Source organism: Gossypium raimondii, chromosome 13, assembly GCF_025698545.1.
Source record: "Gossypium raimondii isolate GPD5lz chromosome 13, ASM2569854v1, whole genome shotgun sequence".
NCBI lineage: Eukaryota > Viridiplantae > Streptophyta > Magnoliopsida > Malvales > Malvaceae > Gossypium > Gossypium raimondii.
Genome location: NC_068577.1, coordinates 34,052,352 through 34,196,530, shown reverse-complemented (window position 1 = coordinate 34,196,530; position 144,179 = coordinate 34,052,352). Strand labels below are relative to the sequence as shown.

General features: G+C 33.3%; 7 protein-coding genes, 1 long non-coding RNA gene and 3 other non-coding genes across 13 annotated transcripts; 8 read left to right on the top strand and 3 right to left on the bottom strand.

Moving 5' to 3' along the window:
* The first annotated feature begins 10,374 nt into the window (after positions 1-10,374).
* LOC105781078 (GPI-anchored protein LLG1) lies at positions 10,375-11,728 on the top strand. Its single transcript, XM_012605655.2, has 3 exons — positions 10,375-10,543; positions 10,616-10,672; positions 11,311-11,728. The coding sequence occupies exons 1-3, from the start codon at positions 10,471-10,473 to the stop codon at positions 11,577-11,579; spliced, it is 399 nt and encodes a 132-aa protein (XP_012461109.1). The 5' UTR covers positions 10,375-10,470; the 3' UTR covers positions 11,580-11,728.
* Positions 11,729-29,412: 17,684 nt separating this feature from the next.
* On the top strand, positions 29,413-31,127 carry LOC105783080 (F-box protein PP2-B15). 2 transcript variants are annotated; one of them, XM_052626355.1, is made up of 3 exons: positions 29,413-29,721; positions 30,288-30,388; positions 30,473-31,127. In XM_052626355.1, the coding sequence occupies exons 1-3, from the start codon at positions 29,467-29,469 to the stop codon at positions 30,963-30,965; spliced, it is 849 nt and encodes a 282-aa protein (XP_052482315.1). In that variant the 5' UTR covers positions 29,413-29,466; the 3' UTR covers positions 30,966-31,127. The 2 variants fall into 2 exon arrangements, with proteins under 2 accessions (XP_052482315.1, XP_012463723.1); XM_012608269.2 differs by having other exon boundaries at positions 30,270-30,388.
* Positions 31,128-32,736: 1,609 nt separating this feature from the next.
* Positions 32,737-32,836, top strand: LOC128036460 (small nucleolar RNA snoR69Y). The gene has a single exon (XR_008193255.1). It is a non-coding gene; the product is annotated as a small nucleolar RNA snoR69Y (small nucleolar RNA).
* A 65-nt stretch (positions 32,837-32,901) lies between these two features.
* LOC128036472 (small nucleolar RNA snoR53Y) lies at positions 32,902-32,988 on the top strand. Its single transcript, XR_008193267.1, has one exon. It is a non-coding gene; the product is annotated as a small nucleolar RNA snoR53Y (small nucleolar RNA).
* Positions 32,989-35,391: 2,403 nt separating this feature from the next.
* Positions 35,392-43,835, bottom strand: LOC105781545 (uncharacterized). Its single transcript, XM_012606078.2, has 7 exons — positions 43,800-43,835; positions 40,814-40,885; positions 38,073-38,165; positions 37,655-37,732; positions 36,965-37,041; positions 36,802-36,892; positions 35,392-36,227 (listed from the first exon to the last, which is right to left on the bottom strand). Exons 1-7 carry the CDS (start codon positions 43,833-43,835, stop codon positions 35,874-35,876), a joined length of 801 nt encoding a protein of 266 aa, XP_012461532.1. The 3' UTR covers positions 35,392-35,873.
* A 12,904-nt stretch (positions 43,836-56,739) lies between these two features.
* LOC105784423 (putative pectinesterase/pectinesterase inhibitor 22) lies at positions 56,740-58,746 on the top strand. The gene is made up of 2 exons (XM_012610307.2): positions 56,740-57,712; positions 57,937-58,746. Exons 1-2 carry the CDS (start codon positions 56,782-56,784, stop codon positions 58,605-58,607), a joined length of 1,602 nt encoding a protein of 533 aa, XP_012465761.1. The 5' UTR covers positions 56,740-56,781; the 3' UTR covers positions 58,608-58,746.
* A 13,930-nt stretch (positions 58,747-72,676) lies between these two features.
* Positions 72,677-76,147, top strand: LOC105781543 (uncharacterized). The gene is made up of 8 exons (XM_012606077.1): positions 72,677-72,734; positions 72,848-73,083; positions 73,207-73,506; positions 74,257-74,415; positions 74,509-74,728; positions 75,091-75,229; positions 75,355-75,628; positions 75,848-76,147. The coding sequence occupies exons 1-8, from the start codon at positions 72,677-72,679 to the stop codon at positions 76,145-76,147; spliced, it is 1,686 nt and encodes a 561-aa protein (XP_012461531.1).
* Positions 76,148-94,304: 18,157 nt separating this feature from the next.
* On the bottom strand, positions 94,305-103,313 carry LOC105781110 (uncharacterized). 2 transcript variants are annotated; one of them, XR_001129499.2, is made up of 4 exons: positions 102,940-103,313; positions 102,725-102,840; positions 102,573-102,639; positions 94,305-94,597 (listed from the first exon to the last, which is right to left on the bottom strand). It is a non-coding gene; the product is annotated as an uncharacterized LOC105781110 (long non-coding RNA). The 2 variants fall into 2 exon arrangements; XR_001129498.2 differs by lacking the exon at positions 94,305-94,597 and adding an exon at positions 101,889-102,396.
* Positions 103,314-105,215: 1,902 nt separating this feature from the next.
* On the bottom strand, positions 105,216-105,932 carry LOC105781982 (zinc finger protein KNUCKLES). The gene has a single exon (XM_012606488.2). It carries the CDS (start codon positions 105,930-105,932, stop codon positions 105,216-105,218), a length of 717 nt encoding a protein of 238 aa, XP_012461942.2.
* Positions 105,933-123,926: 17,994 nt separating this feature from the next.
* Positions 123,927-124,527, top strand: LOC105781542 (uncharacterized). The gene is made up of 3 exons (XM_012606076.2): positions 123,927-123,998; positions 124,140-124,295; positions 124,345-124,527. Exons 1-3 carry the CDS (start codon positions 123,927-123,929, stop codon positions 124,525-124,527), a joined length of 411 nt encoding a protein of 136 aa, XP_012461530.2.
* A 6,120-nt stretch (positions 124,528-130,647) lies between these two features.
* On the top strand, positions 130,648-130,754 carry LOC128036427 (small nucleolar RNA R71). Its single transcript, XR_008193224.1, has one exon. It is a non-coding gene; the product is annotated as a small nucleolar RNA R71 (small nucleolar RNA).
* The last annotated feature ends 13,425 nt before the right edge of the window (positions 130,755-144,179 follow it).

Sequence of the window (144,179 nt, the reverse complement as noted above, 5' to 3'; positions counted from 1 at the left end):
AATCAGGATTTGATATTCAGTTATATAAGTTGAATAGGAAAAACAATCAAAATTTCTAATTATTATAAGAAGTGGTGGTGGACTGTCAACCTGCTGTGCGGCAGAAGAAAAGAAAACAAGGATGTGTATGATGATAATGGAAAACTATGCTCTCCCACTACTTACTCCAAATATATTTATGTTTTACATTTGTATTTAATAAATATTTCTATTTAAAAAAAATTAAAAACAGCTTTCCGAAAATAACTTTTGAAAGATGGATTAATTTTCTGAAAAATTTGATATTTTTTGGTGTTTAAAATATTTTGGGTAAAATATTTTTAATTGTTTACCATATTTTCCTAAAATCATTATCTAAAACTAGTTCTTAGTGAAACAAGTTTAGACATATTCATGGGTCGGGCTGAGCCATGGCTCAAAATTTTTTTAAAAAAATTCATACTCGGACTTGAGCCCTGACTGACTCAACTTGCCCATATCGCTATTTAAAAAAATAATAAAATAATAAAAATATATTATTTTAAATTAATATTTATATATTATAAAAAATTTAAAATAAAAACATTTAATTTTAAATTGGGGTGGACCAACCCGGCTTGAGGGGATAAAATCTATGCCCAAACCCGCTCAAGTTAAACTAGGCCAACTAGGGGTGAGCAAAACTCGATTCGACTCGAAAAAATCGAAAAAAATTCGAATTTCGAGTTAAACGAATCGAGTTATTCGAGTTAATCGAGTTATTCGAATCAACTCGAATTTTTTTTTTTTGAATTTCGAGTTCGAATCGAGTTGAGCTTTCGAATTCGAATAACTCGAATAATTCGAATAATTCGAATATCAAACTATAATATTTTACATTTTTACCCTAAACTCCTAAACTTTTTTACTTTTCCCTCCAAACTTTTACTCCTTCCCACTTTTCCCCCAAAACTTTTACTCCCCTCCCCTCCCAACCCCCCAATCTACTCAAAATCCATTTCCCACCAAAATTTTACTCTTCCATTTTCTTTTTCTCAAAATTTTACTCCCAAAAACCCTCAAAACCTTTTATTTTTCCCCAAAATTTTTATTCCCTTCCACTTTTCCCCTAAAACTTTTATTCTCCTCCCATCCCACCTCCCATCTACCCCAAACCCTCCCCTCCAATTTTTTAATATTTTCCTCCAAAATTTTACTCCCTATTTACTTTCCTCAAACTTTTATTCCACAAAACTTTTTATTTTCCCCTAAACTTTTACTTCTCACCATTTACTCTCAAATAAAAATCTAAATTATCCAAAAAAATTACTAAACATAAATAGTAATAATTTTATTTATATATGCTATTTATATTATTAAATTAAATTTCACATTTTATATTATTTATATTATTGAATTGTTTAGTCATATTGAATATTTATATTAAAATTGAATTCTTAATTATGCCATAAAATATTCGTGTTAAAATTTTATATTGGTATCAATTTCACATTTTATTTTTAAAATAACTTTTATTAAAAAATCATATTTTTATATTTAATATATTTTTAATTCCAAAATACATAGTGACAAGAATCAAGATAATTGAAACAACTAAGCAAACAAATAAGCTAACCAGTATATAAAACTTAATAAATAAATTATGAGGTGATGAAATTAATAAAAAATTTGATTAAGGTGGACAAATTTTATTACGATAGGTGACAATGGTTACAAGGACCCAAAATTATTTTTTAAAATTTAACTCGAACAAATATATTCGATTCGATTCGATTCGAATTTCATCTCACTCGACTCGATTCGAGAAAACTTCAAATAAAGTTAGGATGATAAAATGAGATTCGAAAACTCGATTAACTCGAAAATTTTCGATTCGATTCGATCGAATGCTCACCCCTAAGGCCAACCACCCAACTCATGGATAGGTCTAAAACAAGCACCACATAAATATATTTGTTAGAAAATATTATAGTAGCATCTCCTTTTGACAATGAAAATTTGTTTTATAATAATTAATATCATATATAAACTTAATAATAAATAGAACCTAATTAAAACTTAATTTAAATTACATATATTAGATATATAAGAGTGGATTGCGACACATTAATATTTGAAGGAATAAATGAAGCTACACATAATTTAAACATGCACTTATATTTATATAATTAAAATATTGATACTTTTCTTCCTTTTCTAAAAAAACCAAGAGTACTTTGCCGAGAGTCCTAGAGAAGGCAGTAACTGCTGCGGCTTGGGATGGGGGAAAGTGGTGGTGACGGTAGAGAGAAGAGGGATGAGATTTCCCTCCTAACAGAAGAACTTATTCAACTATCTATCAAAGGGTCGAAGGTGGTTCCGAGTGTGAAACCAACTCTGATTTGTACAATTTGGACAGAGAAGCTTTACAACCTGGAGAGTTTTAGGGCACAGATGAAGAGCATATGGAAAACAAAAAAGAAGTTTGAGATTCAGACGGCAGGGCAAAATTTATTTTTGATCGTGTTTGAGTTAGAAGAAGATTTGGAGCTGATTATGAAGGGAAGACCATGGCTGTTCCAGAAAATTCTAATTTTATTTAATAGGTTAATTCAATCGGTTGAAAGATTTCAAATTCGGCTTAACTCATCACCGTTTTGGTTAAAGATAGGTCTATGTTTACCAAAATTTGATAAGAAAAAGATCTATTACACACCATAGGTGTCACTTTTGGAGGGGTGCTCAGATTTGAAATTAGTGGAGAATGATGTCGCCTTAAAATAAACCTTAATGTGTAGAAACCCTTTCGACGAGGTATTTTTGTCTCAATGGATAATATGAATAAATGGTGGATTTCTTTTAAGTATGAGAAATTACCAATGTTTTGCTTTGGATGTGGAAGGGTGGGGCATGGCCTTTTAGATTTTAGTGAGTTGAATCCTGTAGAAAAAATTAAAATCAGAGAGGATCCACCATACATGCTAGCACTAAAAGCAGAATCAAACTTAATCGGGAAGGAAAGTATTAAATTTAATGATTTTTCAAAAAAGGTTAAGGCTCAATGCTCTTATATAGGTGGTTCTGAGGTGGAGGCGATCAAAGTTAAAATAACTGGAGAAGTGAATAGTTTGAAGGGGATGATGCACGGGAGACTACAATCGAGTGGTGAAGAGAAGATGATGAAGAAACAGGAGGAAGTATCTATAGTCACGAAAGATGAATAGATGGTTGACACCAAGAGCAGACAGGTTAATAATTTAAATTTAGCTAAAAAAGAAAGTTGGAAAAGAATTGCTCCAGTACAAATGATGACTCAGCTAAAGGATGAAAGTTGTACTAGGAAGAGGAAAGCTTCTGAAGACGAATTTGAGATTTGTAGTGTAGAAGCTGCATATAAAGACGGAACTAAAAGGCTGAAAAAAGATGGAGAAAAGGTATGTGGAGAGATGTTATCAGAAGCGATAATTAATGCGATGGAGCAGAGTGATGTTCAACTATTTATGGGATCGGCTGCTGCCAAGAGAAAAGCCGATCGAACGTAATGAAAAGCATTAGTTGGAACTTTTGTGGATTGGGGAGTCCACGGACAGTTAGAAGGCTGCGATACTTTTTAAAGTAGCATAATCCCCAGATGGTCTTCTTAATGGAGACAAAAATAAATAAGCAATGTATGGAAAAGGTCAAAAGAAGTTGTGGTTTTCAGAATGGGATTGGTGTTGACGTAGAAGGTTCCCGAGGTGGTTTATGTTTAGCATGGAAAGGAGAGATCACAGTTACTTTAAGAAGTTTCTCCAAGAATCACATTGATGCAATGGTTATGGAGGAGAATGGTAATGGAGAGTGGAGATTTATAGGATTTTATGGCTCCCATTATGTCAGTAATAAGAATGCTTCTTGGAATCTACTATGAAAATTAGGACAAGATAAGAGGTACCCATGGTTTGTAAGTGGGGATTTTAATGAAATTATGTATTCTTTTGAGAAAAGTGGAGGGTTACCAAGAGATGAAAGACGAATAGAGGCATTTCGAGAGACCCTAGAAGAATGTCAATTAGAAGATTTAAGATATACAGGGTTTTGGTTTACATAGGAAAGGGGAAATTTGCCAGAAACAAATATCAGAGAAAGACTGAATAGGGCTAATGAAAAATGGAGGAATCTTTTTCCAACGGGCAACATTCATCACTTAACTCATTCGATGCCTGATCATTGTCCACTTCTTCTTAATACAAAAAGTGGAAACACTTACGTGGGGAGTCCATGGTTTAAATTTGAGGCGTGGTGGACCATGGAAGAGTCTCTTGAGGGAGAAATTAAAGCATCCTTGGAATCATCTACAGGTACTATATTGGAGAAACTGGAAAAGCTACAATCAAATCTAAAGAAATGGGCAGGATCAATTAAAAAAGGGCGAGAAGGGCTAAAGAAAAGGCTTACTAAGGAACTTGAGATGTTGCTGGAGGAAGAAAGAAATTATGATACAATGGCAAAGATTATTGATACTAAGGTTCACCTGAATATGGAAATTGATAGAGATGAAATTTATTGGGAACTGTAACACCCCAAACTTGGCCTAAACGTTATGGCCGAATCTGGCGATGTCACATTGTAACACCCCTTACCCGTATTTGACGCCAGAATAGGGTACGAGGCATTACCAAAACACATACATTTATAAACGTATTAAACTGAGTTATAAAATTTCATACAGATTAAAACTTTCAAATTATTATCTTCGAATCGCTAATTAAGGCTTACAAGGCCCAATATATATATACTCATTCGATCCAAGCCTTATAGCTATCACCATTTGTTCATAGCCATATATGAACTTATAATCCTTCACTTTCTCATCATATGAATTTATCAACTATTACTTACTTCCCGCGAGTACCTGAATTTATCCGTATCATTTCATATTCTCGTATCGTCATATTTTTCCTATTAAACCATTGTAATATATTAAATATTCAATATCTTATAAAGATTTGCTAATCTATCCCATATACTTTCACACAGATTAATTCACAATTCACAAGTCTTATCATTTCAAAGCTTATAAGACACATGTACATATCTATACTAACTCGTATGAGTCTCATACTCATTCATATGCTCAATAAATTCGTTAAATCATTTCAACATCAAAGAATCCACATTACGTCGTAAACAATACTAATAACAATCATAAATCTTTTCACATTAATTTCATATATCACTTATGAACTTCAAATATCATTTCATAAATATGTAATTCACTAACAAATCTTGCCATATACAATATCCAATTGGTGAAATCACTTAATTGAATTCAACTTTAACAATCACAATAAATCTATCACTTGAGTGTGAGTCTATGTAACACTTACCAACTTTGTCAAATTAGTGAACGTCTTATGGAATTGAGTACTTTATTTTCTCAATGCCATAGTCCAACTATGGTCTTACACGTAATCACATAACATATACCGATGCCATAGCCCAACTATGGTCTTACATGGAATTACATATCACTTATTGCCATGGTCCATCCATGGTATTTTTCGTCAATTCGTCTTTATCACTGAACGAAAGTACTCAACCCTGCGTTCTACTCAATTTGAACTTTCTTTCCAATTTATCTATCTTTCTCAACAATCATAATTCAACCATGAATATATATATATATATATATATATATATATAGAATAATACATTATGTCATGCATAATACTAACAAATAATTGTTTGGTTTCATCCATATGAATTTACAATTCAATTCATAATAACTAATTGAAATGAAACATTATGTCATTTCTAATTCAACATTTATCAAATATAATAGGCATATGACCAATTTATATACAAATTATTCATATATTTTATTTTTCCTCCTCCTCCTCTTCATTTCACATCCTTAATGTACATAACACTCTTATAAATAACATTTTCTATAATTTTACTATTCATTCACATGTATATTTAAAGTTGTCTATCCCAGTCAGAGTCACTAAATTATTTTTATCCGGAGCTACAGAGCTCCAAATTAAGATCTGTTAATTTTACCTGAAATTGAATTCACATATCTTCTTACCATAAAATTTTCAGAATTTTTGGCTTAGCCAATAAGTACAGTTTATTCTTTAAATTTTCCCCTATTTCACTACTCAACAGTTCTGACCTCTCTTCACTAAAAATTAATTATCTCACTGTACAGAGTTTGGATGGTACTTATGTTTATTTAAATTGAAAATAGACTCATTCAGGGTTTTAAACATATAAATTTTAGCCCGTAATTATTTTTATAAAATTTTTAACAATTTTCCAAAGTCAGAATAGGGGATTCCAAACTCATTCTGACCCTGTCTCACTAAACTTAAAATATATAAAAATTTATAAGTCTTTTGCTTGCTCTATTTATTTTATGTAAAAATAGACTCATTAAGCTTTCATTTCATATCTTATCCACTTAATTCAATTTCGACCATTTATGGTGATTTTTCAAAGTCACACAACTGTTTCTGTCCAAAACTATTTTGTTGCTCATTCTACTATTTCATAATTTCACTTTTTCACTTTCGATCACTATTCAATTCAATTTCACTCATATATTCATCATTCAATTACGCTTAATCGTTACATGATCTCATGTATTTTCACTTAGTCAACTTCCCGTTGAACACTCGGAATATACACAGATATGTAGAGAATTAGCACATAAGTGCCACACTGATATGTAGCCGAAGCTACCACTGATAGTAGCCGTAGCTACCACTGAAATGTAGCCGAAGCTACCACTGATCAATAATACTAGAAATGTCCACGGGCCTGCTCACACAAGCTGTTAGGTATTTGTAGCACATGTTAGATCACCTAGCACCCGGGACTCACTGTAACACTGGTCTCTAGTGACATGTCACTTGTATCCACTTCTATTCCTAAGTTCAACCGAGAATTTACACTTAACACTTTATTTTAAACACTTTATCACTTGAATAATTCATGAAAAATTTTCCTTCCACATTTAATATTAATTCACATATCAAATATAATTCACAATTTATAAAAATATATTGCTATTATTTACAAGTAACTAAAAATATATTGCTATTATTTACAGGTAACTTACTTTGGTGCAACAATATAAAAATTTAGGAATTTAGTCTTTAATCTTTTCTTTTCTCCGATCAAGGTTGATTCCACTTCTTTCTTGACCTATAATAACACATTTGACTTATTTAATACTCACATTTATCAAAACATTCCTTGACCCAAGCTTTGGAAAAATTACAATTTTCCTCTAAATTTTGCATATTTACACTTTTGCCCCAAAGCTCGTAAATTAAACTTCATCCCTTATTCTTATGTATTATGACATGCTGAACATTTTTCCCTTCTATGGCAACATCGAATTCCCACTCTAACACTTACTTATGAACATTAGGTATTTTTATCGATTATGTCGTTTTACTCGTTTTCACTTAAAATCGCTTAGCAAAAGTTGTTTAACATAATTTCAAGCTTCATATTTTACCATAAAATATCAAAATAAACATATTTCACTTATGGTTATTTTTCCAAATATAAACCCTAGGTTAAATTATAGCTAGAATAAGCTAAATCAAGTTACCGGGACTCTAAAAACGTAAAGAACATTAAAAACGGGGTTTGGAATCACTTATTATGGAGCTTGGAAGCTTGAAAACCCTAACTATGGCTCCCCCCTTGTGAAATTCGGCCAAGGCTTGAAGATGGAAATTTTTTTGGCTATTTTGGTCTTTTTAATTCTTTTAATTACTAAATGACCAAAATGCCCCCAACTTAAAAATATCCTATTTCACTTATCTCATGTCCATTTTTGTCCAAAAATTTAACCAATGGTTTAATTTCTATTTAAGGACTTATAATTTAAAATTTCATAACAATTGGACACTTTTAACATGTAGAACTCAACTTTTGCACTTCTTACAATTTAGTCCTTTTTACTAAACTGAGTGCCCAAACGTCGAAATTTTCAAACAAAATTTTCAAAAAATCATTCCATGAAATCGTAAACCATAAAAATATAATAAAAATAAATTTTTTCCTCGTCAAATTTGTGGTCCCGAAACTACTGTTCCGACTAGGCCCAAAATCGGGCTGTTACAGGAACAGAGGGCAAAGGCAAATTGGCTTAAATTAGGGGACAAGAATACAACTTTTTTCCATAAGTACGCCTCATTTCGTAGAAAAAAACTATATTGAGGCTACAGTTGGACGGAGGAGGAGAGGCTACTGAAGTAAATAAGATCAGTGAAGCTGCTGCTTTATTCTTTTAGGAGTTATTTATGTCAAAAGGAGTGGGAGAGCTATCTCATCTCTTAACGGACATTGAGGAAAAAATTTCGCCAGATATGAATGAAGTTTTAGTGTCAAATTTTACGAAAGAAGAAGTGTATTCAGCTTTAAAAGTAATGAAGCCAACTAAAGTACTAGGACCTGATGGATTTCCAGCACTATTTTTTCAACGATATTCGCATATAGTAGGTAAAGAAGTCATTACTTTCTGTCTGGGAATTTTAAATAACAGTAAAAATTTTGGCCCTCTCAATTCAACTGATATTGTACTAATTCCAAAAACCCAGAACCCTACAAACTTAGCAAAATTCAGACCTATAAGTTTGTGTACGGTTCTCTACAAAATTATGGCTAAGACAATTTCCAATAGACTTTAAGGGGTTATGGGAAGATGTATTGATGTGGCGCAAAGTGCTTTTATCCCAGGTAGGCTAATTTCTGATAACATTTTACTAGCTTATGAGATCCTACACATGTTTCGACGAAAATGCATAGGAAAGAAAGGATATATGGCAATTAAACTTGACATGAGCAAAGCCTATGATAGGGTCCAGTGGGACTTTCTTAAGGAAGTTATGCTGCGAATGGGTTTTGCAAAAGAATGGGTTGATTTAATTATGAAATGCATTACTACAGCAACTTACGCAGCCAATATAATGGAAGAAGGGGACATATTTTTCAATCTTCTAGAGGGTTGTGTCAGGGGGACCCCATTAGTCCCTTTCTATTTCTATTATGTACTGAGGGACTTTCAGCATTAATGAGATTGGCAATGAAAGAGGGTCTGATAAAGGAGCAAAGGCAAGTAGGAAAGGACCAGGGATTTCACATTTACTTTTTGCAGATGATTGCATACTGTTCGGTGAAGCAACAAATAAGGGAGCAAGGTTGCTAAAAGGAATTCTAAAGGAATATGAAGAATGTTCTGGCCAGTGTGTTAATTTTGATAAATCTATGATTTTTTCAGTTCGAATACATCAATAGGAAAAAGAGGTGAAGTATTAACAAGCTTAGGGGTAAGAGGGTCAACAGATATGGAAAAGTACTTAGGTCTTCCTAATGTGGTTGGTAGACGTAAAAAGGAGTCGTTTCAAAATCTAAAAGATAAGGTCAATTCCAGAATTAAAGGTTGGAGTACCAGATTATTATCACAAGGAGGCAAGGAAATATTCATTAAATCAATACTTTAGGCTATTCCAACCTACGCTATGTCCTCTTTCCTTCTTCCTAATTCCCTATGTGGAGAACTGGAAAGGATCTTTGCTAATTTCTGGTGGAAAAAGGCGCAGGGGAAAAGAGGAATTCATTGATGTAAATAGTAGTGTATGTGTCGATCCCCTCTATTGGAATCTGAAAACGTCCCACAGAAGAAATGGCAGATGATTTGACAAGACGGGAACGAATCATTTTTCTGATTGGGAAAAATTGCGGTGTCATTAATTATGATCTAGAGTCTTCTGATTATTATTACTCTGTTTTTGAATTTTTAGGGCCGGTACTTCAGTTTCGGGCCTCTTTTAATTGCTTGCTATAAGGTTTGGACTCTAGCATTTGTTTTATTTTGTTTTTTCGGGTCAAAGTTTTACTTCTGGGCCTTTTGCATTTGTTTTTCTATTAGTCTGGGTCATGTTATGTATTCTTAAATTTAGTTTAATAAAGCTCAATCTGAATTTAGTTTCAAAAAATTAAAATATTGATATTTTACATATAAAATATTTATTATTAAATATTTATAAAATATAATATCTTTTATTATTAAACTATTAATATAAATAGTTTTCAATAATATATTATAATATTTTATATTAATATTTTAGTATTTTTAAAAAATAAAATTTATTATTAATATAATAATATTATATTTGATTCAATTTAATTTTTATATAAAATAAAATTTCTCATTAAGGAATTATTTTTCAAAAATGACCTACGTTTTCTAAAAGAGTAAATTAATTTAGAGTAAAATAAAATTATTTTTAGTTAATCAATAAATTATTTTGTATTGAACATAAAAATTTTGGTAAAACAATGACAGCCACTTGTATGCAAAGACTTAGGTCATGTTGACTGTGTCAAGTCTTCCATAAAATGAAGGCATTGCTTTTGAGTCATCAAAGCAGTGTTATCCGCATTTAACCATCTCTAACTAGCAACCACTTAGTATTGAACTAGTTTGGCTAAGAAGAAGAAGAAAGAATGGAGAGAAATTGGTTGTTGTCTTATTTGGCAATTCTCATAGTTATGGCTGCTGCTTCTACTTCCATTTCTGGTATTCATCTCAACTTGTATCAGATACAGTAGATGGTGTGATGTTTTAGTTTGTCTTAATGTTTTGATGCAGATAGTGACTCCGTTTCTCTCGCTTCTACAACCCGCCATCTGCTTCAGGCAAAGAAAGGTCTTCCTTTCTACTCGACCTTTTCTTTCTATCCCAACAATTTGTACCCATCTACCAATTTAATATTTTTTGAAGTAAGGTAAAATATTTGGATTTTTTTTCATTTAAGCAAAGGAATATTCTTACTTTCTACAAAAATTGGAAAAAAGAGAGTGATGTTTCTGTAAAATACTCAATTTATGCTACTAATCTTTTGCAAATACAATTATTACATATAATCATTCTCTTCACCAAACAAAACTCTACTTTTATTAATTTTAACTATCTACGCAACTTCATCTTCCTTTTACCTTTCTTTTCCTTTACAACCATATACCCGAACATAGTGTTAAATTCTTAGATTTGATTCGCTCATGTTATGGAAGATTATTGTAGTTTTAGGGATAAATATTATACATGAATTTTTATGAACATTGATTTTGTACAATTTTATACATGAAATTCTTATTTAATTCAATTTTCACAAATTAGCATCATTTTATATTGATATATTACATACACAAACAATTATGTTAATATGATATGAAAATAAATGTATATATTTATTTATTTAAATATGTATAATTGTATATATATCAAGTTAAACATTAAATTACAACTTGTGTAAATATGATATTTATTTAATTAATCTTGCGCAGCTTGTCCTATTAAGTTTGAATTCCTGAATTATACGATCATAACGAGCGAATGCAAAGGGCCCAAATACCCAGCAAATCGCTGTTGTGCAGCGTTCAAGAAATTCGCATGCCCTTATGCAAAACAGATCAATGATTTGACAACCGATTGTGCTTCCACCATGTTCAGCTACATCAACCTTTACGGCAAATATCCGCCTGGTCTGTTCGCTGCGGAGTGCCGAGAAGGGAAGCAAGGTCTCAAATGCCCTAAATCTGCCCCCACCCGCTAAATAACTCCACTTATTTATTGGCGCTACCTATCTAAGATAATAAGACCTTGTAGTGCTTGGACTCCCAGTATTACTAAAACAATGGGCAGAGTCATCAACCTGGCTCCTGCTGAATGTTAATATTAAATCTTAAGTCGGATCTTTGGATACCCATTAGTCTAATCTTACTTTACGCAATGCAATTAGGTTGAACTTTATTATTTCCATCCATGGAAATGTATAAATCCCATTTTTAGGATTTCAAAATTCATATAACTTTTAAAGAAAAATGAAAATCTTGATCAACAGAAATTAAAAAATAAATAACATTAAACATATAGCATAACCTTTGTCAAACTACTTGACTAATATCATCGAGTAGTTCCAACACTATGACGAGGTTTGTATAAATCCAAACACCCAAAGGAGAGAGTCCTTGACGCCAGACTATTGAGATTGCCCTTCTGTAAATATGTTCAACTTTAATTGGACAAATTGAGCCAACTCCTTTCTTCCTTGTTGCGTAACATTTCAATCCTGACGTCCCAAGCTTGTCCAAGCCCCTCAAAAGCACCCCAACACCATCCTACTTGATCATCTCCAAGGGATATAGTATTTTGTCTTGGGAGTTATTTTCCTACAAAAAATGGAAAGTGGTTAAAAATTACTTTTCCTCTAGATGGGAAATAAAAAGAAATTATTTAGACAATTAACTTTTATTTTCTTTATGCTTAGGGTACTAATTAATTTATCCAACATAAAAAGAAAAAAGTTACCTATACAACTTCGATTCATTATTTCAAAGTTTTTTAAAGTAAATATTTATATTTTATTATGTTTTCTAGCACAAAAACTTAAGACATCTAGAATTAAGTATTTGTGTGCACACCAAGCCTATTCATAGATGATATCTCATTACTCCAACAATAATATTGGTATTACCGAATCTCAAATTCAAATTTTAAACTAGTTCATTGCCTAATTTTCTCACCAAGAAAGATATATGACATGTGACCCTAACAAAACTTACAAGAAAATTCCTTTGTGTTAAAAATTGAAAATCTAATGGCTATTGAAAAATGTCATACATCAAAATCAAACTACCATTTTAAAAGAATTAGTATCAAAATAGTTTCAAGCTATATACTTGAATTTATACCTTGAATGTAATACAAGAAAAAATTGTTAGCAGTAAATATTCACAATCTTGAGTTAATGTGCAACTTTTTTAATGTATTTATGTAATGGATTCGATTAAAATATGAAAAAATCATATCTTGTAGATTAATTTAAATATTTGTTAATAGTAAATATTATTAAATATTTATTTATTAATAATAAAATGTTAAAATACATTAATATTATTTTTACTTAATAAGGGTAATTTTGTAAAGTAACCTTACATTCTCAAGGATGTGTTGGATGCTTAATGTAACATTTCTAGGATTTTAATCAATACTTTCTAGTGTATACTAAACCTTGTAAAATAACTTTCCCAGTAAGAATATTCTCATCAATCACATTTCAATGAATCACATTCCATTAGAACCACTAAAATTTTAACATCGAAAAGCGCAAAATCCCTTAGTTCATAAAAAAGGCATACAGTTCACTGTCAAACCCCTTCTTTCTCTACAAAATTCTAGTAAAAAGTACACTTACATCTACATTTCCACAGTCCCCAACAACAGAATCCAAATTGCGTTCTCCAAGCAATAATCTAGCCTCTTTAGGTTCCTAAAAGCACAACTTATGATACCCAAGCTAAGAAATTCATCTAATTTCTCATGCTTAACTAACTTAGACCAAATGCCAAAGGCATGCAAACATGTTCTAAGACTTGATCAATATCCTCAACACAATTGTAACAAAAAAGGGCAATTCATATTATCAATGAGTTTTCTTCTATACCTCTCCAAATTCGTAAGAATTTTACCCTTACAAACAATTCATAAGGAAACTTTAACTCGCTGAAATCCTAGATATTTCAAATTAACACCATTGTGGATCCTTGTTTGGTAAATTAAATATCTGTAAGCAGACTTCACTGTGGAGCTTCTCTTTTCAACCCAACATGTAACACCCCTTACCCGAGACCGTTGCCGGAGTCGAGCATGAGGCGTTATCTAACTTAACTTACTAGTTCGGAGTATAAAAATTTACTTTTAAAATTAATTTCACTATTCACAACAAAACTGTCCACATGCACGACTGTCACTAATTTAATTATAACTCGAGTTACGAAACTAGAAATTTAAATCCGTAAATTTTCCCTGAAACTAGACTCATGTATCTTTTTACCATAAAATTTGTTTAACCAATTAGTACAGTTTATTCATTGAAGACTCCCCTGTTTCACTGTCTGATGGTTCTGACTACCACTCACTAAAAATAAATTATCACAATGTACAGATTTCATATGGTGTTTCCGCTTGTTTCTATAGAAAGTAGACTCACTAAGGAATCTATACATATAAATTATGACTCATAATTATTTCTATACAATTTTTAATGATTTTCTAAATTCAAAACAGAGGACTTCAAAAACCATTCTGACCCTGTTTCACTAAAATTCAAATATCTCAAAATATAAAATTCCTTTTCCTACACCGTTTCTTTCATGTAAAAATAGACTTGATAAGATTTAATCCTATATATCAGTCACTCTCTAATTCCATTTATACTAATTTTTGTGATTTTTCAAATTCACATCACTGCTACTGTCCAAAAACTGCTTCTTTGCAAAATTTTTACTCTTTTATAGTTTCTTTGTTTTCATTACCATTTAAGCATACATAACACCAAAACATATTCTTTACTAACCATTTCAATAGCTAATCTTTAGCCATATCATATGAACATACTCAAAATGAATAAGTCTCTATACATGTCATAACTTTAAATGTTTTGAAATCACATAATACCGAGAAGTTTGTTGATAGTGTGATACGAGGCTCCGACGATCCCCAATTCGAGCAAGCTCAAAACACTATAAAACAAAGGAAAGAAAGAAAGGTGTAAGCTACTAATAGCTTAGTAAGTTACATGTAAACAATAAGTACTCATTTAATAATTAACATTTTTAACATATAACTAATCAATACATTTCTTAGCAATTTCAATCACTTACACATGCACAATCTTACCAATTCACTTGCACATACATTTATACACTTAACCTTTATCACATATGCTCATTCTTTCAAATGTACCTGCATACACACTTCATTTCATGTTCACTTTAACTCATTATTAATCTGTTGAACACTGAATATATACAAATACGCATGTAATTAGCACATAAGTGCCATTAATCGATATGTAGCCAAGCTACCATCGATACGTAGTCAGTAGCTACCATCGAAATGGAGCCGGCTACCAGCGATATGGAGCCGTAGCTACCACTGAATTGTAGCCGAAGCTACCACTGATCAATAACACTGAAAATGTCCACGGGCCTGCTCATACAAGCTGTCAGGTATCTGCAACACATGCTAGATCACCCAGCACCTGGGACTCACTGTAACACTGTAACACTGGTCTCTAGTGAAATGTCACTTGTATTCACTTCTATTCCTAAGTTCAACTGGGAATTTACACTTAACACTTTATTTTAAACACTTTATCACTTGAATAATTCATGAACAATTTTTCTTCCACATTCAATATTAATTCACATATCAAATATAATTCACAATTTATAAAAATATATTGCTATTATTTACACATAACTTACCTCGGATGCAAAACGACTATTTTCGTAAATTAGTCGATAACCTTCTTTTTTCCCCGATCACTTCCACTATTTCTTCTTTCTTGATCTATATTAACACAATTTAATATATTTTTTCAACATTCCATTCAAATACAATTCATACACAATACTTTGGCAAACTTACATTTTTTCCCATAACTTTTCAAAAATTACACTTTCGTCCCCAAGCTTGTAAAAAAAAAATTCACTAAATTTCTTAAATTTCAAACCTCACTAAATCATATTTCATGCTCATAATAGCCCTCAATTTCACAAAATCACAACTTTATGCACACTTTACTATCTTTCACAATTTAGTCATTTTTCAACATTTTTATCGAAATTCATCTAGTAAAACTCGTAATTAGCACTTCAAACATTCATTATCTATCATCACTCATCAAATTACAACTATATCATGAATGGGTCAATTTTTAAACTTTAATTCCATTTAAAATAAATGGTAGAATCATGAAATTCAAGGTTCAATAAGCATAAAAATACTAAAATAATTAAAAACAGGGCAAGAAATCACTTACAATTGAGCTTAGAAAAATCAAGAACCCTAGCTATTGGGACATGAAATTTTCAGCAGCAAGCTCTTTAATTTTTGAAGAAGATGAACACTTGTTTTCATCTTATTTTGTCTTTTATTCAATTTTGACAAAAATGCCCTTGACCCACTTACTTAGATATTTTTCTAGAATTACCCTTATGTGTCCATAACACTAATTTATGGTATATTTGTCACATAAACACTTCCAATTTCATGAAATAATTCAATTAAGTCCTTTAATCACTAATTAGTCACATTTTGTATTTTTCTCAATTTAGTCCTAAAAATTCAATTAGGCACTAAATCATTAAAATTTTCTATCCATATTTTCACACAATATTTCAATCAATCGGTAATTAATAAAAATTTATAAAATTAAACTATTTCACTTCGAATTTGTGGTTACGAAACCATTGTTCTGATTAGGCCCTATTTCGGGATATCACACAACATCAGCTTGGTGTATCATCAATCTCATATTCGATTAGGGCAAGGTAGTAGCAATTTTCAAAACAACATCCTTGGGAACTAAATATTGAAATTTACTCCAGTTCTATGAACAATCATCTACTGTCATAGACATAACTGATGTAAATGAACTAGACCAGTTCTCTACTTGCTGAACATAATGAAAAATGGGTACTCAACTTCTATCCATTTTGATACGGATGAAATGGATGGATGAGTGTGTGGAACAGGATAGTAAAGTTTGTCCAAGTTGCAGATTTAACTTAGGGCTCTAGACGTTTAGAAAGAAACTTGAATTTTGACACAACCTAAAACGTAACCGAATCCAAGTCAGATAAACAATTAAAATAAATAACTAAGATAAATTAAGTAGAACAATAAATCAAATATTAGAACAATAAAGATGAAAGTAAAGAAGATAGATGGAAAAGATAAAACGTGGCGTGTAGAAGTCCTAAGGAGCCTTGGAAATAAGAAGAACCTACAACCTCCTTCAAGTGACTCTAATTTCTCCTCAAAGAAAGAAAATTTAGCAAGAAAAAGTTTGAAGATGATTCCCACAGAAAAGATTTTTAAAGCTCTTCTTAAAAAAAAACTCAAAAGAGAAGTTGTTAAATAATAATGAATTGATTCTTTTGTGTACAATGAAAAGTCCTTTATATAGGCTAGCTAAATAAATATAAATAAAACTCTTAAGTATACTAGATATCTAATTAACCTAAACAAGAAGTAGTTTTAAACTAAATTTTCTTGTTGGCATAAAACTCCTAAATAACTTAAAATACTTAATAATTATAAAAATTTGGAATAAAAATAATAAAATAATAAAAGCTGATAAATACAATATTGGACTCATATGTAATAAAAATTAATCCTAGAACTCGAACCCAATATGATTTAAACTTGAATAAAAAGCTTGAAACTCGTAATTCCTGTCATAATCCCGTCTAGAAATTTTGTTCACACGATCTTCACTAAAACAGTCATAACTTGAGTTCCCGAAATCAAAATCGAGTGATTCAAAGTGTGTTTTGAAGCTAAGATATAGATCTTCAAACACTATGAAGACATCTTAATCCAGAAATGCCTGGATCCCATCCAAAAATTTGTCGTAAGTTGACTAATATTTTCAGCTTGAAAATTGACAACTTGGTTGAATTGACTTTAATACATTTCACCCGTTCCGTGCATGTATCATTCTTGGTTTCCTTGAAAAGATTCATCATCACATACTGGCTTTGGTTGAATATTGGTTTGATTTGTTTGACCTTTAACCTTATTGTTGGGCCTTGAGGTAGTGTAAGCCCATCACATCCATGGGCCTAAAATTGGGCATTGAGACTCATATCACATTTATCCGTCCAAAAGTCAATGGTTTTCCCATTCCCAAGATTCCAAATTATGCCATCTTAAACTGCTCCACAGATTGTAGAGATACCTTTCCATAATCTAGAGAAACTATTCAAATATAGGCAAAACACAATGTTTTCCTTCCACTTATAATTCGGCTTCAAAACTTGAAAAGGATTATATTAATTTTGGATCAATTGGAATCCGAGTTTCATAAGAAAATACTTGTTAATAAAATATGTTGTGTGCAAACCAAGCCTGAGACTTAGCATCCTACTTGATTAAATTAATGCATCGTTCAACATCATAATGACTCAAAATAAAATTTCTAATAATTCTATCAATATCCACACACATGCCTTTCAAAATTCATTGTTCGTATAGCATAAGATGGAATGGCAGCAAAAATTGAATTCACAAGCATATTCCTTCCTATTAGCTAAAGTGTACGTGATTTTCATCCAACTAACTTATCCTTCACTTGATTGATAATATATCCATACGCATCCTTCGTGACCCAATGATGCAACAAAGGAACACCTATGTACTTTCCACATAATCAACATTGGAAAATCCAAGTGTTGGAAACTTCCATTTCTTGTTCAAACGATAAATATAACAACATTTATGGTGTAGTCAAAGTTCTTTGGTTGGCATGTTTAACTATTTCATGAGTCTTGATTGCATATAGTTAAACTGGCAAATGAGGAGAATTTCGTGCTAGAATATGAATTAATTATCGTCATCCATTCGACTAACATGAAAAAGAAGGGTAGAGTTTGATTGCTGAAGATTCTTATCCATATCATTATCCTTATCTTGATTAGAGTATTTTAAGTTATAAAGACAATTTTTTATGACATATTTTGTAGGATAATTACTCAAGATAATTACCAACACTTGGTAATTGATATTCTTATAATTGAAATTGTTTCTATTAATCAAGATATTTAAAAGATGAAGGTTTCTCTATGACTTGAAAAACAACACTTGGTGAGTCCTTTGACATTATTGTTAGAAAATGGGAGAACTAAATAATTGGAAATGACACTGGCAACTACAATTTAGAGTTGGCTTTTCATAAACTTCCAAACTTTTGTTTTATTTTATGTCTTGTAATAAGCTAGATGCTTGATGTTTCTACATACCCTTTTTTTATGGTTTAGAATGCACAATTTTACTCATATGCTTGATGATTGTGTTATTAACTATCTAGTTTATTTTTATATGAGACTAATAATTTTTTGCGAGTTTATCAAAATATCAAAAGGAAGATTGTTGGAACATTGATTCTAAAAGTAAAACAATCAATACATGTTTTTATAGATTGACAAATTTGACTTGTATATTTGTCACATCTTAAAAACTAGGTTAGTAAAATCGGTAAAGGACTAGATATTAAAACCAAAATCTGGAAATAAGTTTAGAGTGTTTAATAATAAAATATTAAAATAATTATCGATTCTAAAATTAGGTGGTGAAAATTAGGATTAGATGGTGGTTATTAAATAACTTAAAATGGATTTTAAAAATAAAACCAGGTTTGAAATTAATTGATAAAAAAATGTGTTTTAATTAAACTAAGAATTGATTTAAAAAAGCAAGGAAAACTGAGAGTTCTTAATAGGCAGGTTTTCCTTAATTTAAAAAATTTGTCCATCTCCATTCTTTAAAAGAACTCGATGTTTCATTCCTTCTCATTTTAGCTTCACATTCAAATTTTCTCAAATTCAAATATGATATTTTCTCTCAAAATTAACTCATCTTTAATGATTTCCTATCCAAACACCCCAACACCTTTCAATTTTAAAGAAAAATCATCAAATTTGCATCAAATTTGTCATTTTCCTTCTCATGTTCAACTTCAAATTAGCTCGAAAACTTGTTGTTTTCTTCAAATTGAGGTAATGTCTTGACTTATCATTATTAGATTAAGGTTTATGTTTTTCTAATTTGGAATTTAATCGAGTGTGTTGAGAGTTTTTAAGATTTAAAGTTTTTTTAATCAAATCTTGGTTGAACAATGGTGAAATCCGAAATAATGGGTAAACCTGCTGTTTTTGATTGATTTCTAACATATTTTGAACCAAATAGAAGGTATTTGAACTCAATTTGATACATCGATATCCAATTTTAATGAATTTCGAGTTTCTCCTTTTGTGTGTTCGTACAAGCTTGATTTTTCGAATATTTTGGTCATGGAAAATTTTAAAAAAACCAAAAACAATAAGAAAAATAGTTTGTGGCCATGAAAAGAACAGTTTTTACTTATATATATATTGTGCATATATATTTTACATATACATATTTTCTTCTTTTTTTTTCAATTTGTGTTCAATTTTTTTGTATCTTATATATTTAAAAAATGAAAAGTACTGATGGGCGTTGAAACCACCAAATATAAATTCTTATGAAAAAATAATACTAAATAGTAGTATACATAAGTAGGGTAGAATCCACTAGGGACTGGTTATCCAATTTCGCCTTTTTCTCGTGACCAGAATTGTTGTCGCGGTACAGTCGTGCCCAAAACTTGTGCGCTGCAAGCTGAAAAATAAAAGGGGGGTTTAAGTTGATAGAGAAAATAAAATAAATAAATATGTAATGTAATAAAATGAAAACAAATTCGAAATTGCAAAAATAAATTTAAGCAAATAAAATAAATGGGTAAATAAAATATTTTAAATCTTAGTCCTAGCCTCGGTACACCCCAAACTTGAATTGATCCTTGAAAAAAGGTTTTTCATTCCAACTAATAAGTTGGTTATAGTGATCGAGGATGCCTCAAACCACCAGCTTTTCCTCTTGTAGCCGGTTTTGATACGGCCTGCAAATTGACTATTGTTGAATTTCCAATCACGTGACACGTACCCATAATTTAAGACTTCAACAATCTTGCGATCTGAAAAGCCCAACTCGAATCAACGGCCTCAACCGTGTAGGTAGTTTAAATTCGATCACTATTTCCCTTGACGGAATCCAACTAGCTTTTCCCACCTGAACACGGCGATTTGTTCGCGGGATTTTGTATACAGTACGACTGACTCAACTTCCCAACTGTATGCCAAACGATTCCAACCCAACGCGCGCTTTCTGAGTTGAAATCGAATCAACTTTAATGGATAATTGTAAAGTATTTAGTATGGGTTCATATCTCACTATTACTTTGTCGGAGCGATAACCGGACTAAGGCTAAAAGGGACTTAGTTAAACATGAAATAAATCATTCTAAATGGTGAATGGAAGTGACTTTTAATGGAAATTGTGGAAAGTGAAAAGGGGAAAGGGCTTGGAAGGCAAATAAGCCAAAATGTTGAAAGTAAAAGAAAGAAAATAAAATGGCAGAATGAAGCATTGACGCAGGAAATGAAAAGGAAAAAGAAATAAATTTTTTTTAATGCCAAAAGTCAAGTTTGCCCAGGTATTTATACACAGTTCTAGTGCTAAAATTTAGCTAGATTTTCCTTAAACATTATCACTAGATAAATCAAAATTTTAAAGATCAAATTTAAACTAATTATAGAATTTTAAAAATATCAAAAATAATTTGATCTTTACCCAACTAATTTCAAATCTTCAATCTTTATCTAGCCAACTTCAAATCTTCAATCTTTCAATCTAGAACTCTTTTTTGCTTTTTGTTCCAATTTAGCCCATTTTTGGGTATGAATTTGAATTTCAGCACACCAACTTCATTCCTGATAAAAAAAATCCAAGTTTAGTAACATCTTATTTGATAATTAGCCAAAAATAAATACATTGAAAACGCAAATTTATCTTGCTATCAAATTCTCCCCACTTAGCTCATGCTTGTCTTCAAGCATGATATCTACTAAAAATCATTCGACAATCCTTTTCGAAATCAAACCCCCTTTCTCAGTCAAGTATAATGTAAATAATTAGTTGAATCAAAAATAAATAATTGCTAGACTCAATCAAATCAATAAGCATTTTATAAGATTTTGAACAGTATGTCAAACTCAACTACTTCACTAAATTTAGGCTTAATCAAACTTGCAAGACAATCATACTCAATATATATATTTTTAAACTTATTCGTGACATGGTCAAGTTTTTTTATGCGAATGAGATGACAACCAAGCACCTCACCCCGGTTACTCAACTTGACGTTTTTTTTATTATTTTTATTATTTTTTTACTTTTTTGTTGTTTTTTACGAATTCAAGATATAGCCAAATCTTTTGACGCGAAATGAGATGACAACCAAAACCTTACCTCGATCACTTAACTTGGCATGTACCTAATGAATTTATTTTTATTTTCTTAAAGGCAGCTCGAATAGCAGAATGTTACAAGTTTCGATTTGTCACCAAATCTTTTGTCGCAAAATGAGATGACAACCCAAGCACCTTACCCCAGTTACTCAATTTGGTCACATTTTCGAATCTTCACTCTTAATGAAGCCATTAACAGTTATTTATTTAAATGAATACTTTCATTAGGCAAGTTTAAAGGAGCCAACAATTTATTTGAAGCATTGACTAAGCCATATTATTTTCAATTTTACAAAATATTTATTGACCAAATAAGTAATAGTTATTCATGACTCACCCAATTATTTAAATAAACTTAACATAAGAATTAGAGGTTCATTTTCGAAACGAACTGAGGAGTTATCTTAGTGAATGAACACATGCAAAGAAGCAATAACATGGCCTGTCCTACGAACCCCCTATACTTAGCCCACATTGCCCTTAATGGCAATTTTAAAATAATAATAAATAGAATGGTCAAGTGTACTCCTCGTATTAATTTGGCTGAGGGTGGTTTAGGTAATTCGGGTTGGTTCTAGTTAGTCTAGTCTTGGGTGTATGTTTCAACAAATGGCAACACTAAAATTTGACAATGTGTGCTCATGCCATAAAAAAATTTTGATTATGATTTATTTTTGGATGAAAAGGGACAACCTCCACTATTGTTCCTGGAAAATAGCACATTAAAATAGATTAAATAATAATCTTATTATTTATTTTATTTTCAACCTAAACTAAACTGAAATTCAAAATTAAATATATTAAAATAAATAAATATGAGTTGCCTCCCAAAAAGCGCTTTTGTTTAACGTCGTTAGCTCGAAGACTTGAATGTTATTCGTTTGGTTGTTTGAGAATTAATTCATCCATTATGTGCCCTCGGAAGTTCCTGTAGAAAGGTTTCAACCTTTTTCGATAGTCCTTGAAGCACTTCCTGAATTTCTCCATCATTGATGGAATGAGGGGTCTTTGAGCTTCTCTGTTCAGGTTTGTCTTTTCCTCTATTTGAATCCTTAAATGTTTTGGTAACGATTTGAGCTCTAATTTTGGGGCCTCCATGTGAATGACAGCTTCACGAATTGGCTCTTCCAACATCATTAATTTCTTCAGTTTATCCATAGTATTGAGGTCTAAACTCCTACAAAGTATAGTTTGTAACTCGTCATCTTCATGATATTCAAAATGTAACTTTGTTAGTGGTTCAATAATATCGACACTAAAGACATTCGACATTGTACTAGGTTGGCCTATCGCCTCATAAATATTAAATTTTACCACTTCACTTTCGAATTCCATAGTAAGTGTTCCATTTCGAACTTCAATTTTTGTACGTACAATGCTTAAAAATGGTCTTCCGAGTAGTATATCGGAAGAATTTCTTGAGTAATCATCTTTCATGTCGATGATGTAAAAGTCTATCGAAAAAATTAGTTCATTTACCTTGACGAGAACATCTTCCAACACCTCTTCTGGATACACACATGATCTGTCTACCAATTGAATAATCACCGATGTTTCTTTCAAATGACCCGTGTTTAGAAATTTAAAAATAGATAAAGGCATTATGCTAATGGATGCTCCCAAATCACACATGGCCTTCTTTATGCAAATATTACCTATTTTATAGGATATAGAAAAGATACATTAGTCCTTACACTTAGGCGGATTATTTCTTTATAATATCATACAGATGTTTTCTCCCACATTCACTCATTCGTTTCCTTGAAGCTTTTTTGCCAATATACAATTCTTTCAAGAATTTTGCATAGCGTGGAATTTTTTTTAATTGCATCAAGTAAAAGAATATTGATTTCTACCTTCTGAAATACCTCAAGGATTTTTTTTCCTCTCACTCTTTTTTAACTTGGGCGAGCCTTCCAGGGAATGGGGGAGGTACAACAAATGGTTTCTGTGGTGCCAACCCTGTAGGAGCTGCTAGTTCAGCTTTTTATTTTTCTTGTCTAGTGTCGTGGCCATGACTCGAGCCAGACACTAGTTCTAACTCTATTCCATCTTCTACGATCATAGCACTTACATTTTGAAGTGGGTTAGGCTCGGTTTGAGATGACAATTTTCCTTGGTTCTCCAAACGCTAATCGTAAGTGCTAGCTTACTCATTTGCTGATCAATTTCTTGGAAGTTCGCTTCAGAGTTTTGTTGAAGCTTTTCGATGCTAACGACTAACCTCTCTACTTTGGTTTCAAGAGATGACTTTGAAGGTTGATATTGTTGAGGCGGAAGTGGTCTTGGTTGATATGGTTGATCGTATCGAGGGTTCGATCCATAGCTTAGATTTGGGTGGTCCCTCTACCCTATTTTGCTGGCATTCAAATATGGATCATAACACTTTTGAGATGGCCCTAGGAAGTTCCCAACGACATCTACTTGTGTTGCTGTGTCCTTAAGTAAAGTCAAACACGAGTCGGTAAAATGATAAGGTTTGGCACATATTCCACATAACCAAGCAGGGTTCGTTTTTACTGTAACCAAGTTTTTAACTACATTACTAAGTTCATCAATCTTATTTACTAACGAAGGAATACTTAGCTCATGAACCATTCTCACAGGTTCTATAGATAGTCGATACTGTTGAGAATTCGCAGCAATGGTCGAAATTAATTCCCTAGCTTGTTGAAGAGTTATGTTCACAAATGCTCCTCCACTAGCAGCATCAATCATCTTCATTTCCATAATGAGTAACCCCTCATAGAAATACTGTAAAAGTGACTGTTCAGGCAGGCTATGTTGTGGACAACTTGCGCATAACTTCTTGTATCGCTCCTAATATTCATAGAGTGACTCTACTTCTTTTTGTTGTATTTCAACTATACTTCTCCTTAATTCGGCTGTTCGGACTGTTAGAAAAAACCTGCCAAGAAACAATCGAGACATATCAATCTATGTATTAACAGATCCTGGAGGTAAATAAAATGGTCATTCCCTAACTGAGTCGGCTAATGAAAAAGGGAAAGCTTGGAGTTTAATTTGATCCTCGATTACTCCCTCTGGTTTCATGTTTAAACAAACCATGTGGAATTCCTTCAAATGAGTATGGGGGTTCTCATTTTTCAAACCGCGAAAAGTGGGTAATAAATGAATTAATCCTGATTTCTATTCAAACGGTGTTTCACCCACCAAATAAGTTATGCATAGTGGTTATTGTTCATCTGGTGCTACTACAAGTTGGCGTATAGTTTGATCTGCCATTTTGTCTAGTTCGTCAAATGAGAAAATATCTTCGGTATAAGATCCTACTTCAAAGCTGGGATGTGGTCATTTACCGCGTCGAATAACTTTTCTTCGCAATGTTTAAGCCAACTTCTCTATTTTCGATTCAAATTCTAGAGTCCTCGATTCCGACCCAGTCATAAAGAAAACAAAAAAAATTAGAAATTTTTTCCAATCCCCGACAACGGCGCCAAAATTTGATAGGCATCGAAACCACCAAATATAAATTCCTACGTCAAAATAACACTAAATAGTAGTATAGAGCAGTAGGGTCGAATCCATAGGGATTAGTTATCCAATTTCGCCTTTTTCTCGTGACTAGAATTGCTGTCAAGGTACAGACATACCCACGACCTGTGCGCTGCAAGTTGAAAAAAATAGGGTTTTAAGTTGATAGAGAAAATAAAATAAATAAATATGTAATGTAATAAAATGAAAAAATAAATTTGAAATTGCAAAAATAAAATTAAGCAAATAAAATAAATGGGTAAATAAAATATTTTAAATTTAGCCTTAGCTTCGGTACACCCCGAACTTGAACCCATCCTTGAAAAAATGTTTTTCATTCCAACTGATAAGTTGGTTATAGTGATCGAGAATGCCTCAAACCACTAGCTTTTCCTCTTATAGTCGGTTCTGGTACAACTTACAAATCGACCATTTCCGAATTTCTAACCACGTGACACGTGCCCGTAATTTAAGATTTCGACAACCTTGCAATCTGAAAAGCCCAACTCGAATCAACGGCCTCAACTGTGTGGATCGTTTAAATCCTACCACTATCTCCCTTGACGGAATTCAACTAGCTTTTCCCACCTAAGCACGACGATTTGTTCGCGGGATTTTGAATACAGTACAGTCGACTCAATTTCCAACTGTATGCCAAACGATTCCAACCCAACTCGCGCTTTTTGAGTTGAAATCAAATCAACTTTAAGCGACAAATTTGTACTATCCCATATACTAGAGAGATAATGAATACCGAATTGCAAAGTATTTATCGTGGGTTCATATCTCACGATTACTTTGTCAGAGCGATAACCGAACTAAGGCTAAAAGGGACTTAGTTAAACATGAAATAAATCATTTTAAATGGTGACTAGAAGTAGCTTTTAATGGAAATTGTGAAAAGTGGAAAGAGGAAAGGGTTTGGAAGGCAAATAAGCCAAAATGTTAAAAGTAAGAGAAAGAAAATAAAATGGCAGAATGAAGCATTGACACAGGAGATGAAAAGGAAAAAGAAAAGAATTCCTTTTATTGCCAAAAGCCAAGTGTGCCCAGGTATTTATACACACTTTTAGTGCTAAAATTTAGCTAGATTTTCCTTAAACATTATCGCTAGATAAATCAAAATTTTAAAAAATCAAATTTAAACTAAAGATCAACTTTAAAGTAATTACATAATTTTAACAATATCAAAAATAATTTGATCTTTATCCAACCAATTTCAAATCTTCAATCTTTTTCTAGCCAACTCCAAATCTTCAATCTTTCAATTTAGCCCCCTTCTTTGCTTTTTGTTTCAATTTAGCCCCTTTTTGGGTATGAATTTGAATTTCAGCACACCAACTTCATTTATGATAAGAAAAGCTCAAGTTTAGTAGCATCTTATTTGATAATTAGCCAAAAATAAATACATTGAAAACACAAATTTATCTTGCTATTAAGTACATTTTTATTTTTATTAATTTTTATAATTTCAAATTTTTATTAACTTTTTAATTTTATCTTTTTATTATATATTTAAAAGAAAGTATATATTAAAAAGACAAATATATTTTAATTTTTGGAAATTTTCTATATATATTTTTATTTTTCAAATTTCTTTTGAGATTTTTATGACTTTTTGTTATTTTTGGATTTTTGTGTTTTTTATTTTATATATTTTAAAATAAAATATATTTTTAAAATTTTGGAACATTTTTAATAGTTTTTTTAATTTTGAGATTTTTTTTCTTATTATTTTTTCTATTTTCTAATTTATTCAAAAGAAAAATACAAACCGAGTGATGTGGTGCGCCATGTCATCTTTTTTTAACGGCGTTAGCAGCTAGGATAAAGTGATACATGATTGAAAATTTTAAATATCAAAATAATACAAAAAAAATTATAGATACTAAAATAATAATTGAGTGAAAGAAATATTAATTAACCAAGTTTAAAATACAAGCTAATAGGATGATATTATCTAAGTTTAAATGTCACATGTACTGCCGTGGACTTATACTTAGCAATGGTTTTTAAGAGCTTTATTCAATTCATTTTGAGAACATTTTTAGGGTAGTTTCACTTTTTATATCTTAAGCTTTAGTGGAGAGTTTTCATTCACTTGTAAGTTATCTAGGTAAAGTTGGTGCAAGCAATTGTATACTAGTGAGGTTACTTTTGTATTCGTGTTATAAGTAGAGGTGTTCAACTAAAATTTTAGATCCGTTTGTTAGGTTTGGGTTTGGTTTGGTCTGAAAAATGAGTCTAAAATTTTGTCTAAGCCTAGCCCGGATAAAAATATTAAAACCCGAGCCCGACTCGGCCGTATTAATTTTTTTATATAATTTTTTTAAAAATATAATACATCAAAAATACTAAAAATATTAGAATAAATGTTTCTAAAAAAATTAAAAAACAATATGTATACTTAAATAACACTAAAATAGGTGCAACATAACAAGCAAATGCCTCTAAAATAGTAACAAAATTAACAATAAAATAAGAGTTATACAGTATCCAAACAATAACAACAAAATAGTAGCAAAATAGTGAAAAAAAAAACAAGAAAATAGCAACAAAACAATAAAAAAACAACAAGAAAGCAAAAAAAAAAAAAACATCAATTTTTTTTTGCATATTCGAGCCAAGCCAAAAAAGCCTTGCCCGAGGCCTGATCCGTATTCTAAACGTGCCTTATTTTTTGTCGAATCTCATTTTTCAGGCCTATATTTTTACCCAAACCCTCCCACTTTTCGAGCGGATCTTCAGGCCGAGCCGAATGGTCCGACCCATGGACAGGTCTAGTTATAAGCTAGTTAGAGCCAAAGGTGGATTCTCTTAAGGGTCTTGGTATACAAAATTTTGATTTCTTTTTTTGAAATTTTTTAAAAATTTTAATTCTATTAATATTACAAAAAAATTCAATTAAACCCTAATTTATTTTTTTTAAAAATTCTCATTAAAGTCTTAAGATTTTAAATGTTTTACTAGTCTCCCAAAATTTAGTATCAAAATCTGCCATTGATTAGGGCTTTAATCATTAGTTGTATTTAAAAATAATAATAATAGATTCATTCTTAAATTAAAACTTTGAAGTGAAAAAATTACTTTTCGAACTGCTTAAATAATCTTAATCCCATTTTACACTTTAATTCTTTTATTATAGTTTGCTTCAAAGTTCTGTTGTAACAATTATCACAACATTAATTTCTACATAAAAGTCCAACAAAATGCAAACCGTTGAAATGGTTGAGTCATAACTAAATTTAAATTATCTAGGGTGAATTTGGATGGACGGTGAAAAATGGTGTGATGCTTTTAGTTTATTTTCTGTTTTACGCTATAGTGTCGCTACAATATTTAATGTTACTGCTGCTATTATTTTTACATTAATTACAGATAAACACACTATTCATATAAACTTACCTTTGATACTAGTACCCACATATTTGTGGAAGAAGTTTGGGTTGGGTTGTTCCCAAAGGTTACCCCCAAATTCACTTTTCACACACATTTTTGGAGATGGAGACAATGAACTATCTTAGAATTAAAGAAAGTTACTGGGATAGGAGTGAAGTTTTTGTCTCTCCACTTGGATGTCAAAGACAGAGAAATTTTGATTGAACAGTCTAGAAAAGGACCAGACCAATATCCTACCATTCATCTCGATTTGGACAATATCTTTAACAATTCCAACCGACTCCACCTTAATTATTATTTAATAATGTAAAAATTAACTAATACTTTTATTTTATATGTTCAACTTTTTCTCCAATTGTGATGAAATGGTTCCAAGGAGGAGACTTCTTGGCAGCTCTACTTTTGACTTAAAAAACTACTCCACAATTTGATGAATTCGGGGTCATTTCAAATTCCAATATTAGATGGCCGATATCCTACAATATTGTATTACATGATGTGCTCATATGTTGTGGTCATGTCGTCATGTAAAGCAAACTCCAGCAAAGAATATGTTGTCATATTAACGATACATTTCAGTCGTTCACTATATCGCATATATACAAACATCCATCCCCTCAAATCTCATACCTACCTTCTTGCTTTTGAATCATGAATTTAGATCTTTTACCTGATGACTGCTTTGCACATGTTCTTTCCCTCACATCTCCCATTGATGCCTGTCGAATCTCGCTTGTTTCTTCCTCCATTCGGATTTCAGCTAACTCCGACAATGTTTGGGAAAAATTCCTGCCACCAGATTATCAACAAATTCTCACCAGGCTACGCCATCCTTTAATTTTCTCCTCCAAAAAACACTTGTTCTTCAGGTTATGTAACCCACATCTAATTGATGGAGGCCTTAAGGTAAAGCAATTTTAATTTCAGGGTTTTTTTTCTTTTTTCAAAACTAACAAGTTACTGCGACTTTATTCACTAGTTTACTACAGTAGTTACTTTATTAAGAACAAAAAATTTAAAACTATTTACCACCTTCTGAAAAAGTATATGAAGGCTTACTATATGTCTGCCCACACCATTCATTCATGTATCAATGGAGAGCTATCATTGATCCATAGAAAGCAGGTGTCAGCAAATGCAAATATGCAATCTGCTTTTTAATTCATAAATTCTGAGTTTGGAGGAATTAATGTAAAAAACAAAACAAAAACAGTTTGACCAAGGTTGTTTTTCTGTTGACAGGTGGTGGATCAAATATGAGTTCTTCAATGTAAAAATTCATATTTGTTCCACCCGCCTGTGGATGCAAAACATGACCCTGGTAAACTGCCCCCCTTCCAATAGCCAGGTCAAATGAGAGATCCATGATTTCTCAACTTGGATGGCTATTGCTCTATAACACCATGAAAACTTGGCAATCCATGAGAGAGATATAATTTTGCAATATTTGACAGACGTTTTCATTAGAGAAGACAACAGGTAAAAAACAATATATGTTGAGTGCAAGGGAGTTGAACATAGCATGGGCCGACAACCCTCTCTTCTGGTCCTGGAAACCTTTCCCAACATCAAGGTCTCTCACATTTATTCAATTTCTTTTATCTTAAACCTCTCCCTTTCATTGTCCCAACTGTTTAAACTACTTTCTCATTCCCAGGTTTGTCGAAGCAGTAGAACTTCGAACCATATGGTGGTTGGAAATCCAAGGCAAGATCAATTCTGGTATGCTGTCTCCAAAAACAACCTACGAGTGTTATGTTATTGTGAAATTTGTGGATCGTGCATATGGGTTAGATTTTTTGCCATCAAAAGTTACAGTGGAAATTGGAAATTTGAAATCAGAAGGGAATGTTTATCTACGGCAATACGAAAGTAAGAAACAATGTTTAGAAACACTCTGGTATTCGAACCGGATGGAATTAGTTCTAAGATCAATGGCCTTTAGAGGGATAATGGAAGAAAGGGTTGCTTGCAAACGTGAAGATGGATGGATTGAGATTGAATTGGGAAGTTTTTATAATAATGGAGGTGATAATTTAGAAGTAAAGATGTCACTAAAGGAAGTCACAGGAACGCACCTTAAAGGAGGGCTAGTTGTGGAGGGGATTGAGCTTAGGCCAAAGCAACAGACAACCGCCAATCATATGTGACAGCAATAACGTCGAGGAATGCTGTTCATAAGGAGTCTTTCTTTCTTTCTTTCTAACCAACTTGTGCGTTATTCATGCAATATATCATCCATTTTAGTTGATTACTGTTTGTTTCAGTTACAATACTGATTTAACATTAAAAGAAAATTTAATTTCATGGAACATGTTTTTGCTACGATCAACATGCCGCAGGATGTTTTCAGGGGAGAGGTGGGTGATATTCGCACCCCTCGTGCCCATGGAAATCCAGGATTCGGGTTTTCTGCTGTTTCAGGCTTGAAAATGGATGGGGTTTGATTTGCCATATGACTCCTCTGGTTCTGGCCCTTATTTTAACTAATGCTGTTTCAGACCACATTTAATTAGTTTCTTTATGGTAAAATATTAAAAGGAATCTCAAACAGTTTAAAAAATCTCAATGTTTTTCGTTTCAGTCTTTTAGATTTTTTTTTATTTATAAATTTGTCTTCAATTAAAAATCTATATAATCAGTATTTTAAACAAATTACAAATAATTATATTTTGTATATTAAATTTAAGTAGTTTTATACTTTATTTTAATAAAAAAATTTAAAACATTAATATTAATCTTTATTTAAAACTTCATTTATAATAATTACAAAAATGATATTAAAAAATCAATATCTATAAATCAACCAATCAACGTATTAAAAAATTAGTATGAAAATTAAAAATAATATTACAAAATCAGTATTACAAATCCGGGTCGAGCCCGAGAAAAAAATTTGTACCCGAGGTCTAACCCGTTTTAAAAACGGGCCTCATTTTTTTATCCAAACTTATCTTTCGAACCTAATCTTTTGGCCAAACTCTCTCACTTTTCGAACGGACCTTTAGGCCGGATTAGATGTCCCGACCCATGATCAAATCTACCATTTATAAACTCTATCTCCCATAAAACAGAATATAAACCCAGGCTATTGGACCCCTTTATTTACTCAAAAATCATTTTAGCCTTTGGGACTCCAATACTTGGCTACAACTATCATTAAAATAAAAAGATTTAATTTTTTTAGAATTTCGATTTTATTATTTTTTGAACTAAATTTAACCGTTACTTTTTACAAGAAATTAAACTAGTTTTTAATAAAAATTTTAACGATGTTAGTGTGACAATACATGTGTAATATATTAACATAATACTATTTTTCTTATATACACATCAAAAATAATTTAAATTTTTAAAATTTATAAATTTATAAATTTAAGAAAAATGTTAAGTACACTTAACTTATTATTCGAGCGGTCATATTTAAAAATTTAACGTTGGTCAACATTTTCATTAAAAAATACTTTGACTGTTTTTGAAAGATTGATGGTCAAATTTAACTTTTCTTTAAAAAAATCGAGAACCAAAATCAACTAAAAAAATTAAATACCAAGTTAATAAAAAATGTAAAAATTAAAGGTTAAAATTGTCATTACACCTAATATTAAACCCTATACCTTCTCATTTCTTTCCCTTTAAATATCTGGCTATCTTAACCGTTGTCCGCCGCCTTCTCCTGTTCATCTCTTCTATTGATAGAAGAGGTAAAAGGTTAAATTTGTCATAATACCTAAACTTAAACCCTATACCTTCTCATTTCTTCCCCTTTAAATATCTGGCTCTCTCAACCGATAGACGCCGCCTTCTCTTGTTCATCTCTTCTATCTATTTTTCTGGTGTTATGAATTTTCTTCAAAGAGGATAAAAAATTTGTTTTGATTGTTTATTTTGCCTTTTGTTTACCCAATTTGTTTTATCTGTATGTGGTCGATGATGATGAATGTCTAATCCCAGCTCTATGAGACCTTTTTGAAAAGGTCTGGGAATTGAATCATAATCCAACATTTATCTGAGCCCTCTTTTTTAGTTTGAAAATTTCCTCTATTTTTCATTTTTAAAATTTATGTGTGTGTTGGTGTTAAAAATGTTCCCTATGATAACTTTTAAACCATGCTAATGCTGATAATCCAGTGATTAAAATATCTTTTGGATTCATTCTGATCTGAGGGAACTAAAATTTCTCTCTTCTTTTTGGAAGTTTTCTGTTCGGTGGGGTTTTTATTTTATTTGCAAGCTTATTAACTGTTGTCATGGCTTTCTTTATCTATTTTGAAGCAAACCAAGCTTTCTGGAGTCAAATTTTAGTTCTTCCCGTAAGCTTCTGAATTGTGTTTTATATATGGTTTTATTTTCATACATTTGAAGAAAGGCGTGCATGTAGTGTTCGAATAAAGATTGCTTAATTTTCTAGGAGTATAATGCTTAAATGTTTAATATGTTATTTAATAATAAATAATCTTTATAAAATTACACGGAATTTTGGGAAGTTTTGGTTGAGACTTTTATCTTTGCAATTGGAATTTGTGGATCTGTGGGAGTTTTATATGGTTTTTTTTAATAATTTGATTCTTCTTTTCGATTATACATTCTAATTGGTCGGTTGTAACTTGCAATTTTTTGCACTATCTTTTTATACTAGTGAAGCTTAAAAAGAAATAACGCTATCGGAGATAACGAGGAGGTTTTGGGGCGGCAAACTGAGGTGGTGGCTTTGGGCCGCGATTAGGGTTATATTTCAGAAAGATAAGGACAGTGACGCAAGGAAAAAAATGTAAAGAATTGAAGCATTAAAGAAAGCAAATGAAAAATGTGTATGATTTTAATTTATTCGAAAAATGATATCCTTTAAACCAATGTGTCATATGTTATATAGTTAAGAAATTGCTGGGAGAAAGTAGTGGTCATATTCAGCAAAAACGGGTTTATGAAAGTAGTGGCACCCAGTGTTGCAGTAGAGTAAGATACGTAAAGCATGGAGACTAAATAGAGGCATCCCCTCACAACTAGATTTGAGCTCTGTGGGATTGGGGAAAACTTACAAGCAACCCAAAATCCCAACTACACCCACACTTTCATCCCAAAGGCAGGCTCCATTCAGACCAATATAACAAAAATACTCTTAAACAACCCTTTGATTCCTTATTAATCTTACATTTCTCTTTACTTTCAATCAATCAACTGTTTAAGAGCTGGAAGTGGCAAACTAGAAATCGTAATACAATGCTAGTAATTTAGATTATAAAAGAGTATAGTTTGACTCAATTTTTCTATTTAAGTATATAGATTTAGATTATTTCCTACTCATAGTCATGTTATTTAAGTTCAAAAGCTTTAGTCTGTACAAAAATTTTATGCCCGAAAAATAAGCTTAGTCAAAAGAATCAAACCCGTTTAAAATATGAGCCGAGTTTAATCCAATCTATTTTGAAGTTTGTAATTTTTATATTATGTTATTTTTATATATTATTTAATTTATACTACAAAATGAAATCTATATAACATAAACTTTAAAACAAATGTTCAACTAATTATATATAAAATTTTAATAAATAAAAAATATAATTATTAAATATTAAATTATAAATAATATAAATATAAATTTTAATTTTAAAAAATATGAGTTAACCAAAATGGACTTGAGTTAATTATTACAAATATAGATAGGTTAAACATATTTTAAGTCAAGCGAAGCTTAGAGTGTTAATATTTATGCTTAGGCTCGACCTGAACCTAATCCAACTCACAAGTACTTGTATTATTTTTAAATAATATTATTTGTATTTTATTAATTAAATTAAAATTATTATTGATTATTTGTGGAATTTGAAATTGCCTTCGAAAATAAAAATCGCTGTGTGGAGAATCTTGTTGAATTTTATCTCTACGTTTGCTATTTTGTATTTTAAGAGACAGGTAAATAATAGCGCTTGTCTTAGATGTGGTATGGTTGTTGAGATTGTACGACATGCTCTTCGGGATTGTCCTGTATCGATTGAAGTATGGAAGACGTTAAATTTTGATTATGTGTTGTCCAGATTGGATTTAGGTTGTTCTAAATGGGTTACCTAGGTCTTTGAGGGAAGCTCCGTACCCCAATGGCACTTTTGGTTCGCTGTAATGGAATAGAGCTATAATAAGTAATTCAATTGTTTGGTTGAATAGAATGGAATCGAACTGTAATAGTATTCTTATGTTTGGTTGAATGGAATGATGTTGTAATAGCATAAGAAAAAAACTAAAATAACTAGAATACCCTTAGTAAATTTTTTTTAGGTAGATGACTATTGTTATTGTTATTAAAATTTAATAAGATTATTAATAAAAATAATAAATAATTTAATCATATTTTAACATAATTATTATTAAATATAATTTAATAAAATTCTTAATATAATTATTCTTATATAAATTTACGAAAATCATAATATATAATACTATAAAAATAATATATAATCTACTTTATTATTTTTAAACTGCAATATATATTTAATGTGCTAAAATATAATTAGTGAAACAAATAATTTAATTATTCTACAATAAAAAATATTAGAAGTAGTAAATAACTTGAGAATAATATTTCACTTCCAAATATAATATTCATATATTAACAAAAAGTTACATGATTTCATTAGTTTATATGTCATAATCCATATGTAATAAAATTTTACAACATCAAAAAGTTACAACATTATAATGACATTCTATCATGTCATTATACCATTCAAATATTATAAACACAAAAGACATGGTAATGTCTGTTTTAAGAGTTCGACTCCTGATCAGTTGCTTTTATCAGATTTGTCATCCTTGTTCTTGCCTTCGATTCTCCGAACCCGAACATGAAGGTTGAGTGAATCTCGGCATTGCCTTAATTGCATCCACAACTTTCACCATTTGCATCTGACACCCACCCTTCACGAGGACTACATCATTCATATTCAAACAGTTCAAGATTTTAGGAATAAGATTTTCTGTTTCAATAGCATGTACAACCTTCATCTTCTTCATTAAATTCATATTATCAGCTGCTAAATGAAACCTCTGCCCAGCAATGGCAACTACATCAATACAAGCATCAAGACAATGTTTAATACATCCTCATGATACTCTATCTCATGAGTACCTAGTTCAAACATGTCCCCAAGAATAGCAACTCTTTTTCCATCACAATCGATGTTTTTCAACGTGTTGATGCCGGGTTTGGTGCTAATGGGATTGGCATTGAAAGTGTCATTCACTATCTTGATGCCACTTTTAGCTACAACAAACTCGGACCTCATACTAACAGGAATGTATCGAGATAAGGATCTTCCAACTTGAGAAAGAGGACACCCATAGCAGTTGCAACTGCTGCTGCTGCACATGCATTGACAGCCATATGCAGACCCAAAGTCGGAATCACAAACTCCACCCTGGATATGAAGCCAATAAGCTGTTTATGTATCAAAGGCATAAATAGTTTCAAGTGATTTATATCAAATAAGGATGCAATCCTAGAAAAGAAGCCCAAACAACAGAGTACAAACCTAAACATTCTGCATGTTTTGGTCTTTATGAAATAGTTGTTGATAAGGAAAAGTTACAATTTACCCAAAAAAGAAAATTGATATCTGGTTTGAGTCCTAGCTCTTAGATCTCATTTGCCACTAATTTTGTTACTTTGCATTCCATTTATAATTATATTCCAATATAATTTTAATCACCATTGATAGATAGGCACACACTTACATATATTCATATCTTTAACAAATAAAAGAAATAAGAAATGACCTAATTATCAACCCTAAAAATGAAATTTACAGTAACAAAGTCTTGGCCAAAACAGTAACCTTAAAAAAACCCCTAAATCAAATTTACAAAAACCTTGCTAAGGGTGTGCTAAGGTAAACAAGAATAAGAAAACGTAAAGCAGCAATGGTGTGCTAAGGCAAAATTAACTTACCAGTACTTTTCTGGTAAAATTAACTTGGAATTTAATGGTATTACCTTAAAGTCTTGGGCAATTTCACGAACGAGCCTTTGGAAAGGCAGTTTCCTGATGAGGAGTTCAGTACTTTTCTGGTACTTCTGGATTTCACTGCATCCAATGGAAACATCATAAGTTCACTTCGTGTAAACAAGAATAAGAAAACGTGATTTGATGTCTAACCGCAGAGCTACAGTTCCAGGGCGATATCGGTGATGCTTCTTCACACCTCCAGTTGTCGGTGCCGACTTGCGAGCAGCCTGAGAAACACATAATAGAAAAAAAAGAAATTAAAGAAGATTGAGCAGAAAAAGTCTCAATCGAACTTAGGATTGAAAGGGGAAAAGAAAAGTTGAAAAGAGGTGAAAGAACTTTAACTAAAAGGAATCAGGAAAAAAAAGAAAAAGAAAACGTACCCTTTACAATATTTGGGGAGATGAAGATGAAGGGCGAATGGATGCTTGATTTGGGGAGGAAGAAATCTGGAGAGAATTTTGGGAAGAAGAGAGGCAGGCTATTTTGGTCTAAAAACCTAAACGGTGTGGTGTTGAATAGGTATTCAGACCCCCAACCCCTGAATACCTAAACGGTGAGCTGAGGGAATGAGACTGTAATAGCAATTCCGTGGAATCACCTAAACGGTGAACCAAACGGCTGCTTTACTGTAGCGCGCGGAATTAGGGCGGAATGGAATAGCAATTCCATCCAACCAAACGTAGTGCAAATGTGATTGTTTTGCTACGCTCTATGGGCCCTGTGGTTTGACAGAAATAAAAGAGTTTATGAAATGATGGTTCAATCAAGCAGTGAGATAGCAATTTTCATTTCAATATATATACAAGAGTTAGATAGGATTGAGGCAAAGACTCGTACCTTTTTGCGAGTACAAGAGGAATGGAAGCCGCCAATTAGGGTGGGTTCTAAGGTAATTTTCGATGCCGCGTATGACTGTCAGCTATAGAGATTGTAACGAGAGACGCTGTGGGGAAGGTCTTGTTCTCGAAGACAGTACTGCACACGGGGGTTGGGTCGGCTTTTGTAGCAGAAGCCCTCACATGTTTGATGGCAGTACGAGCGGAGGTGGACATGGGTTTGACAGTGGTGACAATAGAAGGAGATTCAATGTCAGATAGATCTAGTTGATAAATCAGAAATCGGAGCATACATCAGAGATATTCAGAGGGATAAAACCAGATATCGGAGTATCATTTTCAGACATGCACATAGATTGGTGAATCAATTAGCTCATTTGTTGGCAATAGAGGCGTTAAAAAGAAGAGATCAGACTCACCTGGTAAGAAATGTTCCCGTTTATGCTCTTTGATGGATGGAGGTGGAGTGGGCTATGGGAACCTAACTGAACAACGTCTTGTGGAGGAAGGATCTATGAGGAGAAGAACAATCTTACGCCCTGTTTAGCTGTGCTTCCAAAAAGTGCTTTTCACACCATTTCAATGTTTTTTTTTTTTTTTAAACTTTTAAAACGTGCTTTTCCTCTGTAGAAATAGCTTTTTCTAAGCCAAAAGTGCTTTTGGCTGACTAATTACTTTTTTATCCTCAATATTTCACGGTATAGGGACAATTTCTTCTTCATTTTTTCTTCTAGAAAATCTCTCTGGTTCTCTTTTATTTCCTTCCATTTTCTTCAAGGTTACGGTGCTCTCTCCCCCTCTTTCTTTCTACTTCTCTTATCCTATCTTCTCATTTTAATTTGTTGAGATTCAGTTTGATAAGCATGAAAGAATATCAGGAGCAGCCATCAGGACGTACCTTTTAGAGAGATCTCGTGTTTGCCAAGTTTTTGACCCGGAACACAACTATCACTGTTTTTATCTTCTTTGTGTTGTGCCGCTGGAGGTGTTTTTGTTGGTTTCTTATGAGATCATCTGACTAATGGTGAATATTAGCCATATTATTTTTCCAGTGAGGTTTAAGTTTCCATTGTTAATAGGAAGTTGAAAAGTACAAATTGGGAAAACCCCAAAGCTATCACCGGGGAGCTTCTTCTCTTCTACACCCATTTTTCTTCTTTTCCATGGCATTGGAGTTACTTTTATTCAACCTTTATATTTTTTTATCTTTTTTCAACTGAGATGGGATATATGGCCATCCACACGACTTTGAACGGTGAACCCACTTGTCTCGCAACTTGTTTTTATTGTCCATTTTGTTTCTTATTTTGACTATTATATATATATGGATAATAGTGTGTACAAGAAGTGTTTTGGTTAGAGTTAAAATAAAGTAAAAAAAAAGTTTCAAGTGCTAGGGATGGTAATTGAGTGATGAGATTGACTGGAGAAGTGCTGTTGCATATCCTCCAATTTAGGTGCAATGCTTACTGAATCTTGTAAAGATGCATGGTGAGAAGAATCTGCTTGTATGTTTGGTATCTGTTGCACCTGCTCTAAGAGGTAGCATGAGTTGGTTCGAGCTTCACTGTATTGGAATTTAAGGTATGAGATGCAGTTTTGAGAGGTGCATAAATTTTGCACAAAATAACCTTAATGATTCAGATGGAATGCTAAAGCTATTAGTGACATAATATTTGTTGAACTTCCAATCTAAAAGGACTGTTCATTTTTTACCAGAGATTGTTCATGAATAGAAGATGATAGACCTGTATCATTTTCATGGCCACTGTGTCTAATTTTTTTTTTATCAAACTATGACTGTGTAAAAAAAGTCTGTGCTGCACGGTTTGAGTTAGGTCAATTTCTGAATAAATCAATTGACATTCTAAATCATTTTTAGTGGACTACACTTTTGTACTTATAGTATGAATTTGTTTTGCGTAATTTCATTAGAATTTTCCTACTTAACTTCTTGTATCATATATTCATATCGATTTGTGGATTGTTTCATGATGGTTTATCCATTTTATGCATTCAAATTTACCTATTTCTCTCGGGAGGCAGTTTTAGTGAGGAAATAGGTGAATGATTTGGTCCTATGGCTTCTCCTAACTGCGAACTTTTCTTTTCTTTTTAAGTATTCTAACTTGGAGCGCAACATGAGTGATGTGTAGATAAAGTAAGAGGACTAGTGAGCAAAAAAAGTAGGAATTGTATATGGTGTTAAAAAGTAAAAACAAATTCAGACAGATATGTTGTTTAATTGGTACTGCACTTAATAACATGTCCTTCCTGCAAGATGATATTTACTGGAGGCCATGATTGGGAGAGGTGTGGTGAGACTACAGTCAAGGCATAAGATGAGATTGAATCTGATTGAAACTTTTGGAACACGTCATAGCCATGTTGAGTTCATTTCTTGAAACTTCTAGTTGCCGAAACCTATATCACTCCATTATTTCCTCTTGGTTTGGGAGATAGAAGTCTGAAAATTGATGTGCTTGCATCCAAAATTGCTTTTGCATGATGTGGGACAAATTATTTATTGCATGCCTCTCTGGATAGTTTATAACTTGTAGCAAAAAAGGTTATGAATTGCGGCTGTGACTCATGTTTTACAGGCAAGTTACCTTTCTTTGCCACGTGATGATGATGATGGTAGTGAATCAAAATGGAATTAACAAGAGATGCTATAGCTTTTAGTTTAATAATTTCACTTTAAATTGTAAATGTTAATGTAAAATTTTTGATGATGTATTTGGTATATAAATATTATCCCTCTTTGAAACTTTAATTCAAATGCATGTAATATTTTAATTTGTTAGGTTTATATTTTTTATGTTATGTTAATATCGATATTGGTTATATACTCAAATCACATTTTAAAATAAAGTAATACAAAGATGTTAAAATCATTAATTAAAAAAACATATTTTAAAATAATAAAATTGTATTAATATTTAATTAAATTTTATAAATAATTAATGTAGAAGCCCAAATTTACCCAGTTACCCAGGCCCGCAACAAATGAACCAAACCATACAAAAATAAAAACAGTCCATTTAGCCCAATTACAAAACCCAAACACTACAACCCAAATCAATTAACAATCAAACCCAATTCAGCCCAAAATAAACCTAGCCCATAACCTAAACTAGTGACAGAAACCCTAACCTACCCTAGCCACCAATTGTTCTGCCACCACCGTTCGTCTTGTCCCATCTGCTGCCACCAACTCCACCATCAATCCCTGCAACAAAGAAGCAAACACGCAAGCAGCAATAGTAGAAAAAGATAGAAGCAAAATCGGCTATAAAGAGGCCGAATATCATCTTTGTAGGGTTCCTCTTCCGATTTTTGTAATAAAAAAAAACAACTTAATAAAAAGAAGAAAAAATTGAAAAGGTTGATTCCAGTTCTTTTTCTGTTCTTGCGCACCCTTTTTTCTTCACTTTTAATTTTTTTTTATTTTTTTGTTGTTGTCTGTTATACCCTTTTTTAAAAAAGAAAAAACTAAACAAAGGAAAAAGGTACCTGTTCGTTTCAAAGGTCGGCGTCGGTGCCCATCTTCACCATCGTCGGAGTCGAACGTGGAGAGGGGCCTCTTCTTTTTTTCTCTTCTCGATCTCGCGGTGGAGAAGGCCAAGCCTTCGAGGAAACCGAAAGGGGAGGGCTTAAAAGCCCATTTCACGCAACTCCGGCCATTGGCCGTGGAGGTGGCGCGGAGGTTCAATCCAAGGCCAAAGCCTTGAGGAGTGAGGAGGAAGAGAGGTTTGAGTTTTTTTTGAGAAAAAGCGAAAATGAAGCTAGAAAAAAATTTGGGTTTAAATAATCATTTCAAAAGCAGCGCCGTTTAAGGAGGGAGACCATGCGACAGACTCGCTCGAGGAGGATCCGCGTTTTCAACTTTTGGGTTATTTACCCTTTTAGTCCTTCTCCATTTTTATTTGTTTGCAATTGTTTTTTTTTATCTTTCAATTTTGTCGCATAACTTTAATCCTGTTTCATTTTAGTCCTACGCAAAGTGATGCGTTTTGGAGTACGGGATATTTACTATTTCAGTCCCTCCGTTTCATTAGCGTAGTGTAATTCGATCCTTTGCCTTATTTGATTCTGATTTATCCCCTGAGATTTTGTTTTATTTGCAATTTAGTCTTGTCATTGTTATTTCTATTATTATTAAATTAGTTTTATTATTATTATTATTATTATTATTATTATTATTATTATTATTTATTATCATTATTAGTTTTATTTGCCTATTTATTTATTCGTTACTATTGGGTTAATATATTGATTAGCTTTGTTTTTGTATTTTTATTATATATATATATATATATATATATATATCTATATATATGCTTTCTACTTGTACATACATTTTATAATCTATTTATATATACATACAAAAGCATTTTTATATTTTATATTTTATATATATATGTCTATATATCTATATGCCTTTTATTATTTTCCTATATATATATATACACATACGTACTTTTATTTATATATATGTACTTATGTTTTCATACTTTATAATTTATATACACATATATATACCTTTTATATTTTTATAGCCTTATTCATTTCTTTATTTATTTCTTTATTTATATTTTCATTATTATTTTGAATGAATATTTTAATTTTATTTCCTTATATGCATTGTTATTTTGTATGTTATTGGTTTATCCTTTTATCTAATTTATTTTCATTGCTATTACTCATATTATTTATGTTACATCATCGTATTCATTTTTGTTTTGTTCGATATTGACATTGTGTTTTATTTCGTGTTAGATTAATTTTATTCGATGCATAAATTATGATTTTTGAATAAGCAAAATCTTGTATTTAGATTCGAGAAGGTCGTACCCTAACTTACTGGGTTTCGATTTTCATAATAAATCTAAATACACGAATCTTTTCAAACTCAAGTTTTAAACAATCTTGGGAATTAAGAAAAGATCGTGTCCTAATTTACTGGGCATGTTCCCTTTTCTAAACCCGAGATAATCAAACATCGTTTAAATAAGTAAATTTTGACATTCATTCGCATATCGGGAATTCGAGACATTGTGTCCTAACTTACTGGATATGATGCTTTCTTTCTCGATTAACGTGGAACGTGCCACTTTTCTCAAATTTTTTAACATTTTAATATAAGAATCGTATTTTTAAATTTCTTTAAAGTTTTCAATTTTTCAACACTAAGATATTAAGTAATCAACTAGGTACCAATTTTGGGCGTATCGAGGGTGCTAATCCTTCCTCGTGCGTAACCGACTCCTGAACCCGTTTTTCTGAATTTCGTGGACCAAAACCGTTGTTTTAATAAAATCAAATCGTTTATTAAAAACAACCACTTTTTAAGGTGACCCGATCACACCTTATCAAAAAGGATTGGTGGTGACTCCCGTTTTCGTTTTCATTTTTCAAAACCTAAGTCGACTCCGTTTTCATCCAAAAAATGGTGTCAACAGCTTGGCGACTCCACTGGGGAAAAAATACGAGAGTCAAGCCATATGTTGATTACTTTTTGTCTTTTGTCAAAGATTGAAAACTTCACACGATCCTTGTGTTGTATTTCATTCGTTTTTATTTCAGTCTTTATAATTTTGTTTATAATTACTGCGTTTAGATGTATATTTTTGCACATTGCATTGCATGACCGTTGGTCACACCCTTTTAAGTGGGACTAAAAAACTACGCCTTCGTGAGGTTTTCACCTCCGCATGGGATAGTGAATCGCTTCCGGGATACATCCGTACCTATGTCTTCGTGAGATTTTTATCTCCGCATGGCCATAGGGAAATGTATTCCCCTGAACCGAACTCAGTCCGTATGAGCCTATAATGGGTGAGGATCGAGGAATCTGCTGGTTCAGGTACCCTTACTTTAGAACCGAATCGCATATAATGAGCCTTAAGAGCCGACCCTAGGTAGAACCACACCGAATGCCTAGAGGTCACTCGAAAGCTTGGTTCAAATCTACGGTCATTTTGTTGTATGTTTGTCCATTTTTGTTACGATTATCCTTACTTCAGTTTGTATTTGCTCTATTGGTTTGAATTTTGATATATTTCTGCATGTTGCGTTACATGATCGCTCGATTATTCCCTTTTAGGTGGGAGTGAGAAACTAGTCCTTCGTGAGGTTTTCACCTCCGTGCAGGATAGAAGATCGCTTCCGGAATACATCTGTACCTATGTCTTCGTGAGATTTTCATCTCCGTGCAGCCATAGGGAAATGTATTCCCTTAAACCGAACTCGGTTTGTATGAGCCTATAATGGGTGAAGATCGAGGAATCTGTTGGTTCGGGTACCTTGACTTTAGAATCAACCCTCATACAGTAGACTTAGGAACTTAACCTAGGTAGAGCCACTCCAAACCCCTAGTATCTACCTGATTAGGTACTTTTTGTTTTCTGTGCTTGCTTATGTTTTGTACTAACCCCTCTTGTTGTGTTTTGATTATGATTGCATTGCATTGCATTTGCATCTTAGGAAAGAGATATGGATTCAAGTTCGATTACTAAATTAGAAAGCTTGTCATGGAATACGAATTCCTTGATAAGGTGAAAAATAATATGACTTCTCGAATATGTTCTGAGGAATGCGAGAAGGGCGATGGAAGAGTTCGTGACCCTACTTCGTGGCCTGAGGATTCAAGGCGATTGTCTAAGAGCCTTCGACATTTCAAGAAGCTGACGAGCGTTATGAAGATGGGCAGATGATGGATCGCGACCAAGATCAAAAGAAGGAGCTAGCAATGGCATCTATTGGCGAGATTACCTCAAACATGCGGATGAAGAAAAAGACCGATGTTGTTTCTTGGAATATGAGGGTGAGGCCGTACATGTATCCATTTTATGTAAGGGAATTTGCTTTCTAGAAAAGTTTTCTAAATGTAATTGAATCAGAATCAACGTCTCTTTAGGCATTCATTTCATGCATTTGCATCACATTGCATTACATGCATTAAAATCCATTGAAAGAGTCTAAACGAGTAAATTTATTTCAGCTAACCTGGAAAACCAACCAACCAAACACCCTTACGATATCCAAGCAAAGGCTAGAGAAATGGAACGAAGGTTGGAAAAATTAGAGCGAATGCAGATCCAGATGCAGGAGCAAATGACTGAATTTTAAAAAGAGATAAGAGATCAGATGCTAGAATTACGGAGAACTATGATAAACCAGTTCAACCGATTGCTAGCTGGAAAGTCAAAAGAAGTGCAAGACCCGGTGGTTTACTTTAGGGTTAATAATGAGGATCTTGTCTATTCCTTAGATTGTACTCCGACAAGTGCCCAGGTCCAGCCAGATAGGCGCCCGCAAGGGGCACTCTTTACTATCGGATCCCAATATTATCAGACTGGTACATCGACACCAGTGAATTGCCTGACAGGCTTAGGATCCAATTTGAGGAACGATTTAGCTAATCCTGTTGCTAATCTAGCCGAAATAAAGCAGATGAGGGTAGAGTACCCAGATACTATAAAGGCCCCAAGGAAGAAGGGGAATAAAAAGGATAACGCAGGCGGATATAACAAGGGCCACTCAAAACCAATCACTGTGGGTAGGCCAAATACGGAGACCACTAGCCATCGGAGTCCTTTAAAGTAAGAATTTGGAGTGAAACCAGGTACCGAGAAGCTCCAGTTCACACCAATTTCGACGTCATATAAGAAGTTGTATCAAAGCTTGTTCGATGCGCATGTTGTTGCTCCTCATTACTTAAAACCTATACAGCCCCCGTATCCCAAATGGTATGACATGAACGCACAATGTGACTACCATGCGGGAATTACGAGGCATTCAATAGAGAATTGCATTGCCTTCAAGAAGCTAGTCGAAAAATTCATCAACATGGGTATTGTTAGGTTGGGTGATTCATCTAGTGCAAAAAGCCATCTACCCAATCATGTTGACAACGGGATGAATGAGATGTATGAAGCAATGTTGGCAAGTGTTCACACCAATGGCATACATGAAGATACAAAGGAAAATGGACCTTGTTAGATACCTGCCCTTATAAATCTGGAGTGTTTTAAGCAATTAGCTTGTGGAAGAAATCCCTGTAGTTATCAAGGCTTATTTAGAGTAATGTTCAGAACATTTTTGTTGTTTTAAGCCTAAAGCGATAGAAATTCCTTTGTGAAATAGGCTAATGTCTGAACGTCATTATTCTAATAAAATACATCTTTGCATTCCTTTTTGAGCTAATATTCTTTCATTCTTTCTGAATAGTTATTTCTGATTCTTTCATTCTTTTGAATTTTCTTCCAAACCATAATTCATTCATTCATAATTATATGATACAAATAATTATTCATGAATTCTTTTGTATATTCTTTGGTACTTGCTATGGGTCCCCGGATATCAATTACATGAATGACTCTGCTACAGACCCAGATTTTCCTCTTGAGTGAGGCATGTGTTTAGACGGATCTCATGACTTTGAAAATGACAAATATTGTAGCTTATCTCAGACTTGTTAAGGATGGTAGAACAAGAGAACCGACAGATTCTACCTCACAATGAATCATTAGGAATTGTGGGTTTGGAGAAGAGTAGAATTGACCTGACCACAGAGACGAAGCAAGACCTTGTTGAGTTACCTCTAGAGTTCAAAGATGTCTTTGTATGATCATACCAGGGTATGCCTCGATTCTTATAATAAAACCTGCACAACAGCACGATGTCAGAAATTTACAGTGCGAACGATGCAATTCTTTGCCGGGGCAATGCCTCTCTGTTGAGTCAACATAGCTTTGCCCATTTGAAGTCAAGTTTCCATCCCTTCAAGATGTTGTTGGATTTTGTCCGGATTAAAGAGGAATATCCAAAGTTTTCTGCCATAGTTGCGTCCCAAAAGGGCTCTATGAAAGAATCTGGTACCAAAGAAGGTTTTTCACATACAAGATGAAAGTGGGAGATCTTATGTGGAAGACTTTAGAATAACATTGATTCTAGTCGAAAAGCATGACCAGGACTTGCCTGATCTCATGAGTTCAGACTCAAAAAAAAAACAAAAACAAAAAACAAAAAAAATCAAAAAAATCAAAAAAAATCAAAAAAATCAAAAAAAACCAAAGTCAAAAATAGGAGAAAAAGAAAAAAGAAAAAGGAGAGGTCAAGGCGAAAACCCGCAAAGGGCGCTTTGACCAAAGGTGGATCTGAGTTGAAAACCCGAAAAAGGGCGACTCAAATTTTGAGTAAAAAAGGGCATGGACATCACCATTATCGAAAACTTCTAATGGGCATTGCTTCATTTTTTTGAGAGGCTACTTCATGAGTCAAAGTCATCGTATACCAATACAGAATTTCAGAGAAGAGGGTATTGGAGAATGCATTGAGCTTAAACAATAGCACGATAGCTGAGGTCTCAAATTAACTCGAAGTGGACACCACGATTAAATCCTTGAAGTTCCTAGAGTTGAACATCAAAAATTGAAGGAAAATGACTGAGACTTACAAGGATTGACGTGAGAAATTACCATTTGCCCTCATTGTTTGTTAAACATCAGTACTAGGGCAACACCTCTCTTTTTGATTTACAGGATTGAGGTAGTTTTACCTATTAAAATCCCCTCATTGCTTGTTGGAGGGATCCTATCGCGATGTGATCAGTTGACCCTAGGAAAAGGGTTAGAAGCTATTCATCAGGGTCGGATGTACCATAAATAAATAATATAAGCCCATAATAAACAGGCTCGTCTCAGAGAATTCCACGAGAGGGCTGGATGTTGAAAAAGATTCTTCCTTAATGAAAGGGTTCTAAAGGGAAATGAATGTCAAACCAAGAATGTCCCTATGTTGTAAAGAAGACCATTTTCAGAGGAGCACTGATCCTGAGTGAGATTGCCAATCCTATAAACTCGGATCCAGAAGAAGGAAGGACCAAGGTGATATCCTGTAAAGGGTACTTTGAGTCAAACAAAAAAAAATGATGAAAAAAATGAAAAATGAAAAAATGAAAAAGTAAAAATGGAGAGGCTAAGGGGAAAACCCGCAAAGGGCACCTTAGGCCAAAAGGGATTTGAGTTGAAAACCCGAAGGGCGGCTCAAATATTGATCAGAATGGGGCATGAAGTGATCAGATCGGGGCATGTGGTGATCTTGCTATACCTGAAAGGGTAAGGCAACGTCTTGGGGCATCGACAGAGTCATGTAGATCTCCTAAACACATGTCAAACTCAGGAAAGTCTTCAGAAAGTTTGTACAGAGAAGTTCAAGCTGCGATATCTAGGGCACCTAACCTTCATACTATTTATATATTGAATTTGTTGTTGTTCTTAGAATACTTCGTTCTTTTTCAAGATACGTGTTCCAATCAATTCCTCTTTTATTCTTGCTACCCTTGATAATTCATTCATTTCGAGCATGCTCTCAAATCAATTCTATTTTATCTATCGTTATGTTCTCTTTGCAAGCATGTTGCATTAGAATAATGATTAATGGACTAATAACACTTTCACAATGGAAGTTTTGCATATTACTCTAGAAGTTTCTAAATAATATAGGAACCTGAAACAGGACTATTGTTTAGAAAACGCCAAGTTTAAAGGGCGAAATATCTAAGAAGAAAGAGTCTAAGTTAAAGGCTATCTTTTCAGATTTTGGTGAAACATTGATGGAACAAAATAACAAGATGCCGTGTTGGTGACAAAGCTTCAATGAACAAACAGGCAATGATCACCGAGTGATAATAAAAGGTTTTCTCGGAGAAGAAAATTTTGCGATTGTGCATGAGCATTTGGTATGACACCTTGGGAATGGGGTAAAAGAACCAAAAAAACGTCACATTTTATATCCTTGAATTGCGATAGGAGAAGATTGAGAAAAGTCATATTTTTCTACCCTTGGGTTACAGCGGGAGAAAGATGGTTCAAATTTTGCATCCAGTGGATTGAACTTTGACGTTCACAATATAGGGAAATCATGTAACACCCCTTACCCGAGACCGTCGCCGAAATCGAGTACGAGATGTTATCCAATTTAACTTACCGATTCGGAGCATAAAAATTTGCCTTTAAAATTAAATTCACTGTTCACAACAAAACTGTCTACCTGCGTGACTTTCACTAATTTAATTATAACTCGAGTTACAGAACTCAAAATTTAAATCCGTAAATTTTCCCTGAAACTAGACTCATATTACTACTTACCATAAAATTTTCAGAATTTTTGACTTGGCCAATTAGTACAGTTTATTCATTAAAGTATCCCCTGTTTCACAGCTCGATAGATCTGACCTCTCGGCACTGAAAATCAATTATCTCTTTGTAAAAAATAAATATAAGGTTATCGTTTGTTTCTTTTGAAAATAGACTCACTAAGAAATCTACACATATAAATTATGACCCATAATTCTTTCTGTACAATTTATAATGATTTTCTAAAGTCAGAACAGGGGACTTCAAAAACCATTCTGACCCTGTCTCACTAAAATTAAAATATCTCAAAATACAGAATTCCTTTTCCTACATCGTTTCTTTCATATAAAAATAGACTTGATAAGATTTAATTCCATATATAATTCACTCTCTAATTCCATTTCTACTATTTATGGTGAATTTTACATTCACGTCACTGCTGCTGTCAAAGAAACTGCTTCTTTGAATTAGTTACCATTTACACATACATAATACCAAAACATAATCTTTACTAACCATTTCAATAGCTAATCTTAGCCATATCATTTGAACATGCTCAAAATGATTAAGACTCTATACATGCCATAGTTCAAACATTTTGAAAAGCACATAATACCGAGATGGCTATGATAGTGTGATACTGAGCTCCGACGGTCCACTATTCTATCAAGTTCAAATCACTATAAAACAAAGGAAAGAAAGAGATGTGTAAGCTATAAATAGCTTAGTAAGTTACATGTAAACAATAATTACTCATTTAATAATTAACACTTTTAACATATAACTAATCAAAACATTTCTTAGCAATTTCAATCACTTACACATGCACAATCTTACCAATTCACTTGCATATACATTTTCACACTTAACATTTCATATTCACTTTAATTCATTATTAATCCCGTTGAGCAGTTGGAATATACACGGATACGTAGAGATTTAGCACATAAGTGCCACAATCGATATGTAGCCGGCTACCATCGATATGTAGCGAAGCTACCACTGAAATGTAGCCAAGCTACCAGCGATCAATAACACTGGAATGTCCACGGCCTGCTCACACAAGTCGTCAGTGTCTCGCAACACATGCTAGATCACCCAAAGACCGGGACTCACTGTAACACTGTAACATTCTGAATGACTGGTCTCTAGTGACATGTCACTTGTATCCAATTCTATTCCTAAGTTCAACCGGAATTTACACTTAACACTTTATTACTTGAATAATTCATGAACAATTTTCCTTCCACATTCAATATTAATTCACATATCAAATATAATTCACAATTTATACAAATATAACTATTATTTACATATAACTTACCTCGGATGCAAAACGACTATTTTTGTAATTTAGTCGATAACTTTCTCTTTCCCGATCACTTCCACTATTTCTTCTTTCTTGATCTATATTAACACAATTTAATACATTTTATCAACATTTCATTCAAATACAATTCATACACAATATTTTGGCAAATTTACATTTTTCCCCGAAACTTTTCAAAAATTCCACTTTTGTCCCTAAGCTCGTAAAAATAAAATTCACTAAATTTTTAAATTTCAAACTTCACTAAATCATATTTCATGCTCATAACAGCCCTCAATTTCACAAAATCACAACTTTATGCACACTTTACCATCTTTCACAATTTAGCCCTTTTTCAACATTTTCATCAAAATTCATCTAGTAAAACTTGTAATTAACACTTCAAACATTCATTATCTATCATCACTAATCAATTTACAATTATATCATGAATGGGTCAATTTTTAAACTTTAATTTCATTTAAATTAAATGGTAGAAACATGAAATTCAAGCTTCAATAAGCATAAAAATACGAAAATAATCAAAAACGGGGCAAGAAATCACTTACAATTGAGCTTAGGAAGTTCAAGAACCCTAGCTATGGTGACATGAATTTTTTGGCAGCAAGCGTCTGATTTTAAGAAGATGAACACTTGTTTTCATCTTTATTTTGTCTTTATTCAATTTGGACAAAATGCCCTTGACCCATTACTTAGATATTTTTCTAGAAATACCCTTTTGTGTCCATAACACTAATTCATGGTCTAATTGCCACATAAACACTTCCAATTTCATGCAATAATTCAATTAAGTCATTTAATCACTAATTAGACACACTTTGCATTTTTCTCAATTTAGTCCTAAAAATTCAATTAAGCACTAAAGCATTAAAATTTTCTATCCATATTTTCACACAATATTTCAATCAATCAGTAACTAATAAAAATTTATAAAATTAAACTATTTCAATTCGGATTTGTGGTTACGAAACCACTATTCCGATTAGGCCCTATTTCGGGCTATCACAAATCAGATTAAGTGTTTCTTTGGATACGCCTGCCGAGCAAGAAGGCGTTGTAGCACGTCAGTGATAAAGCCTTAATATGCTTTTGCGTGATGATAACCTAAGCATTAAGGAATCATTTTCATGACATTTTGCATTCATTCGAATGTCATTCATACACATCTAATTAGGAGCATTTGATTCATTCAGATAATGTCATCCTAATCACTAAGCACAATTAGGTTCATAAAATAGAACATACATGTCATGTTCCCAAAAGAACAGATCAATAAAGTTGCAGATCTTGCCTTACTGTATTGACAGCGAAGCAGGTCGAAGACACAAACCTTGCCTCTCTCGGTTGTGATGGAGCTAGTTAAAGAAGCAGATCTTGCCTTCCTACATTAACAGCGAAGCAGTTCGAAAACAAAGACTTGCCTTCATTGGTTGCAATGGAGCTGGTTAAAGAAGTAGATCTTGTCTTCCTGCATTAACAACGAAGCAGATCGAAAACAAAACCTTACCTTCATTGGTTGCAATGGAACTGGTTAAAGATAGCAGATCATGCCTTCCTGTACTGGCAAGCGAAGCAGATCGAAGACACAAGCCTTGCCTTTCTGTACTGACAGTGAAGTAGATTGAAAATAGCAGATCATGCATTCCTATGCTGGCAGCGAAGTAGATCGAAGACACCAGCCTTGCCTGCCTGTACTGACAACGAAGCAGATCGAAGAAACCATAGTTTGCAATTTAAAATATTGAAGTCACAACAGCAGATCTTACTTCCCTGACATTGTAATTAAGAAGATTAAAGCTACAACAGCGGATCTTACTTTCCTAGCGTTGCAGTGGAACAGATTGAAGCTACAACAGCAGATCTTACTTCCCTGACATTGTAATTAAGAAGATTGAAGCTACAATAGCGGATCTTACTTTCCTAGCGTTGCAGTGGAACAGATTGAAGCTACAACAGCGGATCTTACTTCCCTGACATTGCAATTAAAAAGATTGAAGTTACAACAGCGGATCTTACTTTCCTAGTGTTGCAGTGGAACGGATTGAAGCTACAATAGCGGATTGTTTCCCCGGCAGTTAAAAAGATTGAAGCTACAACAGCGGATCTTACTTTCCTAGTGTTGCAGTGGAACAGATTGAAGCTACAACAGCGGATCTTATTTCCCCGGCAGTTAAAAGGATTAAGGCTACAACAATGGATCTTATTTTCCTAGCGTTGCAGTGGAACAGATTGAAGCTACAACAGCGGATCTTACTTCCCTGACATTGCATTTAAAAATATTGAAGCTACATCAGCGAATCTTATCTCCCAGGCGGTGCAGTGGAATAGATTAAAGCCACAACGGTGAATCTTGCCTCTCTGACATTGCGGTTAAAAAAAGATTAAAGCTACAGCAGCGAATCTTACCTCCCAGGCGGTGTAGTGAAACAGATTAAAACCACATCGGTGAATCTTGCTTCCCCTACATTGCAGTTAAAAAGATTAAAGCCACATCGGTGAATCTTGATTAAAGCTACAACAGCGAATCTTACGCCCCAAGCGATGCAGTGGAACAGATTAAAACCACATCGGTGAATCTTGCTTCCCCTACATTGCAGTTAAAAATATTAAAGCCACATCGGTGAATCTTGATTAAAGCTACAACAACGAATCTTACGCCTCAAGCGATGCAGTAGAACAGATTAAAACCACATCGGTGAATCTTGCTTCCCCTACATTGCAGTTAAAAAGATTAAAGCCACATCCGTGAATCTTGATTAAAGCTACAACAGCGAATCTTACGCCCCAAGCGATGCAGTGGAACAGATTAAAGCCAAATTGGTGAATCTTGTTTCTCCGATATTGCAGTTAAAAAGATTAAAGCCACAATGATGAATCTTACTTTCCAAAAGTTACGAGTTACAAATCCTATCTCCCTGATATTACAGTGGAGTGGATCGAACAACCAAAGTCTTATCCCCCTGAAGATGCAGTGGGGCAAATTGAAGATACAAATCTTATCTCCCTGAGGTTGCAGTGGAGTAGATTGAAGCCGATAATCCTATCTCCCTAAGGTTGCAGAGGAGCGGATTAAAGTAGTAGATCTTATCTCCCTAAAGTTGCAGTGGAGCGGGTTAAAATGATTGATCTTATCTCTCTGAAGTTGCAGTAGAGCAGATCGCATCAGACCTTATTCCCTTAAAGTTGCAGTTGAAGCTACAAGTCTTATCTCCCTGACGTTGCAGTGGAGCAGACTAAAACCATGAATCTCGTCCCCCTAAAGTTGCAGCAGAGTGGATTGAAACTACAGGTCATATCTTTTTGAAGTGCAGTGGAGTAGATCGAAGCAACAAGGCATAGTGGACTAGAGTGAAGCTACTTGAAGAGAAATGTCAAGAGAAGTCAAGACTCGGCAAGACCGGGCAAATTTGGTCTTTCTTAGTCTTTGCTCTGTTCTCGTTACACGACAATGAGCAAAGAGGGGCAGCTGTAGAAGCCCAAATTTGCCCAGGCCCGCAACAAATGAACCAAACCATACAAAAATAAAAACAGTCCATTTAGCCCAATTACAAAACCCAAACACTACAACCCAAATCAATTAACAATCAAACCCAATTCAGCCCAAAATAAACCTAGCCCATAACCTAAACTAGTGACAGAAACCCTAACCTACCCTAGCCACCAACTGTTCTGCCACCACCGTTCGTCTTGTCCCATCTGCCGCCACCAACTCCACCATCAATCCCTGCAACAAAGAAGCAAACACGCAAGCAGCAATAGTAGAAAAAGATAGAAGCAAAATCGGCTATAAAGAGGCCGAATATCATCTTTGTAGGGTTCCTCTTCCAATTTTTGTAATAAAAAAAACAACTTAATAAAAAGAAGAAAAAATTGAAAAGGTTGATTCCAGTTCTTTTTCTGTTCTTGCGCACCCTTTTTTCTTCACTTTTAATTTTTTTTATTTTTTTGTTGTTGTCTGTTATACCCTTTTTTAAAAAAGAAAAAACTAAACAAAGGAAAAAGGTACCTGTTCGTTTCAAAGGCCGGCGTCGGTGCCCATCTTCACCATCGTCGAGTCGAGCGTGGAGAGGGCCTCTTCTTTTTCTCTTCTCGATCTCATGGTGGAGAAGGCCAAGCCTTGAGGAAACCGAAAGGGAGGGCTGAAAAGCCCATTTCACGAACTCGGCCATTGGCCGTGGAGGTGGCGCGGCGAGGCTGAATCCAAGGCCGAAAGCCTTGAGGAGTGAGGAGGAAGAGAGGTTTCAGTTTTTTGAGAAAAAGCGAAAATGAAGCTAGAAAAAAATTTTGGGTTTAAATAATCATTTCAAAAGCAGCGCCGTTTGGCAAGGGAGACCAGCGACCCGACTCGCTCGGGGAGGATCCGCGTTTTCAACTTTGGGTTATTTACCCTTTTAGTCCTTCTCCATTTTTATTTGTTTGCAATTGTTTTTTTATCTTTCAATTTTGTCGCATAACTTTAATCCTGTTTCATTTTAGTCCTCATAAAGTGATGCGTTTTGGAGTACGGATATTTACTATTTCATCCCTCCGTTTCATTAGCGTAGTGTAATTCGGTCCTTTGCCTTATTTGATTCGATTTATCCCCGAGATTTTGTTTTATTTGCAATTTAGTCTTGTCATTGTTATTTCTATTATTATTAAATTAGTTTTATTATTATTATTATTATTATTATTATTATTATTATTATTATTTATTATCATTATTAGTTTTATTTGCCTATTTATTTATTCGTTACTATTGGGTTAATATATTGATTAGCTTTGTTTTTGTATTTTTATTATATATATATATATATATATATATCTATATATATGCTTTCTACTTGTACATACATTTTATAATCTATTTATATATACATACAAAAGCATTTTATATTTTATATTTTATATATATATGTCTATATATCTATATGCCTTTTATTATTTTCCTATATATATATATATACACATACGTACTTTTATTTATATATATGTACTTATGTTTTCATACTTTATAATTTATATACACATATATATACCTTTTATATTTTATAGCCTTATTCATTTCTTTATTTATTTCTTTATTTATATTTTCATTATTATTTTGAATGAATATTTTAATTTTATTTCCTTATATGCATTGTTATTTTGTATGTTATTGGTTTATCCTTTTATCTAATTTATTTTCATTGCTATTACTCATATTATTTATGTTACATCATCGTATTCATTTTTGTTTTGTTCGATATTGACATTGTGTTTTATTTCGTGTTAGATTAATTTTATTCGATGCATAAATTATAATTTTGAATAAGCAAAATCTTGTATTTAGATTCGAGAAGGTCGTACCTAACTTACTGGGTTTCGATTTTCATAATAAATCTAAATACGAATCTTTTCAAACTCAAGTTTTAAACAATCTCGGAATTAAGAAAAGATCGTGTCCTAATTTCTTGGGCATGTTCCTTTTCTAAACCGAGATAATCAAACATCGTTTAAATAAGTAAATTTTGACATTCATTCGCATATCGGGAATTCGAGACATTGTGTCCTAACTTACTGGATATGATGCTTTCTTTCTCGATTAACGTGGAACGTGCCCCTTTTCTCAAAATTTTCAACATTTTAATATAATGATCGTATTTTTAAATTTCTTTAAAGTTTTCAATTTTTCAACACTAAGATATTAAGTAATCAACTAGGTACCAATTTTTGGCGTATCGAGGGTGCTAATCCTTCCTCGTGCGTAACCGACTCCCGAACCCGTTTTTCTGAATTTCGTGGACCAAAACCGTTGTTTTAGTAAAATCAAATCGTTTATTAAAAACAACCACTTTTTAAGGTGACACGATCACACCTTATCAAAAAGGATTGGTGGCGACTCCCGTTTTCGTTTTCATTTTTCAAAACCTAAGTCGACCCCGTTTTCATCCAAAAAATGGTGTCAACAATTAATATTGATTATTTAGAAATATTTAAAATTTTTATTTCATATATTAAAATATTAACAAAAAGTCATAATAAATTATTTTTTATATTCTTGCTAAAATATCATAACATTATTTAAATGCATATTTGTTACTTTATTATACTAGGTTTAAAAAGGATATTTTATTTCTCAGATTAGCCATGTTTCATTTGATTTGCTTCTGGATTTTTCTTTATTAGTTGTTTTTGGGTCTTAGGATGTCCGCTATTCGTCAGCCGTTCTTTTAAGTGTTGTTGTTTTGTTGTTTTTTCCTTTGTTCTGTTCCTGGGGTCAAATTTCATTTAATAATTTTGAAGGCATGATTTAAAGTAAAAATAAATTTATAGGAAGAAGTAATTCTAATTTTTAAAAAGCATTGTAAACAAATTGCTTTGAGAGAAATGAGAGGGTGTTGAATGTGCATGCTATGCTAATCCATTAAATTAAAAATAATTCAAGGAACACATTATTTTTGTACATGTTGTTCCTCAACCAACATAAGACCAAATATAAAGATAGAATCTTAAAAGAAAGCATAACTTGGTGAGGGGAAAAGCATAAACCTAGTTGTTTTCATAACTCAAACCTCATTTCCTTTCTTTCAAAGCAAACAATACTTTAGTTCTTTGCATTATAAAAATATTTACGTTCTCTGTAAAAACAAAACCCACAATTCCCTTCCTTTCTCTCCTTCAACTCCTAAGACAATGGCCTTTCCCAATTTTTTTCTTATTATTCTCTTGCTCTTACCTTCATCTCAAGTTTTATCTGATGTCCAACCCAACTTAAACACTCAACCATTGCTCATGCAGGCTTGTGAAGGCATTGATGACCCTGATTTATGCCTCTCAAATATTCAAACTCATCTTCAAAACTTGGAGCCTCACGCCCCATCTTCTGTTTTGCATGCTGCACTAAGGACCACGCTGAATGAAGCCAGACAGGCCATTGAAACGATGACAAGGTTCACTGGTTTGTCTGTCAGTTACCGTGAACAAATTGCCATTGAAGATTGCAAGGAACTCCTTGATTTCTCCGTATCCGAATTGGCCTGGTCTTTAACTGAGATGAGAAAGATTCATGATGGTGATACAAGGGCTGAATATGAAGGCAACCTTAAAGCTTGGTTAAGTGCTGCGTTGAGTAACCAAGATACCTGCCTCGAAGGCTTCGAAGGTACCGACCGACACCTTGAGAGCTTCATCAGAGGCAGCCTGAAACAAGTTACGCAACTCATCGGCAATGTTTTAGCTATGTACACTCAATTACATACCTTGCCTTTTCGACCACCCCGCAATAGCACTTCCACGTATACGAGCTCGAACTTTCCGGAATGGATAACCGATGGTGATCAAGAGCTTCTACGAAATCATTCAAGTCGCCTGCATGCAGATGCCGTTGTGTCGTTAGATGGTAGTGGACGTTATCAGACGATAACCGATGCCATTAATGAAGCTCCAAGTTATAGTAATAGGAGGTACGTCATTTATGTGAAGAAGGGAGTTTACAAGGAGAACATCGACATGAAGAAGAAGAAAACCAATATTATGCTTGTCGGTGATGGAATTGGACAAACTGTAGTCACAGCGGACCGGAATTTCATGCAAGGATGGACAACATTTCGAACTGCCACTGTTGGTAAATATTATCAATTCTGATTAAATTTTCATGGAATTTAAGCATTCAATTAGCCGAATTATATGAATGACTAAATAAGTATTACTTTTATAAAGTGAAATTCCATTTATGAATGCACACGCTTCATCAAGCTTTTTTCTGGAATATAAAAGTTTCCAAGTTTTGTAATATTCCTTGCGCTTTTGATCTTTTTCATAAAATTCTCTGAAACTTGATTCTTGCAGCTGTTTCTGGAAAGGGATTTATAGCAAGAGACATAACGTTTCGAAACACGGCCGGACCAGAGAACCACCAGGCGGTGGCTCTCCGAGTGGATTCCGATCAATCGGCTTTCTTTCGTTGCAGTATCGAAGGGTATCAGGATACCCTCTACGTTCACTCCCTCCGCCAATTTTATCGAGAATGCAACATTTATGGCACCATAGACTTCATTTTTGGCAATGGAGCAGCTGTTCTCCAGAACTGCAAGATATTCACTCGAGTCCCTTTGCCACTTCAGAAGGTGACGGTTACCGCTCAGGGTCGGAAAAGCCCGAATCAGAACACCGGCTTTTCGATTCAGAATAGCTATATTCTAGCCACCCAACCGACTTACTTAGGAAGGCCATGGAAGCCATATTCGAGGACAGTTTTTATGAATACTTACATGGGTGGTATGGTGCAGCCTAGAGGGTGGCTTGAGTGGTATGGGGACTTCGCCTTGAACACACTTTGGTATGGTGAGTATAGGAACTATGGCCCTGGTTCTTCATTATCCGGACGGGTTAAATGGCCTGGTTACCACATTATCCGAGATGCTGCCACTGCTAATTCCTTCACTGTTGGGAGGTTCCTTAACGGACGTTCATGGTTGCCGGCAACCGGCGTCAAGTTCACTGAAGGCCTGACCAATTAGATTGTATTCTATACATTTCTTTTCTATTTTTATATATGGTCTTTTTGCTAATTTTCCAGTGGTTGTAATGTTATACATGTGTTTGTGAAGATCCGATGTCTGGCAGCTTCATTATGTATCCGACATTTGATTACTAGTAGTTCTTTGATATTTGATATTTGATATTTGATTAAGTTCGAAAATACCTTTAAAAATAATTTTATATAACCACTGTAGACAAAAGGGTAAAAGTATACTTTTTGAACTTATATAAAATTAGGGATTTAGCTTGGGTTTTATATTATTTAGGGAAATAAATTATTTTTGGTTGGATGTGTGACGTATGGTAAAAGTGTATCTTGTTGGGAACATTTTTGTCGACGTGGCGTCCTGCAAGGTAAAAGTGCACTTTGTAAGTAATATTTTTTTAGAAAGTGTGTCCTATAGGGAGGGGTGAGCATTCGATCGAATCGAATCGAATCGAGTCGAAAATTTTCGAGTTAATCGAGTTTTCGAATCTCATTTTATCATCCTAACTTTATTTGAAGTTTTCTCGAATCGAGTCGAGTGAGATGGAATTCGAATCAAATCGAATCGAATATATTTGTTCGAGTTAAATTTTAAAAAATAATTTTGGGTCATTGTAACCATTGTCACCCATCGTAATAAAATTTGTCCACCTTAATCAAATTTTTTATTAACTTTCATCACCTCATAATTTATTTATTAATTTTTATATCTTGGTTAGCTTATTTGTTTGTTTAGTTGTTTCAATTATCTTGGATTCTTGTCACTATGTATTTTGGAATTAAAATATATTAAATATAAAAATATGATTTTTAATAAAATTTATTTTAAAATAAAATTTGAAATTGATATCAATATAAAATTTTAACACGAATATTTTATGGCATAATTAAGAATTCAATTTTAATATAAATATTTAATATGACTAAACAATTCAATAATATAAATAATATAAAATGTGAAATTTAATTTAATAATATAAATAGTATATATAAATAAAATTATTACTATTTATGTTTAGTATTTTTTGAATAATTTTGATTTTTATTTGAGAGTAAAGGGTGAGAAGTAAAAGTTTAGGGGAAAATAAAAGTTTTGGGGATAAAAGTTTGAGGGAAAGTAAATAGGGGAGTAAAATTTTGGAGGAAAATATTAAAAAAAATTGGAGGGGGAGGGTTTGGGGTAGATGGGAGGTGGGATGGGAAGAGAATAAAAGTTTTAGGGAAAAGTGGGAGGAGTAAAATTTTGGGGAAAATAAAAGGTTTTGAGGGTTTTGAGAGTAAAATTTTGAAAAAAAATGAATGGAAGAGTAAAATTTTGGTGGGAAATGGATTTTGGGTAGATTGGGGGTTGGGAGGAGGAGTAAAAGTTTTGGGGAAAAGTGGGAATGAGTAAAAGTTTTGAGGGAAAAGTAAAAAAGTTTGGGAGTTTAGGGTAAAACTGTAAAATATTATAGTTTGATATTCGAATTATTCGAGTTATTCGAATTTGAAAACTCAACTCGATTCGAACTCGAAATTCGAAAAAAAAATTCGAGTTGATTCGAATAACTCGATTAACTCGAATAACTCGATTCGTTTAACTCGAAATTCGAATTTTTTTTCGATTTTTTCGAGTCGAATCGAATTTTGCTCACCCCTACCTATAGGGCATGCTTTTGCCCTGTAGGACATCATGTTGATAGTCCCATAAATTTTTGAAATTTAGCCTTTAGATGAAAAATATACAACCGTTGAAGTAAAAGATAAATTTAATGATTTTATTTCCAAGAATCTCGGGATAACTTCTTTATCAAACATTTTTAAATTCAACCTTTCTATATAAGAAATCAAATAGTAGAGCCTTCTTGTAAAATGGATGTCGGGAATCCCAGACATAATAAGAAACATTTTTCTGATTTGTGTAGTCATGCTCAATCTTTTTCAACATTTTGAAATATGTTTCATTTATGGTGGTAGAGTCTTCCTATAAAATAGAGAAGCTTTTCAAAGTTAAGATACATATCGAGGGGAAAAGTTGCATGCTGAGGAGAAAGAGTGTTTAAAATTTGAAGTTGTTATATTCATTTGCTTGAACAAAATTCGTAATTGTTGCAGCATAATTTGGAAACTCACCCCGGTAGACTAATTTAGTTCAAATAAATAATTATTTGTCGTTGTTACTTTATTTATAAAATTTGGTTCAAAAATTTTGAACTACGTATTTATGTGTTAGTAATTTATATTGTAACAAGATATCAGAATAATAATAAATATTTATTTTGTACAAAATTATCGTGTCTATTTTTTCTGTTGTGTGTTAAATACGTTTTGTTTCCAAAGATGAGTAAAAGAATTAGAGACGTTGTTTATTACGACGGTCAAATTCGTGATACCAAAATTGAGGTAATTTTTGTATTTACCCGATCTATGGATTTGGCTTTCAATAAGAGCGTCAAACTGAACTAAATTCTGTCAAGAATTAGAAGAAAAGTCTCAAGTACGAGCTGGAGGAGAATTTCAAGCTTGAAATATAGATACCTAACATCAACAAACCCTGTAAAATTTGATACATTTGAGCTAAATGGCGACGCATATCTCAAGTTAATAATTGATGTGTACTACTCAACTGTGAATATTATAGTAGAGTTATATGCCCAATTTGATAGTAGCCAGAGGTGGTCCAAGTTCAGCAACATTTCTAGTTAATATAGTTCTTGTTTTTGGTCAGGAACATGAAGCAAAAAGTCCAACAACACAGTTGTACGGTGGTTTCATGGGTTGTTGCAAAGCTCGTATCAAGGAATGCTATAATCATCAATGGGAAGACATTCATTTGTTGTAGTCTTCGATTGCAACTTTGGTGCATTGTTGGGGGTAGTTGGTAACTTGAATGTAAAGATTCAAACACGACATTCTTTAAGCGCGTTTGATTTCAACATAGATATTGTATGTCCTATGCTCCAAACCCTTATGTGGATATGCCGTCAAATTTTATGGGAAGACATTCCATAAGTAATTTTAAATTTAATGTAGGGTTTCCGAAAACGAATGATGTTCTTTACTCCCTACACTAACGAAGGGACATCCAATCCAATAGATAATTCAACAACTAGGGTTGATAATGAAGATGAAGCACAAAGTGATGAAACTATTGATGAACTAATTTGGGAGTGTGACCCCGATGGTTCTGTTGTATTACTTTCTGAACCAAAGGTTGTTCTTACTGTACTAGAGGGGAGTGGTTCTAATAATGAAGTTCTAAACAATGCTAGAGGAACCTAAGAAGATTTCAGGTCGTATGAACCTCCATAACACATGTTGGATGTTGACATTAATTCTCAACATATGTTAGAATTTCCATAACTACCTCATAGAAAATTAGGTCATTCGAATTCTACAAATTTAGACAATTTGCAATTTGAAATGGAATTTTCCAGCAAACATGCTATTATTTTTGTAGTAAATCAGTACAACATTAAGAATGGGTTTAATTTCCAAGTTAAGAAACCTTGATCGAATAAATATGAGGCGAAGCGCATAAAACCTGACAATGGATGTTCCTGAAAAAATCATGGCATCAATGAGGAAAAAGATAAGGTTGTGGGTCCACATACTTAAATTATTTGAGGTATTTTACAAGATCATTTGAAATTGGATTATGACCTTATCTCTAACATTATCTTACCTTACGTGAAAACAAATCCTAAGATTCTCGTGGTGGCTTTGATTGCTAATATATACGTAGCAAATATGGTTACACTGTATCTTATTACAAATCATGGGTTTCAAAACAGAAAGCAATGGATAAAATGTATAGTGAGTGGGATAAATCATATAATGAGTTATAGCAATGGTTGACCATATTGAAACAACACGTCTAAGGTGCCGTCATCTATTTGCAAATGGCACCTGCGTACTATGGAGATTGAACAATCTAAGGAAAAAAGATATCTTTATCATCTTTTTTGGACATTCAAGCTATAAAATGATGCATTTTGGTGTATGGAAGATATGAGCATCACTTGTTGTTGGTTGTTGCAGAAGACGAAAATTGAAACATCTTGCCAATAACAATTGCAATTGTTGAACGAGAAACCACGGGTGCTTGAGTGCAACACCCCTAACCCGTATCCGTCGTCGAAAAATGGATATAGAGCATTACTGCATAAATGTAACATAAAAAACATACATTTCAAACATTGATATGAACATAACATAATCTATTCATATACATGCATATTGTCCCTTAACCGAACCTTCGAGGCCCTAGAAATACGTTAGAAATAATTCAGGACTAAATTGAAAACATTTGGAAAGTTTAGAAAAAAGTTAGAAAAATTGAACTGTGGGGTCACACGGTCGTGTAGCTAGGCCGTGTGACTCACATGGCTGAGACACACGTCCATGTCTCAAGCCGTGTAACAATCGAAATAGGGACACACGGTCGTGTCTCGGCTCGTGTCCGTACCTGTGACTCAAAGAGTTGAGTCAAACGGCCAAGTCACACGCCCGTGTGCCAGGCTATGTAACACTCAAAATGGCCTCACACGCTCGTATGCCAGGCTGTGTGCTAGGCCGTGTAACTGTCTAACTTGAATACCTTTAAAACTTACAGGGGACACACGACCGTGTCGCATGGCCGTGTGTCACACTCGGCTGAGACACACATTCGTGTCTTAGGCCGTGTGGACATGAAATAAGCCAAAATCAAACCATTTTCATCACCAAGCCAAATGTGTACCTACAAGAAATTTACTCCCATGACCAAGGCACCAAAAACATACCAAAGCATGCTTAAATTGACCAATTCAATTGACCAAATCCATTAAACCAATATGTCATATAAGGCACCTCAATCACAATCAAATAAACTTATCTAAACATTTGCATTACCACATTTAAAACATACACAACTAACTTAATATCATCTTAAAGCATACCACATTTGAGACCACAAGTAACTCAACATGACATACCATTTTAATGTCCTAAAAACAACCAACCAATGTGCCCTTCATAGACACCACAATTATATCCAACATTAACAACTAAAACATGTAAACATTAATCCATTTCTAGCATAGCACTTAATTCACTCACAAGCCAAAACAAATCACAAGTTTTCAATTTCATACCATACTAAATGTACCAAAAAGATACCTATTTACAATCTTAATAAAGTACCTAACAACTTAGTTTAGTATATTGTCATATTGTACCAAAACAACCTACATAGCCACATATACATGTCACTACCCTAAGGGATACAAGAACTACCAACATCGATGGATAGTGTGAGCCGAAGGTTCGATCCATCCAAAATTCAACAACAACGATCTACAAAACAATCAAAAAAAAACGAATAAGCTTATAGAGCTTAGTAAGAACATAGTATATCATTAAACTTAACAAAAATTGAAATAAAACTCATATTTTACTCGATTCAAAGTTACCAGAATGTAAACATGGCACATATGTGCAATTCAGGGGTACCAAAGTATAATCAGGGGCATGTATGTGCAATTTAAAGGTACTGAAGTACAAACAGGGGCACATATGTGCAATTTAGGGAATAATTAACTATAAGCATTTAATTATATAATTATAATGTAAAAATATGCAAGTAGAAATTCATTTACATGTTGAAATACTATGAACTTACATTGACAACTACATCGTAGAAATGCTATCGAGCTAATTCGTGATTTTCGCCTTTCCTCAATTTAGATCCGGTTGAGATTTATCTTGATCTAAATAAATAATTATATTCAATTAAGTATTTCAATCAATCTCAACATTCAATTCAATGCATAATTCACATTTATGCACAATTATAGTTTCCCCCTAACATTTTAACTTTTCACAATTTAGTCCTTAAGTTCATAATTTAAAATCTAAGCATTTTCATCCATATTCCATGCTAGCCGAATCCATTAAGAACCCATATCAACCCATGTAAACCATTATTTCACAATTTTACCATGAATTTTACTACTTTTACAAATAAGTCCCTAAATGACATTTTTATCAAAAATCACTTTACAAAACTTATTTATTCATCCACAAGGACTCATAATCTACCATCAAACATCAAAAATCAAAAATCATGTGAGAACATTCATGGAAAAAACTTTTATCTTTAACAATTTTTGCAAATTAGTCCCCGAACTAGCTAAATTAAGCTACATTGACCCCAAAAACATAAAAATCATTAAAAATCGACATTTAAAATTATACCATGCATGGAATTCAAGCTTGACCGAACAAGAAGTTCATCCATAAAGTCTTATCCTTCTTGATTTTGGTTAGGGCTAGAGAAAATAAAAGATGATAGCTTTCTTTTCTTTTTTTTTTAAACTTAATTTACCTAATTAGCATTTTAACCTTTAAAAACTTTAATAATTTCATTAAAACCTTGTCCATAAATATCCACCATCACTTTAATTGTTCTAGTTACCATCCAAGCCCCTTAGATTAAAATTTCAAATTTATTTGACATCTTTAACTATTAGAACTTTATTTTTTCACTTTTTATGATTTAGTCCTTTTCAGCTAATTAAACATGCAAACGTCAAAATTTCTTAACAAAATTTTTATACGACCTTACCAACATTCCATGAACATTAAAATAATAATAAAATAAAATTTTAGTTGTCAGATTTGTGATCCTAAAACTACTATTCCAATTTCACTAAAAACAGACTGTTACACTGAGAGTTCTTCACTAACTTAAGAAGGAATGTTGTACTACAAACCGAGATATGCATCATTTCTAATAGAGAAACTGACATACACGCTGCGATTGATCAAAATAAAAGCCTTTGGGATTGTACATACCATAGGTATTGCATACAACATATCAGGGCCAATTACGTGAGGATGTTCCACGAGGATGGATAACTTTGATATTTTATTAACATGGATACATTAGTAAATTCTATTTCTATATCATTATTTAATATATACATAGTTTTAATCCATTTTTTGTACTTTATATTTACTTCAACAGGGTACGAGCTCGTATAGGATCAATTTTTTAAAGGCAATAAACAAAGATAGTGCTGAATACCTAGATCAGATAGGGTACCTGAGTAACAATGGACTTAATCATATGAGAGAGATCTATGATACGAGCATATGATAACGAACTTAGAAAAATGCATAAATTCTATATTGAAGGGAATGTGCCATTTACTGATACCTTTGGTGCTGAAAGAAACATATTTTCTCTTATCGATCTTGTTTTCAAAGATGGAATGTAATGCCCCAACTTTCTTATATTTAAATTGCTTAAAATATGTAAAGTGATTTGATTTGGTTTGGTGGTTAAGTTCATGGAATGTCTGCTTTAGGCCTTCTGTTCGAACCTCTATGTGAGTAAAGATGGGATTCTTTTTGTTCTTTGTCTATTTGTTAGTGGTTCGAAACTTTAGATAAACTGGTGGGTTATGATATTATCAAAATATTTTTTTATTTATTCTATTTTTATTTTTTTAAATAATCAAAGTTTCCTTAATTTTTCTCCCCATTTACTGTCAATTTTTTCCACTCTTTTTTACACGCTTCTTTTCCTTTCTTCTTTACAATTTTGTTACTTTCTTTTTTCTTCTTTTCCTCTTTCTTTTCTCTTCTATCTTGGTGTGCCAATTTTCTTTCTTTGCTATCACTATTGTTCCATCTGTTCTCTACATTTTTCTTTTTTTCAATCCTTCGGTGCTGCTTGTTAAGCGGGGTTAATATTTCCTTTTTAAGTGTAAGTATGTATGCAGCTACTGCGGTGGTAAGGGTAAATGGGTCTATTACTTGTGGATGTTAGGAGTGTTAGATGTTTCTAACGTTCGATGTTAATTTTTTTGGGCTCTTTTAGGTGAAGTGTGTGAGATACATGACCTATTGATGACCTAGCTACCGTTTAGTCGCTATTTTTACAGGGTAAGTATTGGTATATCAGTTTAGGGACTAATTTTTCCAAATTGTGTTATCAACATTAAGCTTCGATTTTGGTATTGAGTTAATTCATGTTCGTTAATCAATCCATTTTAATGTTATATGTAGGATTCAGGAGCAATATTTGCTTCAATTATTAGAATCATCATCAGGTGTGTGTACTAACTTGAAAAACTCGATTGAATATCGAAAAAACCCCAAAATAGGGTCTATTTTTGAAATTGCCCAGCATCACATAGCCATGTGGCAGGCTGTGTGACAAACCATGTGTACCACACGGTCGTGTGGAGCACACGACCCTGTACGATTACACGGTTTGAACAAGTAGGCCGTGTGAGCCTTTTTTGGCCAATTTGTAGGCCCAATTAGAGGCCGATTTAGGGACTCAAAAATTGTGTAACTCCCCAAAATTCTTAATTTTGTTATAGTGAAAATGTGACACAATTGTGTATCGACATTTCTGGTTAAGTGCTCTTGGTGAGTCTGAGAGGTCTTGAGTTCAAGCCCTAACTTTGGCAAATTCTAGTGTTTTTCTGACTTAACCCCTATTTTTGGCTAGTAGGCTTTTAATTAAAAGTTTGTAAGTACTTACCAGAATGGGTCTGCTGGTTTGGTGGTTAAGGGGAGTGTTGGGTGGCAGAGGGTTAGGAGTTCGAATCCTTGTATGAGTATAAGGGCAAATATATTTTTTATTTGCTCGTCAGTTGGAGAGTTTGGGTTGTATTGGAAATCTGAGTAGTGGGAGTTTGGTAGAAAGAATTTAGGGGAGTAGATTTTGGGGTTATCAAATTTTCTAAGTATTATCGTTTCCTTTTGTAAAATTTTGATTTTCCCAAAACTCTCCACCTTTCTGATGCCATCTCTTTTCCCTTTCTTCTTCACATTTTGTTTTTCAGTTGTCAAACCAAAATTTTTTTTCTTTCCATTATTCTTTCTATTTCCGTCTCTTTTGTTGGCTACCACACCTTCGTTCCGTTGGGTCAATTTTCGTCGCCTGTTCTGGTAAGTAGAGTTTTTGCTCTCTTTAACTTACGATTTTTTTCCAACTTTGATTCGGGGGTTTGTGGCATTTGGCAGCAACATCTCGCATGGATTAGGGGTCTCATCGTGCTATTACATAACCAACTATTTTGAGGTGATGGGGTAAGTTTTTCATCGCTTAAGGGATGCGTTTTACGTTTCAGATTTAGTTTTAGTTCGATTGATTAAGTGATAAATTGAGTGAAATTGGTCAATTATAGGTTCTGGAGTGCTCAGGGATCATTATAGCATCAATCGATACTTGGTGTGTACCCGAAACAAAAAAATAAGTGATTCAACGAAAAGCCGATATTGCTTGTTGTTTTGACAAGAGCAGTAGGATAATTTTAAAAAAATCACCATAAATTGTGAGGATCAAGTTATAGGTTGAAAAAAATATAGGATTAAAAAAATTTTAGTCTAGTTTCTCATAGGAGAAACGAAGTAAGCAAAAGAATTTCATATTATGAGATATTTGAATTTTAGTGAGATAGGGTCAGAATGATTTTAGAATCACGTATCCTAAATTTGGAAAATTATTAAAAATTGAATAAAAATAATTATGGGTTATATTTTATATGTTTAAAATCCTGAATGAGTCTATTTTCAAGATATAGGAATGAGAACATCGTCCAAAATCTATACGAGAAGAAAATTAATTTTTAGTGGAGAAAGGTCGAAGCTACTAGACAGCAGCATAGGAGAACTTTAAAGAATAAAATGTGCTTACTGGCCAAACCAAAAATTCTAAAATTTTTATGGTAAGAAGATATGTAAGTCTAGTTTCAGGGAAAATTCGCGGACCTTAATTCAGAATTCTGTACCTTAAGATACAAATAATTTAGTAACAGTGACTCAAGTAGACAGCTTGGAAGGATTATAAGTAAATAGTGGAAACACATATGAATAATTATCTAGCATGGGTTACACTAAATGAATCACGAGGCCAAGGCCAATTTGGGCCATGTGAGCCACACAGGCGAACTTCTCGGGCTCGTAGGCCGATTTTCACTATTTGACTGATAAGGTTACACGGGTCACCCAAGTCGACTGTGAACTTACTGGAGAGACGGTAAGTTTACCTAGATCCCTAATTGATTGAAATGACTGTATGATTGATGTAAGTAAGCCTGATGATGTCCCAATGATTTGATATTGTATGCTCTGTTTACATGCATGATATTATGTTACAGCATGTCATATCTGTATATTGCATTACATTGGGTTAGGGAATTATAATGTTCGGAAGAAGTGTACTGAAAACCCTCGAACCTAAGTTACTGACAGCTCTGCTGCGAACTACTGTTTAGTTTCGCATTCGATACTTTTTAGAGTGTAGGGATGGGTGGGTTAATTATATCCCTACATGGAGTGTAGGGTTGGACGGAATTGGAATGTAGAGGCTGGCTGGGTAGGATTTGAAACTATATATCTGCTATTGCACTGAAGATTGATACTGTAATGGGCCAAGGCCCAAATTGCATGACTCTTTTTGTATTGTAATGGGCTAAGGCCCTATTTGAAACTGAAATTGTATTGAAATGGGCTTAGGCCTAGATTGCGATTGCCTTCTGACTGTTTGCTTTATATGGGATTATATACTGAGTTTTCGTAAACTCACCCTTCTGATTTGACTGTACAAGTAATCCCAAACATAGGCGGATCGGTGCGACAGAGGACTTAGCGGTGGCCACACGACCTATTTAGTTCGACTTAGTAATTAATTATAATTTTGATTTTATTTTGGGGTATTTTACTGTAATAATGGCCTTTTTGGGTTTTTATTTTTAATTTGGGGTTTTTATTGTTTTGATTTACAACTGCTAGTAGTAGGGGTAATCGAGTTTTCAAAACGGATCAAATATTTTTACAAAATTTGTACAAACATGCAAACTGTTTTGAAAAGCTTCCACAATAAGTGACGTTTTGAAAATTAATGACGTTTTGAAAGGGAATAACTTTTGAATACAAATCACATTGAAATTGATCGACACGTCTTGGATTTTAGCATAAGAGAGTGTAAAGAGGTGGTAAAGATAAAAGGTTTTCAACGACAACTCATTTTTTCGAAAAACACTACCATGTGACACCTCCAGATTCGGCCATAACGTCCAGGCCGGGTTAGAGGTGTTACATTTAGTGGTATCAGAGTCAAGTTACAAAACTCGACTGTGGATTTAGGTTTTTGATATTTAACTTTCTAAGAATTGATTTTTTAATGACGTGAAATGTTTTTACTAATTGTGTGGCACATCGAGTCTTTGGCGCCGATCCTGTAAGTCCTCTGAACTGATATCTGTTTAAAAACTGAAAGGGCTATAGATAGTATATACTGAGACTACTATAGATAGACTGTACTGAAAACACTCAGATTAGTATATACTAATACTGTAGTAAAACCGATAAACAATAGTAGACACTGCGTCGTACAAAAACAAATTCTAAACCACTGAAACTTTTTCGTAAAACATCTGCTAATAACTATTGAACTATAAATTGATTCATAAAACTTTTAATATAGATAAGCGCGACTAGACGATGAGTGCATGAGGTACTCGCGGACGGGGTACTAGAGGCCGAGATAGAGGCCATAGAGGGGCTAGAGCTGAGTCCTCTTCACTGGGCAGTATGCCAAATATAGACACTAGCGAGATGCCTGTGTCACCTGTCACTAAGACTGGGTCACAATACTGAGCGACTGAGGATGACACACTCTCTCAAGTCATGTTAAGGATTTTAGAAAGGGTCGCTGGGCGCAATACTAGAGCTGGGGGCCGAGGGTTGGTTACGGAATGACTCCGATCTAACGGAGCAGAGCTTTTCAGGGGTATTGTTGGAATTGCCCCTAATGTGACAGAATACTGAATAGAGGCCACAGAGAGAATTATGGATGACCTGGACTGCACCTTTGAGCAAAAATTAAAAGGTGCTGTATCGCTGCTACGTGATGAGGTGTATCAGTGGTAGCTCACTATTAAAGAGGGCACTCAGCCCGATCGACTAGCCTGGGAGTTGTTTAAGATCGCTTTTCAGGGGAAATATGTGGGGACTAGTTATGTGGATGCCCGTAGGAGGGAGTTCTTAAATCTAATTCAGGGAGATAGATCAATGGCCAAGTATGAGGTCGAGTTTTGACGACTGGGCTACTATTCGCGTGGTATGGTGGCGACTAAGTATGAGCGATGTGTTCGCTTCGAGGATGGCTTCAAGGATAATCTAAGGGTTTTGATAGCTCCACAGAGGGAGCGAAATTTTGCTGCTTTGGTTGATAAGGCGTACATCACCGAGAAAGTAAAGCGCAATGAGCGCCAGAACCGTGACAGGGAGAGAGGTAGGAATAAGAGGGATTCAGAGCCCTAAAGTTCTGTTCTAAAGCCTAAGAAAAAGGCCAGAGTTGATGGGTCGATGAGAGTTAGGGCTCCCGTTGCTGTTAGTGGACAGTCGTTGTGTACTGACTGTGGTAGGCACCATAAGAACAAGTGTTGAAAAAAAAACTGCAACATGTTTGAGGTGCGATTCTCTAGAGCACCGTATTAGAGAGTGCCCATGGAGGTCCGATCAGATGCAAGCTCCGGGTAGTAATACTGCGCAGCCGACAAGGGTAGTGTTAGAGTATGCCCAAAGATCAATCATGAGATGATTGTAAGGCATTACCATTATTATTTCAGTTTCTTTTCTGTGTGTATAAATAAACTATTTTATAATAATGTCCTGAGAGTAATATGATTATTCTTAAAAGGTCGTTAGTTAAGTATTATTGTTGAATAGGACAACAATAATGCATTAAGACTAACATGTAGTTGATTGATGATAAATAGTTGTCATTGATATGGAATGTCAAAATCGATGCATGAATGTGTGTTAGAGAACAACATATTGGACTAACCCGTTATAAGTATGTTTCTTGGATTATTATGTAATTGTCACAACATTACTCATATTGATTAATATGTATATGATCCTCAGACTTGAGATCATCATAATCCCAACATCGTGAGTTGTATATTTTGATACAGCCAAACGTACACCATAACTGGTTATTCTATAAAGGCTGATGTTGGATATACCACGATCTATGTAGAGGGATATGGTTGATCGATATAGGATAAGTCCCCCTACATAATGGGAGTAATATCTTAGACCACTTGATTGAGTGAGACTAGAAATGCATGGCCATGCTCAAATAAGCTGATATGAGATGTCATACTTATTTGTATATCATAGTCCACTTAAGATATCAAGGAACATGGAATGGACTATGCAAGTGTGACTATTCCATGACTTGTGTCCAATCTAGAGATAAAGAACTTAAGGATTATTGCATGAAAGGTTAATCATAAAAATGTTATGTCGAATCATGATTTCTTGTTGCTTAGGTAGCAATGATGCATTGCTAGGTGCCACTCATTATTTGTAACATTGGAATCGTTCTAGTATTACTGCTAACGTTACAAGAACCTACAGGGTCACACCCTATAGTTGAAATGAATGGAATAAAACATAGTTAGTATTGTGTTTGGTTGTCGCTTGAATTAAATTAATTATAGAATTAATTTAATTGGATAATCAAATATTGAACACACTATGTACAATGTTGTTGTACGCATAATGAGAACATGAATTTGGTTAGTATATAAATTCAAATAAATATATAGTTTACCGAAATCATTATTATAATTAATGTAATTGTAATTTTTGATTTAAAACATAGTTATATTTATTTAATTTCTAGAAACCCTAAAAATAGATTAAAAAATCTCGTTTTTCCTTTGCTTGGGTCTAACAGCCGTCAAAGCAAAGTTTTTTTCCAAAACAGTTTTGGGGATTCCTTCCGTTCATTGTCAACTGGGTGGATTACGTAGAGGCCGGAGTCATGATAGATTACGGCTTGGTTCGATAGTAGATCAGATTACTCGTTGCTGAGGTGTTACTGTCTGCTCAGAATAAAGATTTGGTGATTTCGAAACCTTTATTTCACCCTGATTCGTTCCTCACACATGTATTCATGGTTAGGATCACCGAATGTTTTAATTTTCTGCCGCCTCGTAAGGGTGCCTGCATTCCAACAGGTAGTTCATCAGCCACCGAGAGGTCAGGGTCAAACCAGAGGTGGTAATGGTTGAGGCTGTGGTCAGAGGGCACAGGACAGAGGTGTCGGTCATACTGAGGCGAGGTAGTCGGCTCTAGTTTATGCTGTTCGTCTCCTAGAGGATAGAGATGCTCCAAACATCATTATGTGTACGTTCTTTATTTATAATGTATCATATACTGCACTGATGGATATAGGATCCAGTCACTCATATATAGCTAGTACCACATCTGAAAACTTGGGTATATTGGTTGAAAGCACTACGAGTGAGGTCACTGTACTAAGTCTGTTGGGACAATCAATAAGGGTTAACAAACTGTTTAGAGATATTCCTCTAGAGGTTCAAGGAGTTATCTTTTTGGCTGATCTGATGGGACTGCCTTTTGGGAAATTTGATCTGATACTGGGAATGGACTGGTTGGTTATACACCAAGTAAGCTTAGATTGTACCTCGAAAAGGATTGTATTAAGAACTGTGAAAGACAGCGAGGTAGTCAGAATTAGAGAGCGATGAAACTACTTATCAAATATGATTTTTGTATTGAGGACCGAAAAGTTGGTTCGTAAAGGATGTGAGGCGTATCTGGCTTACATCAGTGTTTCAGATTCTAGGGACACTTCGGTTAATGATATCAGGACAGTTATGAAGTTTCTAGATGTTTTTCTTGAAGAGCTACGTGGGTTACCTCCGAATCCTGAAGTAGAGTTTGGGATTGAGTTCCTTCTTGGTACAGCTTCAGTGTCTCTCGCCCTTTATAAAATGACACCGAAAGAGCTTGTGGAGCTTAAGGCCCAGATTCAAGAGCTATTAGATCTTGGGTTCATCTACCCTAGTGTGTCTTCGTGGGGAGTACCGGTTCTGTTTGTGAAAAAGAAGGATGGGTCCATGCGTATGTGTATTGATTATCAACAACTAAACAAGTTGACCATAAAGAATAAATACCCCTTACCAAGGATAGATGATCTGTTTGACCAGCTCCGAGGGGCTCCAGTTTTCTCTAAGATTGATTTACAGTCAGGGTATCACTAGTTGAGAGTTAAGGAGGCTGATGTACATTAGACGGCATTTAGGACTCGCTATGGTCATTATGAGTTCCTAGTAATGCCATTTGGACTGACGAATGCACTGACAGTTTTTACAGATCTAATGAACCGAGTGTTCTAGCCCTTTTTGGATCAGTTCGTAGTGGTATTTATTGATGATATACTGGTGTATTCGAAGACTGAGGATGAGCACGATGAACACCTCAGAGTGGTTCTATAGATTCTGCGAGAGAAACAACTGTACGCCAAGTTCAGTAAATGTGAGTTCTAGTTACGTGAAGTAAAATTTCTAGGGTATGTGGTTTCTGCTGAGGGAATTAGAGTCGATCCTTGAAAGATTGAGGCTGTCTTAGATTGGAAGCAGCCTAAGACTATGTTTGAGATCTGCAGTTTTTTGGGACTAGTAGGGTATTATCGATGATTTGTAGAGGGGCTTTCTCTAACTGCCGCGTCCTTGACTAAGCTGCTACGTAAGGGTGTGCCGTTTAATTAGACTGATTCATAGCAAGAGAGCTTTGAGAAGCTCAAGACTATACTGACTGAGGCCCCTGTTCTAATACAGCTAGAGTCTAGAAAGGAGTTTACTGTGTACAGCGATGCATCACATGTTGGTTTGGAATGTGTATTGATGCAAGTGGGTAAGGTGGTAGTGTATGCGTCTCGCCAGCTTAAAACTCATGCGGCAAGTTATTCGACGCATGACTTAGAGTTGGCCGCAGTGGTATTCGCACTAAAAATCTGGAGGCATTACTTGTATGGTGAGAAGTGTATCATTTACACTGATCACAAGAGCCTCAAGTACCTCCTCACTCAGAAGGAGCTAAATCTTAGGCAACGTAGGTGGATTGAGCTGCTTAAGGACTACAACTGTACTATTGAATACCACCCTGGTAAGGCTAATGTGGTGGTCGACGCACTGAGCCGTAGAACTATGACTGACCTGAGGGCGATGTTTGCTCGCCTCAATTTATTTGATGATGGTAGCCTGTTGGCCGAACTACAAGTTAAACCGATATGGATAGAACAAATTAAGGGTAAGTAGAAAGAGGATGAGTTGTTGAGACTTCGTTTTTGGCAGGTTGAGAGTGGGAATACCAAGGACTTTGGACTGAATAGCGAATGGGTGCTCTTTTTTTGTGAGAGAATCTGTGTACCGAAATATTCTGAATTGAGGTAGTCTATACTGGAGAGGCGCATAGTAGCCCTTATGCTATGCATCCTGGCAGAAATAAGATGTACCGCGACCTTGATGAGTTATACTAGTGGCCAGGTCTTAAGCGAGAGGTTACCAAATTTGTGGCTAGGTGTCTGACATGCCAGCAGGTTAAGACTGAGCATCAGTTACCTTCAGGTTTGTTGCAGTAAGTCAAGATTCTGCTTTGGAAGTGTGAGACAGTGACTATGGACTTCGTTACTGGGTTACCCCTCACACCTACTAAGAAGGATTCTGTATGGGTCACCGTGGATCGATTGACCAAGTTCGCCCACTTCATCCCAGTTCGTACTGACTACTCTCTGCAGAAGCTGGCTAAACTGTACGTGTCTGAGATAGTGAGACTGCATGGGGTACTGGTTTCGATAATATCTGATAGGGATCCTCGCTTCACGTCTCGATTTTGGAAGAAGCTACATGAAGCTCTGGGTACAAATTGGGCTTCAGTACTGCGTTTCGTCCTCTGACTGACGATCAGTCAGAGAGGGTGATTCAGATACTGGAGGATATGTTGAGAAGTTGTGTGATTAATTTTCGAGATAGTTGGGAGGATTACTTGCAATTAGCAGAGTTTGCTTATAACAGTAGCTATCAGTCTAGCATTCAGATGACACCTTACGAGGCTTTATATGGTCGTAGGTGTCGCACACCTTCATGTTGGTCTGAGTTGGGTGAGCGGCGTGTTCTAAGAGCTGAACTAGCTTCTGATACCGAGGATAAAGTTAGACTAATTTAGGATCGACTGAAAGCGGCATCTGGTAGGCAGAAGTCCTACGCCGATTTAAAGCGTCGAGAGATTGAGTATTCTGTGGGGGACTTCATTTTTCTCAAGGTTTCACCGTGAAATAATGTATTAAGGTTTGGTCGTAAGGGTAAGTTGAGCTATAGGTTTATTCGGCCTTACTGCGTACTGAAACGTGTGAGACCAGTTGCCTACCAGTTGAAGTTACCTCTAGAATTGGATCGAATTCACGACGTGTTCAACGTCTCTATGTTGAGGCACTACCGCTCTGTTTCCACGCATATTGTTCTTGTTGAGGAGATCGAGGTTAGGCTAGATCTGACCTTTGAAGAGGAGCCAATTCAGATTTTAGAGCGTGATGTAAATGTTCTAAGAAGAAAATCCATCCCGTTGGTTAAGGTTCTGCGGCGTAATCATACCACTGAAGAAGCTACATGGGAACAGGAGGATGTGATGCGCCATCAGTATCCTCACCTTTTCGGACCAGATAAATTTTGAGAACAAAATTTTTTTAGGAGGGTAGAGTTGTAACGCCCAAAATTTTTATTTTTGTTTTAGTGAAAATGTGACACAATTGTGTATCAGCATTTGTGGTTAAGTACTCTGGGTGAGTTTGGAAGGTCTTGAGTTCAAGCCCTGACTTTGGCAAATTATAGTGTTTTTCTGACTTAACCCTTATTTCTGGCTAGTAAGCTTTTAATTAAAAGTTTGTAAGTACTTACTAGAATGGGCCTGCTGGTCTGGTGCTTAAGGGGAGTGTTGGTTGGCAGAGGGTTAGAAGTTCAAATTCCTGCGTGAGTGTAAGGACAAATATATTTTTTATTTGCTCATCAGTTGAAAAGTTTGAGTTGTATTGGAAATCTGAGTAGTGGGAGTTTGGTAAAGAGAATTTAGGGGAGTGGATTTTGGGGTTATCAAATTTTTTGAGCATTATCATTTCTTTTTTGTAAAATTTTGATTTTCCCAAAACTCCCCACCTTTCTGACGCCATCTATTCTCCCTTTCTTCTTCATCTTTTATTTTTCTGTTGTCAAACCCGAATTTCTTTTCTTTCCATTATTCTTTCTGTTTATGTCTCTTTTGTTGGCTACCACACCTTCGTTCCGTTGGGTCAATTTTGGTCGCACGTTCTGGTAAGTAGAGTTTTTGCTCTCTTTAACTTACGATTTTTTTCCAACTTTGATTTGGGAGTTTGTGGCGTTTGACAGCAGCATCTCACGTGGATTAGAGGTCTCATCGTTCTATTGCATAAACTATTTTGATGTGCTGGGGTAAGTTTTTCATCGCTTAAGGGATGCGTTTCTCGTTTTGGATTTAGTTTTAGTTCGATCGATTAAGTGATAAATTGAGTGAAATTGGTCAATTAAAGGTTCTGAAGTGCTCAAGGATCGTGTAGCCTCAATTGATACCAGGTGTGTACCCGAAACACAAAAATAAGGGATTCGGCGAAAAGCCAATATTGCTTGCTGTTTGGATAGCAGTAGTAGGCTAATTTTAAAACAATCACCATAAATCGTGGGAATTGAGTTAGATGGTGAAAAAAATACAGGATTAAATATATTTGAGTCTAGTTTCTCATAGAAGAAACGAAGTAAAAAAAATAATTTCATATTATGAGATATTTGAATTTTAGTAAGACGTGGTCAGAATAATTTCAGAATCCCCTAGCCTAACTTTCAAAATTAAAAATTTTATAAAAATAATTATGGGTTATATTTTATATTTTTAAAATCCTGAATGAGTATTTTCAAAATATACAAACGGGAACATCGTCCAAAATCTATATGAGAAGATAATTAATTTTTAGTGAAAAAAAGTCGAAACTGCCAAACAGCAGAGTATGGGAAACTTTAAAGAATAAACTGTATTTACTGGCTAAACCAAAAATTCTAAAAATTTAAAGGTAAGAAGATATGTGAGTCTAGTTTTAGGAAAAATTTGCGGACCTTAATTTGAAATTCTATAGCTTAAGATACAAAAAATTTAGTAACAGTGACTCAGGTAGACAGCTTGGAAGGATTATATGTAAATAGTGGAAACACATATGAATAATTATTTAGCATGAGTTACACTAAATGGATCACGAGGCCAAGGCCAATTAGGGTCATGTGAGCCACACGGGCAAATTTATTGGCCTCGTAGGCCCATTTTCACTATTTTACTGATAAGGTTGCACGGATCGCCCAAGTCGACTGTAAACTTACTGTAGTGACGGTAAGTTTACCTAGACCTCTAATTGACTAAAATGACTGTATGAGTGATATAATTAAGCCTGATGATGTCCCAAAGATTTGATACTGTATGCGCTGTTTACATGCATTATATTATGTTACAGCATGTCATATTTGTATATTGCATTACATTGGGTTGGAAAATTATAATGTTCGGATGAAGTGTACTGAAAGGCCTCGAGCCTAAGTTACTAGAAGCTCTGCTACGAACTACTGTTTAGTTCCGCATTCAGTTCTTTTTGAAGTGTAGGGATGGGTGGGTTAATTATATCCGTACATGGAGTGTATGGTTGGAAGGAGTTGGAGTGTAGAGGTTGGCTGAGTAGGATTTGAAACTGTATATCTGTTATTGCACTGACGATTGATACTGTAATGGGCCAAGGCCCAAATGCATGACTGCTTCTGTATTGTAATGGGCTAAGGCCCTATTTGAAGCTGAAACTGTACTGAAATGGGCTTAGGCCTAGATTGCAATTGTCTTCTGACTGTTTGCTTTATATGAGATTACACACTGAATTTACGTAAACTCACCCTTCTGATTTGACTGTACAAGTAATCCCTAAAAATAGGCAGATCGGTGCGACGGAGGACTTAGTGGTGGCCACACGACCTATTTAATTTGACTTAGTAATTAATTATAATTTTGATTTATTTTGGGGTATTTTACTGTAATAATGGCCTCTTTGGGTTTTTATTTTTAATTTGGGGTTTTTATTCTTTTGATTTACAACTGCTAGTAGTAGGGATAATGGAGTTTTCAAAACAGATTAAACATTTTAACAAAATCCGTACAAACATGCAAACTGTTTTGAAAAGCTTCCGCAATAAGTGACGTTTTGAAACTTAATAACGTTTTGAAAGAGAATAACTTTTGAATACAAATCACATTGAAATTGATCGACACGTCTTGGATTAAGCATAAAAGAGTGTAAAGAGGTGGTAAAGATAAGAGGTTTTCAACGAAAACTCATTTTTTTGAAAAACACTACCATGTGACACCGCTAGATTCGGCCTATAAAAGTGAAACAGTTAGTATGTTACAGATGAGTAGGCTTAGAAATCATGTTAAGTAAGTTTCGATTTGTATAAGTTATGTGTTATGTTATGCTTTGTAAATATATGTTTAGACATAGATGCCATGCAACCTATATGATACGTATGTATGTAAATATGATGATGCATATTCATTAGGGTGGGTTTTGCTATGATGGAGGAAGTTTATTATGGTAGTTCTACTGCCACGTACCGGTGTGATTGGATGGATAGAATCTTGTAGTCCTAATTGGTGTGATTGGTTGAACGAAGATAGTGTGTAGCGGATGGGGGTAGGGTTTACTCTAATATTTTATAAATAAAATTCTGCATGTGGGCCAAGTCACTCACTGGGCTTCTAGCTCACTCATTTATTTTGTTTTGTTTCAGGTGATCCTCAGACTTAGTATTGGGCAACGATTTTAGAGCTTGGTTAAAAATTTTTGGTTTAAAGTATGTTTGGGTTAATTACAGACTTTTGAACTTTTAATTTTTTTTTAGAACTTTAATTTTGATTTTGGTATTTATTTTGTAAACGTACTATTTATAATCAGAATTCTAATCAAAACGACATAACTAATAAGATATTATAGTTTTATAAGACAAAAATCTTAATATGTTTTCCGCCGCAAAGTTTTTGAAATTTGATGCAATGACATACCATACAAGTGATCAAGCTTTTGGGTTTGTTTAAATAAAGTTAATAAAACGCGGTTTTCGTCAAAACACACGCATAATTTTTGGAAGCACTATGTTTTCGATAATTTAATCTGTTTTGTTTACCTTTGAACTAAAAATGAGTTTTTACAAAAACTAAGTGACATTGTTTTTGCGTAACAATGTAACCTTCACAATCCAACTGTAATGTCTAGGTCGGGTTTGGGTTGTTACATGGAAAAAAACAAATTGGACTGATGAAAGAAAGACACATTTGGTGCGAGGAACTGAGGAATGCCATGGAGAAAAACCAGATAAAATTAAACTAGATGGTGGTAGAGTTATACTCGAGTACAAATACAATATATCAATATGATGATCTTTAGTTGCATGTGTTTTTTATGGTTTGTGATATTGTGGTGTATAAAAACGATGTTTTGAACTTTGATGTTTTGGTATTACAAGTTATCATTTTGATATCGTATTGTTAAAGGTCAAATTAAGTGAGTTTTTAGGTAATCTTTGGATCCTGACATAGTTGTATAGTACATGGATCAAATTGTATCGCAACAAATAAGTTAGGGAGCAAAAATGTATAGCAACAGGGACTTGTTTTGGCACAAGTGAGATTTGTACCCATGCAACTATGGCAGACAGGGTCTCGTCCCCTATTTTGAGTTGTTTTGACCCTCAGAGACTCAAACTTGGTCCTAGCCACCTAGGAATCGCTTTATGATATTTCTATATTGATTTAAAAGTATTAAAAATGATTTTATTATGAATTTTTACAGTGTAAAAGGTTTTTAATTTGATTACTTAGTCATTTCCTTAAATGATCATAGTTGAATTGCTTCGACAACAAATATGATGTCTTACATTCAAACCCGCCATCTGGGTTAGGTGTGGGGTGCCACATTGTCATAAATTTAGTGTCAAAAGTATAACTTGAAAATTTTTATACAAATAAAATATTTTATTTTCAAACTCGAAAGTTAAAATCTCAATGCAAAGAAATCCTTTGAATATTTTTTTTTTCAAAAAAATCATTTGATCTCAAGGTTCAGTGAGACTTTATCTTAAATAGATGTGATTCACTTCAAGGGTCTTCGAGATTTGATCTTGAAAGATGAGATTGGTCTTCTTTGTGTCATAGGAACAAAAAGGAATAGACTTTTGATCCACCAGTTTTCAAGTGTCATTGCTCTTGGAAGGCATGGTTGATTTGTTTTGTATCGATTGAATAGGATTAGAGAACAACTTTTAAGAATTCTAAAGAATTATCATATAATTCTTCAAAATTTCTTCAAGAATTATCTTAGAGTTCTTTTATTGAAGCTCACACCTAAATCTTATCTTTAAACTCCAATTCTTGAACTTTTAAACTTATATTGAATGACTTAGAGATGATCCCTTTTATAGTATAACTAAAAAGGTTCTTGTAGAATCTGATTTCTCCAAATGAGAGTTCCGAAGAATTTATCTATTTAATTTATTACTTATTTCTAAATTACTTTAATTTAATTCAAGATAAAATAATCTTTAATTAAGATATGATTTTTAACAAAAGAAATGAAATTTATTTTATATATTTAGTTTTGGACAAAATAAGTTAGCGAACAAAATATTTATATATAAAATATAAATAGAATAATTTATATTTAAATTGTCAAATTTGTAAACCAATAAAAACCGTAACAAAAAAGTTAAAATCGAGAAGAAGAATAGAGATTTACTAAACGTTGAGGCCTGTTTAACACAGTTTCCTTAAGACAGATTTGGCCGCTCCTACGGTACCTGGAGAAATGTTGGTCGAATGTCTCCCAAAATACAAGAACATAATGATCAAAGCAGTAGCACCTCTGCAGCGATCAACGAGCAAACATTTTTTTTCTATTACTAGAACGCCAAAAAATATAGAAAGGAAAAAAATAATTTTGAGAGTAAAATAAATTCTGTGTGAGAAAGTATGATGTAGAAAAATTCTTCAAAATTCATAGCCTTTTATAGGCATTCAGTATGGTGAAATTTTTGAAATTTCCAAAAAAATTACCTTTAATGGAGCCAATAAATCAATTTGATTAAAATTAAATCAACGAACAGACATTTCCTTTTTCTATTACCAAAACGTTGAAAAATATAGAAAGGAAAAGAATAATTTTGAGAGGAAAATAAATTTGGTGTGAAAGAGTATGAGTGTAGAAAAATTCTTCAGAATTCATAGCCTTTTATAGCCATTCAGCATGGTGAAATTTTGGAAATTTCCAAAAAAAATACCTTTAAAGGAGTCAATAAATCAATTTGATTAAAATTAAATTAAATTGATTGGAATAAAATAAAATAAGATAAATGTTCTTTTATAAATAGATTTTGTATGTCTGCTAAGGAAAAATAACTTCATGTTGGGCTAAAATATCCGCAAGGCCATTTTGGGCCCGACCGGTCTAGACATTTTATGTCGCCCACGTTGTGCGGGTGTGTCCCAACCTCGACGGGTTTGGACCTGCAAATCCTACGCGCGAGGTAATGTTCCAAGCTTAGTCATTCAATCATCTTTTAAGAGGGTTCCCGTAAATATACACATCTCACACTTGGTATTTAACCAATGTGGGGCCTAAGCTTTTACTTTTCCTCAATAAATATTTCCAAGTAGCATACTTTGCGTATCAATTTCTCATTCACCACTTAACCATTTTGAGCATATGATATACTGTTGTAAAAATCTCATAGAGTAGAATATGAAACCATAATTTTATGATTCAACTATCCACCTTTACCTATTGAGAATATGCCTCAAAGTTCTCATAAATTACAATGTTTCCAACATTTAGTTGATTTAAATTTAAATAAATTAATAAAATTTACATAGAAAAAGTTTGATTAATCTTAAATTGAAATAATGTGATAACAATTATATATTTAAAATTTATTTAATTTTAAATTAGATTAATATATTATGAACTCTATTAGTAAACATTTACTAATTTAAGTTTAAATAAAATAGAAAAATTTAAATATTTAATAGGATAACTTTGTTAATTTAAAATTTTGAAATGTTATTTGCATTATTAACTTTTAATAGTTTTATGTTTACACAAGATAATTATTTGATTAACGGTTTATGGATTCTTTTAGACTCCATAAGTAGATTAAGACATGATAAATAAATTATTAATATAAAAAGTAATTACTAGTTGCAATATTCTTGATCAAAATGATAAAAGCATGATCTATACAATTATATTGATAAATTCAACCACTGAATAATTAAATTATTAATTAATATTACAAAAAAATGTTTAAATACTCATTTAACCATTGAATTTCACTTTCTCGGAAGTTGGTATTTATGATTTTTTTGTCCCAAATTGGTACCTGAATTTTTTATCGGTCCAAGCTTTTGGTTCTTTTTTATAGCGGCGTTAAATTTGACACACGTGTTATTTCTAGTCGGTGACACATGACAATGATAACATAATAATGATGTCATAATTCAATTTTTTAATAAAATATTTAAAAATCTAAAAAATATATAATAGTTATAAATTAAAAAAATTATTTTCAAGATTTTCTCAATTAGAAGTAGGATTCAAGATAAGCCATCTCCATCAAATTTGCTCAATTTCCCTCCACTTGCTTTCCCTTTCAACTCTCATTCCATTTATTTGTATCCTATTTGAGTTGGATTTGTTAAAGCAACCTGAGTTTTTATCGATTTTATTTCCACACTTTTCCTTTTCCTTTTTTATCATTCAAATTTCAATCTTAACTAGTAAAAGAAAGATGAAGATTAAAGCAAATCTAAGATCTTCCCAAAGAAAGAATGACCCCAACAAAATTAGGAAAAAATTATCAAATCGGGTTGAAGATTGTCCACGGGGTGGTGTTCCTTGTTAGTAAGTGTATGAAAAACAGAATAATAGAGAGTAATTCAAAGAACCAATGACTGAATATTCTAGTATTATTAGCTTGCTTGGATCAGTACAGGAATATGACTTATATATATAAGTGTGACTAACTGCTGCTAACCAATATACTAACAATATACCAGACTGTATAACTAATTAATAACAACCTAACATAATCTTATACACTAACATTCACCCAGCTTCTCAATAGGTAAGACCCGAAGCAATTTACGAAACTGAGTAAACATGGTGACAGACAAGGGCTTTGTGAAAATGTTAGCAACCTGGTCACAGGTCGGTACTTCACCGACAACGAGTGAGCCTTTAGCTACCTTTTCACGGACAGAAAAATAGATCAAGTTCAACATGTTTGAATTTGGAGTGTAAGACCAGATTGGAAGCAACCTCTACTGCACTAGAACTGTCACACCAAACAACAGGAGAATCGGTAGAATGAATTTGTAATTCTGTTAGTAGAGAGACTAACCATGTAATATCACTGGTAGCAGCAGCCAAACTTTGATATTCAGCCTCTGCCGTCGATTGAGAAATAACTTGTTGCTTTTTAGAACACCACAAGACAAGGGTATAACCACAATACATTCAAAATCCTGTCGTAGACCGACGATCGTCAAAATCCAATCCCTAGTTAGCGTCAGCATAACCAACTAGAGATAGTTTGTCGAATGGATGAAAAATCAACCGATGATCAATAGTCCCACGTAAATACCATAAGATTTTTTTAAGGCCACCAAATAAACTAAAGTAGGTGCATGCATAAATTGACACACACGATTCACGGCATAAGCAATATTAGGTTGGGTCAAGAACACATATTGAAGTGCACCGGCAAGGCTTTGATATTTCGTAAGATTAGCAAGACGATCGCCCCCATCTTTAGATAACACGGATGAACTGATCATTGGTGTGTGAACACTCTTTGCATTAGTCAAATAACTTCTATCATGTAAATCCCTGATGTACTTGCGCTGACACAAATGAAGACTTCCAGTGGAGGATCGAGTGTCTTTAATACCTAAGAAGTAGTGTAAGTCATAAACCAGAACATAAATGAACACAAATGAAAAATCATTATCTAACTGCTGAATAAAGCTATTTATACTGTCAGCTGTACTCCCCGTAACAATAATATCATCCACATAAACCAGAACATAAATGATGATCCCGGTCATTACTCGAATAAATAGAGACGCATCAAATTTGGACACGAGAAACCCAGTAGAAACAAGAAACCTTTTCAATTAATCAAACTAGGCGCGTGGAGCTTGACGCAACCTGTATAATACCTTCTTCAGATGACACACCAAGTGCTCACCAGTCGAACCAGACTGGACATAACCTAGAGGTTGTTGCATGAACACTTTGTCGGTGAGATCACTATTTAAAAAGGTATTGTTGACATTGACTTACTAAAGTTACGAACCACGAGAGACAGCAACCGGTAGTATGGTTCGAATAGTAATAGGTTTGACCACTGGACTGAACGTTTCCTTGAAATCATACCCGGGAACCTGCAAACAGCCCTTTGCTACCAACGGAGCCTTACGCCAAGTTGTAGTCCCATCAGGATTTTTCTTTACTTTGAAGAGCTACTTACACCCTATCACCTTCCGTCCATAAGGTAGAGAAACAAGTTCCCAAGTAGAGTTAGCTAGTAGAGCATCAAATTTAGCTTTGACTGCTAGTCTTTACTCTGAATCAGCAAGCGTTTCCTCAATCGTGCATGGCTTTTAGTCAACAGCTTCAACAGACAGAGCCTTGGGTTTAAAATTCCGAGCCTTAGACCTGGTAATCATAGTATGAGTATTCCCTTGTAAAACCGACAGTGGAGCCAAAAAAACTATGCCTAGAGTAGACGAACCACCCATATCTGTCGAGGCTGAGGGCCGGGATTCCTCATGAGTAAACCCCAACTCAGCCGATGAACCACTTGATTTAGATTGCATGGAACTACAGTGAAGAGAAGAAGGTGATATACCAGTGGGACTCTCGATTGCTGCAGTAGGGCGGGAGGCGATAGACTGAGCAAAATGAACATAGGTGGAGACACACGGACTATGTTTAACATTGTCCGTGGTAGATGAAGAAAACAAGAACCACCGTTCATCAAAAACAACATGACGAGAAGCAATTACTTTACCATCTGGTGTGAGACAGTGATAACCTTTATGTTGGGAACTATACCCCAAAAATATACATGGTTAAAAATAAAAATCCAACTTGTGATGCACAAACAGATGCAGATACGGGAAACAACAACACCCAAACACCCTTAAATGATCATACGTAGGCTCACGACCATGACGAACCTGGTAGAGAGACTGGCCTTTTAGGACTAGAGTAGGTAGACGATTTATGATATGAACGACACTACAAAAAGCATAACCCAAGTAATCCATTGGCAGATTAGCTTGGGCTAAGAGAGTAATACCATTCTCAACAATGTGTCTATGTGTTCGCTCAGTAACTCCATTCTGCTCAGATAGACGGTGAAGTATCCCAAGATTAACCAAAACTGATGTGAATGCACGATACTCACCATCCCAATTACTTTGAAAGCTCTTAATGTCTTTCCTAAACTAAGTTTTGACCATATTCTGAAACTAAAGAAAACACTCAACTGCCTAAGACTTACGTTGAATGAGATAAATCCACGTAAAATGACTACTCATGTCGATGAATGAAACATAATACAGATTATTACCACATACAACCGACGGAGGTCCTCATAAGTTGGAGACAACCAAATAAAAATAATCCTTATATTTAGTAGAAGAATTTGAAAAAGGTAGTTTATAAGATTTCCCCTTTTGACATGCAATACAAATATTATCAAGACACATTTTATTAGTGACAACTTGGCACCTATCAAGAACAAGTTTAACAATCGAGGCAGACGGATGACCAAGTCTCTGGTTCCATAACGCGAAAACATCATCACCATCACTACGAGTCTGTAGTCTAGTGTTGTGGACAGAAGGAGCATCGACAGACGGAGCAGGAGTAATCGGTGAAAACTAATATAGTCGTTCACGAGTGTGGCCCCAAAATAAAATTTCCTGAGTTGGAATGACCGTAACAACACAATAAGATGGATGAAATTCAAAGAACACATTATTGTCATTAGCAAACTGAGAAACAAATAACAGATTCTTTCGTATACTTACAACATGTTTGGTTGGGTATATTGGCATAGCCAATACACCCCTAATCGGTGGGGCCCACTTAAGACGCCTCTATGCCGTTGTTTGGTTCATGGTTTTTCTATTACGCCTGTAATACAATACTAACTTAATCGGTGAAATCCATCGATTTCTAATACACCCCATTTGCTCAGATTAGGCGCCGCATAGGTTTACCATCCCTGTTATACCCTCCCATCTGCTTCCCCGTTTCTCTTCTGTTCCTTCTAGCCTCTGCCGATTTCCTTGTTGGTAAGTTAATCCCCTCCAAATTTGTTTCACTCTGCTGATTCTGCATGTAATCGGTTTCCCTTTTCTCGATTCTGACTTCTTCTTCATCGTGTGCGGTTTGGTCATTTACTGAGTTAGTGTTTTGGGTTTTAAGCTTTCCATTGCTCCTAATTTATTCCTCTTCTTGGTTGCCTTGCTGCGCCTAGTTATCGCCATTTCGCTTCTTTCCGTGCTCCACTCAAGGCTTCAATTTATTTCAAAGGAAATCCATATTCATTACAGTCAACTAAACCTTCAATTTACAAGCCATATGTAATCATGTTTCCTTTTTTTTTAATTTTGGGTCTCGTAAGATTTATTCTTTTGGGGTTTTGAATTCTTTTTATTGTTATGTTTAGTTAATCCTTGAATTTATGTTGTTTAGAGATTGTGAATTTAATGTAATAATACTGATTGATGTCGATATTCATGTCTCGTGGAAGAAATGATTAGAAGAGTTAATTATAACAAGAGAAATAGAAATAAGGTACAATTCAACGCGTTAAAAAAAGACTTTTCGTTGAACAAAACTCCACCAAGAGGGTTATCTTTGTCGATAGATTTATGGATGAATGCCTTCAAGTCCGGACTGCTTTCTATCTCAAGAATCTTTAAGGTTGGGAAGTCAACAAGATAATCTTCATGGAAAAATCCAATGAGTTTCAAGATCTTTCAATTTGAGGAGTTCAATCGAGGAAGCAAATTAATCCTCTGTTTTAGAATGCTTCTTCGATCCGCTTCTCCATTGATATTATCTCCTGCATGCATTTGCATTCACTTACTTCCAAGCATTTGAGTCTTTGCAAATATTTAATCATGGAGTCGGATACCACATGCTTTATGTTGACGCAACCTCAATGATCAAGCTTGTCAAATTTTGAGTTGAGCAAAATGCTTGGGAAGCCATATTCTTTCAATGCCAATTGAGGATAGTTTCAACTTCTCTAGCTTAGGAAACAATACCGCACAAAGATACTATTAAAGGATTACTTGATCATTGCGGTTTCGGTTTCACATTTATAAATGGAACTTTTGAATTTATACTTTATTCTTGTACTTTCTATTGCATTTTTAGCAATATAATTTGTACCGAAAGCATGTAAAATAATTCCATGCCTTTCTTACGTGTTTAATATCCCTTTTCTCTTTTGCTCCCTTTCACTTTTGGGCCTCTTCATTACTATATGACTCGTCTTTAAGACGTTGCTTTTCTCTTAATTTTATTGCCTTGTTTGTTTACCTTCAGTGCAGGTGTGATAAAGTTATCTTATTTCCTTTCGGAGGAGCTAGAAGGAAAATTCTTTAAAGACAGAAGACCTTTTGATTTGCAAGGTTGGTTTTGCATTTGTTTTCATGATGTTATTATTTCAATCCATTGTCTCGAGGCTGATTAGCATTTTCATTAGATATAAGCAAAATGGTTGAGTGGTTGAGTGGTTATGAAGTGTTGGCATAGATGCCACTGCATGTTGATTCAAATATGTGCTTTATTGGTTTTCAATTCTGGATCATGCCCCAATTGATTGAGACAGAATTGATAATTTGCATTTATTCAGCTGTTTTGAAACATTGTCAAAATTTCCTCCGATGAAATTAGGACATACATTTATTAGTTGCCCTTTTTTGCGTTTCAACTCTAAGCAAAAGGAAATAACTTTTCTTTGAAACAAATAGTTTAACCAGCCACAGACACATGTAGAAACCTATGATATCATGTAAAGTTACTAAAATAAATTTGGTTTGCACACTGTTGATATCATAAAAATACCTTTTTTTGGCAGAAAATGTGTAGGAGAGTCGATATACATATGTTGTTCTGTGCTCTTTTCAATTTTAGTTGGTAGTGAGGTTTATATATATATATATATATATATATATATGTTGCATAATGATAATGGGATCGTACTAGAGCAGAGAAATATGCATTCCTTAGTGAGTTTGAGAGAGGTGGAGGGAAAGAGAAATATGCACACTGGTTCCAGTGATTGAGTTTCTAGTCTCTAATTCCTTGTATGTTAATAACTTAATATCATTCATTTTCTGAGGTTTTTAGCTCTTATGGTTTTATATTGCACCATTTTAAAAAAAAGACCTTTATGTTTTTTATTAGTGGGTGATTTATTTTTTTTTCTTTACTTCATGATTAAGTATATAGGCTTTGTTGGTTCGTTCTAACATGGAATTGGAAGTTGTTTCATTTTGGGTTTAAATTGTTAAAAGCATTAATTAATCAAAGGAAAAGATGCGTTTTTAAGGGGGATTTGGGGTTGCATGTGTTCTTCTGTTGTTCTTATTGATTTGTTGTGTAAAAGAAAGCACTTGGTGTTAACTGGAGTTATTTGCAATGCATTTGATTGTTTTTATTTTGCGAGCGACTGATTTTGTTGTCATTTAAAGTATGCTAAAGTGAATGGTGAATTGTTGTCATTTAATATCCCCTTTAAATTCGAAGTGCTAGTCATCTCCTATGACACATCATGAAATATTCCTATTTAGCTTTTTCTTCTTTGTTGGGTTATGTTATTTATGTGTTTCTTATTCGTTATGTTATGGGCATGTTGTTTTACTTCTTCAAACGTATTGCTTTACTTTTCTTCTTTTTTTATTATTATTGAAATTGTATTTTATTGAAATTGTATTTTATTTTCACCTCTTAGTCCCAACCTCCCTTGCTTGCTTCGCCTCGCCACTAGCACTACTCCCTTAGTCCCTTGGCTTGCTTGCTCCACCCATAACTAAGCCTATTGTACTCACTGAGTCACTGTAAGTTTTTTGCAATTAAATTATTTGATTTTTTTTACTGTTCCTGAGATTAGTATTGAAGAACTATGAGCCTTTTAACTTAATTCTCTCTAATATGATACTGGCAAGATTGTTAACTCTACCATAAAAAATTACATTACCAGAACATAAAACCAGCAGCACTCCAAGTTACCAAAATAATTACCTATTGTCATTTCAATCATTCTTCCATGGTTCTAAGATTATAAGCTCCCTTAGAAGAAATAAGAAAGCCTACTTCGATAGCCCCATCTAATAAAACATCCTTCAATACACTTCGCTTCAATTATTGGATAGAATATAATTCTGGTAATGTCTTATTAAAGACTCAAATAATTATTGAATTAATTTACAAGGCTTTTTTATATAATAATCTCTCTATTTTTAAATTATGTATAAACAATCAATCAAGTTCCAATTTCGATGCTTATATAATATCCAAATTTAAGATTAAATCTACATATTTTAATTAAAATATAATTCGGTACTTATATAAACAATCAATCAAGTTCCAATTTCGATGCTTATATAATATCCAAATTTAAGATTAAATCTTCATATTTTAATTAAAATATAATTCGGTACTTATATAAACAATCAATCAAGTTCCAATTTCGATGCTTATATAATTGTTATAAAATTAATAATATTCAAATTCCTTATATAATTCAAATTGATTATAATATTATTTTTAAATAAATTATCAAATTATAAAATGACAATATCTCAACAATATCTCAACAATTGATAAAATCTTACTGAAGATTAACAATATCTCAATAAATTTGCATCTCTAAAGTGTGAGGGGATTGATACTGAGTTCTAATTTTAATATGGTGCAGTAATGGCTTGTTTGCCCTTAATTGCACAAAGTGTGAGGCGTAAAAGAATAGGTGCTGCATTGACAATTTGGTTGGAAATCTGTAGAATCGCGATTTGGTTCTTATTTAGAATGGGTGCCAGCCTTAGCCTACATACTTATAGACCAAGGATTAGGTCCTATACCGTAGATTTTTATGCACAACGGGATTATGTGAAGAGGCTTGTATATGCTAGTGACGAGACTTGTATTGAACAAGTTAGGATGAATAGAACTGCCTTTTTTAAACTATGTGAAATGTTAGAATCGATAGGGGGATTGAAGTCGTCAAGGTTCATGCTTGTTGATGAGCAAGTAGCAATGTTTTTACATATCATCTCCCATCACCTTAAAAATCGAGTTATCAAGCATCACTTTAGAAGGTCCGGGGAAACTGTAAGCAGAGCATTTCATCGTGTTTTAAATGCTGTCATACGCTTACAAGATGTCTTATTTAAAAAGCCGGAGCCAATTACATCCGAGTCTTCTGGCACAAGGTGGAAATGGTTTAAGGTATTAGACTGAGTTTTATATATAGCTTGTACAACATTTTGTTGACTTAGATTTAAATTAGTATTCTAACTCAAGGTTTTATATCATGTGAAATAGAATTGCTTAGGTGCTCTTGATGGAACCCACATCAAGATTAGGGTGCCAACAGTTGATAAACCTAGATATCGAACCCGAAAAGGTGACATAGCAACAAATATGCTAGGTGTTTGTACACCTGAGATGCAATTTGTTTATGTTCTTCCTGGTTGGGAAGGTTCAGTTGCTGATGGACGGGTGGTTCTAGATGCCATTAGTAGAAGGCATGGACTAAAAGTTCCTCATGGTACAGTGTATAGTTAGAGGAATTTGAATTATTTTAATTATAATATAAAACTTTGTTTGCTAAATTAATCATTTTTATAAAAATTTATTTTATAGGTTGTTATTATTTAGTTGATGCTGGATACACAAATTGTGAGGGATTTCTTGCACCATTTAGAGGACAGCGATACCATCTGAATGAGTGGCGTCAGGGTTATCAGCCAAGTTCTCCGCAAGAGTTTTTTAATATGAAACATGCCTCAGCACGTAATGTCATTGAAAGATGCTTTGGCTTATTAAAACTTAGATGGGGAATACTGTAAGGGTGCACAATAGAATTATTATTGCATGTTGTTTGCTCCATAATTTTATTCGAACCCATATGAGTATTGATCCTATCGAAGCGGAAGTGGGAGAAGGATTACCTACTAATGTGGTGGATGACGATGAACCGAATATCACAAATATTCATCCATCGGATGCTTGGGCTACTTGGAGGATAGAACTAGCCAACCAAATGTTCGATGAATGGCAAGCATCTAGAAATTAGTTAGGTTTAGGGACAAATTAAATTTGAATTGATTTGTTGATGTTATTTTATGTATCTAGTTTATGAAACTTTGGTGGTCTTTGATTAAAATTCTGTATTGTACTAAACTTTGTTGAATTATAATTTAATTATTTTTCATTCAGCATGTGTTATAAATTTAAATTTAGTATTGAACTACCGATATAATATTATAAACTGTTCACCTTTTGATTCATGATATTCAAAATAGTAAATAATGTTAATTTGTTTTTTTTCTTAAGAACAATATGTCAGGTGTTCCACCAACGGGTGCTTCTTCTCAAGCTTCTCGAGGAAGCAAAAGAAAATGGGTTCCAGAAGAGGATGTAGCCTTGGTTTCTTGCATGGTGGATTTACACAATGTAGGAACATTTAATCGTCGATAGGGTTCAAAGCCGGTTATTTGAACGAGCTAGAGAAAATGCTAGAAAAGGCTTTACCAAGAGCAATGTTGAAGGCGAAACCAAATATTGAATCTCGGATTAGGTGCCTAAAAATGGAATGGTCAGTCGTCTACGACATGCTTAATGGCCAAAACAACAGTGGTTTTTGGTTGGGACGAGCATAGGCAGCTCGTTGTTGCTGAAGATGCAGTTTGGGAATCCTATGTAAAGGTAAAATGTATTTCAAGTATTTATTTGTTTTTTTACAAAACTTATAACTAATATGATTTCCTCATTTTTCTAGAGTCACAAAGAAGCCTCTCAGTTCAGACATCGTTCTTTCCCTTACTACAACCAGCTTACTGCGATATACGCAAGAGATCGGGCGACTAGGAAAGACGCTCAAACAGCTGCTGATTTTCTTGAAGAAATACATGCTGAGGATGAACGTACTACAGATATGAATGAAGAGAGAAACACATTCTATGATCAAAGTTGACGTCTCTTTAGACGACATGGATGTTTTTGGTACAGATCCGCGAGGAGATAGAGACCAAGGGGGTTCCTCATCTTCAAACAAGAGAAAGAAGAAATCTGATGCTCGTGATAATGTGTATTCTTCATTTGAAGAGGCTGCCACTTTGTTGGGGAAAAATCCAGGCCGTTGGCGATCAAATCGATGAGGACTATGGCCTCCAGGTGGTAGTTCAAAGAAGTCGAGAGAAAAGATGGAAGAAAAGCTTCAAATTTATATTCAGCCTTATGGTCAATTGAAGGTTTAACCGACGATCAGCGGTATGATGCTTTGAGTAAAATTCCCGATCATCCAACTCAAATGATCGTTTTCTTTAGTTTACCTTCTGTTGCCCGATTGGAATGGGTCAGAAGATTTCTTTCTCACCATTAAATATCAATGTTCAAACTTTTTGATGTTGTAAAACTATATAACATATGGATTATGATGTACAATTCCATTTTCATCTAACATTTTCTTAATATAAGTTAATTATGTTTAGGCAAAATATAATTCTCAAGTTATATATTGATTTTAGTAAATTCATATAAGAACATTTTATTATTAAGAATTTTATGAAATTATATATCACGTTTAAATTATATTTAATATTAATTATTAAATTATATGTAATAATTATTATTTTAAATTATACAAATTCATAAAATATAATTTATTAGTTATAATTATTTTAAATTTTATTAAATCATATATTTTAAATAAAATATATTTAATATTAATTATTTCAAATTTTCATTTATAGTATCATATATTATGATTTGAGTAAATTCATATAAGAATATTAATTATTAAGAATTTTATTAAATTATATATTTTAATTATAATATATTTAATAATAATTATGTTAATTTATATTTTACAGTATCATATATTATGATTTGAGTAAATTCATATAAGAATATTAATTATTAAGAATTTTATTAAATTATATATTTTAATTATAATATATTTAATAATAATTATGTTAATTTATATTTTACAAGATCATATATTATGATTTGAGTAAATTCATATAAGAATATTATTATTAAGAATTTTATTAAATTATATATTTTAATTATAATATATTTAATAATAATTATGTTTAAATATGATTAAATTATTTATTATTGATATTAATAATCTTATTAAAATTTAAATAACAATAACAATAATTACCAAAACAAATTTCGCTAATTATTAAGAATTTTATGAAATTATATATTTTATTAAAATGGGTTTAATAATAGTTATGTTTAAATATGATTAAAATATTTATTATTGATAATAATAATCTTATTAAAATTTAAATAACAATAACAATAATCATTTACCAAAACAAATTTATGCTAAGGGTATTCTAGTCATTTTAGTTTTTTCCATTATGCTATTACACCTCTATTCTATTCAACCAAACACAAGATTACTATTACACCTCTATTCCATTACATTCAACCAAACAGTTGATTTGCTATTACACCTCTAATCCAATACACCTTTAATCTAATACAGCGAACCAAACGCAATGTTAGAATGCACAGAACATTAGACAAATCAAGCCTCTTACTCTTTGCAGGTAAAATAGAATTCCCAACACACGACATTTTTGTAGGAGTCCTATCACCCATAAGAAGAGGAGATGTACCTGAGTAGGGCATGGATTCATGCAAAGCGGTGGCCTCTCGACAAACATGATGTGTAGCCTCTGAATCAGGGCACCAAGAGGAAGTCCCTACAGGCATAGGAATATAAGAATTGTCATTATCAAAATTAGACCCATATTGAGTCGTATTGGCATCAGACTAGAGGTGGTAAAAAATTAGATGCATGAAAATTAGAGATACGAGGTAACCCAACGCTCGGCGAGGTATTAACATCATGAACACGAGCCCATGGTTTAATTTGCCACGGCACACGGGTGCCATTATTTTGGATTGAAATATTACCATTAGTCTCAAGCCCAACAAAATTGGCATTCAGCCCAATATTCTGACCCACATTAGGGGCTAACGCAACCAGTACCATACAGCCCAAAATCATGGCTTAAAGCAACCAGCCTAGTAGCACCAAAATTCGGCCCACAGTGTTGACCCAAAGCGTGCGGCAAGAAAGGGGCATCATTGTGGCCATAGTGCAGGTATGATGCAACCCCATTTGGCCTGCCCCATTGCCATGACTATCAACAAAGGATTTAGAAACCCTAACATATGACGGAAGGGGCATAGAAAATTTGTTTTGCAACCCGCCCCACGAAGAGTCGTAGGGAAACACCATCGAGGCCACCACTAAGGATCCAACATACTACCCAGGTCCACAGAAAAAAATCGAACCACCACGAGTCGATGGACACTAGCCAGGCTCACCAAAACCATCCCCGTGCAATCCTTGGCCTACACGACAAGAGAATGCCGAAGCCATGGTCGGAGCCGAAGTAGAGGGGCCACTATAGTTGCGGTCAAACCTATAATAACACTGTTGCGCCATATGTCCATATCTATTGCAGATTTGGCATTGAAGCTGAGTCTGAAAGTCAAGCCCACGAGCAGTAGAAGAACAACCACCACGCACGGAGTCCGTCACCGGTGTCATCAAAGCAACCTCCATCAGATACGCATGAAATGACGCGTTAGCCACCGCACGAGCTTGACGATTCTCAAACTCCAGAAGCACATCAATAAGATTCTGGAGAGGAAAGGTTTTAGTAAAGAATGAGGCCAAGGTTAGAACGACATCATAGTCCGACGAGAGACCGGCAAGGATGATATCCACCTTTTCTGCCTTTGGTACCACAAATCCAGATGCCTTAAGCAACACGCAAGTATTCTTTGATAGATATTACCCATTTCTTGATGGAGTGAAGTTCGTGCTTTATGCGCGACAACTTTGCTCCAGTGGCAGGGGCGAAGAGGCAATTCGCAGTGCTCCAAACCTCACACGCCGATTTCACAACTGTAAAACAAGATAACAAGGAAGAGCTAATCGTTGAGAGTAACCAAGAAGCAAGAAGCTTATCTTGTTGAACAAACAGAGGCATCGGGATTTGGAGTCAAAACTCTAACTGGAGTAGAGTCGAAACGAGGAGGAGCAGGTAAGGTTCCTTCTAGAAATCCTAATAGTTCATATCCTTCAATTATTAATCGGATATGTTGTTGCCATTGCACAAAATTTCTTTCATCTAACTTCACTATATCATGACGAGAAAACGTTTGAACCAAATGAGATTCGAAGAATAAGGGACTACCACGATCATCAGTGGTAGAATCATAAGAATTGGCCATGGATCGACAATGGGAAGGACCTCCAGGAACTCAGGCGATTGATACCATGTTAGTAAGTGTATGAAAAACAAAATAATAGAGAGTAATTCAAAGAACCAATGATTCAATATTCTAGTATTATTAGCTTGCTTGGATCAGTACAGGAATAGGACTTAGATACATGAGTAACTGTGACTAACTGTTGCTAACCACTCTACTAACAATTTACCAGACTATATAACTGATTAATAACAACCTAACATAATCTTATACACTAACATTCCTCTCCTCTCGTGCATATATCAAGGTTTTTCACCCTATTTTCCTCTTCACTACATTTTTTCATTGTTCTATCTTCTTTTTTTACTTGAGGACTGAAAAATGAAATTTGAGTTGTTGTCTTTTTATTTTATTTTTACATATATTTTAAATGTTGAAAATCTAAAAGATGGAGATTTTACACCTTTTCATAGTTGAAAAACATTTTCTAGATTGTTAGATTTCATTTATTAAGAGCCAATTTTGAAAAATAATGAATCTTGATGAATGATGATCCATATGAACATAATCAACGAGGATCATTTGGATTTAGATTTCTTTTAGTTTTGAATGATTTTATATTTTATTTTGAATATTCTTTTAATTTTTTCAAACCTTTTTTATAGGTATAGAATGTAATAATTCTTAAGATAATTTGTTGTGATCATTTGATTTGTTAATAATAATAAAGAGAATAATAAAAAGTAATGCTTTCACTTATGGATAAACGAACCAATCCTTGATAGTAGGACTGAGCAAAACTTGATTTAATTCGAAAAATTATTTTTTTTAATTTCGAGTTAATCGAATCGAGTTATTCGAGTAAACTCAAATCAGTAATATGAGTTTCAAGTTCAAATCGAGTTGAATTTTACAATTCAAATAACTCAAACAATTCTAATAATTTGAATAAGCGATTGGTGTAAATATCCTTTTGGTACCTAACAATTTTTGAAAATGAGCAAATTGATCTCTCTCAACAAAATTACAAAATAATTCAAAATAATTTTCAAAATTCAAAATAATTTTAAAATTAAAAATTGTATTTTAAAAACTATAACAATTTTTAAAAAATTCTAAATAATATATAAAAATATTAAAATTTAAGAATTTTCTAAAAAAAATTTTGAGGACCTAAATAAGTTAATTAATGATTCAAGTTTATCATACTAAAGTATCTTATTATTATTTTACTTTGAGAAAAATTTCAAATATATATGCTCTAACATATAATTAGTTATACAATAACGAATTTTAATTTAACATGTTTAATTTTTTAATTTAACTCGAATAATTTCACGTTACTCAATTCGAAAAACTTTCAAATTGAGTTAGGATGATAAACTAAAACTCGTCAACTTGAAATTTTTTCACTTGATTCGACTCGATTCAATCAAATGCTTACCCTTACTTGATAGAAGAGAAAGTTCCATTGGAACTATTATTTATTCCAGGATGTTTTGTCTGAAGAAAAATAAGAGAGAGGAACTACAAAGAGAAATGAAAAAAAGATATGAGAACATAAATTTGGAAAAGATGCATCATTACCATGTGTCTTTATTTCAGAGCATCACATGTTTAAATTTAAAGCCGTTATAAAAAAGGATCAAAAGCATGGAAAGAGTCCGCTCTCTGTAGCACGGTTATAGCCTGCTGTTTGTAGCACATTGTTGTGTTTTTTCCCTTTTATTCATGTTGTTCTATTCTACTGTTTTCAATTGAAGAGTGTTCTATTAGGGCCTTGTCGAAATGGAAAAAGAACTAGCATATCTCAATATAAAGAATGGTGAAAAAAAGTTTTGATTTTGCCTATTGATGGGATCTTATGGAAATCGATCTATGATTGTTGTCTAGTTGGATGTTTGTTAACAATGTGTGTGGTGCACTTTTCGGCAATGAAGAACACGATGGCAAATCTTTGGCTTCCGTTGGGAGGAGTTTAAATCTCAGATCTGGGTGGGAAGCGATATTTGTTCAAAATTTTCCATGACTTGGACATCGAGCGTGTGATTATGGGTGCTTCTTGGACTTTTAATAACCATCTACTATTTTTTCACCGATTAAAAGAGGAAAAAGATCCAATGGAAGTTCCTATTGTTTCTTCTTCGTTTTGGATCCAAGTTCATGATCTCCCTTCGGGATTTTTCTAGGAATCCATGGCAAAATTATTTGGTGACTTTATTGGAGAATTCATTGACTACGACATGAAACAGTTGAATCGCAGAATGAAATTCCTTTTTTGTATCCGAATGTAGATAGACATTCATAAACCACTGAAATGACAAAAAAATATGATATCTTAGTTAAAATTCACTTATGTGAATTTTCAATATGAAAGAATAACTCTATTTTGTTTTCTATGTGGATATCTAGGCTATGGTAATAATATTTGCCCAAAAAGACATAGGGTGGATTTGGATGGGCGATTGGTTGTAGTGCGGTGCGTTTAACTTACTTTTTGTCTCACGCTACAGTATCACTACAGTATCTAATCTTACCGCCACCGTTGTTTTTACACTAATCGTACATAAACGCATCACCCATCCAAACTCACCCATAATTAAGAACTGAAGGAGATGGAAATGGGATGAGAATTAACATTGAGGGCGAATACTAGAAGGGCATCAACAATGAACAACGTTTGGCTTTGTGAGAAATATGACATTAATTGGGGAAATAATGGTGGGGGTGAAATTCAAGGGATTTGATGAGAGGAGAATTGGGAATGGCAATCAATCTCATCTTGGGATATAACTTGAAAGGGTGCAAGATTCAAGCTGGTAATGCTAATGGGAGTCCTTATAATGAAATGGATCATGCCATAATGGAAGATAGCCCAATAAAAAATGGTGATGGGAAGAAATGGCTCAGGTTTGACAATATGGACTTAGGCATTTCTATTTTATCAAATTCAATAAGGCCCAATTTGGAGCAAATCGATGCTCAAATTCAACAAAGGTTGACGACTACCAATAGGCTAGTTGACCGGGAGCAATAAAACTTTTAAGCTGGAATGTCCGCGGGCTAGGGAATTCGTAGGCTATTAGAAGACTTCAACATATGTTGAAGAAATTTTGTCCCCAAATTGTCTTCTTTATGAAGACGAAGTTAAACTGTTATAGGATGGGAAGATGTTATCGTAGATGTGGTTTTCAAAATGGTAGATGAGATTTTATGGGGTTCCTATTCTTCGTGAAAAGGAGGAGATAAGAAATTTATTGAGGCGATTTGGAATGGATCAAAATCATCCATGGGTTGTCTTTGGGGACTTCAATGAGATATTGTATGAGCATGAAAAAAGGATGGGGTGCCGAGGGAGGAAAAAAAGATGGATGACTTTCGTAAGACTCTAGAAGACTTCTCTTTAGTGGATAAGGGATATTCGAGAGCATGGTTTACGTGGGCAAATGGGAAATCTCCCAAATAAAAACATTAGAGAAAGGCTTGACAGAAGTGTTGCCAATACTAATTTAATGAATTATTTTCTAAATTTTTTGATAAGACATTTACCCCATTCTTTCTCTGATCATTGTCCTTTATTTATCCAAATAGACAATGATGAATGCAGACACTTGAAGAAAAGCTTTTGATTTGAAGCCTGGTGGACTTTAGAAGAATTGTGTGAGGGAGAAATTCGAAGGCCTTGGGAGACTAGTTCTGAAAATATATGAAAAAGATTGATCTTGTTGCAAAAGGGTTTGAAAGCTTGGGAGAGAAAGATCCGCATGAAATGACGATGGCTTATGGAAGATATTACAAAGAAAATGGAGTCTCTAAATAATTAGGAGAGAGATGAGGAAAATCTTGAGAATTTAATGGAGGTTAAGTTACATTTTAACATGGAGGTCAAGAAAGAAGAAGTCTTTTGGGAACAAAGAGCGTGTACGAATTGGTTAAAACATGGAGATAGAAATACTACATTCTTTCACAAACTACATCCCAGCGAAGAAGGATGAAAAATATTCACAGTCTGAACGATGAAAATGGAAGGGACATTAGAGAGATAGAAACGATGAAACAGATTGCTCGAGGTTACTTCCAATATTTTTTTTACCACAAATGGTGTTGAAAACTTGAATCATACTTTGGGAGGTGTAGGGAGATGAATTTCAGAAGAAATGAACAAATTGTTGGCTGAGGAATACATGGAAGATGAGTTATATTTGGCGTTAAAAGGTATGGGTCAAACAAAGGCGTCGGGATCAGATGAATACCATGCTTATTTTTTTTATATAGATTTTGGCATATTTTGGGATGCGACGTTAGTGTTTACTGCTTGGGAATCCTTAGTCAAGGTATTTCGTTGAAACCTATTAATGTTACAAATATTGTTTTGATTCCAAAGATATCTCACCCGACAAATTTGAGAAGTTTACGTCCTATAAGCCTATGCACTATTATGTATAAAATAATTTCTAAGGATTTTGCAAATAAACTTAAAAAAATGTTAGATATATGTATTAATGAGGCGCAAAGTGCGTTTATTCCTGGTTGATTGGTAACTAACATTGTTCTTCTTGTCTATGAGATTTTTCACACTTCTAAAAATAAGAGGACGAATCTTAAAGGTTATTTAGCTCTCAAGCTGGACATGAGTAAAACATATGACCATGTGGAGTGGGGTTTTTTGAGGAGCATAATGTTAAAGATAAGTTTTGCCGCTAGATTGATTGATCTTATTATTCGGTGTATTTTCACAGCATCATACAAGGTCATTATGAACGGTGAAGAAGAAAAGGTTTTTCATCCTTTTAGGGTGTTGAGACAAGAAGACCCTTTGAGTCTTTATCTTTTTCTATTTTGTAGCGAAAGTTTGTCTACTCTTATGAGATTAGCCCGAGAAGAAGGTCTATTAAAAGGGGTTAAAATTTGTCGCAAAAGCCCTTAAATTACACATCTCATGTTTGTAGACGACTGTATTTTGTTTGGCGAGGTAAGTGTTAATGGGGAAAATGCGTTTAAAAATATTCTGAGGGAGTATGAAAGGTGCATGGGTCAATGTGTTAATTTCGATAAGTCAACAAGTTTCTATTGCTCAAATGTTTGTGATCAGGAAAGGCAACTAGTGGAAAACATTTTGGGAGTCCGAAGTTCAGATAATCCTGAAAAATATTTGAGGCTTCTAGACATGGTGGGAAGGGAAAAGCAAGGGGATTTTCAAAATCTTAAAGATCACATAACCAAAAAATTGACAATTGGAGTACAAGATTTCTTTTGTATGGAGGAAAAGAAGTCTTTATAAAATATATTTTACAATCAATTTTGATGTATTCTATGTCCTATTTTCTTCTCCCAAAATCTCTTGTGTGGGAATAGAAAACCTTATGGGTAAGTTTTGGTGGTAGAAAAGTCATGGAAAGCGTGGGTTACATTGGTGTGGTTGGGGAACGATGTGAAAATTGAAAGATAATGGTGGTCTTGGCTTTCAAAGTTTAACCAAGTTTAATTTATTGTTAATAGCAAAGCAATGATGGCATTTAATTTTTTATCTGAATTCATTGTTAGCAAGAATGTTAAAATCCAAATATTACCCGTTAACAAATTTCATTAATGCATGTTTAGGTAATTTATCTTAATATACTTGGCAAAGTGTGTAGGCTACAAAAGGGATCCTTCAAGCGAGACTATGCTGAAAAGTGGGTATAGGGACCTCCATTTCAATTGTGGATGATGCTTGGATACCAGGATGGGATTAGTAAATTCAGGATGGGATTAGTAATCAAGATGTGCAACTAGTTGCAGATTTGATAGAACCTAATACTAGAAGATGGAAAATTGATACAATCCTCAATACCTTTAGTGAAAGGGATGCTGAAAAGATTTTCAAAATTCCTTTGCCATAATGCCCAAGCGATGATCACATAGCATGGAGAGGTGAAGTGTCTGAAGAATATTTTGTTCGTAGTGGTTACAACCTCCTAATAGAAGGCCTTACAAACCCTACTGCTAGATAAGAACAAGATACATAAGGAAATCTTTACAAAAAATTGTGGCTGTTAAATGTGCCACCAAAAATCAAGATTATAGTGTGACCTGTAACTTGCAATTTTATTCCTACTTTCAACAACCTATATTACAAGATATTGATGAGCACGACACGTTGCCTTAGATGCGATAAAGAAGCAGAAACAGTCCTACATGCGTTGCGCGACTATAGATTTACAGAAGAGGTCTGGGAAAATTTGAGCTTTAAATGGCCCAAAAGTTGGAAAATACGAGCGACAAAGACTGGTGCCTACATTTTTTAACATTATTCACAAAGTCAATGTCGATTATTTGTGTGTGCGTTATAGGTAATTTGGATGAATAGAAATAAATGGTTGCATGAAAGGGGCAGTCAATATGGGCTATCTATTGTGAATTTTATAAAGAAATACATCAGAGAACTAGATGACTTGGGAAGAATTTTACCTGAGAAATGTGGAGTCATGGAACGGTGGAAAAGGATGAGAAACACGTGTAAAAGTCAATTTCGATGCTGCTTATAGGAAAAATGAAGAGAGTTCATGTTCTGGTATTTTGTTAAGGGATTTAAGAGGAAGGGTAATAGCTTCAAAAATTACCTTTCACGAGAATATTCCGTCGCCGTTTACTGCTAAAGCAGTGGCTTGTGCTATGGCCTTGAAGATGTGCTTAGATTTGAATATCAGAAGTTTGGAAGCTGAAGGGGACTCTCTTACTGTGATAAAGAAACAAGCATAAATGAGATTGATAGACCTAAAATCTCGGTATATATTGAAGATGTGAAAATTTTGAGCAAGGGATTCCGGTTTTGTACCTTTATGCATGTGTAGAGATTGGCCTATGGAGCGGCGCATCAATTAGCGAATGAAGGGATTAAGCAAAGAACAAATATTTTCCTGATGAACGATGTGTCGAAGTTTGCAGAAGCAATGGTAGAAGTTGATCGCCGATGGATAGAGGCCCTGGATTGAAAAACCATAGTTGTAGATGAAAGGGGAAGTAGAATTCTGATGATATGTTTCGTGCTTGTTTAGGAAATGAAAGGTTTTTCCCTTGAAATTTGTTTCTCAAGATACATTTGGCTTTTAGATTTTTCTAGAATTCATTTTTTCTATGCTTGCTGAAGCAGTCTAGAATATTAGGCTCGATTTAATTTTTGTTTATGATTGTTGTTTTCGGAGTGTTTTGGGCAACCCAAGGGTCCTGTCTTGGGTTTTGTTTTATTAAACCAATAGATATTAAAAAAAAAAAAAGCATGGAAGGAATAAAAGTTGGAGTATAAGTTTGAAAAAAAAAACTCATAAGTATCAATTTGGAAGAAAGTGACAAAATCAGGAGCTAAATGAGTATTTAAGTATAAAAAAATTATTTTTTTTATATAACTAAGGTATTATTCATGTCCGTTTTATGGTCTATAAACTTAATCCTTTTGGAATCTATTGTGCCGTTTCTAACAATATCGTCTCTAAAAATTGAACTTACATTCTCTCCTGAGAATATGCCTTATGATTATACCTAATATTTTATAGTAATATAAAAAAATATGAATGTGTTTAAAATTAGTAGATATATATTTGCTATGGTGTAATAAAAATTGAGCTGTTCTCTGCTTAGCAAATCAGTAGATAGAGATATTGTAAGATCTGAGATGAGATACTAATTAACTAAAATAAATCTAAATTAATTAAGTCAATAAAAATAAATCAGGTAAAAAGGATTTTTATTAGATAGGAGGAGCCAAATTTAATAAATATTAGGATTTGTAAGCTATTTCATAGATTTGTAAGTTTCACATTCAAATATGGCAAGTCTTATCAAATTTAATGCTTATATGAATGAGAAACCATGTAAAAGCGAGCTGTATAATAAATCCTAAAGTGATCATGAATCATAACAATTCAATACTTTTAATTTTAAATATATGCAAAATAAGAAATAAATCCTCACTTGAGATTTTTTCATTCTAAACTTTCAAACAATAAAAATTACTTCCAAATATAACGGTTTAATATATATAATAATTAAACATATTTACGTCTGAAAAACATATAATAATTAGAATTAAATAGTTTTTAAAAAAAAAAGAAAATCAATTTTAAGACAAGCTAATTACAAAGAGGAACTTTGAGCAAGACTAACATGTTAACACTTCTCTTGGGATCTCTTCAAACATTGTCAAGTTTTGACCTGTATCTAATGTCAATTTAGCCATACAATCTACAATTTCGTTCAACTTCCTAGGAATATGTTGTATGACTCAATGTCTAAACCTCGCTAAGAGTCGATATATTCTTCTAATGAGGCTCAAATTTGAAATTGTCAAAGAGGAATCTTGAATGGTCTTGACCACCTCCAAACTATCTGCTTCAATCATTACACCCTCAAATAGCTTATCTTGAATAAGGGTCAGCCCATCGAGAATGCCCCACAATTTAACATAAAAATCTAAACAATTACCGAAAGATCTGTTGTAACCCATAATCCAAATCCCATTTCCAAACCTTAGAACTCCTCCAAATGTAGCAGTTCTAGTCACAGCTTTCACCGCTCCATCAGTGCATAAATTAATCCAGTTCTCCGTCATAGCAAGAAAAGGTCTCGGTGCCTACTATCTAGGTAGATCTTTTCTATGGAAAGAAGCAAACTGTTTTGCCCAAGTGAATGAGTTTTTAACAATGTCACCTGTACTCTACGAAGACTTTGGAAAATGTAAAGATTTCGACTTTTCCATATTTTCCGAGCTATCAAATCAAATAATCTCGTTTAGTTTTATTTAAAAAAAATTGTACCAATTATTTGGAAAAGTGGATTAGGAAGTATCCCATGCCTTACTTTCAAATATAATTTCTTTATGAAATATAACAATTAATTAGTTGGCTATGATCTTGTGAATTAAAAAGCTAATAATTATTTAATCAAACCAAAAAACTAAACAGAAACAGAAGAGAGTTTATTTCCAATTACAAACCAAATTTGAAAAAAAAAATCTTTTTTTTACTGAAACACAAATTTTCAGAGTGAAATGAAAGTTAAATCTTAAATTCTATAACATAATGAAAGATTAAATATCTGGAAACAAGAAATAAAAGACTAAAGCTTAAGAGACAAATCAAGCCCTGAATCATCATCATCAGCAGCATCGTTACGATGATAACCCTCACTTGCAGATACATGAAAATCAATACTGCTTGTCCATTTCTTTGGTGCTATAGTTGAAGCAGGTGTAGGCAAAACGCTACTCTTCTGAGACTGTAAACCATCCATCACGATTCCGCCATGGCCGAAACGATAGCCGAGGGAGTTCCAAGGGTAACCCGAAATTGGAGGCTTTTGAATCATGGCATCCATTTTTATCCCAAGAGACCTATTAAAAGATCCATACAAAGAGCCTTGAGACAGGGTTGAATATGAATAGAAAGGATACTGTTGAGGAGCCAACGCCCCTACATCCATCTCTTTACGTCGTTTGGCGATTGCACGCTCTTGTTTATGCGCATTTTGATGCCCTCCCAGTGCTTGTGAAGTTGAGAACTGTTTGCTGCAAAAACCACACGTAAAAGCCCTACCTTTTGATGATTGCTGCTGAGGCTTTGGTGATGATATCATACTGGAAAGTCTGAGTTCAACCGATTCATCACCGAGCGGAAGATGAAACCCTGATGGTTTTGGGTGCTCATGTACATCATCAACACTTGCTTTCTCTTTCAGTTTGGTGGCATTCATCATGTTTTGAGTTTCACCATTTGAGGGTGGTGAGATGCTGCAAGTATCTGAAGAACATGGTAATTTGACACATAAGGTTTCCATGACTTGGATCTGATGTTTTGTGTGGCTCATCCAACTCAAAGATGTTTCTTATTTATTGATGGCTTCTGGTTTCAAAAGTGTATCTTGGAAATTATGGTGGGATATCTCATAGAAGCAAATGCATTAAAGGGATGAGACTAAGCTTGTTAATCTTTTTGAATCAGAAAGAGTTGTTTACTACCATAACAATTATTCCCAAAATTAAGTCCAAAATTAAAAGATATGATAACAGTAATTAAGTAATCAATTTCTTAAATTACCATATAGGAATTCAGTGCAGTGTATAACTTTAACTCCTGAATCCTCACACATATTTTATGCAAAAGTCATAGAAATTGTAAGTTAAGTTTCTGTCTTGTAATATATTACACTTAATTGCATCATTATCTCCTTCATTTTAATTTCCTCTTTAAACTTCAAAATGCTTTAATTATATCATTAAACTATCGATGTTATATCAATCAGGTCCAATTTCATTATAGAAATCGTACATGTCTAATCTTATGTGACAAATTTAAATGAAAATTTTAAAGAAAAATAAATATTGTATGAATGAATTTGTAAAAATCTTGGTTGTAATGTTTTCAAACTTTTATAGATATTATCATTTACTCTCTCTTTTTGCTGTTTTATTTTATGTTTAGTTTTTAATTATAAAATTTGACATTTTATTTAGTCTTATTGATACAAAATCATATAATTAAAATGTTTTGAAATTTAAAAACAATGGTTTGATGAAATTAACTCATACGACAGTTGATGTAATAAAGTTGAGTAAGTTTGGTAAACAAAAAGTTGCTATAATAATGTTCACAAACTTCATATCAATAACAATTATGACGATGTCTTTATCCATGAAAAGGCAAAAATTCCATTTCCCAATCTAAATTTTTATGATAAAAATTATGCAATTATAATTTCACTATTTTTAAAATGATCTCTTCATTATATAATTTTATTATTTATAAAAGATAAATTTATCACTCTGCTTTACTTTATATTGAATTTTGCCATTACACTTTTGTTTAATTGAATTATAAATTTAAAGTTTGATTTTTGAGTAAAATTTACTATTCAATTTTCAATTAAAATAAATTTAATTTAATAAATTAAAATATTATTTCAAAATTTCTAGATCTTCCTTCCATTGAAATAAAATATTTGAAGCAATAGTTTTTCCATAAATTCTTTTTCAAATTATTAAAATCAATATCTAATTGTAAAATTTTATTTAAAAAAATCAAAGTTTGAAATTCAAAGTTTAGTGGTAAATTTATTCATATTCTTGAAATATAATGATTAACATCAATCAAAATAAAACATAAAGCTAGATTTTACTATCCACTTATAGTATAGTCACAAATTTATACTATAACCCTTTATATCACCAATCCAAAGCTTTTGTTTAAAACATGCAAAATTGATTTTAACTATACCGTCTGGATGGTTATAAAATACAAGTTAAAAATTGTAATTACTTGAAATTGAATTGAATTTTATTTTTATGATACAAAAATAATATATTTCATATTCAAAATAATGAAAAATAGTTTAAAAATACAATATAAAAGTTATTGGTTATTTTTATTTACCTTGAAAATTATTGTTTTAGAAATATTTATGAAAAACACTTTGAAACTTTGTCAAATAATATTCAAAACCCATAAAACAAAGCTTATCATGTGAAAGTAAGTCTAAAAATTCCAAAACAGACAAAAAAAATTTAATATGAAAAAAATTGAAAATAGAACTGAATCGAATTATAATACGGTTCAAAAATCCAAAAAAATTCGACAGAACCGAACTGGTATCACCCCTAATCCTATTAAACCAGTTTATAGGATTCTTTAGTTTGCTTGAGTACCCTTGACTTCCCAGCTTTTCAAGCTTTTCTTTCATGTTTGTGGAGTATATGCCCATGTGTAACACCCCTTGTCCATCCCAACAATCAATATGGATAAATGGTGTGATATTAGCAAAACGATCACTTTAGCAATATGTCACTCTATCAAAAATCAATATTTACCTATATAATAAATTTTCATAAAATTAATTTCAACATTTTTAAAGATTTAAATACATTTTAAAATTAATTAACATTATTTTCCAGATTAAGATAAATGAAATCATAAAACAAATCTTTCAAAAATTAATGTAGCTAAAAATAAAAGTTTTCAAATTGATTCGAGTAAAAATTATTAAATCTAAATTCAAAATTGACCTTCAATTTTCATATCTCATTACAATTTTTTAAGGTCTTAAATGCTATTTTAGAAGCTTCCCAAAGTCCCATTACAAAGTGAGAGCATCCAAGCATCATTCAAAGTCCTTTTGCTAAAAATAAATGTTTTGAGATACAAGATAATATGTGTCAAGACATATATAGACATGACATGAAAACTATAGTAAATTAATTATTGACTTGCATGTCTCGAAACATAAAATTTTTGTTGGGAGACCTTACATCATTAAAACAAAAATTAATTTAAACATTAATATATTATACCAATAAATTTTAAATTATTTAGATATTCAAATATTTAAGATTTTTTTTAGGTTGAATGTGTTATAGAATGTATAAATTATTTATTCTAAATGGAACAACATTTTCCAATTGAGACGGGTGTTAAAATATTTTATTTGGCGTAAAACAGAAAGCAAGGTCTAATGTCTAATTTAAGATTCTTATCCTTGTAGTATGACCGCTCAATTTGTGCTTATATTTTGCTTCTTTTTATGTGACCTGCTCATCTCATCACCTCCAATGGATTCCACGAGCTGAAATATATAGCCTAAATTGTCTAAAGGGGTCACAAATAGGTGGGTTCGGATGGTTGAAATTAAAGTGTCAATGGCTTCAGACTTTTTTAGGTTTGGATAAGTTTAAATTTAATTTTTTCGGGTTTAAAGTTTTTAAAATTTGGATTAGTTGGGATAAGACGAATTTAGACATATTCAAATAACTTTGAGTATTTTTATTTTTAATATAATAATTAATTTTACTTTTATATAATTATAATACAATATAAATGTGTTGTTATAATTTGCATTATTATACCATATAATACTATATTAACTATATTATAATCTATCACATACTATAACTATATTATAATTTAGGCTTAATGTATTAAGGGCGAGGTCAGAAAAATTGCATATTTTTACGATAGTAAAAATGTAGTTTCACTATTTTAATAGTCTAGATTTTTATAATTTTTAAAGGATTAAATCAAATTTTTATCATTTTTTGGGGGGCAATGTACAATTTTATCATTACTAATTTAAAATTTTATAAATTTTAAAATGGCGTAAATGGAAAATTTTTCATTTTAGAGGGCCTAGGGCCCTTGCCAATCCCATAGATTCGCCACTGAATGGTATAAAAAGCCATAGAAGCATTCACAAAAAATCAATTAAGTCTCTCTAAACTTTTTGTACCTAATTGAACACTCGAATTGAAAATTTTAATCAATTAAGCCCTGTGATTGTTAGACATAATGGTTGACTGTTAAATCTAATAATATTGTTGATGTGACTATTAACGATTGCTGAGTTAGTTATTCCATGTCAACAATAGTTGCTGGCCTAGCAATATCAAGTGTACAAGAATAAAAGAAATATTAAAAATTTAAATCTATAATAAACTTATAAAAATAAATATCCAAATTTATTTGAAAATTAACATTATTGCCTAAATTCAATTGAAAACGTAGAACAATGGTGAAATGTTATGGAGCCATATAACATAGAAGTGGAGAGTTGATCATTTTCTATTTCTGGTGTTGAGAAAATAGGAAAAGGTCTGTTGCTGTTTACTATGCAAATATATTTTGTGTTAGGTGATTTGATTTGGTGATTGTTATTCACCATGAGTTGTAACTTTTTCCTTTTATTAATGCAAATCTTAATTTAATTGAGTAAACAAAAGTTGGCACTTTTAAATAGTTTGAGTATACATATTTCAACCATAAAAAGTTGTTAAATATTTTACCCTTATTTTTATTTGTAATTATTAGAATTTATTTGGAGCGTTTGGTTTGCTAGATAAAACTTATGGTTCATAATATTAAATTTTGGAATAAGATTACGATGTTTGGATTTTAACATTCCAACCATCTTGTAATCTCACATTATAACCCTCCTTTAATATATGGTGTAATCTATTATAGCCTCTTTCTTAGGTAATTTGAGATTACAGGTGAAATCTGGACTTTAAAATAAAATTACCCTCTATTTGTGTTCTGTTTATCAATATAATCCTTTTATTATATTTTAAGACAAACCAAAATATCTCTTCTTCTTTTTTCTTCTCTTTTCTTTTGTAAGTTTGAAAACCGTATTCCTAACCTTCTCCTCCCAATTTTAATTTCACACTTAGGTAAGTTTTTAATATTTTCAATTTCTAGTTGTGTCTTCATATTGCTTTATGGTTTATTACATTGAGAGATTTTCTTAATTTTTTTATTTTTCAATATCTATTGTAGGCTTTATGTTTGTTGATTGTTATAGATTTTTTTAAACTTATGTTGTAGGCTTCATGTTTGTTGAGTTCATATGGTGTTGATTGTTATGAGTTTTCTCGTTTTTTTAAAGAAGGGTTCTCTTGATTGCTCTGAATCATTGTTTAATTAATTATAGAGAGTATACAAAGAGACAGGTAGAAAGAGGAGACCATGTTCAATGGCCATCATCGCCATCTCTTCCTTTTTGTTGTATTGTTTGTATGTTCGATTAACTTTCAATTTTTAAATCCTAAATTTGTTATGAGTTTAAATTATTTTATCAAGAACAATTGGTAACACTTATTCGATTAATTTAATATTACTATTATAGATTGAAGTTTGAAGTGATTTACTTTGTTGTTTGTGATTTAAATTATCCTTTCTATAGAAATTTTCACCGAGGTTATAGCTTTCAATCAAATTCTTTTTTTCTCTCTTTAAAGGATTTTAGGTTTTTTTCTAGCTATTAGGATTATATAAATTTGGTAGACTAACTTGCACTTTATCATCCTCTCGTAGATGACTTAATTATTTGGTTAATGGCTCCAAATTCAAGGATAATTATTTGCGATATTCGAATGGTGTACAAGTGTACACATTCGTAAACAAATAAACAAGTAGTAAGTATAGAGTTATCATAGGGACTGTATATGCAAGTCAACAATTGCAAAGTTAACTATTAACAATTTGGTAAGAACTAGAGATTTGGATGTAATGATATAATTAAGGACTCAAACTAAATTAAACTGAGTATGTAAGAAAATTATGTAAGCAAATTAAATAACAACACAAAAGAGAATAACAGTGGAAAAGTTTATCACTAACAACAAATGACATGAAATGCTAGTATAATTATTTCTCCATAATAGGCAATCGTTAAAAACAATGCTAGAAAACGTTACGATGACTTCGTGGCAATATGAAGATTTATTAATCCAATTTCTTCAAGTTGTGGGCTTCTCTCAAAGTCGTACATCAACCTTTTAGTTACTTAACATACATATGTGCCAAATTAACATCATGATCACCTTCTTCGGCATCATTCATAAGGACTACGCATGCAACAAGTATCTCTCAATATCGTCTCAACATGCACCATTCAAGTTGTGTGTCTATCAATTATTACCTCTTCTCAGATTAAATAATTAATTCAATTACTTACCAATGTTGGCCATGCATTTGTAAGTTGGACATGTAAAATACTTGAATGAATAAACAATCATATGCAAAAACATTAATAGCAAAGAATCAACAATAATATATCAAAGATCCATAATCATTCTAGCAAAACAACATTAAGCAATGATCATTAAATTGAAAGCAAGAAGGTAATTTGGAATCATGTTTATCAACACAAAAACAAAACAAAAATTAAGATAAAGGAAATATGAAAGATGAATAGCCAATGGTGGTTCTCCGAGGCTATTAAATGTTTAAGAAGGGATGATAGTCGAATCTGGTGGTTCTCCATGGCTAACTTCTGCTTAATCTCTCACGGTGGCTCTCCTCCTCTCCTAGGTGTCATTCTCACCTTAATGCTCTCAAAGCTAATGCTTTTTCTTTTTTGCTCCCAGCTTCTGAGTCAAATGCTCTCATTTGTGGTGTGTTCAACTCTCAACATCTTGCCCCTATTTATACTAGTGAGCCCCTTTCTTTCTTTTCTATTTTTAAGTGTAGTAGTTCCTTGATTTTCTCTTTTGGTTGAAGTGGTTCTTTGATTTTCGCTTTTTGCAGTTTGATTGTAGACTGAGTCTTTCTTATGCATGTTGGAGTTGACTAACTATGCAACATCTCGCACATATGGCGAGCTAACATTGCAAGCTGTGGACTACGCGCTTCATTCCCTCCAGTAGTGAATGTGCCACAGCTCGCATATTTGGCAATCTGTCAAGGTGCAAGCTAATGAAATGCGAACAGGAGAGCTACGAGCTGCAAAACATGCGGGTTGTGACCTGCGAGTAATACGTAGAGCTCCATGTAAGTGAACTATACATGTAACCTTAGGATTGTAGATTGTTGATGCGTTGTGAACTAACAAAAAATTTGACTAAGGCAAGTGCACCTATCAATTAATAGTATAGCTACGGTGAACAAAGATATCATTCTTACGAAGACTAAAAGTACTAGTAATTACTGTATTTTTATTATTTAACCGTATAAATCGAGTGATTGATTAAAAACTAAAATTATCTAAATTAATTAACTAATGAACACGACAAAGAATAAATCACGAAATAACTGATTAACATCTAAGAAGCAAAACAACACCCAAGAAAGAATTCACCTAGATGAAATCTGTCACTATCAATCTAAATGACACAATTTCTTTACTTAGTAACTTGATCCGTAGAAATCCCTAAATTATGCTAATATCTCTTTCGAGAGTAAGCAACTGACATTAGGTTGATTAATTGGAATTTCTTTCTAATTAAAATCCCTATTACTGTATTAACTCATGCTATAGATTCCCCTATTAGATTTAACTTTAATCTAGTAGATTTATGTCGTCCTATTTCTAGGATTGCATGCAACTCCATTCAATTACATAAGATCTACTCTTAAATAGAGTCTATTCCTCCTTTGATTTGAGCACATCAAACATGGATCAATAATCTAGAAATATCTAACCAAGAATTAAGCACACATAATTGAGAATTAGATTTAAGTATTTATTGCGTAAAATAAAAATCAAACAATCAATCATAGGGTTCATCTCTCATATGTATTTAGAAAATTAGTTCATGCTTGAAAATAAAAATATCCCAGTGACAGTATAACCGAAAGAAACAAAGAAACTCATGAAAATCTCCTAAGAAATCAAATGCGAATCTTCAATCTTGATGGAAATCTGCTTTAGAATCGGATTCAATGGTATTTTTCAAGTTATTTTCTTGAGTATTCTATGACGACTCACTCCTCTCTTCTTCTTATTTTTGTTATATATATTTCTTAAAATGCCTAAAAAACCTAAAAATTGATATTTTCAGTAGTTCAGAGTGCAAATTCGCGAAATCGACACGACCTACCACATGGTTGTGTGGTAGCCTGTGTGAGTCACACGACCATGTGGGGTCAACTCGTGTGGCTCCTGTATGTTACTCCAATTTTCCAATTTTCACTCCTTTTGCTCCCAAATGTTGTATTAAGTAGAAAAACATGAATTTAAAGGATTAGGAGCATAAAATTCACAATTAACATCGAATAATCATCCAAAAATGTATTAAGAATGAGATCAAAACATGTTGCTTTTAACACTTACCAAATATCCCCACACTTAAGCGTTTGCTTGTCCTTAAGCAAAATCCTCAACCCACATTCAAGTTAAATTCTCTCAATTATTATTTCACCGATAATGTCTTAGGATAATTTACAAATAATCATGCATTGGAAATTCAAACTAAAATGACACTAAAGAGCATAAGCAATCCAATCAAAAAATTTAAGGCATAAAAACATATGCGTCTCCCCTATCTCAATAATGACCTGAAATTCAAACTCAACAAGAATTGACATATTCACTAAGGATCACTTAAAGCACTCAAAGTGTCTAAGGTTCAAGTAATGTGCACTCAATAGTTGAAAAAGAAATGTTATTAGCATAGGCTTGCTTGAAAATCAAATGTCCACCACTATAGAATGAAATGATACACTAATCAAGAGGTCTTTATAAGGTTGTAACGACACTTAGGTTAAGGGTATGAAAAAGGTTAGAAAAGTTAGTTACAATCGAATATCGAGTTGACGAGTTACCAAAATAGAAAAAAAATTAATTTTTGAATTAAAAGAATTTACATCAACAAGAAATAAAGAATAAAAATGAGCATTTCAACAAAATATGTGTAACATCCCGTTTTCTGTGGTTTCAAAAATAGTGGTTTCGGGACCATAATTTCAATGAGTGAATTATTATTTTATTATTTATTTAAGGTCTACGAGATTATATTAAGGTCGTATTAAAATTTCATTAAGAAATTTTGTTGTTTGCATAGTTAATTAAGTAAAAGGACTAAATTGTAAATAGTGAAAACTTGAGTTCTATTAGTTAAAGGGGTCAAATGGCTATGAAACCTTAAACTAAAAGACTTGAATGGTAATAATACCAATTAATGAGATAGTGGATGTTTATGGACATGATTTTAATGAAATTTTGATAGTTTTTAAAGGTTAAAATGATAAATGAACAATCAAAAGAAAAATTAAGTAAAGAAAGATGAGACAAAGTCATCATCTTCTTCCTTACATTTGTTTCAACCGAAAATCACCATTGAAGTGAGCTAGGGTATACGGTCAAGCTTCCAATCTTGCATGGTATGTGATTTCGGTCCTGTTTTTAGTGGTTTAGTGGACTTTTGTTAAAATGGTTAGATTTTAAGTTATGAGCATAAGGACTAAATTGTAAAAACTTAAAATGTTAAGAGAAAATTGATAATTTTCAATAAATGTGAACTATGGATTAAATCAAATTCTAAAAGTACTTAGTTTATTAAAATTATCTATTTAGTTCAAGATAAACTACGTTCGGACTTAGATCGAGGAAAAGTTAAAGCTTTGGACTAACTCGACTTTACTTCTATGCCTTGATTATCGAGGTAAGTTCGTATGAACTATGATCATTTTTATGTTAGTTAAATTGAATGTTCATTATGTTGATTTGATATAAATGAACTTATATATATGTATTAATGCTATGACGAATTGACAGATATCGAGTCCCGATTGAACCTTAAGAATTCTTAGGATACAAATGACTTGTCATTAGGGATTTCATGTTTCGAGTGCTGGTCTTGAATGTCCTACCGATGGATGAGGTCCTACATTTGTTGCAGATTCTCCACAGCTCATGTGAGCAGCATTGTGTAGCTTACATTCCAACCCATAGCTCGTGTGAGTAGGCCCATTTCATAGCTCGTGTGAGCATTTATGTAAATAAATTGTTACGATTAGATGTAAAGGCACACTATGTATGAGCTTCCCCGAGTATCTGATGTAATTCTAGATGATTCAATGGGTAGAAAAGGGAATGGAATGGTAAGTATGCAAATGGATTGAATCATGACTTTATGAAAGGATTTATGAACTAAATGATAATAGTATATATGGAAATTTACAAATCTTATGGTTAATTTCATTTATATCATGGATAAGCATACTAACATATGAGTTGGTGATGTTGTTTAGGCTTTTACTATGCTTATGGAATTGATGATGGACTATGTTTAATCTTTGAATTTACAATTAACATGGTAAGTTATGTTTTAGCTTAGACGAGCTTACTAAGCACTCGTTGCTTACGAAGTTTTTTTTCCCTTTATTTTATAGATTATCGGAAGCTCGATCGATTGGAAGCTCGTCGAAGATCTATCACACTATCTAGCAGTCAATTCGGTAGTTTTTGAGTATTTTGGCCAATGTTTATAATGGCATGTATAGGTCATTTTGTAATGATATTTAGTGAATGTGTAAATGGTAATTTGACATGTTTGTGCCTTTTTGTTTATGTATGGTTGATGGACTTGTAATGCTTGTTAAGTTAAGTCCCTTTTGATCACTTATAAGTGTTTGTATATAAAGCTCATTTTTGGTATGCTTATAATGGCTTGACAATGGTCAATTAAGACATGATTTGGTAGATGTTTAAACTAGGTTCTTATGCTTGAAATAAGGCTATATTGACATATTTAGGTAGATGATGTTTGGATGAAATTGTGGTGCCTTTGAATGGCATATTGGTTAGGTGCATTAGGTTATTTGAATTGGCATGATTATGTGTATTTGAATGATGCATTAGTACCTTGAAAGTGTGCACAAATGGATTGGGTAGTTATGCATCAATTGGTTAGGAAATTGTTTGATTTTAGGTAAAATTTTAGGTCCACACGGCTTGAGACATGGGTTGTCACACGGCCGTGTGAGACATACAGCCTGGTGGCACGGTCGTGTGAGACACACAGCCTGGTGACATGGCCTGTGTCATTTGTGAGTCTCTTAGTGTTCAAGTCAGTGAGTTACACGACCTAGCACATAGCCTGGCACACGAGCGTGTGGAGCTACTTAGTGAGTTACACCGGTGAGGACACGGGCTGGGGTGATTCCAAACGACCTGGCCACACGGCTTGGGGTGATTCCAAACGGCCTGGCCACACGGCCGTGTGACCCCTATTTCCAATTTTTGCAACTTTTTCCTAAACTTTCCATTTTGTTTCGAATTAGTCCCAAATTTCTTCTAAGCTATTTTTAGGGCCATGAGGGCTCAATTTAGGGACAAAATGTATGTGATTAAATGGTTTATGATATGTTTTAATTTATTTAAATTTTATGATGTTAAAAGTTTATGATTGTATTGTAATGCTCTGTAACCCTAATCTGGCAATGGAGACAGGTTAGGGGTGTTACAATATGAAACTAACATTTCAAGCTCAATCAATTATATATATTTTTATTTCTTTGAGAGCAAAGTAAAATTTAGTAATGCAAATAATGAAACATAGTCAGACAATTAACCAAATCAAATCTCGACAAAAAGGGAGTTAATAAGAAAAATGATTTACAACATTAATGTGGGTTACAGGTTAACGTTAACGGGTTAGAAAAAAATATGTTAGGATCAACGGGGTTTACTAAAGGTTAATACAACAGGTAAGTTGTTTAAAGGTTAGGTGGGTTAAATCCTAAGTGCCTCTATCATCTCAATATATCAAATCAATAATGTGGTCTCGACATGTATAACTGAAGCAAGTTATAGAATAGCAAATCACAACCAAAAATAGAACGAGCACAAAAAAATAAATGCTTTATAGGCTTAAAAGCTCACAAAAAATTATGATTTTGATGTCAAACTTGCAAATTTAAAATTTTAAGATAATTCTTCAATTTAGAGAGAAAGCCTAGAATATTAATTTTTGAAAAACAACTTATCATGTTTAGCTCTCTCATGTCTTAAAGTATAAATCAATCAATGCACAAAAATTCAAAAATTATTCCAAAACAAAATCACTAAAATCTCCAAATTAAAGACAATTAACTTTAATGATAAGTATGAGAAAATGACTCAAACACAAACACAAATTCAAGGGCTATATTGCATAAACATATAATGTAACAACCCGATAGTCAGGGGTCTCAAAAAATGTATTTTCGGGACTCCGTTTTCATAAACTGGACCCGTAAGGCTAACTTAACAACTAATTAATTTTTGGATTAGTAAATTTCGTTAAGTTAGGAGTTATTAATGTACAGGGACTAAATCACGTAAGGGTTAAAAGTTGAATTATAGATTGAAAGAAATATAAGGGACTAAAGTAGCAAATTTACCATTTATTAAAATGGTGGGAGGTGGCCGGTTATGGTTTAATGAATTTGCATGTGTATATGTTATATATTAAAGTAACTTTAATAATAATGATAATAATAATAAAGATAATAAAATGAAAACATAATAAAGAAATAGAAAGAAAGTGGAAAGAAAGATGAAACAATTGCATCTAAATTAATGAAAAGAAAGAAAGAAACAAAGTGGCCGACGACACCAAGGGCTCCAAAATTTCAAATTTTAATTGGTTAGTCAATTTAGTCCCATTTTTTTTGTAATATTTACATTTTTGGAATCTCGGTACTTATGGCTACCCGACCCATATTGTAATTTTTAGTATTGTTCAATATTTTAGATGTTGACATTGTTGAATAGTTTAAGCATTAGGGATTAAATAGATAGATTTTAAGTTAGAAATAGAAAATGACTAAATTGTAGAATTAATTGTTGATTTTGAACAATAGGAACTAAATTGTGAAAAATTTAGAATTAAGGGTCGAATTAGAAAAGAGGAAGCTAAATGTGGTCTAGAGTGAGATTAGTATAAAAATATGAAGTTAAATGTAAAGGTTAAAATTAGTCTCGATTTAGGGACTAAATTGAAGAATAAGCAAAATATAGTGTAAAAATTTAAAATTAATGTGAAATTGAAATGTGTAATATTAATGTGATTTAATTGTTTTATTTCATAGCTAACGTCGTACTGAAATCCTTGAGTAAAAAGGGGAAGGATAAAATCAACGTCGAATAACTCGAAAATCACGATTTGTGTTTTTATAATCCGAATTAAATAGAAGATTATTGCATATATAATTGTTTGCATATGGTAAGCATTTGAGGTGAGTACTTTGGTACTTGGGAATTGAATTAAATTCATAATTGAAATGAAATGGATTGATTTTGTATATTATGAAATATATTGATTATGAATATATGTGTATTGAGAAAAATGTGATTATTATCAAATTGAATATATGCTTATATGTGATGATATATATTCATGAAATTGAGACACTGATTGTATTGAAAAGTGAAATGAATCCCTATTAATTGTATCAAACTGAGTTGGATATAGATGGCATGCCATAGGATCAAAAGAGTTTAGGGATTACTTCGACCTCGAATCGATGATGCACTGGGTGCCAATTTGTTTCGGTTTAACCGATGAGACACTGAGTGTCAGTTTATATAGTGCTGGGCCCAATTATTACTTTGGATTATTCCGATGAGGCACTAGGTGCCAAACTGGTGTGTTGGTTGGATCCGTGTATTTGTCCAAGTCTGTGTCGTATCAATAGGGGAAAGTAAAAGAATAATTTATGTGATTGATATTGAAATGGAAAAGATGAGAAATGAATATGAGATGAGAAAATATTGAAATGGAAAATATGATAAATGATTATGAGACGAGTAATGAGATATGAAATGATGAATTGAGATTTGAAATTTCAATGAATTCAAGTATTGATCAAAGATAAGAATCATTCCATTGCATGAGATGATGTATGCAAATGTTAAATGAAATGCCATTGATATATACTTATATATTTGAACATGTGAGAATCTTAGTAGATGTGAATAAAGAATGAACAAAAAATATATTATTAAATTGAAACACATGAACATAGCTTACTTGTTGCATTTTTCATTTTAAATACTTATATCATGTTTATGTTATTCGAATTATAGAAATACCACTGAGTTTTACTCAGCGTGCGATTTTGTTTTCCGTGTGCAGGTTAGGTACTGTTTGATTTATCACCAACTCAACATCTAATCACAAATCCTGAGTTCATGTGTGGTGATATTTCATTTTGTAATGGCGTGTACCTAGGAAGTCTTTGGTTGATATTGTTTATAAGGTGTGGTTAACTTAGTTGCTAGTGAAATGATGATTAAATGTGTATATGGTTATGGTCGAGGCTATGTTGGTATGTTAGCCTAGTTTATATTTTGGTGTGTGATAGTTTAAAGTTTGGTAGTGTAGCATAATGCTTGGTATGTGCTTAGCTTCATGTTTGGTAACTTTAGAAGTTGAAAATTAGTTCAAATATGGTAAACGTGATATGAGTGAAAGTCTTGAATGTTTGGTGTGTTGTTAATGTATTTGAACATATAAAGTGTGGTACCAATGAGGGTACAATGGTTAGGCATGTTAGGTGTTAAATTTGGTGTATTTTGGGCATGTTTAATTGTGTTTTGAATAGTTTAAACAATTGGTAATTGAGTTGCTTAGTGCCCAAGTAAGTAGGAAATGATAAACTTGAGTTTTAAGGTACTTTTGGGTGCACAAGGACTGACCTCATAGGCGTGTGTCACGCACGAGAAACACACATGGGCGTGTGACCCAAGTTAGAGAGTTACATGGCCTAAGACATGGGCGTGTGAGGCACATGGCCTGGCCACACGGGTATTTGACTCTTGAAATCAAAATTTTTGTAAATAATTCCTAAACTTCCAGAATTGCTTCAAATCAGTCCCTGCCTATTTTTAAACTACTTTTAGGGTCCCATAGAATCGTAATAGAGGTTGTAAGAGTAGCTTTTACTTTAAATTGGGGTGCGTTAATAAACTTAAATTAAGTGCATTCCACTAACATCATCAAAGATAAATTAAAAAGATAATCATAGACGGAGTATTGATAACACTCTAGAATAACGTATTTTTATGTATTAATTATGTATTTATTCTGAGTATGATCCTGCTAATTTGATCTATTTATAATCTTTTATCTCACAGGGACTAAATTTGAGGCAAAAGCAAAATTAAGGGCCAAAAGCGTGAATTTAGAGATAAAATGGGCCAATGTGCGACACAAGGAAAAGTTGGTGCCAAAAGTGCAAGCATGGAGGACACAAGGGTTGAAATGCAAAAAGAAGAGATTTTATTCTATCAGACTCTATTTTAATTATATTAGGATAATTAATATTAAGATAATTATTAAAGATTATTTAATTTTAGGATTTTATTTTATTTATCTTTATTTATCTTCAATTAAATGTATTTATCTTTTGGGAATTTAAGTAGGATTAGACTATCTCCCTTAGCACTATAAATAGGGGGTGAAGTGACTCAAAAGAGATCCATATTTTTCTGTAAACACTCTCTCCTCAAAAGTCTAGGCTTTTGTTATTCTCATATTTCCTTTCAATAAAATCTCCATTTTTATTATATTTATTTTCTTTTCCACCACAACCATGAGTCACTAAACCCACTAGCCGAAAGTTGTCGATATTCCCCAAAAAGGGTTCTTGAGGCTTAGAGTCCGTACTTAGCCTCCTCGCTGAGTATTCATTGTTTCTCTGCACAACGGGCTGACGCTTCCTTTCATGTCCTTTAAGAAGTAAGCTTTTCAACGTATGCAAAGGCGGCCGCTTTGTATGTTTTGGGAAGGTTGCACAGTCGGTTCGTTATCTTACTGCGTCAGAGGTTGGCGAGCCTAAGAGACAAAATGGCGTGGGATTCACCATTGAGAAGCGTGGATTTAGTATAAGACGATCCCACGGAAATGATTGTTGGCTAGATTCAGGTTCCACTAAATCGTAAGTCTAAATCCTTGGAGCTGGTGGTCGTAGGCATCCTCTTCCACTATAACTGGCTTAGTCGGTTTGGGAAGGATCATCTAAAAGTCGAGGATTGAACCCAATGCGGAACGAGACAACTGGAGGCTTGAATTTCCCATAAGAATTTCCTTTCTCTCAACTCTATTTTTAATTTCTCAAATTTTTGATTCAATATTCTTAATTATGTTTTTATTTTATTTTTCATTTCCAGATCCAAACCTTTAATTCTATTATTTTTATTTTTTTTGGCACAAAGGTTTTCTTGGGCAAGATTCTGCCGGGATTTCACGAAACAAGATATTGTGCAAATCCAGCCCCTGAGGATTTGACCTTGCTTCCCTTTTACTATTCTTTTTCATTATTTATTAGGGATAGGATATTTTTGGCGCCGTTGCCGGGGACTGGGAACGTACTAATCTTTTTTTTTTGTTTCTTATGGCCATATCTGCTCTAGGTACTCTTGCGTTCGATTCAGAAATTGAGAAGACTACTAGAGTCAATTTCAAGGAGAAAATGTTACGAAAAAATCAGTCAGCGGTGGTTGGAACTCAAAGTAACCCACTGCCAAAAATCGAAGACGACGACAAAGCTGAGTCCAAGGTTAACAAAAACCCCACTCGAACACTTGAAAGCGAAAAAGTAGAATTTGACTCACCAGAAGAAGTACTTAACGCTAGGGTTAATGACAACCCGAATCAAGCACACCAACCAATGGCTCAAATGATTCGGCAACTGGCCAAAGCTTTGACAGAACAACCGCCATTGTGCATCGCGTATCCTATTGTGGATACCGATTTTGAGTTGAAGTCAGGTTTAATCCAGTTATTGCCAACTTTTCATGGGTTGCAAAATGAAAATCCCCACAAGCATCTGAAAGAGCTTCATATGGTTTGTCTGAAAGAGCTTCATATGGTTTGTCTTAGCATGAAACTTCAGGGGGTAGCTGAGGATCAAATTAAATTGTCTGCTTTCCCTTTCTCCCTAGCAGATTCCGCTAAGGAATGGTTATTTTATTTACCCTCTGGATCTATTACAACTTGGGTTGATTTATCGCGTTTGTTTCTGAACAAGTTTTTTCCAACGCCTCGAGCAGCTGAGCTAAGAAGAGAGATCGTTGGAATAAGGCAAAAAGAAGCTGAGTCCCTTTATGATTATTAGGAGAGTTTTAAAAAGTTGTGTGCATGCTCTCCTCCAATACTTTTACGAAGGTTTGAAGCCCACGGAGATGAATATGGTAGACGCCGCTAGTGGAGGAGCATTGGTCAACATAACTCCCTAATAAGCGAGAGACTTGATCTCCATGATGGCTGCAAATTCTCAGCAGTTCCGAGCCAATACTAAACCCCTTAGAAGGGTTCACCAGCTAAGTAATTCAACCTTAGAGGATAAAGTTGATAGACTTACTAATATGATGAACTCTCTTATTGCAGAAAAAGCGAAGACAACCCTGTTATGCAGAATATGTGCTACACCTGATCATGCAACTGATGCATGTCCCATTTTGTATGATGATACCATGGCCCATCTGGATGCTGTGGGAAATTTCCCTGGGCCGCCACAAAGGCAATACGACCCTTACGCTAATACCTACAACTCAGGGTGGAGAGACCATCCTAACTTAAGTTATGGGGCCAATCCACGAAATAACCAGCCATACCAAAATTAGTTTCCGCAACAGCCGCAAGGTTCAGGTAATTTTCTAGAAACCATGGTCAATAAGTTAGCAACTAATGTTCTTGATTTTCGACAACAAACTCTTAATTTCCAAAAAGAGATGAAAGATTTCCAACAGAAAATAGAAGCGTCCATCAGAGAGTTGCCACATCGATCGAGAAATTGACCTCTCAAGGGAAGCTGCCATTACAAACAGAACTAAACCCTAGACAAAATGCAAATGCAGTAACGTTGCGAAGCGAAAAGGTACTGGAACAAATTCCTGACAGGAATCTTGGCCAAGAAATCGCCCAAGAAAAACCCGAGAAAGATGAACAGGTCCGACGAAGCCTGCATTGCCTAAAATTCAACCTTCATTTCTAGAACGATTCAACTAGTGTGGAAGAGGTAAAGAGGACAAGGAAATCCTTGAAACATTTAGGAATGTCGAGATCAACATTCCGCTGTTGGACGCCATCAAGCAAATACCGCGGTATGCTAAATTTCTTAAAGAGCTTTGCACCAACAAGCGAAAATTAACAGGTAATGAAAGGGTGAATGTTGGTGAGAATGTATCCGCAGTGTTATAGCGAAAAATACCAGCAAAATGCAAGGATAGGGGCATGTTTGCAATACCATGCAAAATAGGCCATCTAGTAATTAAAAAGCCTATATGTGATCTAGGGGCTTCTATAAATGTAATACCATATTCTATTTATGAATCACTTAAAGCAGATTTTTTAACAAAAACAGGTGTTATCATTCAATTGGTGGACAGGTCTGTTGTGCATCCAAAAGGAGTCATTGAGGATGTTCTAGTAAAAGTTAATGAGCTTATTTTCCCTGCAGATTTTTATGTGATCAAAATGGAGGAGGATAGCACTCTTGGATCTTTAGATCTCCTGCTGGGTCGACCGTTCCTTAGTTAGTTAGTACTAAAATCGACGTTCGAAGTGGATCTCTCACAATGGAGTTTGATGAGGAGATCGTAAAGTTTAATGTCTACAACGCCATTAGCCATCCAAGCGAAATCTTGAGCGTAAATCGTATCGACATAATTGACTCTTTAGTGGAAGAGAATTTTGAGTCAATTTATGGAGATAATTATGAACTTGATAAATTTGAATTTGTTAATGAGTTATTATCTCCAAATACTAAACTGTTACCTTCTGTTATACAGGCACCAGAGTTGGAGTTAGAACCCGCAAGAAAGGCAAGGAAATTAGACATCCAAGAGTTAGAAGAAATTCACAATGATGCCTACAAGAATGCTCACCTTTATAAAGAGAAGACAAAGTTGTTTCACGATAAGAGAATAGCTCAAAAGCATTTTTTGGTAGGACAAAAAGTTTTACTTTATAACTCCGTGTGAAAGTTATTCCCAGGTAAGCTTCAATCACGATGGCAATGACCTTTTTATTGTTGCTAAAGTGTTCACACATGGAGATATTGAAATAGAGAGTGAAGAATCTAGAAAGCAGTTCGTAGTTAATGGCCAGTGGTTGAAACCGTTTTATGAGAATTTTCAATCCCACACGGTTGAGAAAATCCATTTGGAACCACCATAGAACCAATAACGGCGTCGAGCTAACAACGTTAAACAAGCGCTTGTTGGGAGGCAACCCAATTTTTATTTTTATTTTTTTATTTATTATTTTTTTCTTTACTTTATTTATTACTTTATTTTATTTTATTATTTATTACTTATTTGGATATTAATAAATTTCTCTTCTTTTGGTTAGATAAAATAGAGCTTAAATGCGAAGAAAACCGTTGAGCGACACTTAGAGCACATTGAGGCCCGTCTTGAAGCCTTTGGCTAGCAACTGACGGAGCTCATTGCCATCATATGCAATCGACAGTAAGAACACGGGGAGTTTTTCTAAACTTTTCTAGCTATTTATTTCTTTTCGTCCACATTGAGGACAATGTGCTTTTAGTAGGGGGAGGTACTCTTCGTTATTACTGTCATTTTTTGCTGTGATTTTGGTTGTTGTTGCTATTGCTGTGATTATTTTTGGCTGGTGTTCTGCTTGAGGCTCCATTTTGTCCATATTTATCTGCCTCTTTTTATGCTCAAGATTTTTACCAAAAATTTCCTACTGCTTGACCTACAAGCATGATTCTTGTTTTTTGAGGAAATTACGGATTTTCCATAATTGATGTCATCTCCACTGTTTTATTCTTATTAGGCTAAAAAAAATTGTGATTCATAGAGTTAACTTTATCTTTCTTTTCATAAAATTGATCAAGTTTAATACAAAGTGGACACTTAATATGTTTGCATGCTAAAATATGTTCATGACTGTTAAGGTAATTACTGAAATTTATTTTTGACACTTGATTTTTTTTTCTAAAGTCCTTATAAAAAAGTTATTATTAAAATGTCGTTTAATGTTTTCGTGGTTATGAGTACAGCTTAAAAACGTGACTGACTCAGTAGCCGGGGTAGGGTGCTTGGGTTGTCATCCTATTTCACGTCAAAAGGTTGTGTGACGTGTTAGGTAAAACTCCGCTAACCGAAATTATTTTTTAAGAACATGTTGGGCTGAGTAACCGGGGTGGGGTGCTTGGCTGTCATCTCTCTTCGTGTCAAAAGGTTCGATGTGTTCTTAAGAAAAAAATATAATAAATTAGGAGTCTGTTGGGTTAAGTAACCGGGGTGGGGTGCATGACTGTCATCTCTCTTTGCGTCAAAAGGTTCAGTATATTCCTAAAGCATAAAAAATATAAATAATAAATAATTAAAAATTAAAATAAATAAAAAAGAAAAAAATATAATTTGGGGACTAAAGGAGGAAACAAATAGAGTGTCTTGGTAGGTTTGGTAATTTACCTAATTTTCATTAAATAATTCAAGTCGATTCTAATTTTTGTGTATATTAATTGGAAAACTTTTTCTATTTTACTTAAAGCAAGCTTAGGGTTCTCTTTATTTTTCAAATGCATTTTTGACTGATTTTTATAAAACTTTGGAGTGATATTTCTTTTATGGTAGAATCTAACTTTCACAATAGATAGAAACTATACTTGAGGGCAAGCATGGGCTAAGTAGGGGGAATTTGATAACACTCCAGAATAACGTATTTTTATGTATTAATTATGTATTTATTCTGAGTATGATCCTGCTAATTTAATTTATTTATGACCTTTTATCTCATAGGGACTAAATTTGAGGCAAAAGCAAAATTAAGGGCCAAAAGCGTGAATTTAGAGATAAAATGGGCCAACGTGCGACACAATGAAAAGTTGGTGCCAAAAGTGGAAGCATGGAGGACACAAGGGTTGAAATGCAAAAAGAAGAGATTTTATTCTATCAGACTCTATTTTAATTATATTAGGATAATTAATATTAAGATAATTATTAAAGATTATTTAATTTTAGGATTTTATTTTATTTATCTTTATTTATCTTCAATTAAATGTATTTATCTTTTGGGAACATAAGTAGGATTAGACTATCTCCCCTAGCACTATAAATAGGGGGTGAAGTGACTCAAAAGAGATTCATATTTTTCTGTAAACACTCTCTCCCCAAAAGTCTAGGCTTTTGTTATTCTCATATTTCCTTTCAATAAAATCTCCATTTTTATTATATTTATTTTCTTTTCCACCACAACCATGAGTCACTAAACCCATCTAGCCGAAAGTTGTCGATATTCCCCAAAAAGGGTTCTTGAGGCTTAGAGTCCGTACTTAGCCTCCTCGCTGAGTATTCATCGCTTCTCCGCACTACGAGGTTGACGCTTTCGTCCATGTCCTTTAAGAAGTAAGCTTTTCAACGTATGCAAAGGCGGCCACTTTGTATGTTTTGGGAATGTTGCACAGTCGGTTCGTTAGCTTACCGCGTCAGAGGTTGGAGAGCCTAAGAAATAAAATGGCGTGGGATTCGCCATTGAGAAGCGTTGATCTAGCATAAGACGATGCCACAGAAACGATTGTTGGCTAGATTCAGGTTCCACTAAATCGTAAGTCTAAATTCTTGGAGCTGGTGGTCGTATGCGTCCTCTTCCACTAGAACTGGCTTATTCGGTTTGGGAAGGATCATCTAAAAGTCGAGGATTGAACCCAAGGCAGAACGAGACAACTGAAGGCTGGAATCTCCCATATGAATTTCCTTTCTCTCAATTCTATTTTTAATTTCTCGAATTTTTGATTCAAGATTCTTAATTATGTTTTTTTTATTTTTCATTTCCAGATCCAAACCTTTAATTCTGTTATTTTTATTTTTTTCAGGCACAAAGGTTTTCTTGGGCAAGATTCTGCCGGGATTTCACGGAACAAGATATTGTGCAAATCCAGTCCCTGAGAATTCGACCTTATATCCCTTTTACTATTCTTTTTCATTATTTATTAGGGATAGGATATTTTTGGTGCTTTCAACGACCGCATCAAGTATGGACCAATATTTTGATGCTAATAATTGGAATAGTCTTGTATGTATCCGAATCCTGACATTCATGAAAGGATAAATAATGATAAGAGTATAGAAAGTGGAAGACTAAGTTAGCAATGTATAAATAGTGATAAGAGTGTAGAAAGTGGAATACCAAGTTTAACATTGCACAGCATGAATCATCAATTTCGATTGCATAATATTCTAGTATGATATAATTTGATTGTCTGTGACCTGCCCCTATATATTATATTGTTAATGACTAGTATGTATATGTGTAATTATGATTGATTAATTGTTTGAAGTGTTAGTAATGCGCGTGACCCTAATCTGACGACAGAGAGGGGTTAGGGGTGTCACATATAAAATCCTCCCCACACTTAAGGTGTACATTGCCTAAATGTAAAAAAAATATATAAACAAAATAAGCAAAATATCATAAAGGATGGAGAGAATTGAAACAACCCTGAATGTGGATGATTTCGCCGGAATAGTGAAATTCAGAATCGTAAGAGAGCCTAAATTAAGTACATATTTTCGAGTACACTAATAAAAAATAAAAAAATAAAAAAAGATAAAGAAATGAAAAAACAAATATAAAAACAACCAATAAAAAATAAAAATAAAAATAATAAGAAAGTGCATAATAAAATAAAACAAAACATATAAATTTGAAAAATAAAATAAAAATAAATAACAATAAAAATAAAAGTAAAAATAAAAATAAATAAAACATAAAACTAAATGAAATCACTTTAGTTGGGGTAGGAAGGAAAGAAAAGAAGAAAAAAACTTAGCTTTAAAGGAAAAAAGGGTACATGGCCAGACCAAGTGGGCTGTAGGGCCGTGTGGCTAGGCCATGTATCTCTGTGAGATTGTGTGGCATATTAAAAACTTTGAAAAATTGCTCTAGTGCTTACATGGCCTATGACACAACTGTTTGCATGGCCATGTGTCTAGGCCGTGTGTAATCACCCAGACCGTGTGCTATTTTCGTTCGCTTCTCCCACACCCATGTACATGGGTGTGTGGGTCACACAGCCGTGTGCTTCCACTCAGACTGTGTGGGTCAAAAAATAATTTCAAAAAATTAGCTTTAGTGTTCACATGGCCTGAGATACGCCCGTGTCACCAGGTCGTGTGTCATCACCTAGACCATATGGATCGTTTTTAAAATTTTTCAAAATAAATTTCAATTTTTTTTAATTTTTTTGAAATTTTTAAGTAATAAATAAAAAATAAGTATACTAAGCACACAACATAATTAAGATAAGATAAAATAAAATGCACACTTGGGTTACCTCTCGAGGAGCACTTATTTAAAGTCTAAGCTCGACTTTCTTTTTTAAACTCACGGTTAAGTCGAATTTGAGACGATGACCATCTACCTTGAATGTGCCGTAATTAGGGTGTGTACCTCAAAGGTTTTGTTTGGGAATATGTTCTGTACCGCAAATGGATTCGACCATCTTGACTTAAGCTCTGCAGGGAACATTTGTGGATCTAAATTGTCCAATAGCACTTTGTCTCCAACTCTGATTCTGTTATTCCTTTTTACGTGCACACCTTGGCGTTGCTTTGTTATTCTTTTGTTCGTTCTTGGGTTTTCATCAGCATTTGTTCGCCATTCATCTAATTCATCAAGCTGCACCATTCTCTCTCCACTCATCCCTTGATTTTTATCACCTTGAAAAGGATATAGGTTTAACACATATTCATAAGTGATTTCTTACAAAGAGTCGAGCCGTATGATTACCAACATTAGCAAAATAATTAGTATCATCTCACTCACTTGAAACCCTCACAACATCATGTGCTTGAAGAGTAACCTCTTTATCACCTACCCGCAATACAAGTTTACCATTACCCACATCAATAGTAGTGGCTAAAAAGGGTCGACCTAAGATAATAGGTACCTCAATATCCTCATGCATGTCAAGTATAATAAAATCAACAAGGAATATGAATTTATCTACTTTCACAAGTACATCTTCAATAATGCCCCTAGGATATTTAACAGATCTATCAGCTAATTGAATACTCATCCTAGTGGGTTTTGATTCCTGGATACCAAGTTAATTGAATAATTTATAAGGCATTAGATTTATTCTAGCACCCAAATCAGCCAAAGGTTTTTCTACATTTAAGCTACAAATAAAATAAGGAACAGTAAAACTCCCTCGATCTTTAAGCTTGGTGGTTAGTTTGTTTTGGAGAATGGCCGAGCACTCTCCGTTGAGCTCCACAATGGTCAGGTCATCTAACTTATTTTTATTTGTTAATAGCTCTTTTAAAAATTTTGTATACTTAGGCATACGTGAAAGGGCTTCAATAAAAGGTAAGTTAATATGCAATTTTTTAAGAGTTCAAGAAATTTACCAAATTGTTTGTTCATGCGATCTTTCTTCACTTTTGCCAGATATGGAATTGGTGGTTTGTATTCTTTTAACACCGACTTATGCTATTTCTTGTTTTCCTCAACCCCATCATTTTTCTCAATGGCTTCTAGATTTAGCTTCTTTTCAAGCTTGGTTAATATCTCTCTACTTTGTAGAATGATTGCATAAACTTGCTCTTTTGGGTTGGTTTTAGTGTTACTCGGTAAACTGTCTTATTGTCTTTCCGAAACCAATTTAACAAGTTCAATAATCTGGTTTTCAACTCCCTAAATTGATTCTTGCTGATTTTTTAGAGATGCTTCTATGTTTTGAAATCTCATTTCAGACACCGAAATAAATTTTGTTAGCATCTCCTCAAGGTTCGGTTTCTTTTCTTGCTGATAAGGTTGCTAAAAACCCGGAGGGGTTGCGACCTTTGATTTCCTTAAACACCCCAATAAAAATTTGGATGATACCTCCATCTTGGATTATGATTTTTGTTGTAGGGATCATTCTAAAGTATAAAATTATTACCCAAAAAGCCGACTTGCTCATGCTCCATGTTAGATTTGAAGGGTGAATATTTTGAATTAATCATCCCTACTCTAGTTGTATCACATTGCATTATTAGATTCATTTGCTCAGCCAAACTTAAACCATCAATTTTCTTACCAAAAGCTTCAACTTGACTCGCCAACATAGAAACCGCATCAATATAAAAAATTCTAGCTGCCTTGGCAGGTTTTACTCTCGTAAATTGCCACTGAAAATTGTTTAGTGCCATCTCCTCAATAAACTCTTGGGTTGCCTCAGGTGTATTATTATTCAATGTTCTATCAGCTTCTACATAAATCATCTATCTAGTTGAAGGATTCAAATCATTGTAAAAAGTTTGAACTTGGAGCCACAAAGGTAGTCCATGATGAGGACACCTTCTTAATAAATTATTAAATCTCTCTCATGCATCGTAAATTGTCTTAATATCAAATTGAACAAAAGAAGAGATGACATTCCTTAACTTAGTTGTTTTAGCTGATGAAAAATATTTCAACAAAAACTTCTCAGTCATCTGAGCCCAAGTCGTGATAGAACCTCGTGGAAATGAATTCAATCACTATTTTGCCTTGCTCCTCAAAGAAAAAGGGAACAATCATAAGTGTATGGCATCATCAGTAACATCATTAATCTTGAAAGTGCCACAGATCTCTAGAAAATTAGCTAAATGAGCATTCAGATGTTCATCTTAACCCATCAAATTGAACATACTGCTGCACCATCTCAAAGTTGTTTGCATCAATAGTTGGTCTGAAATTACTCGATTCAACCCCAATCAGAATGGGTTTAGCAGTCATACATAGTCGAAGGAGTAGGATATGCAGGAGGTTGTTGATTATTTTGATTATCATCCATCTCCACAATAATATTATTTTGCTCTTGATTGTCTATTAAAATTTGTTGACCTTGCCTTGCTTTTTTAATTTCTCTACGATTTTTGTAAGTTGTCTTTTCAATTTCACTGTAAAAAAACTATTGATTCTAACGGGTTGCCTCTAGTCATAAACTAAAAGAGCCTGTAAGAATCAAATAAAAGAAAAATTAGAATGTAAAAATTAAATTAAAAACAAAAAAATAAAAATAAAAATAAAATGGCTAAATTAATAAAATAAAATATTCCTAATATTCTAGTCCCCGGCAACGGCGCCAAAAACTTGATGCTTCGTGAATAATTAAAAATTTCACTAAGGAAAGTGCAATTATTTATTAATAGTCTAGCTACGGCGCGCAAAGATATCGTTCCCACAAAGACTAGAAGTACTAGTAATTATTGTTTTTATATTATTTACCCGAATAAATCGAGTGATTAATTAAAAACTAAATTAATTACCTAACAAACACGACAAAGAACAAATCGCAAAACAATCGATTAACAACCAATAAGCAAAACAACACCTAGGAAAGAATTCACCTAGATGAAATCTATCACTACCAATCTAAATTATGCAATTTCTTTAGTTAGTAACTTGATCTATAGAAATCCCTAAATTATGCTAATATCTCTTTCGAGAGTAAGAGTAACTGACTTTAGGTTGAATAATTGAAATTTTTTTCTAATTAAAACCCCTATTATCGCATTAACTCGTGATATGGATTCCCATATTAGATTTTACTCTAATCCATAGATTTATGTCTTCCTATTTCTAGGATTGCATGCAACTCCACTCAATTACGTAAGATCTACTCTTACACAAGGTCTATTCCTCCTCTGATTTAAGCAAATCAAACATGGATCAATAATCTAGAAATATCAAACCAAGAATTAAACACACATAATTGAGAATAAGAGTTAAGTATTTATTGCATAAAATAAAAATCAAACAAAAAAATCCATTATAGAATTCATCTCCCCTAGGTATTTAGAAAATTAGTTCATTCTTGAAAATAAAAACATCCCAGAGACAGTATAATCAAAAAAAAAAAAGAAACACATGATAGTCTCCTAAGAAATCAAATACGAATCTTCAATCTTGACAGAATTCTTCTTCAGAATTGGCTTCAATTGTGATTTTTTGAGCTGTTTTCTTTAGTATTCTAAACAACTCACTCCTCTCTTCTTATTTTTTTGTCATATATACGTTTTAGAATGCCTTAAAAACCTAAAAATCACGATTTTCCGCAATTCAGAGTGCAAATCCATAAAATTGACACGACCTACCACATGACCGTGTGGTAGCTCGTGTTAGTCACACGACCGTGTGGAAAGGGTTAGCTCGTGTGGCTTCTATAGGTTGCTTCAATTTTTCTATTTCTGCTCGTTTTTCACTCCTTTTGCTCCCAGTTGCTCTATTAAGCATAAAAAACATGAATTTAAAGGATTAGGAGCCTAAAATTTACAATTAACATCAAATAATAATTCAAAAACGCATTAAGAATGAGATTAAAACATATTACTTTTAACACTTATCAACTACGTGCTGTGACTGATGAAGTATGAGCAGGGAAGCTACGAGTTATGTTTTGTGAGTTGTCTCCAAGCACTGCACACGAGAATTAGGAGAGCTACTAATTAGCTAAGTGCGAGCTATCTTCAAGCAATGCCATTTTTATACTACAAGCCTTTCTACAGGTGTTTTTTATGAGTTGAGGACAGGAGTAGAGCATGCGAGCTTGTTCCCATTGGCCTTGAGGCTTGTGGCTCTGCTGCAACATTGCTGTGGCATTGGGTGGACTTCAGTAGCTACCTTCAAGGATAAGATTACGTATTTTAGCATGAAAATTATGACACCCTAAACTCGATCGGGACAGACCAGCCCAAATTCAAAGCATTACATTAGCCACCTAAGTGACTCTTCGGCTAACGACCACCCAAGAAACACCCCGACCTTATAACACCTCAATGCAGAAGAAAATTATGAGCCAATTTTAAAATTTTCCTAGGTAATTTAACCTATGGACATTTTTATCATTTTACAACCTATGGTAAAACTAACCCGAATTTAGATCTAAGTGTTTACCGACCTTCTTTTAGTTAAATTATGCAAGCTTAAAAATTTCAGCTTAATTTGAGTTCATTTTCTATGTCTAATTGAAGTTTTATTATAAGGGACTAAATTGTAACTTAAATAAATTAGAATACCAATTTAAAGAGACAAAAATTCAAACCCCCAAAACCCATACGGTCGTGTCCTCCAGACCGTGTGTCATTAAACGACTATGATTAAACGACTATGTTCACGTCATGAAAAAAATTTAGACCAATGTCACACACCCGTGTGGAAATCCTACACGCCTGTGTGTGATAGCTCCAGTCTCCACACGCCCGTGTGCAACCCTTCACAGGCCCATGTGGACAAGCACGTGCCCGTGTGAAAACCATTGCACGTATTTTTGTGAAAAACTCATTTTGAAACCCGATTTTGCATATTTTAATGGCCATTTAAACCCAATTTAACTATGATTAATTAACATATATACATAAACCTTCAATTGAGTTTATTAACATCAATTAAGCCTCAATTATATAGAATTAGGCAATCAATTTCATGCATAACAAACACCGAATAAATCAAACAAGTGGCATACCTTAGTCGCTAGTAAACCACTCTATGGAAGCTTCATTTAAACAATCATTAGTATAATTTTCATGTCTCACACACCATGTTATCAATCACCGTGTTATCAAGCAACAATACACCGTATATCATTCAATAATTAAACTCAAACATGCCTCAAAATTATTAAAAAATTATCCAAAATAAAATGTCAAATGTCCAAAATCCAATTACAATCAAAATTAAACTAATTCCCGAGAGTTCCACAATGCCTGATTACAGTATCTAAAACGTGTAATAAAGACTCTACCAAGCTTAAATCTCTTGGAACTCTCTTGCTCGGCTCCTCAGCTCCTCAAGCCCGATAATTATCTGCACAAATTGTAAGGGTGTGAGCTTTAAAAAGCTTAGTGAAAGATAATAAAAACGACTAGTAAATCAACATCCAAATCATGCTTAAATCACATCCAACCAATCACCAATTATTAGCCATAATAATGAAACATGTCAATTTAATTTCCATATGCTTTATCAATATCAAGAATAAATTATTCATGGCTTACCAACATCGAATGATATAAAAATAATCACACATAAATATATTGACATACACTTCTCATGGCTTAATCGAGTGATCATACATCGAATAAACGGATCTCTGAACTCCCAAAAATATCAAATACAGTCACCGAGTTGAGTGGGCCGAGGCACATGCTCCCTTATAGCGCCTCAAATAACCCAATGAGTGGAGACTCATTCTCAACACTCCCTTATCTACTTTAAACAAATCAGTCCACCTAGAGCCATATGCTCACAATGTCACAAATAAAAGTGAGTACTCACGAATGCTATGGCATGCCAACTATATCCAATGAATCCACCATGCATGTTGCTAATATATTTACTCAAACATAGCATATAAATCAGTCATTATTGTGTTCAATTTAATGTGACAAAATGCTTATGTGTAACATGTAACATAGCCATTTAACATCCAATTAAATCAAGCATTTCATTTGCCATTTTCCAATGTTCAATTACCAATTGTAACACCAATATATCATGATCAAAAACTCCAATAACCATTCTCTAATCATCAATATTATTAGCCTACTTAAATTGCACAAAATCACCTAAATGCTTACTTACCATTATTCAATAAAATTCAACTATTGTACATATAATATCAATCTTGCAAAAATCAGTCATTCCACCATAATTAATAAATTGAAATAATCAATTAAGCTACTAATTAAAAATAAATAAGAGCCAATTTTCCAAATCGCCCTTAGAAACAATTACCACACAATTTATTCTACCACAAACAAGTGATCAACCAAGCAAATCCAAGCTTCAATTTAGGTTAACTCGGTCCTCTTCAAGACTCGGAGCTTCAATAGTGATAAAGTAGAATTACCACCTTTCTAATGCTATAATAAAAGTAAATTTTAATTAATTATACTAATCAAAATCCTATAACAAAGATACCTTATCGGATTTGAAACATCAAGTCAAAAACTTGATTCCTCACAAAATCGATCTCTCCAGCCCTCCTAAACAATTTCAATCATCAATACTAGACCAAATACACTAATACTAGGCATCAATTTCATCTTTAAATCAATTTCACAAAATTCTGAAAAATCGGTTCATGAAGATTATGAAATTCAAATTTCTTTAAATTACCTCGCAAATCATGTTTAATCTTAATAAATAAGATCAAAAACCTTTTAATAGGTCCATTTTGAGTTGGAACATCCATTGATTTGTGAATTTTCTCTCAAAATTCAAGATCCACCATTAAAGAGCCATATGTTCTTCGAAGAAGATGACATTGATAAAAATCCTTTAATTGACTCTCAAATCATGTAAAAATGTTTCTAATCATCATAAAAATAAGTTTAGGATTGAATATTACATTTGATTTGCTCTAAATTCATTGATTGAAAATCTTGATTCAAGAAACTTGAGAAATTTCAAAATATTTATGGCTACTTTTCAGAATAATTTCGGGTGAATTGAGAGAGTATTTTGAGAAGGAAATTGGTTGGATCTATTCTCTGGTGACAGATCTTTAAAATAATGCAAAGAAAACAAATTTTAAAGCTCTCTAATATGATGTAAAATGTGTGAAAAGTAGGCTAGATACATTAGTTTTAAAACTGAAGCCACCTACTAGAAATTTAAAAATTGGGAAATTTGCCTAATGGTCACTCCCACATTTCCCTTACTTTACCATTTAATCATTTCCCTCCAAAATTCTAAATTTTAAGGTGTATTTGCCATATAAATACTCTAAAACTTCCTCTCTTTTTTTAACAATTAAATCCTATTTAATTAATATTTTTGTTTTACAATTAAATCCTATTTAATTAATATTTTTGTTTTACAATTAAATTCTATTTAATTAATATTTAAATTTTACTCAAATTACCCTCAATAAAAATTATTTTAAAATTATTTTTCAAACCAAATTGATTATTTCCACTAATAATTATTTAAAATCTTTAAAATTAATTTTGAAAAATATTTATATATTTATTTAATTTTTCGGATTATTATTTAATCGATTTTAGATGAAATTAACCTCTTAAACTAAATTAAAATTGCTAGAAAACTTATAAATTCCTAGTTTCACACTCAAACCCGAAAAATATATCCGAAACTACTAGACCCAATTTAGGGATATTACCAAAATTTATCAAAAATGTAATATTCACGTAAAACCTTTCAATATCTAATATTCAACAGAAATATACAAAAAAATAGCTACTAAACAGTTATCAATCCCTCTTTAACTTGCCCGAAATCTAAGCTGAAAAGTACTTAAATAACGCTATACATTAGTGTTATCATACCCCCAAACTTAATTCATTGCTCATCCCGAGTGATGACACTATCCAACCTAGTTAATATGACCCAAACAACACTAGACTGGCATGAAAGACTTAAGAATAAAAAAATACGATTACACAGAATTAATTTCCCCAAATGGTCTTGTATCAGTGATATTATACTCTCAAATAAATTTTGCAAATGTTTAACTTATGTGCATTTGTAAACCAATTTTCTCATGTATTAAAAATGCTAACAAAATCATGCTTTGAATTTTCCATTTATTGACTGTGCAATTTGTTCTTCCCAATCAATTTCTATTTCTTAGATTAAGCTAAGAAACAATCCTAAGGTTTAATTTATGTCTTCATATGTTGTACTCAATAACTCCTCTCTAATAGTGTAGTTACCATAGCAATCTAAATTAATAAGTCTTTACAAGGTTATGATTTGGCTAGGTTCAAGGTATGGATAAAGATGGATACTTTTAGGCTTTTGGTAGTGTTTCGGAACTTGGATCTAGATTTCACAGTTAGTGTAAATTAAGTGATGTTGAAAAATATGAAATTAGCAATTTGGTGACAAAAGGAGTGACCACTCCCTGACCATCAAAATTATGAGAAGGCATTTTTCATATTTTAAGTGTTGGAAATTTATTGAACGATTTATATAAGTTATGTTGAATATATGGACAATATCTAGTCTATCAATGAAGACCATATCACTTGGGGGAAAAATATTTTAGAGATTGGATTGAATTAGTTCAACCTTATCTAATCTCTTAAATCAAAGAAGTTGGATTAGATTAAATCACTAAAGACTTAGCTGCCAAGAGACCTTGTTTATTATTATATTGTATTCAACTTATCTAGTGGATGTTTTATAGGGATTCTAATAGATCTTCTCTATGTTAGAAAGTTTCGAAATATTCTTTATAAATTGAGAGACTTGTATAGGTTTATGTACCAAGAGAAATGAGCACTTGGTCTGTTTTAAGTGAGGAACCTTATTGTATTAGTGCATTTTGATAGTAAAACATTTGTGTTGTGGTTTTACTTTTTGAATTCACAATGGGTGAATTTAGTGGTGAGAGAATCAAGTCTTCAAGTTACAAATTTGAGAAAAATTATCATGGGTTTGATAGATTGGGAACACTTATTGTTATTGTTGAAGAGAGTGGATATTTCTTACCGAGTTAGGCTCCACAAATGTTGAGAAATTGAACTGCATAAGCAACTCCTTTTTATTCTGTGGCTTTAATATTTTTCATATTTGGTGGTGAAGAAGTGCCTACGTCCTTAGCACCACTTCACTGGTGTAGTTTGATTCTTAGCAAATGTTTCATTTAATCAAGAGATAATACATATCCAACTATAACATTCATGATTATTTATCAAAACCATGGATATGTATGCTACTTAACTAGTGATTTTGAAAATTTGAATGTATGATTTTAACAAGTTGATTCTTTTATACTTTTCAAATAGATATTACATTGAAACCTAAATCATTTGTTTTCATGTATGCATTTTATCTTACAATTTATATAGAAAATTAAATAAAATTTTAAATTTTAAAATCCATTTTCTCAATCACAACATCAAAATAAAATATTTCATGCCTAAAAGTCTTATTTATTTTTCTTTATTCTATTTTTACATTATTTTTCTAATAATATATATATTTAAAACAATACTTTTAATTGCTAAGATAGAAAAAATTGATGATTCCAAAATGAAGTATATGAAAAGTAAAATTATTTAGCTAAATCCAATAAGATTTTTATAATATTAATTATATAAAAATTATAAACTTGTGTAAAATTAACATGATTTAACAAAATATATATAACCAAGAAGAATTCCAATGAATTGCCTTTGCCATCAACCATAAGGGTGAGCGTTCGATCGAATCGAATGAAAACATTTTGGGTTAATCAAGTTGACGAATCATATTTTATCATCCTAACTCGATTTGAAATTTTCTCGAATTGAGTCAAGTGAGATGGTATTCGAATTGAATCGAATCGAATATAATTGTTTGAGTTAATTTTTTTTTAAAAATTTGGGTCCTTGTAATTACTGTCACCCACCGTAATCAAATTTTTGCACCGTAATCAAATTTTTTGCTGTTGGAAAAAATAGATTTTGGTTTTATATTCTACCCCATGAGACCTTTACAACTGTATATCATATGCTCAAAATGGTTGAATGATGATGAATGAGAAATTAAAGCTCAAAGTAAGTCATTTGTGAATTATGTTGAGAAAAAAGGAAAACTTATTCCCACATTGGTTAGATATCAAGTGTGGAATATGTTTTTATATATGAGCCAACTTGGTGGTTATTGAATGACTAAACTAATGCTCTCCCTCGCGCACAGGGGGGTGCAAATCCAAATCCGCTGAGGTTGGGGGCGCATGATGTGGGCGACGTGAAATGTTTGGACCAGTTAGGCCTTTCTAGGCCTGCGGATATTTTAGCCTAATACGTAATCTTATTTTTTCTCAGTAAAGCTTATCTATTTGGAATTAAAAGGAGGTAATGGCTCATTTAATTCAAATTATAATTTGGGTTTAATGGCTCAATTCACGGACGTTATTGGCTTCATTAGTCAAAATTTCCAAAATTTCTTCATATGAATTTTATTATAAAACCAAATAATCCGCTAGAAAAGATACACACTGAATTTTCCAAAATTTCAAAAGATCTTTTCCCTGCATATTTTTCAAACCATTTTTGGTGATAGACGAAGGCAAGGCTATAGTTTGTTGATCACTGCAGTCGTGCTACTATCGTGCTCATCTTGTTGTTATATCCTGGGCGACGGTCAACCAACATTTTTCAGCACTAAAGGAGCGATCAAATCTGTCTTCAGGAAACTGTAAAAATAGACCTCAACTACTAGTCCCTTTTTCCTGCCTACCTACGAGTATAATATTTCGATCCAGTCTTTATTTATGTTTTTTTTTTCAAATTATATATATATGTGTATCTATATTGTTCTGGTTCTATCTTGTGATTTAAATAAATATTTTACATTACTGTTTATTTCACTAACGTGTGTGCAACAATCTTAAGACGTATTCTTTAACACTTTCTAATCCGAGTCGAATAGGACACCGAAGTGAAATTGTATTTTGTTTGTAAACAGAAATCAACTGAACAATTCTGTTTCAGGATTTTGTTCCTACTGTTTAAAAGGATTTGTTCGATTTCTTTTTTGTTTCAAACAAAAATCAATTGAATAATTCTATTTTCGGATTCTTTTCCTATTGTTCAACAGAAATTTATTCGATTTCTGTTGTTAACAGTAATTGTTTGAGAGTAACAATTCTATTAGCAGAAATTGATATTGTTTTTGTTTCAGAATTTTTAGGTCCTAACTAAATTCTGTCGTTTAACAGAACCAAAGGGTAGTATAAACTGGAAATTAAATTTTCTATTTATTATTATTACTAATTTTGGTTTCGTTTTTGAAATCTTAACAGAAAAATAAAAACTTCCACCAATTCACCCAATTCGCAATCTGGAGCGTTGGTTCCAACTTAGAGTTTGAATCGAAACTCAATGTTGCCAGTGGCTATAAGCCACAACGAGAAGCCTGTGAACTTCTTTGGACAAAATTTCAAGACATGGCAATAAAAGATGTTGCTCTACTTGACCATGTTGAACTTGGCCAAAATTTTGAAGGATGACCCTCCTACTATTAAAGAGGGTGAGGTAGATGATGTTGCCACCTTCACTACTGTTGAAGCTTGAGAACATTCTGATTTCCTGTGCTGAAATTACATCATGAATAGGTTGTCGGATGCATTGTAAGAAGTATACAGTGTCAAGAAGATGACTAAGGAATTATGGATGTCATTGGACCATAAATACAAAACCGAAGATGTTGGAGCTAAAAAGTTTTTAATTGCCAAATTCTTGAATTTTGTAATGGTTGATTCTAAAATAGTTGTGAATCAAGTGCATGAACTTGAATTTATCATTAATGATGGTCATAAGTGAATCTTTCTAGGTGGAAGCCATTATTGAGAAGTTACCCCTTGCTTGGAATGACTTCAAGAACTTCTTAAAGCACAAAAGAAAAGAAATGTTAGTGGAAGACTTGATTGTCAGATTAAAATTGAATAAGACAATAGAGGTACTGGCAAAAACCTTAACAAAGAAGAAAATGTCAATGGTGCTAAGACAAACGTGGTAGAAGTCAAGAAATACTTCAAGATGGGAAAACAACCTTAGAATGGGTTTAAATTGGGACAAAAATGTGGCATTTCCAAGAAGCAAAAATTTCGAAGGAAATGCTTTATTTGCAACAAGATGGGGCACAAGTCATCTGAGTGTAGGCTTCTAAATAAAGTTAAAGCTAATGAGGCCAATGTTGTGGAAGAAATTTCCAATGAAGTGTCTGATATGAATTTATGTGCTATGATTTCTGAAGTCCACATGGTTGACTCAAATCCAAGAGAATGGTGGCTTGATACTGGTGTCACACGTCATATCTGCTGTGACAAAGACTCCTTTGTTAAATTGGTGCCTTGTGACAAAGGGGAGAAGCTCTATATGGGCAATGTTGCGACTTACAAGATTAAGGGGAAGGGTATTGTTGTCTTAAAGATGATTTCTAGCAAAGAACTCAAGCATTAAAATGTGTTGTATGTGTCTGACATACGCAAGAACCTTATTTTTGAGACACTCCTAAGTGTACATGGCTATAGGATGGTGTTTGAATCCCAGGAGTTAATTTTGTCTAAAGCGAGAATATTTTCAGGAAGGGGATATGTATTAAATGATATGTGGAAACTGAATGCAGTCTCTATAAAAGCAAAGACAATGAATAAGAATGTTGCTTCTTCTTCTGTTTATATGCTTGAGTCATTTAATTTATGGCATGGTAGGCTCGGACATGTTAATTATGATACTTTACATAGATTAATTAATTCAGAGCACATTCCTTTATTTCACATTAATTATAATAAAAAATATGAAACTTGTGTTGAGGCAAAATTAATAAAATCTTCATTTCAAACTATTGAAAGAAGTACATAACCACTTGATATAATACATGGCAATGTTTGTGACTTAAAGTTTTCAAACTAAATGGGAGAATACATATTTTATTACCTTCAATGATGATAGCACAAAATATTGCCACATATATTTGCTTAATAGCAAAAATGAAGCTATAAAGAAATTTATTCTCTATAAATAGGAAGTTGAAACCCAATTTAATACAAAGATTAATATAGTGAGAAATGATTGTAGTGGTGAATATGTTGAACCATTTGGTGAATATTGTGCACAACATGATATTATTCATGAAGTGACACCACCATACTCTCCTTAATCAAATAGAGCAGTAGAACGGAAAAATCAGACTCTAAAGGAAATGATGAATGCATTGCTTGGGAGCTTTGGGTTATCACAGAACATGTGGGGGAAAACTATTCTATCAGCTAATTACCTTTTAAATAAGGCTCCCCGCAAGAAAAGGAATACGACACCATATGAGTTATGGAAAGGTAGAAAACCTTCCTACAACTACTTGAACGTGTGGGGGTGTCTTGTAAAGGTATGACTCCGTTACCAAAGCAAATGAAAATAAGTCATAAAATTGTGAATTGTATTTTCATTGGTTATACAGATCATAACAATGCATATTGGTTTCTTATGTATGAATCAAAAAATCCTGACATTCACAAGAATACTATATTGGAATCAAAGAGTGTCTCATTTTTTGAAAATATTTTCCCTTGTAAAGCTAGGGAAGTTGATTCAAGTTCAATGAAACGAACTTCAGAGACTTAGATGAAAATAGTTAAGACGTTCAACAAGAGGTTGAAATTGACATAGAGCCAAGAAGGAGTAAACGAGCATGGGTGAAAAAATATTTTGGATCAGATTTTCTAACCTTTATGCTAGAGGCGAACCTCAAACGTATATTGATGCATAAGGTCATCCGAGAGCACTTTAAGGAAAAATACTATTAAAAGTGAAATTGACTCCATCATGCAAAATCGTATGTGGAAATTAGTGGATCTTCCTCTGGGAATTAAACCATTAAATTCTAAGTGGATTTTCAAACAGAAAATGAAAACATACGGAACAATTGATAAATATAAGGCCAGATTGGTTATAAAATGTTATAGACAAAAGGAAGGCATTGAATACTTTGATACTTTTTCTCCAGTATCCAAGATAACTTCTATAAGGATGATACTTGCAATTGTTACCTTGCGGAATCTAGAGGTATATCAAATGGATGTTATAATAGATTTCCTAAATGGAGATCTTGATGAAGAGATTTACATAGAACAACCTGAGGGTCATGTAGTTCCAGGACAAGAAAGAAAAGTTTGTAAATTGGTGAAGTCTTTGTATGGATTTAAGCAAGCACCAAAGTAAGGGCATGAAAAGTTAGATAATGTCATGACGAAAATGGCTTTAAGATTAATAAGTGTGACAAATGTGTGTATGTCAAAACTATAGACATTGGATATATAATCCTATGCTTATATGTTGATGACATACTCATTGTTGGAAGTAACAATGAAATGGTAAAACGTACCAAAGACATGTTAAATTCAAGATTTTACAAAAAAAGATATGAGATTAGCTGATGAAATTTTGGGCATCCAAATCAAGAGGTCATTTGAAGGTCTCATATTGACTTAGTCACACTATATGGACAATATTCTTAAGAAATTTAGCAAGGATGATTTTGGTATAGCCAGAACTCTAATAGATACAAGCCAACATCTGTCCAAAAATAAAGGTGAAAGTGTTGACCAAGTGGAATATGCAAAGGTCATAGGCAGTCTAATGTATCTTATGAGCTGTACTAGTCTAGACATTACTTTCACTGTGAGCAGTTTAAGCAAATTCACAAGCAACCTAGGGGAAAACCACTGGAAAGCAATTGTGAGGGTATTGAGATATCTCAGATATACTTGGGGCTACGGACTACATTATTCAAGAGATCCTGCTATTTTAGAAGGATTCTTCGATGCCAGTTGGATACCTGATATTCAAGATGCCAAAGGCACAAGTAGATATGATTTTACTGTTGAAACCATTTTTTTTGAAAAAACGGGTCGATTTGGATTTTGAAAAATGAAAAAAAAAATGAGAGCCGCCAACAAATTTTTTATGAGGTGTGATCGGGTCACCTCAAAAAATAGTTATTTTTATAAATGATTTGATTTATTAAAACAACAATTTTGGTCCATAAAATTCAGAAAGATGGGTTAGGGAGTCTGTTATGTACGAGGAACGATTAGCACCCTCATAACGCCCAAAAGTTGGTACCTAGTTGATTAATTAGTGTCCTAATATCGAAAATTTGCAAAGATTTTAAAATATTATCATTTTATTTTAAAAGACACTTGTATAAATCAAATTACATGCTAAGACCCTCTTATTTCGAAGAGATAAAATGTTACACCCAATGAGTTAGAATATGATGTTTCTCATCCTCCAAAATGAGCTTGTCCTTTGATTTTTAAAATTCATGCAGTGAAGTTTAAAAAGGATATTCAATTGTTTAAGTCAGATGAAAAA

What these genes read in the sequence shown, in the direction of transcription:
- LOC105781545 (XM_012606078.2), bottom strand. Translation starts at nt 43,835, where the DNA reads ATGTATTCCGGAAGCGATCTTCTATCCTGCACGGAG. An exon ending in ATCTTCTATCCTGCACGGAG is followed by an intron (nt 40,886 to 43,799) that starts GTGAAAACCTCA and finishes TCTTTGTTGCAG; the next exon opens with GGATTGATGGTGGAGTTGGT. An exon ending in CCTGGAACTGTAGCTCTGCG is followed by an intron (nt 36,893 to 36,964) that starts GTTAGACATCAA and finishes CATTGGATGCAG; the next exon opens with TGAAATCCAGAAGTACCAGA.
- LOC105781543 (XM_012606077.1), top strand. Translation starts at nt 72,677, where the DNA reads ATGGTTGAGGCTGTGGTCAGAGGGCACAGGACAGAGGTGTCGGTCATA. An exon ending in TGTCTTCGTGGGGAGTACCG is followed by an intron (nt 73,507 to 74,256) that starts GTTCTGTTTGTG and finishes GTTCTAATACAG; the next exon opens with CTAGAGTCTAGAAAGGAGTT. An exon ending in ATGGATAGAACAAATTAAGG is followed by an intron (nt 74,729 to 75,090) that starts GTAAGTAGAAAG and finishes AGTGTGAGACAG; the next exon opens with TGACTATGGACTTCGTTACT.
- LOC105781542 (XM_012606076.2), top strand. Translation starts at nt 123,927, where the DNA reads ATGGAGTTTGATGAGGAGATCGTAAAGTTTAATGTCTACAACGCCATT. An exon ending in ATCCAAGCGAAATCTTGAGC is followed by an intron (nt 123,999 to 124,139) that starts GTAAATCGTATC and finishes TCTGTTATACAG; the next exon opens with GCACCAGAGTTGGAGTTAGA. An exon ending in TAGCTCAAAAGCATTTTTTG is followed by an intron (nt 124,296 to 124,344) that starts GTAGGACAAAAA and finishes AGTTATTCCCAG; the next exon opens with GTAAGCTTCAATCACGATGG.
- LOC105781078 (XM_012605655.2), top strand. Translation starts at nt 10,471, where the DNA reads ATGGAGAGAAATTGGTTGTTGTCTTATTTGGCAATTCTCATAGTTATG. An exon ending in TGCTTCTACTTCCATTTCTG is followed by an intron (nt 10,544 to 10,615) that starts GTATTCATCTCA and finishes GTTTTGATGCAG; the next exon opens with ATAGTGACTCCGTTTCTCTC. An exon ending in TCTGCTTCAGGCAAAGAAAG is followed by an intron (nt 10,673 to 11,310) that starts GTCTTCCTTTCT and finishes AATCTTGCGCAG; the next exon opens with CTTGTCCTATTAAGTTTGAA.
- LOC105783080 (XM_012608269.2), top strand. Translation starts at nt 29,467, where the DNA reads ATGAATTTAGATCTTTTACCTGATGACTGCTTTGCACATGTTCTTTCC. An exon ending in TAATTGATGGAGGCCTTAAG is followed by an intron (nt 29,722 to 30,269) that starts GTAAAGCAATTT and finishes AATATTTGACAG; the next exon opens with ACGTTTTCATTAGAGAAGAC. An exon ending in AAACCTTTCCCAACATCAAG is followed by an intron (nt 30,389 to 30,472) that starts GTCTCTCACATT and finishes TCTCATTCCCAG; the next exon opens with GTTTGTCGAAGCAGTAGAAC.
- LOC105784423 (XM_012610307.2), top strand. Translation starts at nt 56,782, where the DNA reads ATGGCCTTTCCCAATTTTTTTCTTATTATTCTCTTGCTCTTACCTTCA. An exon ending in ATTTCGAACTGCCACTGTTG is followed by an intron (nt 57,713 to 57,936) that starts GTAAATATTATC and finishes TGATTCTTGCAG; the next exon opens with CTGTTTCTGGAAAGGGATTT.
- LOC105781982 (XM_012606488.2), bottom strand. Translation starts at nt 105,932, where the DNA reads ATGGAAACCTTATGTGTCAAATTACCATGTTCTTCAGATACTTGCAGC.